The 144,179-nt window shown below is 40.0% G+C and overlaps 1 protein-coding gene across 5 annotated transcripts; it reads left to right on the forward strand.

Moving 5' to 3' along the window:
* Nucleotides 1-15,959: 15,959 nt before the first annotated feature.
* Nucleotides 15,960-114,993, forward strand: LOC147912010 (uncharacterized). 5 transcript variants are annotated; one of them, XR_015550751.1, is made up of 5 exons: nt 15,960-16,091; nt 44,184-44,312; nt 55,984-56,206; nt 83,667-83,730; nt 113,553-114,993. XR_015550751.1 is itself a non-coding variant. In XM_087427777.1 (4 exons), exons 1-3 carry the CDS (start codon nt 15,982-15,984, stop codon nt 83,723-83,725), a joined length of 321 nt encoding a protein of 106 aa, XP_087283903.1. In that variant the 5' UTR covers nt 15,960-15,981; the 3' UTR covers nt 83,726-83,730; nt 113,553-114,993. The 5 variants fall into 5 exon arrangements, 2 of the variants coding, with proteins under 2 accessions (XP_087283903.1, XP_087283904.1); XR_015550752.1 differs by lacking the exon at nt 55,984-56,206; XM_087427777.1 differs by lacking the exons at nt 44,184-44,312; nt 55,984-56,206 and adding an exon at nt 79,620-79,771.
* Nucleotides 114,994-144,179: the final 29,186 nt, after the last annotated feature.

The raw sequence follows: 144,179 nt of genomic DNA on the forward strand, positions 1-144,179 counted from the left end.
GAAAGTTTATAATTGTTTAGTTTTTACTTACAAATTGAGGTTTCTAAAGGTTAAAATTTCTAATTAGTACATGTGATTAAAAATTAAGAAAAATATGTCTGTGTACAAGGAAAGTAAGATATATAAAGAAGGAACAAAGAATGGAAATATTTTGTTTGGTTGATTAAGAAAGATAAATTTGTCCTCAAGTACTAGAAGGGAAAAAAAGACATGGGACAAATTCTGAATTTAAAAAGAAAGTTAGAAAAGGTTTGTGGAAGAGGAATTCTGGAAAAGGAGTTTTTGCATGGTCAAGTTGGCTAAGATTGAAATGAATTTAATTAAGTAAATGAGTTTTAATAGCAGAAGTAAGCTGGTGCAAAATTGAAATTTCTCGTAAAAAGATAATTTGCTTAAACTTGATAAAGAGGTTATAAAAGATTTTTCTTTACCTTTGAGAAAGTCTACCAAAAAAAAAAAAACCTGTTAAAATAATTTCCTGTGTTCAAAAGACTGAGGTCTCTCTATTAAGGCTTTTTGGACTGTTAATGCTATGTTTGCTTTGACTTTTTATATTTTTGACAAGCTCCCCAAAATTCATATCTTAAAATAAGTCTTTTTTTCTTTGAGAATTTTCAAAGGGCCCTGGAACTTCTCAAAGAAATTTGCTCTCTTCCTATAAGGGGAAAGATACTAAACTTATTAGGCTTATTCAGTATGTTAAATTACATGGAAAGCATTGTCAGACAAGTGATGATAAGCCTGCTTAGGTGGTATTTTGTGGGTTAATGTTATTGATATAGGCGTTTTAAAATTGTATAACATTACTGAAATTCTGATCTCTCCTGGTTATCAGTCATAATTCTGGTTATTATTATTTTAACGTGTTGTATGTCACAAAATTAACCAAATTTCCTTGTCAATTGCCATTTTGAAGTCTTGTTGTTTACAGACATTTCTTTGCACTAATGCTTTTGCAAAATATGTTTCATCTTCAGAGAAGTTCATGGAAAGGACTTTAACACTTACTCTAGAACACAAGTTTCTGACAAACTTTCTGATCATAAAACTGAACTTGGTAAGAAATTACAGAAATCTGATGGAGAAACTGACTTCATGAAGCTGCTAACAAAAAGATTGGGATCAAGAATAGATTACACAGGACTAAATGAACTGATAAGGATGATTATAATTTTTATGATTTTTCATTTGAAGTATTGCTGAATTTTTAATGTTTTGTTTTTTCAGATTTAAGGAAAACTTTTTCTCTTTTCTCCCGAGATAGCTATGACTTACAGCAATTTAGTAAATGATATTTTTGTAAGTAAAATTGAAATATTTATCTTTTTCTCTCTATCTGATCCCTCGAATTTGGAAACTCTTAGTGAGTGAGTATTGTTGTTTTCATGGCAATATAGTTATTTGCATAAGTTCAATAAGAATCTGTTCTCCTTATAACAGGACACAATTGAAAACACTGGTTATATTACCAAGGCTGTGACTGGAACATCATATTTGCAATATAACCATACAGCTTTTGAGGAATGAAGATTGGACTTTATGGAATAAAGCCACGTGGAAATATTGGCCTGGTACCTTATGTTCCAAGCAGCACTTACCAGGATAAATAAAAAATGTCACTTATCTGGCAGGTACAAGGAACCTCAAAATATTTTGGGGGAACCTCGGAAGAGAGGAATTCACCCAAATCTATAGGTACTGCAGGCAAACTCTGATGACAAAATCCTTGGCTTGGCTTTCCTGGCCTCGAGAGGCCTTTGAAGTTCAATCTGAGATTCCTTATAAAAAGTTCCAGCAAAGCAGATTTGAAATCACTGAGAACTGAACCTGCCCTTTTTCCTGAAGCCTTACAAACTGAAGCTGATGGACTTGATATAAACTTGAGATGACCTGACGACACCATCCGAGACATTTTAAACTGCAAAAGATGCTTTGACGCTGACATCTAAAATTCTTCTTCACTGGCTGTCCTCTGAACTCAAAAACTGCTTTACAACTTGCTCCAACCATTAACCTTGTTTTTCTTTTATAGAAATGCTTCTATTAAATACTTGATTGCTTGCTTCCACAATATAGGCATAACCTTGAGAGCCCACCTGCATCACCACCTTCCAAAAGGAACTTAATTGAACTGATCTATTATCAGGGCTAAGAAATGGGTTCAATGAGATGAAACAATTTACCAACTCAGCTTCTGGACTATGAAACTTGTTTAAGTTTCAAAAGGACTGTGAAACTTTTAGTTTCAAAGGCGGGACTGTGGGAGATCAAGATTTGGCCACCCTGAAATCTCTCTCTTTACCTTGGTTGTTTTCTCTGAGGACATTTGACCTCCCCCACTAACTGCCTAAAGAATTTGACATGGTGGCTCCTTTCTGGAACAGATCTATCATGATGGCTGTAAAGATAACGTAGGGTAAATGTTACAATAGGAAAGGCACCAACAAGCCCCTCTTATCAGAAGTTCTGTCTCTCTGGCCACATTCTCGGGATGACCCTGCGAAGAGTTGCCAGACAATCATTTACATTTATAAGGGAAATCTTCATTTGTAAAGGTATCTTCCTCTCTGTTTGGAGAAGAGAGGGGGATGAGCTCATTTCTAGTGACTTGTCAATGTGGAAGGTGAGGCCTTGAGCTACATAATAAACCTTAGTCTTGTTTACTGTGCTTTAGTGGTAATCTCCTGTAACTGACTCCCCCCACCCCCAAAATCCTCCTTTGTCATTGGCTGAAAATGATATTTAAGACGAGAATTTCTGCTATTGTGTTGAGAAACGCAGTGTCCCTGCTTTCTCCCATGTATACATGTTATTAAACTTGGTATTATTTTCTCCTGCTAACCTGTCTTGTTGATTATTTGGCCAGCCAGAAGAACCTTAAGGGAAAGGGCAGAGGGAGATTCTCCCTCTTCCCCCGACACTGGTATCCATCGTTGATGACAGCTGAAAGGTGCGGTGTGGCGACTCCCAGTCTGCAATGCCAGATAGTCAACATTCCTGACCCCCTCCTCTATAGCCCGCTAGCCCTATATAACTGATTCAAGATACTGTACCCCTTTAAGATTGTTCTTTAGGACGCTAGTCCACCATCTTCTGATCAGCTAGCTCATCGCTTAATAAAGTCCTTTCTCTACCACCATCTTGCCTCTTGAAGGATTGGCTTTTGTCTCGTGGCAAGTAGATCATACTCTTTGCACAGTAACAAATTCTCTGAAAACTATAAACAGCTCCATACATATAAGGTGATATAATTATGATCATTACTCATGTTTAAAGAAAGGAAATCAACAAGCCATTATTCAATGATACAAGTTAGAGAGAATCAAGCCAGAAATTAATGAGGTGTAGTCAATATGGAGAAACAGATTGCTTTTTGACAATGATTTATTTCCATATGGTTTTGGTATGGGATGCTTATGGGTGATAAAAGGTGAGCAATTCATATGCGATGCATGTGCACAAGTTTATTTCAAGATTCGTAACTTGCTTTACTGGTAAGTTATGAACTTCTAAGAGCTTCATTTGAACCTGTTCAGTATATTGCCTGTTTTAGACTTAGAAGACTGAATAAGTCTGACTCAGTCTCCAGTAACTCTATCAGAAAGCCATAGGGCTAAGTGAACCCCAGGTGTCAGAGGGTGTAGGAGTTATAACTCTGCAGAAGGGGTCACTGGGGCAGAACTGGGTGGCTATCCAGGCCAGGTCTTCATAGGATACCCTTAATGTGGTGAATTTGCCACAACCTGTGTTCTGGGTGTCAGCAGTGTAGCATATGAAATCCAAGTTTGTCAACTTAGAGAGAGTAGATCTTTCTTTTTGGGGTAGACTCACATTATCCCTACTCATCACCTTAAATTGAAGACCTAAATGCCAATTAATTAATTTTCACTGAGAAATATAGTTACCAAGAAGCCCAGAGTTTTCTAGTTAACCTATGAGAAGCCAACTTACAATCAGAAAATTGCTTGGTAAGTTTGTTATCCAAACAGGTATCAAGAGTCATCTGATTGGAATGTGAAAGAGTTTATCAGTCAAGTTTCTTAGGTGTAGGCAACAAAATTCTGTGTTAACTCACCTAAGCAGAAAAGGAATTCATTGGAAGTTCTTGAGTAGCTCATAGAAATTATGAGTAGGCTGGAGAACCAGGCTAAGAAAACAGTGGGAATCAAGAGCGGCTATGAATGGAGAACACGGCAGGGCATGCTATAGTCTGTTTAGCGTACCTTGCTGTTCCAGCTCTGAGCAGTTGATGCTGCCGCTACCTGTGGACTCTCAATGCTGATGCTATTGCTGGTCTTTTGAAAATGCTCACACCACCAAGTATAGCTTCTCAACTGTCCCTGCATCTTTGTTTCTCTCCTTCAAGATCCAAAGACCCAGGTAGGAGCGTCTGGTTGCTGAACTTAGGTCACGTGCATCTACACAGCTAGCAGAATGCTAGGAGAGGGAATACATGGGCCCGGACATGTGCTTCTCAAAGTGTAGTCTGCAGACTGGTGCCAGGCTATGGACTAATTGTTTTAATTTTGTGATGAGGTAAAGACTTTGTGCTACAATATAAATGAATTCAGCGCTTTCTCTATTGAGAAAATTTTGCTTTGGAAAAAGTGTCAGCTTAATTAAACAGTGTGCTACTTAAACAGAGCAGCACTTCCCTAGACTTCATGCCATTAGAAGACTCTCCACAAAAGGAAGGGTATTTGGAAGTTGTGTAGTCAAAAAACAACAAATGTTCACCACAAATGAGATCAGGCTGAGTAAGCCTGATGCCTACTACTCCACCATAGAGACATATCTGCCATCAGGAATGTGTGACTTATGCGGATCTAGACATACACTCAACTGGCTGCTGTTTGGTTGGACATGATGATATTGACAGTGCTGCTACTTCCTTTTCCACAGGGTGGGTAGCTAACTATCCTCTTGGGAAGGGAAAGGTGGAGGAGATAGTCTTATGTCCATCTAAGTTGGCTGGTTGAGACTCCTCCCACTGAAGGTGAGCCAATGACTCTCAGATGACTATGGAGTGGGGTCATCATCTGCCCGTTCTGAATCCTGACCTTTCTGTCTTCCCCAAGCCAAATACTCACAGCACCCTGATGGAGATGTGAGCATTTCTTTACTCAGGAAATGATTCAGGAAATGATCCCAATGCATAGAGTTGCGGGGTGGTATGAGAATGGGAGGGATTGAATCAAGTATTGTGCCTCTGATTTGGCTCCCTTGGTCCTTTGTATTATGCATAGAGGCAAAATTCTCACTGTCTAAACCATTAGAGTAAGTCTCATGTAAATGTCCCCTTGTTCTCTAACTCTTCCACCTCCTCTTAAGTCCTCTCTCCTTAAGAGCTTCCCTATTGAGTGCTCCCTTCCAGTATCTCTTCAGAGATTACTAACCCTCCCCGTAGAATAATAAAATCCCTCTTTTCTTGAGACTTTTTTTTTTTTTTTGTAAGGAAGATCAGCCCTGAGCCAACATCCATGCCAATCCTCCTCTTTCTGCTGAGGAAGACTGGCCCTGAGCTAACATCTGTGCCCATCTTCCTCTACTTTATATGGGATGCCGCCACAGCACGGCCTGACAAGCAGTACGTTGGTGCGCGCCCGGGATCCGAACCCGGGCCACCAGCAGTGGAGCACGCGCACTTAATCGCTACGCCACGGGGCCGGCCCTTCTTCTTGAGACTTTTGAATTCAGACTTCCCAGTAGTCTATTGGATTTGAAGAGCTTTTTCTACTTTAGCTGGTACTAGACTGTGGGAAGCTCTGTTCCTGTGAATGGGGTGGGGAAAAGATGGCACGCCGCAGATGATTTCCCTTTTAAGTTTCCTAAAAATTGAGTGTCACTCACCAAATAGGTCATTAGTTGCCTTCCAAAGACTACTTAAAAATTGCATAATAGCATCAACAGGGCTTTGGAGCTATTCCTTAATACCTTAATGTTATATTCATTGCTTATACATCTTGAGTTTCAGTATGCAACTTCCTCATGATAATAGACAATGAATGACACCACAGTGAAGTTGTTCTTTTCCAAAGCTCAGTGTTCTTCCTGCCTCTAACTCTGATGTTGGAGGAAGGCAGCGTAGGGGAGAAATTTTAGTTCAAGCTACCTTACCCTCCCACTCTCTCTATAGCTAACAAAACTCAATTTCGCATAGATAGATTAATCTTCAATCAGGTTATAGACACATCTTCTGGTCTCAGAGCAACTCTGCACCTCTAAGGTAACCTATAATGTTTTGATAATATAGATTAATCTAAGCTGTTTACCATGTATCCCACCTAAGTAGAAAGGATCATTATACATTTGTCTATTTTAACTTGAAAAGCTCTGAAAAATACATGTTTAATGCTGTAGACTTGAAAGCACAAAATAAAGAAAAAAAAAGGAATAAAGGAAGGGTAAAAGAAAGAAAATGAAGGTAGGAAAGAACGAAAAAAGGAAAGAAAAAATAACTCGGATCTAGGGAGTAAAAGATGATTTCTATATCTTTTCAAATGTTATGTGGTGGGTAGGTTAAAATAACTGGAATTTTCTGGAGTAATTACTTGCAATACAATAGTTAATATCCTTCATCTGTAGATGGACTCATGCCATAATTATTCATTTTTCCTCTGAGGAAAAGAACTGGAGATCCGTTAACTTCAGCCGTGTTAGTGCAGCCTCCTTCCAAAGGGATTTGCATTGGTGAAGGAAAGAATTTTTTTCCTGAGGCAATCTGAAGATAAATATGTTTTGGGCATTCGTAGATTCCGTTGGAAAGTGATCTTCTTTAGCTTCCATATCCCATAACTCCAGATTCAACGGGCTTGATTCCACTGAGTTGATCTGTTTTAGTGTTATGAAAATAAAGTGCAGTCAGGACTATAGGAGAAAGAGAAACTAAAGGAGAGTAGGGATGGAGGAGAAAAGGATAGTGCAGGAGAGGAGGAGAGAGGGACATACATCATCATCACATCTGACGGTGGGAAGGGGGCAGGTAGGACTCCATCTTCACGTGGTACAAAAGTTCTCTGATATTTCACATTTATGGGACAAAAATCAATGAGTCAATCAGCAAGCATTTTAATGAATATTGTGCATAAAGAATGTAGGGGGGAATTGGAGATGTTAAAATATAGGTGCATGCAAAATTACAACAAAATATTCTATATGGTAAATGCTAAAGGCTGAGTAGAAACAAGAAGTGTTAAGAGCTTTGAGTGGTTAGCAAAGGTCTCTTGGAGGAGTTAGATCTTGGTTAGACATTGAAGGATGGAACGGTAATACCAAGAACTGTGAAGGGTCTGAAATTTTACCCTACTTGCAAGCTAACAAGTTAGCGTGCCACAGTTTCATGGATGCCGGCAGAAGACATAAGACCCCAGGGTCAGAGACAAAAAGGACTTTATTGCTCACAGTGCAGCAAGCAGAATAAGCCAGAATTTTTTCTTATTTTGAAAGAGAAATTTATAGAAGGTATAATAGGGGAAAATACTGTAAAGATGTCAGGAAGTACAACTTGTTCCTGACACAGTAGAAAGTAAGATTCCAAATTGGGTTTTGACACAGCAGATGTGGCCCAGACAGTAGGGCTGGCTCCACGCACAATTATCTCTAAGAGGTGGGCTGGCTTCCGGCTCATTCCTTATTCTTTTTCCATAACTCACTCCTGCTGGCCTTGGTCTCTGATATCTCTAGAGAGCCCTAGTTCAGCTGCTAAATGAAACATAGTGAATGAGGGGTTATTAGCCAAGGGTCTGCTTTCTTTCAGGGTCACCTTCCCTTAGGCCTGTGCCTTCCAATGCTGTAGCCATGAGCTACATAAGGCTATTGAGCACTTGAAATGTGGCTAGTCTGGATTGAAATGTGCTGTAAGTGCAAAATACACACTGGATTTCAAAGACTTAGTTAAAAAAAAGAAAAACGTCTCATTAATAATTTTTATATTGAGTACATGTTGAAATAACATTTTACATATATTATTTAAATAAAATACACTGTTAAAATTAATTTCATCTGTTTCTTTTTACTTTCTTTAATGTGTTTCTACAAGAAATTTTAAATTTCATACATGGCTCGCATTTGTGGTACACATTATATTTCTCCTGGACAGTGCTGCTCAGGTACATTTGAGAGAGAGGGGAGGCTCCGTCGGTTCCTCTTTGTTATTCTCCAAGGGCTGAGTGACTTCCTGTGCCGTCATGGACCACAGCTGGGCCTGGCCTGGGCTGCTGACCTGCATTAAACTGCAGTCCTCCTTGATGTGCTCGCACTGCTGCCTCTAACCAGAGTGTTCTCAGAGGGGAGGAGGGGACTCCCCTCCCCTCATGGCCCTGTCCCTCATTTCCCTTCACAGCACCCCCTCACAAAGTAGGTGAATCAGGCTTTCTTGAAGGGTCTAAGAATACTAAAGGGAATTACAACCTACGAAGGAAGGACTTTTAAACCATGTACTGATTATGTCTTATTTCACATGGTCTATGGAAAATGTACTCAGGCCTTTAAGCCCGTCACAGGGGATCTCCTTGGGGCTGCAACATAGTCCCTAGTTCTGAACCTTGCTCTCCTGACCTTGAGTCTTTACTCCTCAGGGAGACCACTTCCTTCTATGAAACTTGAATGAAACTCTACCATCTACTCAGAGGATGGTCTTATCCAAGGATGTCCCCTCCAACCCTGTTCTCCACCCCTTTTGCATGCTGACTTTCTGAAAATCCCACCAAAACAACCTGTTAATTTATTGAGCATCAACCATGTATTAGGTATTGTGCTGATATTATATGTCCAGCTACAGCACGATAAAACTGCATTGGTACTGAACTAAGATTGTTAGTTAGTTAATTAATTTATTTGTTATCTGTCACTTTCTTTGGGACTCATTTGGGGGAAACCAAACCTCAGTATACTGTGTATAAAGTAGAAGTGTTAAAGGATACTTTTATAAAAAATGTTAAAATCACGACTCATATCAGAAATAAAATGAACACATATGAAATATCTTATTTATCTCATTAATTACTGAGGGAACCAGTAAGATGTTACAGCCAGTTCAAAAGAGAATGAAAAAAATGCACTTGTAAATGCAATCAGGAATGCTTCCAAGAATTTAGAAATGGATTCAAAACTGGTCAGTATCTACAGGCAATAATCCATTCCATTCCACCAACACAATTCATTTGCATTTCGATGGATGTGAATCATTTACATCATTATCATTTTTCTACAATTTACAGAGTTGTAAAATAGCTCAGACAATGAAAGGCACAAGCCCCTATAGAATCAGATAACCTGGGAGAGTGAGCCAGACGGGACACCCGGAAAATATTTTTGGGGCTCCATTTCAAAGTCTTTCACAAGTTTTCCTGACAGAAGTAAAGAAATGTTCCCTGAGCAGTCTATTAGGAAGCAGAATGTAGATTGCAGACTGGCCAAGTTTTCTGAATCAAAAGAAAAATGGTTTCTTGTGGCAACACTGCTTGCTACCCAGGACATAAGTGAAGAGTCATTTGGGATTGCATCTTGTAAGTACAAGAGTACTGATCTCTCTTGGGGAAAGAACAATCGAAAGGAAATTTGATGAAATTTGCCCTGGAGAGAGAAATAGGATCAATTTAGCAGGCACTTCAGTTACAAAATGTTCAGCTACAGATTAAAACTATTGAGGGAAAAAAAGGAAGTTCATAAAACTTTCTTAATTCAGACTCCATAATTCAGATTTCATAATGAATTTTGACACAAGGTGGGATGAAGATTACTTTTTAAAAAAAATTTTTTTAAAACTGTATTGAGATATAATTCACATACCACACAATTCATCTATTTAAAGTGCATAATTAATTTTTTTTGTTATGTCCACAGGATGTGCATCCATAATCACAATCTTTTTTTTTTTTTTTTTTTTAATTGCAGTAACATTGGTTTATAACATTGCAAAAATTTCAGGTGTACATCATTGTACTTCTATTTCTGCATGGACTACATCATGTTCACCACCAAAATACTAATTACAACCCATCACCACACACATGTACCGAATTATCCCTTTCACCCTCCACCCTCCCCTTCCCCTCTGGTAACCACCAATCCAATCTCTGTCCCTATGCGTTTGTTTATTGTTGTTATTATCTACTACTTAATGAAGGAAATCATGCGGTATTTGGCCTTCTCCCTCTGACTTATTTCACTTTGCATTATACCCTCAATGTCCATCCATGTTGTCACAAATGGCTGGATTTAAATGCGTTTCTTATGGCTGAGTAGTATTCCATTGTGTATATATACCACAGCTTCTTTATCCATTCGTCCCTTGATGGGCACTTAGGTTGCTTCCAAGTCTTGGCTATTGTGAATAAGGCTGCAATGAACACAGGGGTGCATGTACCTTTGCAAATTGGTGTTTTCAAGTTCTTTGGATAAATACCCAACAGTGGAATAGCTGGATCATATGGTAGTTCTATCCTTGATTTTTTGAGGAATCTCCATACTGTTTTCCATAGTGGCTGCACCAGTTTGCACTCCCACCAGCAGTGTATGAGAGTTCCCTTCTCTCCACATCCTCTCCAGCACATGTTGTTTCCTGTCTTGTTAATTATAGCCATTCTGACAGGCGTGAGGTGATATCTCATTGTAGTTTTGATTTGCATTTCCCTGATAGTTAGTGATTTTGAACATCTTTTCATGTGTCTGTTGGCCATCTGTATATCTTCTTTGGAGAAATGTCTGTTCAGGTCTTTTGCCCATTTTTTAATTGGGTTGGTAGTTTTTTTGTTGTTGAGATGCATGAGTTCTTTATATATTTTGGAGATTAAGCCCTTATCAGATGTATGGTTTGCAAATATCTTCTCCCAATTGTTAGGTTGTCTTTTCGTTTTGTTGATGGTTTCCTTTGCTGTGCAGAAGCTTTTTAGTTTGATGTAGTCCCATTTGTTTATTTTTTCTATTGTTTCTCTTGCCCGGTCAGATGTGGTGTTAGAAAAGATGTTGCTAAGACCGATGTCGAAGAGCGTACTGCCTATGTTTTCTTCTAGAACTTTCACAGTTTCAGGTCTTACATTCAAGTCTTTAATCCATTTGGAGTTAATTTTTGTGTATGGTGTAAGGTAAGGATCTACTTTCATTTTTTTGCATATGGCTATCCAGTTTTCCCAACACCATTTGTTGAAGAGACTTTCTTTTCCCCATTGTATGTTCTTGGCTCCTTTGTCAAAGATTAGCTGTCCATAGATGTGTGGGTTTATTTCTGAGCTTTCGATTCTATTCCATTGATCTGTGTGTCTGTTTTTGTGCCAGTACCATGCTGTTTTGGTTACTATAGCTTTGTAGTATATTTTGATATCAGGGAGTGTGATACCTCCAGCTTTGTTCTTTTTTCTCAGGATTCCTTTAGCTATTCGGGGTCTTTTGTTGTTCCATATGAATTTTAGGATTCTTTGTTCTATTTCTGTGAAAAATGTTGTTGGAACTTTGATAGGGATTGCATTGAATCTATAGATGGCTTTAGGAAGTATGGACATCTTAACTATGTTAATTCTTCCAATCCAAGAGCACGGAATATCTTTCCATTTCTTTGTGTCTTCTTCAATTTCTTTCAGAAATGTTTTATAGTTTTCGGTGTACAGATCTTTCACCTCTTTGGTTAAGTTTATTCCTAGGTATTTTATTCTTTTGTTGCAATTGTAAATGGGATGGTATTCTTAATTTCTCTTTCTGCTACTTCGTTGTTAGTGTACAGAAATGCAACTGATTTTTGTATGTTGATTTTGTATCCTGCAACTTTACCATATTCGTTTATTACTTCTAAAAGTTTTCTGGTGGATTCTTTAGGGTTTTCTATATATAAAATCATGTCATCTGCAAATAGTGACAGTTTCACTTCTTCCTTTCCAATTTGGATCCCTTTTATTTCTTTCTCTTGCCTGATTGCTCTGGCTAGGACTTCCAATACTATGTTAAATAGGAGTGGTGACAGTGGGCATCCTTGTCTGGTTCCTGTTCTTAGAGGGATAGCTTTCAGTTTTTCACCATTGAGGATGATATTAGCTGTGGGTTTCTCATATATGGTCTTTATTATGTTGAGGTACTTTCCTTCTATACCCATTTTATTCAGAGTTTTTATCATAAATGGATGCTGTATCTTGTCAAATGCTTTCTCTGCATCTATTGAGATGATCATGTGATTTTTATTCTTCATTTTATTAATGTGGTGTATTACGTTGATTGATTTGCGAATGTTAAACCATCCCTGCATCCCTGGAATAAATCCCACTTGATCATGGTGTATAATAATTTTAACGTATTGTTGTATGCAATTTGTTAGTATTTTGTTGAGGATTTTTGCATCGATGTTCATCAGTGATATTGGCCTGTAATTTTCTTTTTGTGTTGTCCTTGTCTGGTTTTGGTATCAGGGTAATGTCAGCTTCAGTAGAATGAGTTAGGAGCTTCCCCCTCCTCAATTTTTTGGAAGAGTTTGAGAAGGATAGGTATTAAGTCTTCTTTGAATGTTTGGTAGAATTCACCAGGAAGCCATCTGGTCCTGGACTTTTATTTTTGGGGAGGTTTTTGATTACTGTTTCGATCTCCTTACTGGTGATTGGTCTATTCAAATTCTCCACTTCTTCTTGATCCAGTTTTGGAAGGTTGTATGATTCTAAGAATTTATCCATTTCTTCCAGATTGTCGAATTGGTTGGCATATAGTTTTTCATAGTATTCTCTTATAATCTTTTGTATTTCTGAGGTGTTTGTTGTATCCTCTCCTTTTTCTTTTTTGATTTTATTTGTTTGTCCCTTTTCTTTTTTTTCTTGGTGAGTCTAGCTAAAGGTTTGTCTATTTTGTTGATCTTTTCAAAGAACCAGCTCTTGGTTTTATTAATTTTTTCTATTGTTTTTTTGGTCTCTATTTCATTTATTTCTGCTCTGATTTTTATTATTTCCCTTCTTCTACTGATTTTGGGCTTTGTTTGTTCTTCTTTTTCCACTTCCTTTAGGTGCATTTTTAGATTGTTTATTTGAGATTTTTCTTGTTTGTTGAGATAGGCCTGTATCGCTATAAACTTCCCTCTTAGAACCGCTTTTGCTGTATCCCATAAATTCTGGCATGTCGTATTTTCATTTTCATTTGTCTCCAGGTATTTTTTGATTTCTTCTTTGATTTCTTCGTTAACCCAGTCGTTGTTCAGTAGCATTTTGTTTAATCTCCATGTATTTGTGGCTTTTCTGATTTTCTTCCTATAGTTGATTTCTAGTTTCATACCGTTGTGGTCAGAAAAGATGCTTGGTATTATTTCAATCTTCTTAAATTTATGGAGACTTGTTTTGTGGCCTAATATGTGATCAATCTTGGAGAATGTTCCATGTGCATTTGAAAAGAACGTGTATTCTTCGGTTTTTGGATGGAATGCTCTGTATATATCTACTAGGTCCATCTGTTCTAAGGTGTCGTTTAAGGCCAATGTTTCCTTATTGATCTTCTGTTTGGATGATCTATCTGTTGGTGTAAGTGGAGTGTTAAAGTCCCTACTATTATTGTGTTACTGTCTATTTCTGTTTTTATGTCTGTTAATAATTGCTTTATATATTTAGGTGCACCTACATTAGGTGCGTAGATATTTACAAGTGTTATATCCTCTTGTTGGATTGTTCCCTTGATCATTATGTAATGCCCTTCTTTGTCTCTTTTTACAGTTTTTGTTTTAAAGTCTATTTTGTCTGATATGAGTACTGCTACCCCAGCTTTCTTTTCATTGCCATTTGCATGGAGTATCTTTTTCCATCCCTTCACTTTCAGTTTGTGAGTGTCTTTAGGTCTGAAGTGTGTCTCTTGTATGCAGCATATATATGGGTCTTGTTTTTATCCAGTCAGCCACCCTATGCCTTTTTAATTGGGGCATTTAGTCCATTGACGTTTAAAGTAGCTATTGATAAGTATGTACTTACTGCTATTTTTAACTTTTTTTTTTTTTTCCTCAGTGTTTAAGTAGTCCTTCTCTGTTCCTACTTCTTCTATACAGAATTGATGGTCACTTTAGTTTGACCTCTGTCTGAAAGCTGTACTCTTTAACTACCCTCCTCCCTCCTTTTATGTTTTTGATATCATATCTAACCTCTTTTTTGTGCATTTGTATCCATTACGTTCTAATCGTGGAAATAGATAATTTTTCCTATTTGTGGTCTTCTCTTTTCCCCTTAAATCAGTCCCTTTAACATTTCTTGTAACACTGGTTTCTTGGTGACAAACTCCTTTAATTTTTGCTTATCTGGGAAAATTTTGATCTCTCCTTCCATTTTGAACGATAACCTTGCTGGGTAGAGTATTCTTGGCTGTAAGTTTTTTCCTTTTAGCACTTTAAATATATCGTGCCATTCTCTTCTAGCCTGTAAGGTTTCTGCTGAGAAGTCAGCTGATAGCCTTATGGGGTTTCCTTTGTATGTAACTTGACATTCTCTTGCGGCTTTTAGGATTCTCTCTTTATCTTTAATTCTGGACATTTTGATTATGATGTGTCTTGGTGTGGGCCTCTTTGGGTTTATCTTGTTTGGGGCTCTCTGTGCCTCCTGTACCTGGATGTCTGTTTCCTGTCTTAGCTTAGGGAAGTTTTCATCTATTATTTCTTGAAATAGATTCTCTGCCCCCTTGTCTCGCTCTTCTCCTTCCGGGACACCTATAACACGGATGTTAGTGCGCTTGATGTTGTCCCAGAGGTCCCTTAGACTGTCCTCACTCTTTTTAATTCTTTTCTCTTTTACCTGTTCACCTTGGGTAATTTCTTCTAGTCTTTCTTCCAGCTCACTGATCCGTTCTTCTGTATCCTCTACTCTGCTTTTGAGTCCCTCTAATGAGTTTTTCATTTCCAGTATTGTATTCTTCATTTCTGATTGGTTCTTTTTTATATCTTCCATTTCTTTGTTGACATTCTCACTGAGTTCATCTATTCTTCTCCCCAGATCAGTGAGCATCCTTAACACTCTTAGTTTGAACTCTCTGTCAGGTAGGTTGCTCATTTCTGTTTCACTTAGTTCCTTTTCTGGGGTTTTGTCCTGTTCCCTTACTTGGAATGTATTCTTTTGCCTCCTCATTTTGCCTCTTTCCCTGTGCTTGTGTCTACGTATTAGGTAGGTCAGCTCGTCTCCTGCTCTTGGATAGGTGACCTTATGTAAGTGATGGCTTAGGAGGCTTCCAGTGTGCTTCCCTCAGTTCTCAATGTTCCAGGGTGGCCCCTATGTGGGCTACGTGTGTCCTTCTATTGTGGCCTGTTAGCTCTCCCTATAGGCGCCCAGGGAGGCTGAGTTATGCTCCTGGCCAGCTGTTGTAATGCTCAGCTGCTTGTAGTTGTTGTGGGCCCTTCAGTCTCTTTATCAGGTGTGGGGAGCCCCAGCACAGTTGGCTGTAAGTTCTAATACCACATTTGTGTTGCAGTATTTCTTTTAAGTGAGTAGGCCCCCAGTGTGGCAGGTTGTTAGGCTCAGGGCCTTAGAATTGCTGTAAACCTCTAGCCTATTAGGTCTCTTGTCAGCTCTCTGAGGATTGCAGCTGGGTGGGGCTGGCCTCAGGCACAGGAGCACCCAATTGTTTCAGGCTTTGGAAGGTGGGGCAAACCTCCTATGTGGGTCTTTGAGAAGCACAAGTCTTCTGCAGCTGACAAGCCCTGCCGCCCAGAGGTCCACACACACAGTCAACACAGTCCTGCCCCGTGTGCGCACCCCGACCTCCCCAAGCGGACCCAGTCTCTCCACGGCGGGAGCCCCACACACTCCGCCACCGCCCCACACTCTCCACACGCTCCTTGTGCACACCCTGCCCCGCTCAAGTCAGCTCAGTTGCCAGGCTGCAGAAAATCCAGTCACCAATCTATGCAGGCCCACACGTTGCCTGAGGGCTTGTTGTTAGGTGGGGCCAGTCTCTAGGGTGGGCTGCCTGCCTTGGCTGAGCTGGATTAAATTGGTGCTCTAGCGGGTGGAGCAGACCCTGGGCTAGCACGCCTCAGGGAGAACTCCAATGGCGTCTGTGTCAGCACGCTCACACCAGGCCACAACAATGGCCGCCGCCAATGTCCCAGTCCCTGGAGAGGTCTCACCCCTCACCGAGATGCACTCAGGGCCTATTAGGTGAGTCTCTTGTCACCAAAGCAGTGTGCACCTTTCTTTCTGGTGATTTTAGGATGCTTTCTGGCACGGGTGAGTTTGTGCGTGGGCCCTTTAAGAGCCAGTTTTAGTTTCTTTGTGAACCGGGTTTTCTGGGGGTGCTCCCCAATGCTTTAGTAGCAGGCAAGGTCAGATATTATGCCACTGGTGTCGATTGTGCTGGGTCCACAAAATGCCCACAGCGGGGGCGCTCCCCGGCTCAGGACCCCGCGCCTCCAGGGAGGGTGCGTACCTGTGAGCTGCTCCCGGCGGCCGTGACGCTGGCGGCTTGTGAAGGCGGCGTTTTTCCTCTCCAGAAGGGAGTCTCTGCCTCTTCCACCCCAGTTAGGATTGTCCGTTGTTGCAGGAGTTCCTCTCATCCAGTTTTCAGTTCTGTCTCAGGGGTAATTTTTCCACGAGTAGTTGTAAATTGGCTGTGTCCACGGGAGGAGGTGAGTTCAGAGTCTGCCTACGCCGCCATCTTGACTCCGCCTCCATAATCACAATCTAATTTTCATTCCCCTTAAAAGAAACTTGGAATGTATTAACAGTCACTCTCCATTCCCCACCCCACTCCGTCCCCCCCACCCCTAAGAAACCACTAATCTACTTTCTGTCTCTGTAGATTTGCCTATTCTGGATATTTCATATAAGTGGAACCATACAGTATGTGGTGTTTTGTGGCTGGATTCTTTCACTTAGCACTTAGCATAATGTTTTCAAGGTTCATCTATCAGTATTTCATTCTTTTTATTGCCGAATAATATTCCATTGCACGGATGTGATATTGTGATTTACGCTAAGAAATATATAGTTGGTCTTCAGCACTGTTTCTGGCACAGAGCTCCTAAAACCCTTGGAATTTCCTAAGTGAAGAGAGCGATAAATGTGTCTTTTGTTACATTAATAAGATGACTTTTGGAAAGCACCTAAGAATGGGGACTGGTCACCAGAGGAACCAGCCATCTGATTAGAGGGTTGGAACTTTCAGTCCCATCCCCCTGACCTCCGGGGAGGGGAGAGCGGCCGGAGGTTGAATCGATCGCCAATGGCCAATGATTTAATCAATCATACCTGTGTAATGAAGCCTCCATAAAAACCCTGAAGGACAGGGTTTGGAGAGCTTCTGGGTTGGTGAACACGTGGAGATTTGGGGAGAATAACGCACCTGGAGAGGACATAGAAACTCCTCCCCCTTTCCCCATATCTTGCCCTATGTATCTCTTCTGTCTGGCTGTTTCTGAGTTATATCTTGTTGGGGCTGGGGGGGAAATCCCCTTTCTACCCTTCTTATGTTCTTATGGCTAGACTAATGATGAAATTGACACAAGATTAACAGGAGAAAAACCCAGTTTAATGTGTATGTATTGGAGATCATAGAGAAATGATGCTCAGAGAGTGAACAAAGCAGGCAGTATATATATCTTTCACACAAAGAAACAATAAATTTGTGAGGAATGACAGAACAAAGAAACTTAGATTTGAGGTATGTAATTAGTGAGGAATTTAAGCAGAGTTAAGGCTTGAGGTAGTAAATTAGTATAAAGTAACAAGGTTTGTTTATGCAGGCTTCTCAACCTTGAATTCCCCAGGTCTGGTGATAAGGATGCAGGGAGGGCACCTTTCACATGGGAGATTTATTTCCTGCTTTCAGGGGGGACAGAGACAGGAGGGTCAGAATGACCTTTTTGCTTCTCAAGTAACTTTAATTCAAAATAATAAGTATGCTATTGTGGGAAATTTTGGGGTGGCCTGCCCTGGGCCCCAACAATCCTTTTATCATAAGCTGGTGATCTAGTAAGTAAAATGTTTCTCTGAGTTCTGTGAGCCGCTCTAGCAAATTAGTCAAACCTGAGGCTGAGGTCTGGGAACCTCTAATTTATAGCCAGTTAGTCAGAAGATGTTGGAACCTCCAATTTGTAGACAGTTAATGAGAAGTACAGGTAACAAACTGGGCTTGCGACTGGGGTCTGAAGTCAGGGGGGCAGTCTTGTAGGACCGAACCCTTAACCTGTGGAATCTGAAGCTATCTCCGAGTAGACAGTGTCAGAATTGAGTTGAATTCTCGGACTCCCTGCTGGTGTCTGAGAATTGCTTGATGTTGTGTGGGAAGCCCCCTGGAACACACACATTGGAATTGGGTCCTAGAACACTAAACGAGTGGATGTATCAAATCTTTAACCATTCATCAGTTGATGGACATGTAGGTTATTTCCACTTTTTGATTATTTTGAGACAGTGCTACTATGAACATTTGTGTACAAGTTTTTGTGTGGACGTATGTCTTCATTTCTCTTGGGTATATACCTAAGAGTGAAATTGCTGGGTCATATGGTAACACAATGTTTAACTTTTTGAAGAACTGACAAACTGTTTTCCAAAGCAGCTGTACCATTTTATATTCCCACCAGCAGTGTATGAGGGTTCCAATTTTTCCACATCCTCGATAACACTTGTTATTGTCTATCTTTTTGATTATAGCCGTCCTAGTGGGTATGAAGTGATACCTCACTGTGGTTTTTATTTGTATCTCCCTGATGACTAATGATGTTGAGCATCTTGTCATGTGCTTATTGGCCATTTGTATATCTTCTTTGGAGAAATGTCTATTCAAATCCTTTGCCCATTTTTTAGTTGTTATTAGTCTTTTCATTCTTTTTTTTTTTTTTTTTTAAAGATTTTATTTATTTATTTTTCCCCCAAAGCCCCAGCAGATAGTTGTCTGTCATAGCTGCACATCCTTCTAGTTGCCGTATGTGGGACGCAGCCTCAGCATGGCCAGAGGAGCGGTGCGTCGGTGCGCACCCGGGATCCGAACCTGGACCACCGGCAGCACAGCGCGCGCACTTAACCGCCAAGCCACGGGGCCGGCCCAGTCTTTTCATTCTTGAGTACTGAAAGTTTTTTATACATTCTGGATATCAATAGATATATGATTTGCAAATGTTTTCTTCTATTTTGTGGGTTTTCTTTTCAGATTCGTGATGGTGTCCTTTGAAGCACAAAATTTTTAATCTTGATGATGTCCAATTTATTTACTTTTTCTTTTGTCACTTGTGTTTTTGGTGTCATATCTGAGAAATCATTCCTAACCCAAGGTCACGAAGATGCACTCCTATGATTTCTTCTAAGTGTTTTATAGTTTTAGCCTTTACATTTAGGTCTATGATCTATTTTAAGCTAATTTTCCTGTATAGTATGAGGTAGGGGTCCAACTTCATTCTTTTGCATGTTCTCCCATCACCATTTGTTGAAAAGACTATCCTTCTTCCATTGAATTGTCTTGGCACTCCTGTCAAAAATCAACTGACCACAAATGTAAGGGCTTATTTCTGGACTCTAAATTCTATTTCATTAATCTATATATCTATCCTGCGCCAGTACCACATTGTCTTGATTACTGTAACTTTGCAGTAAGTTTTGAAATCAGGAAGTACAAGTTCTCCAACTTTGTTCTTTTTCAGATTGTTTTGGCTATTATGGGTCCCTTGTATTTCCATATGAATTTTAGGATCAGTTTTTAATTTCTGCAAAAAAAAAGGCACCTGGGATTTTGATAGGGATTGCGTTGAATTTACAGATCCAAAGATTACTTTTAGACTTAAAAGATTTGCTAAACTGAATTGTTATTTTCTGATACTTGAGCTTTATCCCTTCTCATGGAAACTGTTAGTATGTTTATTTTACTCTATTAAGTAAAGTAGGTCTGTTAAGACCTTTGCTGATAGCACATTGGCATTGATTTATTTATAATCCATATGTCACAAATATGTTAAATCTCTCCTTCCTAGTTAGTTCAATTTATAATAGCGTAGTTTTAGAGACTATGTACAGAAAGACAAAGGATAGAGAGAGGGTGATAAGATTTGTTACTGAAGTAGTGTAACAGTCTGGTAATGAAAGAACCTGTCTTTTGACTGTATATTCATGTTCTAATGTGCTTCATCAAGCACAAGATTTTATTGGTAGTTTTCATTGAGCTTTCCCCATAATTATGTAAATGGATATAATGAATTTTAATGCCAAAAATTGTTTTCATGGAGATTAAATTGCTTTTTTATTCAGATGTCATGAAATTGGGAAGTGCTGTTTTAATAAAATGTATTTTAAATGAACCCATTATAATCACCCCAAACTCCAAAAAAGCAAATGTATTTGAAAGAAAAAAAGTAGAGTTACATTTAAGAGTCTAAAATTATAAAGCCAGAGGATATCTCATGTATATCTGAGATTATGCTTGATTTCATAAAGAAATTGCCAGATCAAATGATTTATTATGTAAGATGCTATAAATTAATCTGGAATATAAAAGCTGTTATTACAGACATTAATCTTAAAAATATTGTTCACAAAGCTGTCAGTCATGATCATACCAAGAGAATGAAAGACATTTAGGCTATAAAGACAAACTCAAAATGCCTGTGACCCAGACTGGTTTGGCTTTGAAGCAGGTTGGACCTCCAGAGCTACACAGACAGGAAGGGGGGCACAACGAACCAGGCAGGGCTTGGGTTTGCATATGTGACCCAACAATAAAAAGGGATTAACATCTGCAACATAGTGCTTTAAAGAAACCATAGGTTTGAACTGAGTTGACATTGAACTGCTTGGACTTGGCTGGAATTTTGTAACCAGGAAAAAAAACGTTAAAAGCTTGTTTTCCAAAGGGTAGAGCCATTTGATATTGTGCAGCTGTGAAGTACAAGAACACCTTGGGGTCATGGCAGCCTGAATGACTGGGAAGGGATCTCATTCCTGAAATCAGGAAGGTGACATGTTTTGCTCAGAACAGAGCTCAGGTTCAGCAGGGGCTCAGGAACTCAAGCAATGGGTCCCTCATGCAGCTCATTCAAATGAACTCTGTCGGTCCTAGTAAGGAAGGCTGTACAGCATAGGCATTGTTGAGGCCAAGGTTTACCCAAGCATATGTGGCCTGTGGTGGCTCATTTGGTTCCTACTCCGGCTGGTGGTGACAAGTTTCCTCACAAAGTCTTTCCTTGGACTTAACTAGATGGTGCTGAAAGTGTTGGCACATATAGCTGAGTTAGACAGGAGCTGATATTTCTTATTGGGGTAACCAGAACCTCATTGTTCATTTAATTATTAGTTGAAAAAACCCTTAGCGGGCACTATGATATACTAGGTCCTGTGCTAGGATTTAGAGATATGGAGATGAATGAGACGTATGGCTCCTGGTCTGGTGGGGAGACCCACATGCCAGATTTCTGATTGAATGCTGCTATCATTCATTGAGAAAGGATTAAGGGAGGAAGAATAAGTTCTGGGGGCCAATGAATTCCATTTTGGGGATGTTGAGTTTGTGAAGCCTGTAGAGCATCGAAGTAGAGATATCTGGTGGGCAGTTGAAACTATATCTGAATCTCAGAGGAAAACTCCAAATGGGAAGTCTAATTTGTGAGTCTTCATTTTACAGACGTTAACTGAAGTCATTGACATTGATAAAGTCACACAGACATTCTATAAAGTAAGGAAGAGAGAAGGATTAGAGCTGAAATCCTGGAGATTCCTTCTATTTCAGTGGTGACATCTGATGAACGCTATTGTCTGAATGCACATTGCTCTCACATCATTGAATTTACATTTGAAAAGCATGAATAAACTTGCAAAACACATTCAAAGGGAAATTATCACAGCAAATACCCACACAGGACATTTTGAAAGTAAAATTTAAAATTCAGACCAAGAATAAAATCCAAAGTTTCTTTAGAATCAAAGAGGAAGTTAAAGCATTAACTCTATTAAGGGAGTAATATGGATAAAGTGGTCAGAGTTTCTGAACTCAAAGTAAGCTCTAATAACTGTTCTTATGGGAACTATGGGACATAATATTTGAAACCAGAACTGTCTGGAATGCATGATTGAGATCAATATAGAACACTCAAGCAACAAAAGGACAGTTCAAACATAAAATCTAGGAAAATTAAGAGGTTATTTGGGATCCAGATTTGTTGATATCCTTGACTGAGATGGGTTGAATTGATAAAGAGTTATCTCTGTTATCTATTGCCCTCAAAACTTAGCACCTAGGGGCCGGCCCCGTGGCATAACGGTTAAGTGCGTATGCTCCGCTACTGGCCACCTGGGTTCAGATGCCAGGCGCGCACCAACGCACTGCTTATCAAGCCATGCTGTTGCGGCATCCCATATAAAGTAGAGGAAGATGGGCACGGATGTTAGCCCAGGGCCAGTCTTCCTCAGCAAAAAGAGGAGGATTGGCATGGATGTTAGCTCAGAGCTGATCTTCCTCACAAAACAAAAACAAAAACAAACAGCGCCTAAAACCGTAACAACTTATTATTTCTCATGGACTCTGTGAGTTGGCTGGGCTCTGCTGGGTAGTTTTTCTGCTGGATGTGGTGTTGGCTGTACTCAACTGGGAGCTTAGTTGGGGCTGGAATGTCCCAGACGGTATCACGTACATGTCTGGCCTCAGCTGGAATGGCTGGTGGCTGGCTGGGCCTCTCTCTTCTCATTTAGTGGCCTGCTTTGAGCTTTTTAACCTGTCAGCTAATTCCCGAAAACACAAAAGCAGAAACTACAAGTCTTCTTAAGACCTTAAAGTTCTTGTAGTTCTTAGGAGTACTAGAATGTCACTTCTGCTTCATTCTATTGGCCAAAGCAAGTTACAAGAACAGTCCAGGGGAAAATAGACTCCACCTATTGATGGGAGGAGTGGCACGTGTGTACAGGGATGGAGGGAATTTTTGCTGGCCACCTTTGGAAATGATCCACCACAAGAGTTGATTTCCCTTTTCAACTTGGCTGTGTTGGGAGGAAGAGAATTCCTCTACCCACTCTATATCCTTCTGGCTGGCCTAAGAATTAAATTGACATGAGAGAATAACAGGAGAAAATCAAACAAAGCTTTATAGCATGTATACATGGGAGAAAACCAGGAAAACTGAGCAACTCGCCAAAATGGCCAAGGTTGCCAGCTTAAATACCATCTTCAGCTACAGACAAACGAGGATCTTGGGGGTAGGGGGAGTCAGTTATGGGAGGTTACCAGAAAGGAACAGTAAATGAGAGTAAGGTTATTATGCAGATTTAAGTCCTTGCCTTCTGAATTGATAAGAGTTTCTAGAGATAAGGTCATCCTCCTCTTTCTGGTACAGAGAGGGAGATATCTTTACAAATGGAGATTTCTCTTACAAATGTAAATGTCTTTTACAAAGGGTAACTTCTACTTGGTTTAGAGCTTTTCCCATATCTGCAGTTTTTAAAAAAAATAACCAGCCAAAAATAATCCTCATGCCAAAGAGACACATCTTTGGGCCGCCAGTTCTGATCCTCCACAGTTGCAAGTGCTACAGTCTTCTGCACTGTATCCTGCATTGCAGAGTCTCCTACTCTGAGTAGGATACTATGCTTAGTCCTCACTTCCAGGTCAATACTAAGAGTTCCTGACGGCAAACAGACCTTTGCTACTAGTCGTTACTCTCTCTCTGTTTCCTTCCTCTTAATGTCTGCCAGCTTTCTTTTGGAATCTGTCTTAGTTTTCTAATCAAGTTAAGGAATTGTTATATAGTGAATTTCTATGAGAACATCTTTTCTGGTTACAATGTATAGGAGTGTTGGGGGGTTGGCAGTAGAGGAGGAGGAGTATGTTGAAAGAGTTATTTCAAGAGCGGCAGAGAGGTGGCTTTGGGGACATGATGTATATCATTCCCTGGGTGTTCAAGGGTGCTGGTCACCACTGCCCTTCTTCGGATGTGAAGTAGATATGTACCTCCAACAGGAACCTGAAACTTAGCAACAGACTGTGGGGGATCAGAATTGGTGACCCCAAAATGTGTCTCTTTGGCTCAATTATTATTTTTTATTTATTTATTTTTGTGAGGAAGATCAGCCCTGAGCTAACATCCATGCTAATCCTCCTCTTTTTGCTGAGGAAGACTGGCTCTGAGCTAACATCCAGGGCTTAATTATTTTTAAGAACAAAAGACTCTGAAACAAACTTTGAACTCCCCCCGCAACTGCCTAAAAGAGTTTAAGATAAAAGGCCTGTCCCAGGAGAGGCCATCACCATAGATAACTCTGGGTATGGATAGACTGGGAGGGTGCTTGCTAAGCCCATTCTTATCAAAGTTCTTTCTACCAAACACTTGCTTTTCCATCTCCATGTGACTTGCCTTCCTCCCCTTTGAAGCCCCAAACCACTACCCCCAACATCCTCCTTTGTCTTTAGCTGAAGATGGTATTTAAGGTGGCAGTCTGGGCCATTCTGGCGAGTTGCTCAGTTTTCCTGGGTTTCTCCCATGTGTACATGTTATAAATCTCTGTTTGATTTTCTCCCGTTATTCTGTCTCATGTCAATTTAATTCTTAGGCCAGCCAGAAGGACCTAGAGGGCAGAGGAATAGGTTCTCCCCTCCGACAAGACCTGAAGCAGATAAGGGAGGCCTGCAAAAGAATAAAGTTGAATTTGTGAACATTGACATTTTTCCTGGGTGCTGAAGAACAGGCAGAGCTTGGTGGTCACATACCTTTGGGTCAGAAGAGGAACTGGGAAGAATGGCTCCCAGATGAAAATATGACATTTAGGCATTCATAGCCTTTGATCTTTTCGTGCCTGCAGCAGAGTTTTCAGAAAAGGCCCAGGCTGAGGAGAGAAAAGAGAGAGAAAGAGAGAGAGAGAGAAGTGTAGTGGTTTAGTGGTTTGTAGCACAGACTTTGTGATATTTTGGGAGGTGATATACGGGATGGTCTGTGCAAAAGAGAAACAGTCAAGGGAGCAAGACAGTGGGACTGGACAGCATAGATGAGAGAGTAATTTCTCAGGTAGGAGAGGGAAACGCTCCTGGGAATTTTGGGATGCCTGAAAACTGGAGAGGAAAGAGGGTTTTACTGAGTTGTATGCTCCATGTAGTTGTATCCCCTTATGTAGGGATTGGGGTTCCTGTCTGGAGGATGCTTCTTTAACAGTGGTACCTCTCAGGCTCACTGCTTCAATGATTATCTATCTTAGGGGATTTTGGACCCCAAATCTTTACCTGGGAAAATTGACTCTTTTCATGCTATTCTTACCTTGTTTTACATCTCTTGGTGATTTGTAATGTAATTTTGGAAAATGTCAGTCTGTCTCCACCCTACCAAGGAAATACAAAGAAAAAGATTTTCCCTGAGTTGTTGTTTGGCTACAGTATGAGGGAGAAGGGTACCCTGGGGGAAAGTACAGCGGCCATCAAAATGAGGGAACAGAAATGTGAATACAAAGCTCAGAGGTGAGAGAGTTGGCTTCTTATCACAATTATCACTTTGCTGCTGTTAAATCCCAATCAAGAGCTTTTCTCTGCCTTTGAGGGTTTTATCTGAGTGCTGTTTTCTTGTAGTGCCAGTTCTCAACTGCAGCAGGCGAGGTCATGGGTGGTTTGGAAGAGTTCCATGTGTGATGCTGATATTCTGTTCTCCCCCCTCTCCTTCATATCCGATTGAGGAGGATAGCACTATATATTCTCCACCAACTACAGAATAGCATTTAAACTCACGCATTAAACATTCAAGAACCTTTTTAATGTGGCTCTCCAGACCATGCCTCTCACTGCCTCCCAGCTGAACCCATTACTGTGGCCAGGTCAGAGTCTCCTGGACCTCAGGGCACTTCATACTCCTTCTCAGCCCCACTACTTAGCACTAATGTGCCTGACTCTTCTCCTTCATATGCCTGCCCATCAAAGGTTTTCCCATTCTCCAAGGCCCCGCTCAGGTCCTTCTTATTTCATGGAGCCTTCCATAAATGCTCCAGCCACATTGATTGTGTCACCGACTAATTGCCCTGAGGAACTCAAGGGAGGTTTCGGAAACATTGTTTTTTTTCTTTTTTGTTATGTTAAGAGATGCAATCACCAGCAACCCTGAATGAGATTGAGCCCACTGTAAGAGCAGTGCCTGCACAGATGAGTCGAGATGACCTAAAGTCACCCTTTACTTAATGTGCTATGTATGTGGAAGCATGTTTTCCAACTGAGCCTGTGCAAGCGAATACCCACCTCTCCTTTTTGAATATTCATTCACCATCTGAAATAAAAGTCCCCTGTTGTCCCATGCTTGGAGAGAGCCACAACTTTGGAAATGATTCCGTGTGGTCTCCTATTTGTTGCAAATAAACTCTACTTTGTCCGACAACTACTTCTGGTGGAGGGTCTGATTTTAATTAGCCGGGAGGCGAACCTACTTTGGCTCAGTAACAACTGGACCATGTGAGAGGGAGTTAATGGGAGTTAAGTGGGGCCAGCAGTGGGGAGAGAAGGCTGTGAATGCAGAGAAATAAATAGATTATTTATACGGAAACCTGTTGACAATGTCCTATAGTTGAATTAATCTAATGGCATCAATGCTTTGGACACAGATTCCCAGTGGTACGAACAATATTTTTCCCCCAAATGGCTTCTGAAATCCCCTCTGCCCTCCCACTACGCCTTTTTTTTTTTTTTGGTGAGGAAGATTGGCCCTGAGCTAACATCTATGCCAATCTTCCTCTACTTTATATATGGGATGCTGCCGCAGCATGGCTTGATGAGTGGTGAGTTGGTCCACACTTGGGATCCGCACCCACAAACATTGGGCTGCTGAAGTGGAGCACGGGAACTTAATCACTATGCCACTGGGCCGGCCCCCAGCATTACAACTTTTGTAGTTTCTTTTTTTTTAAAAAACTATTTATTTTTTTTGCTGAGGAAGATTCACCCTGAGCTAATGTCTGTTGCCAATCTTCCTCTATTTTGTATGTGGGTTGCTGCCACAGCATGGCCACTGATGAGTGGTGTAGGTACATGCCCAGGAACTGAACCCGGGCTGCCGAAGTGGAGTGTGCCGAACTCAACCACTAGGCCACCGGTGCTGGCCCCTTGAAGTTTTTTAATGAAGGAAATGTTGTGCAAATTGACCATGTGGCTACCACGACCAACAACTGATTTATCACTGCAAACTTGAAAGTAATTGTTGGAAAAGTCCATTTCAAAAAAAGCTGTGGACTATATAGTAATTATAGGTAGATTATAGATTTGGCTTTCTTTTCACTTCCATGGCATTGATTAGTACTGTTGAAAATACTGCATGTCCTAAAGCATCTTATCTTAGATCCTCTCAGTATGGTGCATTTCCAAGACTTCACTTCCAAGGGAGTCACTAACATCACTGGATGCTACAAAAGTTCTTTAACTTTGCAACTAAATCTTAAATGGCTTACCATCCCATGATTCATTCCTTCATTTAATAAATAAGTATTGAGCGTGCCACATAATCAATACTCTGCACTATTTGTTGCAGATGCAAAGATAAGCAAGGCACAGCCTCTGCCTTTAAGGATCCTATACTATAAAAGTGGTAGTAATATATGTGCACAACTAGCCATAATATACATGTGGAAAGGAATATAAAGTAAACTAAAAAGGAAAAGGTGTTATAAAAAAGGCTTAGCTAAAGTTTTTGGGCTGACAAATTACCATTGTTTGGGAGGATTATGGAAGACTTTTGACACATTCTCTCCTGGTTTTGGGACACTGTGCTCTTGTGGTTTTGCTCCTCCCTCACTGACCATCTTTTCTCTGCCTCTGCAGTTGCATCTTCCATGCAACATTGGAGTTCCTCAAGGCTCAGTATAGACCCTCTTCTCTTCTCACCCTAACCTTTCCTCCTAGGCAGTCTCATCCATGCCAATGGCTTCAATAATTATCTATAAGCCTATGATGGGATGGTCAAACTTAACCAAACTCATGACCATCAGTCCTGAACCTCATCTTCTAATGAATGACACCACTATCCATCCAGTTCCACAAGCCAGAAACCTAGGAATCATCTTGTTCACTTCTCTCCTTCATTCTCCATTCTAGTCTATCATTAAGCCTGATGAATAAATGGAAAGCAGTAGGATATATTGGAGTATATGAGGAAGCCATTTGGTTTAAAACTAATTCGGCCTGACCTTGTTTTTCCAGAAAGGCCTTGTGTGGCCTGTTGAGCATGCATTGTACATCTGCTTTAAACATGTACAATGTCCCAAAGCCACGAATGATGCCCTTAAAGATAGAGATGTTGCCTCCCACATATCAGCATTTCTTTAAGGATAAGCATTTCTTCAGAAAGTAAGGATTAATTACTGACTTGCTGACCACTGACTTGCTGTGTTCACCTTGTGACCACTGACCTGCTGTGCTAGCTACACATCTCGTGACAGTAGCAAAAGAGATATTCCTGTCATAAGTGATGTATGCTCTTTGTTCCAAAATGGTATATAACCACTCTGTACACCACACTTCTTTGGAGAGCTTCCTCTCTTGGTGGAAAAGTTCTCCCAGGCTGGTCCTCAAATTGGCTCATAATACACTCACCCCAATTTTGATTTATAGATTGAGTATGGATTATTTGCATTAACAAACCCTACTAATTGTATCCTCTAAATACCTCTCAGATTTGTCTCCTTTTCTCTATCTCCATAGCCAACTCCCTAGGTCAAGCTAGAACTATCACCCAGACCAATGTGGTAGACTCCTAACTGACCTCCCAGTGTCCACCCTGGTTCCTTCCCAATCCATTCTCCACACTGAAGCCAGTATCATCTTTTCAAAATTCAGGTTTCATCACATCATCCCTCCACTTCTTGACCTTAATGTCCTCTGGTGACTTTCCATTGCTCTATTTTAACCACAAAGTCTTACATCGTTGCAGTCCTGTCTACCTCTCCACCTCATCTCGAAGTATTCATCACTCCCTGTGTTGCAGGCACACTGGCCTTTCTTTCAGTTCTCTGAAAATACCAAGCATTTTCTGTAGCGGGGTCATTGCACATGTTGCTCCCTGAACCCATACTGCTTCAGAAATCTTACTCATTCTTTAGATCCCAGCTCAAGTGTCACTTCCCTAGATTCCCGTATCTTACAACCATTTCTTTACTTCACAGCACTCCTTCCATTTGTAATCATATACTTATTTATGTGATTATTTGACCACGAGCCCCATGAGAGCAGGTACCAACTGGCAGGGTGCACAATAAATGCTTGTTGAATAAATGTTTGCTGACAAATGTGTAGCATTTGGATTTGGACACATGGAGATTGGCTGGGGGCAGGGAGAGGAGAGAAAGGGTATCTCATCCAGGTAACAGAGGATCCATAAAGACCTAGAGACAGGAAAGTGAAGGGGATCATTTATATATATATATATAAGAGCAAGTATTGTTAAAAGGCTATTCTTAGTCACTCTTTGCTCAAAAGATATCATAATCAATATTCAAATAGTTGCATGATATTCACTGTTTAGATATATGTAATTTCCCCCACCATTCCCCTATTGGATATTTAGGTTGTTTCCAGTGTTTTCATTAGCATAAAGTACACTGTAGTGAACTCATATATTCATATGCTATTTTCTATAGTTCATACTTTTTTTTCTCACTGCTTGATTCCATGAGTACAAGCAAGCTATTCAGGACTTCTTTAGGCCCATACTTGCTTAAAAAAATCCCTATAGCTCCATATATCTATAAATACAGTGTTTGATCAGCAAAAATTGCTAACTTTACTGATTGATAAGGAGTTATCATACTTAAACAGTCAACTTATTATCAGTATTCTAAATGTTCTAGCATTTTGAAAATGTGCCAAGCTTATTTCAAGAAGTCAACTTGAAATTACTGGGCTAAAGCAGGAGAACGTGTGGGAAGGACGAGAAATAGCTGAGTAGGTGGAAAAAGTCAGAATGAGAGAATGATGTCGACAAAGGGCAATGGTTAATAGTAATTAGTAAATATCAAAAGCAAATAAGGATAAGACATGATTAGCGGTTGTGCTAGAAGTGGGGTGGGCAAAGTGAAAGCAAAGGATTCAATTATTCTGCAAGGGTTGCTTGGCCAAGTTAACTGGAAAATATGACAACAGTTTGCTGTATGAGCTAAATCATCAAGACAAAGGTCAAAGATGAAAGCTGTGTTTAAAATTTCCATCAGTTGCATGGCCAGCAGAGGATGAATGATCAAGTGAACCACCTTGGGAAGTTGAACAGCTTTACTTGTCAAAACCATTAGCCGTGAACTTTACTTAACAATGAGGCAGTCACCTTTAGCAAGCTGATTTTCTAAAAGTAAATTCAACCCTACGTGGCCACATTAACTTAAGCAATACTTGACTCTTCTCACAGTTGACAGACAAATCCATGGAAAATAGATGAAAGCTTACTCCATGATTTATTAGTCCAATAGCCCATGGTTCCAGCATATGTGATATGAAAACCCTGGACTCTTGTTTTAGTTTTTAAAACATCAAGAGATCATATTGCAGTGGTTAGACATACCTATTTGTCCAATCTCATTTCAGAATTTCTGGAGCCATCAGATAAGTGCAATTTCTTTACACATTATAAACAGTATATATTTTTTTCTAATTATAAAAGTATTATATGATTATTGAAAAAAAAATGAAAGGTATAACAAACTTCAAAGAAGTAGGAGGGCCGGCCCCGTGGCTCAGCGGTTAAGTGCGTGTGCTCCGCTGCTGGTGGCCCGGGTTCGGATCCTGGGCGCGCACCACCGCACCGCTTCTCCGGCCATGCTGAGGCTGCGTCCCACATACAGCAACTAGAAGGATGTGCAACTATGACATACAGCTATCTACTGGGGCTTTGGGGGGAAAAAAATAAATAAATAAAATTTAAAAATTAAAAAAAAAAAAAGAAGCAGGATCATCCTCTACCTCACCATAATCAATCCAGTTATTGAGGGCCATTTTTGGATGTTTTCTTCATGTCTTTCAAAATGCATTTTTAGAGCACAGTTGAGATCATATAACATATAACATGAATTCTATTTTCATTCTAAAGTTATTTTAATTTTTCCACCAAAGAGTAACCATGTATTAAGAAAACCATGATCTGAACCAAATAAATAGAGTCTTTAATAAAATCTGGCCAGTAACTTCCTGTTTTGTTTAAGCTTTAACTTACCCCTTTTCTTCCTCATCCTGTTTATTAAGGCTTGAATATCCTTGGCTCCTTTCTTCCCTTCCAAATCTCCTCCTCCTTGACTATGCCTGTCTGTATTTATTTTTTGCTTCTCTATTATCCATTAAATTCAAGAATTCATTTATATGATGTCTCGTTTTCTAATTTTTTAATGATTATATGTCTTACCTCACTTTACTCTTTGAGGGCAGGGATCATCCATGACACAGTTTTTATACCTGTCCTAGTAAGTAGCGAACAGCCAGGCACATAGTAGGTGCTGAGGAAATATCTAGGGTTAACATCATAAGTGTTTTAGCAAATGGCTGCACGGGAAGATATAATAGTTGAACCATCCAGACCTATGCAGACAAAGAGAAACTGTGGCTGCACCATCCAATATGGTAGCCACTAACCATACGTGGCTATTGAGCACTTGAATTGTGGCTAGTATGAATTGAGATGTGCTGTAAATGTAAAATTCTTTTACAAATGTAAAAACACTGGATTTTGAAGACAACATGCAAAAAAAGAATATAAAAAATCTCAATATTTTAAGTTGATTACTTGTTGAAATGGTAATATTTTGGAGACATTGAATTAAATAAAATATATTATTAAAATGAATTTCACCTCTTAACATTTTACCTTTTTTAATGTGCTACTAGAAAACGTAATATGCATGACAGTGCTGTCCTATACGGCAATAAAGTGTAATGTTTAAGGTCATCCTTTCTATAGGGCAGAAATTCATTATATTTCTACCAGACAATATTAATTTGCGTTTCAGTGGATAGCAATTATTTGCATTACTGACAGTTTTTTACAACTTCTACCCTTACAGATTTGTAAAATAGCCTAATCAACGGAATGACAGTCAACCACAGGTGCACACCCCTATGGAATTAAATAATCCTAGGAGGGTCGGCTGGAAAATACCCAGCACTCTGCTAAAAGGACACTCAGTAATTTTTTGCCCATTTCCAAGTCTTGGACAATTTTTCCTAAGAGCATCTTTGTATATTCTTTTGTTACTATCCTAAGTAATTGTAAAAGGATCATTTTTTCTTTTCTAGTTAATATGGACAAAATATATTTACAAAATGCACACTTAAGCTGAAACCAATGCTTTAGGAATTATGACGTTCCCAATAATAAGGTAAAAGTATTGGGAGTAATGCAAATACTTTAAGAAACGTATAGAAAAGAATCAAACACATTTGGAATGATTGAAAATATTAGATTTAAGTAATTGTATTTTGTCATGATTCCTTAGCTATGACACTGTTGTTGAAAGGAACACAATTACAATGGAATGGAAACCAGGTTCTTTTCTACTTTTTTATTAGCTGGAAACAAAGCCTGGCTGTTGGTTGACTGGATTTTGTATAACTTTTTCATCCCCTATTTTTGATTATTCGAAGTGCGGTTTCTTTTAAAGGAGATGAATTCTTCTTCTGTTTAAATAAAAGGACTTTGGAGACAGATTTGGAAAAAACAACAGAGCGCCCTTTTACAATTCTGCGTTTGTTCACTTTGCTATGGAGATTGACAAAAATTAATTAGTGGATATTTGCTGTGAAATAAAACCCACAACCAATGAAGTGGGTAAGAAAAGTGGAACCTTTGACATTGTCATTTCCAACACTTTAAAAAATATATATAAAGAGTTTATTTTAATTCTCAATTTAAACACCTGTCTTAGTCCAAAAAAGGATTAAAAATGGCTGAAAAGGGATTACAGTGATAACTTTGGTTTCAAATATCTTAAAAACATCCTCAATTTTAAGTAGATGACTGTCCCCCAGAGTTGGTTCCTCCAAGCTTGAGTTCATATTTGGGACATGTTCCCTCTCCTGCTCTGGCTCAGACCAAGGCAGGTCCCAGAGGTGTGGTGATGGTGGTGTAGGGGGAGGGGGAGACAGGCAGGTCTGGATCTCACCCTCTCCTACCCCAAGACCTCCGTTTCTGGGTGCCGTGGCCTTCAGGCTCTGTTCCTCTGGACTGCAATGGCCATGGAATTGAGTGCAAGTGTTTGTCTTAGTGACCAGGGTCCAAAGGGCTAAAGAAGCTTTGAGGCTTTGCTTTTCCACTTACCTCTACAGCGTCAAGCTTTCATGCAGAAATTGGCCTGGAAGTTCTCACTGTGTTTTCATATCTGCAGTGGTTTGAGATTTTGTTTAAATAACAAAAAATTAAATACAGTTCTTAAAGCTTATTTCATTTAATGTTATGACTGAGTATATGCTGAGCAATTCTACAAAAATTAGAATTATGTATAATCTTATCACTATTAAAACTGTATAACATTGGTGAGGATAAAAGATTATAAGGTTTTCCCCAAACATATCCACGTAATGTACTCTCTCTTAATAGTCAGTTTTACTGTTCATCTCTTTCCCTACTGATTTAATTATTTGAAAGGTTTTAATAATTGCTCTTTTTAACATAAAATTAATAGTATTAACAATTATCATCATTATTATTGCAGTATTTCGCTCTTGTATGAGGAAATATGTATTTGTACATCTTTGGAGAAATTTCTATTTAAATCCTTTGCCCATTTTTTAATTGGCATATTTGTCTTTTAATCACTGAGTTGTAACAGTTCTTTACATATTCTAGATATCAGTCCCTTATTAGATACAGGATTTGTAAAAAAATATTCTCTTGTTCTGTGAGTTGTCTTTTCACTTTCTTGATGGTAACATTTGCAGCACAAAAGTTTTTAATTTTGATGAAGTCCAATTTATCAATTTTTTTCTTTTGTCACTTGTGCTTTCAGAGTCAGATCTAAGAAACCATTGCCTAATCAAGTAATTACCTTTTAATGTCTCCTAAAGGCCATAGAAGAGACTGAGTAAGCATTGCAATAATAATGTGATTGTGTTTTTTTTTTTTAAGTACACTTTACTTTTTAGAGCAGTTTCAGGTTCACAGCAAATTTGAGGAGAAAGTACAGAGATTTCCCATATACTCCCTGACCCACGCATGCCCAGCCTCCCCTACTATCAACATCCCCCACCAGAGTGGTACATTTGTGACAATCAATGAAACTGCATTGACACATTATTATCACCCAAGTCCATAGTTGACATTAGGGCTCACTCTTGGTGTTGTACATTCTGTGGATTTGACAAGAATTTGTCATTACCCCATTCTGTGGGTATCCATCATTATAATATCATACAGAGTATTTTCACTGCCCTAAAAATCCTCTGTGCTCTACCTATTCATCCCTCCCCCTTGCCCCCAACCCCTGGCAACTACTGATCTTTTTACTGTCTCCATAGTTTTGCCATTTTCAGAATGTCATATAGTTGGAATCATACAGTATGTTGCCTTTTCAGACTGGCTTCCTTCACTTAGTAATATGCATTTAAGGTTGTTCCATGTCTTTTAACGGCTTGATAGCGTATTTCTTTTCAGCACTAAGTAATATTCCACTGTCTGAATGTACCACAGTTTATCCATTCACCTACTGAAGGACATCTTGGTTGCTTCTAAGCTTTGGCAATTATGAATAAAGCTGTTATAAACATCTGTACGCAGGTTTTTGTGTAGACATAAGTTTTCAAGTACTTTGGGTAAATACCAAGGAGTGTAATTGATGGATTGTACGGAAAGAGTATGTTTACTTTTGTAAGAAACTGCCGAACTGAGTTCCAAAGTGGCTGTACCATTTTGCATTCCCACCAGCAATGAGAATTTGTGTTGCTTCACATCCTCACCAGCATTTGGTGTTGTCTGTGTTCTGGATTTTGGCCATTCTAATAGGTGTCTAGTGGTATCTCATTGTTTTTTTAACTTGCAATTGCCTAAAGACATATGATGTGGAACTTCTTTTCACATGCTTATTTGGCATTTGTATATCTTCTTTGGTGAAGTGTCCGTTCAGATCTTTTGCCCATTTTAAAATCAGGTTGTTCATTTTCTTACTGTTGAGTTTTAAGAGTTCTTTGCATATTTTGGATAATAGTCCTTTATCAGAGATACCTTTTGCAAATATTTTCTCCCAGTCTGTGGTTGTCTTCTCATTCTATAGATATGATTGTGTTTTGCTGAATCATTCACTTCACATTCATTTATTGAGCATCTACTATGGTTCAGATTCTCCACAAGGCTCTGGGGATAGACAAGTGATTAAGAGATAATCTTGCTCTTAGCCTAATGGAGAAGGACGAGTAAATACGTGATTAGAACATTCTTCTAAGGTAAGCAGTCTCAGGTTTCTTGAAGAGGAGGCTGAGACATAAAGAAGGAAAAGGATTTGACAGCAGGCAAAAGTGAACAGGGCCTGCAGGGTGCAGAGAACTCTTCATCACTATGATGAAGTAAGTTATTGTCAACACGACTATTAGCTATTATTGCTATAGCAGCAATTTGTCTAGGTCCGAGGTAGGCAAACTATGGTTGTGGGCCAAATCTGGCCTGCCGCCTGCTTTTATAAATAAGGTTCTATTGGAACACATTCATGTGCATTCATTCACAGGTTGTCTATGGCCACTTTTGTGCTACACTGGCAGAGTAGCTGTGACAGAGACAGTCTGACCTGCAAAGCCTCAAATATTTACCATTAGGCCCTTTACAGAAAATGTTTGCTGACCCCTGCTCTAGGCAAAAACTTGTTGGAAAATGTTTGTACCCAGTCCCGGTTTTTTTTAAAGCATTGCTAATTTGGGTGCACCTGGTAACTATTTATATGTCTGCAAGCAATTTTGTCTGTCTTTCAGAATTTCCTCCTGATTTCTGCTTTTTAAATTTCAGCTAATTTATTTCCATCCAACAATTCTGTGTAATTGACTTAAAATAAACTACAAATGATAATAACCTGCTGAATCTCTGAAAATAAATTTAATGTTTGTTCTTTTTTCTTTTAAAGGTTTATTGTTTCTTTCATGGTTTACATTTCTCTCTTTTTTAAATTACAAACAAATTCATGTTCATTTCAGGAAAATCAGATATTATGGACAAACAAAAGAAGAACATTAATCTATAATCCTACCTAATTTCCTAGGAAAACACCATTTTGGAGCTTCAGTATGTAAACTTTGAGGTCCTTTTCTGTGCATATGTATACATTTTATTATGATTTTTTACATAAATGAAACCATGCTCTGCTATCACCAACTGTCTTTAACAGGCATTTACTTTCCTCATTCTTTCAGTATCTTCATGATTCTGTGGTCAGGGCTGATCTACTAATGAAAGATGCCAAGGGAGGTTACTACAGAGTTACCCACATGTTTGCATCTCTTCCAGGACAAAGGGAAGATGCTACAAGAAGTGAATCAGTTGACTGTCCCATGAAACTGTTGGGTGGTCAGGTATCATGAAGATGTCTTTCACTTTCTGGATACTGCTCAGAGAAGAGTGGAGCCCAAAAGCTAGGACTGTGTATCAGTTATCTATTGCCCCAATAATGCTGCATGACAAATAGCCACAAAACCTTAATCTTAAACACCAAAAACTATCTATTGCTCACACATCTGGGATGGTTAGCTAGGTGGCTCTGCTGCTCTTGGTTGGGCTCACTGACGGGTCTGGGGCTTGGCTGGCTGTAGGTTCCTATAGGCTGATCATGGCTGATCATGGCTTGGCTTACTCATATGTCTGAGAGTCTTCTGGGGGCTTGCTTACTTGACTGGGGGTCAGCTGGCTATTGGCTGATTTAGGCTGACTTCATCCAGGTTGACTATGACTCTGCTCCTTGTGTCTTTCATCCTCCAGCAGGCTATCCTGGGCATATTCTCATGGAAATCTCAGAGGTATATGAGAGAGCAAGTGGGAATATTCAAGACCTCCTGTGGTCTAGACCTCCTCTATTGGCCAAAGCCTGTGGGTGAGCTCAGATTGAAGGAGTGAGATAATCGACTCTGCTTCTTTTTTTTTTGTTTGGTGAGGAAGATTGTCCCTGAGCTAACATTTGTGCCAATCTTCCTCTATTTTGTATGTGGGATGCCACCACAGCATGGCTTGATAAGCAGTGTGTGGGTCCGTGCCTGGGATCTGAAACTGTGAACCCTGGGCCACCGAAGCGGAGCACATGAACTTAACCACTATGCCACCAGGCCGGCCCCTAGACTCTGCTTCTTTAGTGAGAGGGCCTGCAAAACCACATGACCAAAGTTGACACTGGGACAGGTGAAGAGTTGTTGCAATCGGTCTATCACAGACTCCAATCATGTGGCTGAGGGCACTACAGGTGATACATAGCTTTCAGGAGGAGCAGGAGTTTCATTTGTGGCTGGTCTAAGCTAATGTCTGTCAAATGACAGTAACTTTCTTCCCATTTTCCATCTCTAAGAGGAACTACTCTGTAAAGGACTCCTGGCAAGCCACTCTGACATTTCTTTCTTTTTGATTTTCTTTCTTTCTTAAAAAGTAATCAGCTGCAGATTAGTTTCTTTCTGATTGTCTTGGGTAATTTGAGATGAGAGAGGAAGACATGGCCTGTGCTACTTAAAGACAGATCTATTTTCACTAACAAAACTGGAGAACTTTTTGAGCTCTTCTAGTTTGTTAGTTTATTATAAATGGAAAGACTTTTCCCTCAGATAAAGTTCAAGAGGATGTCTCAGTTTTGATTTTTGGTTTATAACGTTGTATAAATTTCAGGTGTACATCATTTTACTTCTATTTCTGCATAGATTACATCATGTTCACCACCCAAAGAGTAATTACAATCATCACCACACACATGTGCCCAATTATCCCTTTCGCCCTCCTCCCTCCCCCCTTCCCCTCTGGTAACCACCAATCCAATCTCTGTCTCTGTGTGTTTGTTTGTTGTTGTTATTATCTACTACTTAATGAGTGAGATCCTACGGTATTTGACCTTCTCCCTCTGACTTATTTTGCTTAACATAATACCTTCAATGTCCATCCATGTTGTCACAAATGGCTGGATTTCATCGTTTCTTATGGCTGAGTAGTATTCCATTGTGTATATATACCACATCTTCTTTATCCATTCGTCCCTTGATGGGCACTTGGGTTGCTTCCAAGTCTTGGCTATTGTGAATAACGCTGCAATGAACAGAGGGGTGCATGTATCTTTACGTGAGGATGTCTCAATTTCTTTGTGAGATATTATTAGCTCTCTGAAAATCCCATCTAAAATGCTCACATTGTCATGGCTACTTTTTAGGAGTTAGCTATTTACATCGTATTTTTCCATTTCTCCCTTAATCTTAATATCTATATGCTAGGAAATATATAGATATATATTTTTGTCATGAGACTGGGCCTGGTTGTGAAATCTGAGGTTGGTAGGAATTGTCTTTGAGGGGACTTTCAGTTTTTCTTTGGTTTATCTTTTAATCAGCCCCACAATCTTGCTTTCTACTCATTTCTTCTCCCTGAACTCCCCACCCCTTCCTGGGCCCAGGGGCCTTTGGGCTTGTTGCACACTGTCTGATAAACACATTTGTACTGACATGTTAATAAATTTATACATTATTCTTTTCAAAGTTATTGGCTTTTAAATTGGAACATAGGGAGAGGGGAAATGCTTAACCCAAAGGAAAAACTCTCTGATAATTGAATTGTAGACATCAGCATAAGAGGTGTTATGTTTATATTGGGAATTTTTCCAGCACCTCTCCCTTTACATCACATAAGTCATTACCCATTCCACTGAAGGTAAAGCCTGTCCTTGTTTTATTATTATTATTTCAGTATTTACATAAAATATTAACCAATAGACTATATTATTATCATAACATTATTACCATGTAATCTTGCATTTATTAAGCTCAGAGGTTAAGCCACTCTAAAACTCTAACTCCTTGCAGGAAGTTATATCTCTTTACTGACAGCTACAAAATGTCATTACCCAACAAACACAGTGGATGGTGTAAGAGCAGAAGCAATAGTCCTTCTTATCTGATAAACCTTACATTTCTAGTTTACACTTGGAAATCTGATCCTGAGAGCAACCCTGTATAAGGTAAGCTGGAGAGATATGATGAGTTATTATTCCCATTTTACAGAAGAGGAAATTGAGGCTCAGAGAGTTTAAATGCCTTGTCTGGGTTTCTTTCTTATATTGGGACTTCAGAACCCCTCACAGCTTCTTTTGGCTGTCTGAACATTCCTGCCTCCACTAAAGTGTTCAACCTGGGTTGCTCTGCCCGGGGAATCAAGTGGAACAGGAGTCTAGCTTGTAGGGCCTCTGAAGAACCTGGCGGGGGTTGGCCCGTGGCAGTTCAGTTAGTGGGATCAGACTTGCCTCACTAACCACCTGGTGAGATGAGTGTGAGCTGCCTTACTCCCAAAGTGGGGGCATTGCAGGAATTGTACCTCCCTCTGGGGCTTATCAAGTAATGAGAGTTCTTCTTTTAAACAAATGCATCACAATCAGGCATCAGTGCTGCCCTTAGACCAGGACACAAGGGGCCCCTGCTCTGGGCTCCTCACCTTAGAGGACCCCCGCACATCACAAGCCATGAAAGGCAATGACTTCTGGAATTTTGTTTTAAACTCATGAAATTCGAAAATTTAAAAAAGTTTAATGAATTTTTAAAGTTTCAAAAACATTTAAAAGGTGTGATAACCGATTGTTACTGGGAATTGTGGGAGAGAGATGCACTGTCTGACCCAGGCCCCCCAGGCCAAAAAGGTTGCCCCCCCCAGAGAATGGTAGCTGAGAACCTGTACATCTGTGTGTGTAGGGTGTGTGTGTGTGCAGGAAGCACTGCCCCTGCCCTAGGAAACCCAAGGAAGAGTGGCTGCTTTGGTTTAAAGTTGGCCATTCTATATGACTCCACGTGGGTGATCAGGCAAATGGGGTTCCCAGATAACTGTGTTCCCTTTTTCCCTTCTGCTCAGCTGGTGTTGTTTTAGGGAGTGCTTAGAACTGCCTGAAAATCTTGAGTCGGTCAAGTGCCCTCCTTGGCTCCTTGGGGAGCTTGACCTTGTTGATTTGGGGCAGGTCCAGTCAGACCTAGGTCAGGCTTCCACCATGCCTGACTCCTTGACAACCATTCTGTCATTTGGACTCACAGACAGTACGGCTGGCTACTGGAGGCAACCTCAGCTCCTTTAACCTATCTGAGGTAACAGCAGCCTCCAGGCTGTGGGGTATTGGGCGGGAATGTGAGCCTGGCTGTTGCTGTAGCTTGGTTTGTAAGTTCTGTATCATTAAACTTATGGAATGTGGACTTCCATTTGTATTCTTGCTTCTAGGCTCTGCAAACGTTACTTTGCAAAGTCCTAGTAGCTCTCAGGGCTTTATGATCTTTCAACATTGTTTTGAACCCCTTCTCTGGATTACCTTCTATTATGAGTTGAATTGTGTCCCCCAAAAAGATAGATTGAAGTGCTAACCACTGGTACCTGTGAATGTGAGGAAATAGGGTCTGGGATGTGTGGAAATAGGGTCTTTGCAGATGTAATCAAGTTAAGATGAGGTCATTAGGACAGGTCCTAATCCAATAGGACTCCTGTCCTTCCTTATTCTGGTGAAGACAGAAGACACACAGGGAGAAGATGGCCATGTAAAGATGGAGGCAGACATTGGAGTGATACTGCCATTAGCCAAGGAGCACCTGGGGCTACCAGAAACTGGAAGAGGCGAGGAAAGATTCTCCCCTACAGAGAGGGAGAGAGGGAGCGTTGCCCTGTCAACATCTTGATTTTGGACTTCTAGCCTCCAGAACTGGAAGAGAATAAATTTCTGCTGTTTAAAGCCTTCAAGTTTGTGGTACTTTGTTACAGCAGCCCTAGAAAACTAATAAACCTTCAAAGATGGTTCTGGAGCCACCTAAAGAAAATCAGCCTCATTCTTTAGAGATATGCCCTCTTGTAGCCTTTCTCAGTGGTAAACAGTCCTGACCAAGTTGCAAACTGGTTTCCAACGAGGAGCCCTCAAATGGCTTTAACAAGCATCATTGAGATGAGAGTATTGTTCTCACACAGTATCTGATTCTGACGTCACAGACAGAAACACCGAGACCACCTTGTAGTTTAGTGTCTTCTGGGTTAGAATGACTACAACATTCTGTCTATGTAGTGACATTTACACATTCAGTTTCAAAGATAGAACTGGAATAGATGTGATTGCTAATAAAAACCCAGGGTGTTTTTCTTTATTCTTGAGGGTTAACAAATTAATTCACTTGTATAAAAATATGATGATGATTTTCCTTTCCAAGAGGAAGTTGGTAGACTATTTTCTGTGAACAAATTTCTTTAGCATAGAAGGTTACAGGTTGATGTTAGAGACTCTGAAACTGTCAACCACGGCAGTGCATCTCTGCATTTGCATCTATTGCCTCCAGAACATATGAATGGATAAAGAATGTTTAAAAAATTCCAATTCAGCCCCTCTGGAGTCATTTTCAGTCCTAGGAAGCAGAAAAGAAACTTACACCTGTATTTCCCAAGGCACCAATGTAATGCAATTTGTATAAAATAATCATAGGGAATGAGAGGAAAGAGTGGATCTTTGCATTAAAATAAAATCAGCCCAGAAGCTCTTGTCAGGGTCTGCCTTTCAAAACCCCATTTGGCTTTTAAATCGACTCCTCTTTTCTGACTTGCTTTGATGAGCCACTCTCACCTCAGTGATTATTCCTGACATTTAGCTGCTTGTGCAATTAACTGGGGCGGTCTTTTCTCTTTGAGAAGGACTAATGCAGCTGATATGCATTTGTAAAGTGTTCCCTTGACTTGGGAGAGTAGCTGTGGACAAGCAGTTAAGATGATGCCTGGGGTAATTTAAAGTTTGTGACGGAAAACCCAACCACTCACTCTTAGCAAAGCTCTGAGTGGTTATTGGCACATGCCCACTCTGCCTCCCTTTTAGTCCCTTATTAAGATCATGGGTTTACCAGCTAAGCTGGTATTTCCTATCTCAAGGGAATGAAAAAGAAAATCTGATAAGTTTCCCTAAGAACTCTAAGAGCTCCATACGTCGCCACTACAGGTGACTGTATTTTTGGCAAGGTGCTAAAAATAGGGAAATGACTCAGCAAAGGATTGAATTTCTTGTAATGGGATTTTAGATATCAAGGTGGGAGACATTTTTCCCCCTTGGCATGACTCTGCCTGGGCTTAAGTCTGCCCCAGCAGGTCGAACATGCAGAGCTGGAATAGATCAATGAGACTGTAGCAGAGAAAAATTGTCGCCTACCGAAGATTCTGCTTCCCTTTGTAGCATAGAGCTATGGTTGGGGCTACATTTCCCAGATTGCTTTGCATCACGGTGGAGCGATGTAGCATTTTATCGTCCATGGTTTGTGAGTGGAAAGGATGCATGCCGCTCTTGGGTGGACGTGATTGAGAAGCAGGTATACCTTCTCCTTCCTCACTTTCTTCATCTACTGGTCATCTTCAGAGGACTCTGAGACTCTGGGAAGTTGGAGCCAAAAGATGGAAGGAGCCTGTCTCTGAATCACCACATGGAGGGAAACTGCCCTGTACTTTTTTGAGAGCCAGAAGTGAAGTTTGATTGATCCAAATCGCTGCTTTGTTTTACCTCCTTAGCTCTTATTACTACCTAACCTTCTATGTGTTGTTGTTTGTTTCTCCTTCACTAGTATGCAAGTCCCATGAGGGTAGAGATTTTTGTCTGACTTGCTGGCTACTGTATCCTCAGGGTCTAGAACATCACCTGACACATAGTAAGTGCTTGATAATGTTTGTTGAATGAATGAATGTGGGAATAAATGCAAGGAATGTAGTTGCAATATAATGGAATTGAGATCTTAATCCTGGTTTCACCAGATTTCATGATCAGAGAATTTTATTCAAGGCTGTTTTTCGTGTGTGTATGTGTGCGTGTGTGTGTAGGAATGAGATGGACTCCCAGAGTTCAGAATCACTTACCCAGAATTACATTTGGAGAATCTGTATTATTGCTATGTAACAAATTACCCCAGAACTCAGTGGCTTAACACAACAAAAATTTATCTCATGGTTTCTGAGGGTCAGGAATCTGGGAGTGGTTTGGCTGGTGGTTCTGGTTCAAGGTCTCTCATGAGGTTGTAGCCAAGCTGTCAGCTGGGGCTGCAGTCATCTGAAGACTTGACTAGGGCTGGAGGATTTGCTTCCAAGATGGCACATTCACATGGCTGTTGTCAAGAGGTCTTAGATCCCCATGGCTATTGGCCATAGGCCTCCCTCAGTTCCTGACCACATGGGCCTTTCCATAGGCCAACTTACAATATGGCAGCTGGCTCCTCCCAGAGCAAGTGATCCAAGAGAGGGCTAGAATTCTGCACATTTTCTATAGATCATCTGAATCTTTCTGGTAGCTTGGATTGCCACTTATGTGCCCTTATCAGTGGAGAAGGCACCAGCTGAAATCTGCATAACAAACCTTACTCTTGTTTACTATACTTTTCCCGGTCACTTCCTCATAACCAGCCTCCCTCACACCCTTCTCGCTTTTGTCTTTAGCTGAAGATGGTGTCTATGCCTGAATTCTAAGCTACCTCTGCAAGTTACTCATTTTTCCCTGGGTATCTCCCATGTATACATGAGGTATACATGTTTATAAACTCTTTTGTTTTCCTCTTGTTAATCTGCCTTCAGTTACATGGGCTCCCCCTGAGAACTTGAAAATTCTTGAAAAACTTGAAAAAGAAATTATTTTTTCCTCCCTTACTCTGCCCAAAGGTGGAATGGAACTGGGTTTTGAACCCAAGACTGAATGATATAGGGGCTTTCTCCCCACACAGCCCACTTATGCTCACCCTTTTCTTAGCTGCATTCTGCCTCTTCCAGTGGGCAGAAAATAAAACACTGTTTTGATTCTTATTCATTATTTTTTGTGCTTCTAGTTCCCTCAGGAACCCCAAAAGGGAAAATAGGGGAGTAGCCAGGCAGGATTATGGCATTCCAAGGCCTCTGACCCTAATACCATCAATTCCAACTTTTAATCCCATCGTCTTTCCCTTGTACCATCAAGGGGTACTTTAGAGCGAAGACTGGGCACGCAGGAGGAGTTGGGAAATGCAGCAATGGCTAAATGCCATTCGGGGGATATTTTTAGTTACCTAAATAAACTGTATTTCCATAGTGTCTGCAGAACTTATGGTTTGTGTGCAGTAAATAAAGTGATGGAAATGCCACGAAGAAGCCCAGCCAGATGACTCCATTTGTGTGCATTCTGTTCCAGAGGAGTCCCTTAAACAGCAGACGGGCTCCATGTGACTCAGCGAAGGCGCACAAGCTGCTCTCCAGCACCGTAGCTTCTCTCCTATTCCAGTTCTTGCATGCCCTTCTCACCACACCACACAGTTTCCCAGTGAGTATTCTGTGGGATCTTAATAATTATCGGGAGAAACAGAGTTCTGTGATCAAGTGAGCTTTGGAAACACTACGTGGAGCAGAGTTCAATGCAGTTCTTTCCCATAGGACGTCTTAGTGCTGCTAAAACACTAACGTGTATTACGAGGGCGGTATGTTAAGTAGTGTTTTCCAAACTTTTTTGAACACAAACTTTTTTTTTTTTTTTGTGAGGCAGATTAGCCCTGAGCTAACATCTGTTGCCAATCTTCCTCTTTTACTAAAGAAGATTGACCCTGGGCTAACATCCACGCCCATCTTCCTCTACTTTTATATGTGGGACGCCTGCCATGGCATGGCTTGATAAGTGGTGCATAGGTCTGTGCCCAGGATCCGAACCTGTGAACCCTGGGCCGCTGAAGAGGAGCACACAAACTTAACCACTACACCACCAGGCCGGCTCCGAACACAAACTTTTTTAATTTGAAGAACAGTTGTTGGTATCTGTGCCCATTATCAATGTCTTGCCTCTCAGCTCCAAATCTACTCTTTGTTGCCCTGATTGTGATTCTGGAATGTTTCTCCATTGCTAGCTGGCACAAGGTTAAGCTTCGTTGGTAGAGGATACTGGGGAGATTCTGGAGGAGGAAGGGGTTTTTTGTGTACTTTGCTGCTTCTTGCTCCTGTGGTACTGCGCTGGCATGTGGGACTCAATGGAGCTCACTCAGTGAGTTTCAATGTCACCCCTGGAAGCAGCGTCATGGCAAGTTTTGCAGGTGCCCCAGCTGTGGTGCGCTCAGCAACAACCCCCTTCATGGATGCCCTGGCTGGCTTCCCTCTGCGTTCAGTGGCACCCCCTGCAGGTGGCACCCTTTTGGCTTTCTGGAGAGTCCAGTTGGTGCCCTTGCCGGCTTCCCAGCAAATTCAACAGCATCCCCAAGGGCTGCTTTCCAGCGAATTTCATCGGCACCCCAGGGGACAGTTTTCTTCCCACCACCTTGCCCTGCTGGCCCCCTGTGGGGGGATTTCCAGCTTGCTGGCCCTGGCCTATAGCTCCTGGCCATGGCTCTTGGCTCCTTTCACAGACCAGCTCTGGCCCAGGGCAACCCTGCAAATTTCTCTGCCATCAGTAGGCTGCAGCCACACCCATTCCAGTGAGGGCTGAATCCCAGCCTTGGGAAGCCCTCTCCTGACCTCATTCCAAGTGTTTTTTTCTTCCTTGGTATTCTCTCTTAGTCCTAGGGTTTGCTTGCTATTTCTTTTCTCTTTCTTTCTTTCTTCCCTCCCTCTCTCCCTCCCTCCCTCCCTCCCTCCTTCCTTCCTTCCTTCCTTCCTTTCTCTCTTTCTCTCTCTCTCTCTTTCTCTCTCTCTGCCTCTCTCCCCCTCCCTCTCTCCCTTTCTTCCTTAAATTTGAAATATAAGTCACACGCCATAAAATTCACCTTTTCAAAGTTTACAATTCAGTGGTTCTTAGTATATTATGCAACTATCATTACAATTTAATCCAGAAGATTTTATCACCCCAAAAAGAAACTCTGTACCCATTAGCAGTCAATCCCCATTTCTCACCCTCATCCTTCCAGCTCCTGACAGCCACTAATCTATTTTTTGTTTCTATAGATTTGCCTTTTCTGACATTTCATATGAATATAATCATACGTATGTGGTCTTTTGTGTCAGACTTCTTTCACTTAGCATAATAATTTCAAGGTTCATCTATGTTGTAGCATGTACCAGAATTTCATTCATTATTATGGCCAAATAATATTCCATTGTATGGAAATGCCACATTTTGTTTACCCATTCATCAGTTGATGGACATTTGGGTTGTTTCCACTGTTTGGCTATTGTGAATAATGCTGCAATGAACATTCATGTGCAAATTTTTGTGTGAACATGTGTTTTCATTTCTCTTGGGTATATACCTAGGAGTGGAATTGCTACGTCATATGGTGACTCTATTTAACTTTGGATTTGACCAACAGAGTGTATCAGGTAACTAATTGCTTTATTAAAAGATTTATCTCAGCCTTATTTTAATTAGCAAGCAGGCTTGGTACATTTAAAATATAATCTAAAGCATTATCGTGAAGTGCAGATAGTGTGGGCTTTAGAGCCAATCTGGCTGGTGTCAAATCCCACCTTGACCCTTTTGACCTGAGTTGTGGGACACTCTGAGAGGGAGAAAAAAACAGAGCATGATTTCTCCCACTCAGAGGTGATGACCTGGGGTTAAATCCCCTCTCTACCATTGTTAGCTGGGACGTGGGACATTCTGGCAGGAGAAAGGACAGAGTATGATCTTCCCTGCTCATGGGTGGAATGAGAACAATTATTTTTCTTTGACGATGTACTAAACTATGTTATGCTACATGTGAAAGTGGATCTTCTGGTTAATTGAACATCGTGACTGAGCGTAGTATACCACAGATCCACCAGGGATAGATTGCTTTTGAAAAGAATTAGATCACAAAAAACACACACTCAACACTAAAAGTACATTAATAGATCTTTGCGACCATTGGAGGTGGAATTCCAGAAATTGACAACGGTGTAGACTGTCACAACTTGAGGGACTCAGGAAGCAGGGCCAGCCACCGCTGAGTAGTGGAAGGACAGTTCAGCTCAGGTAGAGCTGAGAGGCGTTTTCTTGATCGCTCCAAGGCCAGGCGCATGTGCTGCTGTGTATTTTGAGTATTTGTGACTTTAAGGTACTGAAATGGGTTCTTATATCTTCTTGTCAAAATATACATTAATAAATTGTGCCTTTTTGTGTTGGAACAAGCTGTGTAGCCATTCATTACTTGTGATTCAAATCAAACTAGTAACAGTTTTAGGAGTAGCTCTGAAGATCATTTAGCCTTTGTAAATTCTCTGCAATTTTCTTTCTCTCAATCAAAGGGCTTCCTAGTGGTGAAAGCATTTCATATATTAAATGCATTAAAATACTTTCTCAGATTTTACTATTCCAGTTAACGATTCCATTTTCTTCACAGGCTTATTGACTGAAACAAGAGTGATTTTCATGCAGGAGGCATGATTACACACTTAATTTTTGAGGACTGCCAGCAGCCCAGCTCAGCACTGCATCCTCTGAACCCGCAAGCTATTAGGACCAGAGAAGTCTGTGATTGAAGCAGGTCCACGCTCTGATGCAGTTTCTCTGGCTGTGGCAATTTCTAAGACTTACCAACCTACCATGGGAAACGAGTCTTTAAGAAAGTCTGCATTGGGGCCAGCCCCATGGCTTAGCAGTTAAGTGCGTGTGCTCCGCTACTGGTGGCCCGAGTTCGGATCCCAGGCGCACACCGATGCACCGCTTGTCCGGCCGTGCTGAGGGGGCGTCCCACATACAGCAACTAGAAGGATGTGCAACTATGACATACAACTATCTACTGGGGCTTTGGGGAGAAAGGAGGGGGGAAGGGAGGAGGATTGGCAATAGATGTTAGCTCAGGGCCGGTCTTCCTCAGCAAAAAGAGGAGGATTGGCATGGATGTTAGCTCAGGGCTGATCTTCCTCCCCCGCAAAAAAAGAAACAAAAAAAAAGAAAGCCTGCATTAACTGTGCAGGTGTTAAAGAAAAATATCACTAATTGTAATTCACCTGGGATGGAAGTGCGTGTGTAATAACCACACTAATTATAAATGCTTAGGCCATGCTACCAGCAGATCATGCTGAATAATGTCAGAAATTCAGATTATTATGCAATATGGGAACAATCTAGGGAAAATTGAGTGGGGTGGATATTCTTACAGGTGTCTTCTTATATATTCTTCATGCCTAAAATTTCAGTAAAACAAGTTTATTTTAGGGCTCATTTTCCATAGATCATTGATCATAAGGTCTAGAAACACCTGCAAGGTGGAATCCAGAAATGCCCAAGAGATAGTGCGACAGCAATGATATCTGCCTCACAGATACATTTCGCCTATTATATACTATATGCTACATATTAAATAGTAAACATTAGATATCAAATATTATGTGTTATACATAATTTTAGGGGATTTTTTGGTGAGGGAGATTGGCCATGAGCTAACATCTGTTGCCAATCTCCCTCTTTTTGCTGAGGAAGATTGGCCCTGAGCTAACATCTGCACCCAACTTCCTCCATTTTGTATGTGGGACGCTGCCATGGCATGGCTTGATGAGCCGTGCATAGATCTGCACACCTGGGATCCGAACCCATGAACCCTGGGCTGCCGGAGCAGAGTGCACAAACCTAACCATTATGTCACTGGGCCGGCCCCTATAATTTTAGGTTTTAATAGCTTGCAAATTCAGAGAATGGGGTAGGAAGCTTGGCTGCACACAGTATGTGGAATGCTCAGATCGTAAATACATAAACCCTTACAAAATGCACACTCTTTCTGGTCAATAGTCTCGGGTACATGACAATTATTAAATGCAGTCATAGGCAACCTTAAAGGGTTTCTACTACATACATTCATACATCAGAATAAAATCTATTACTTCTAATCTTTAGAGCTGTGATAGGTGATATTGCCAAAATATTGCCAGTCATTCTTAAGTAATCATGCGAAGCAGGAGAGGGTCCAGGATAATAATAGGTGGGAAGGTCTAAATATTAAAAACAAACAAATGAACAAACAACAAAGCCTTGATTTTTTAGAGGACAAAGCCCATGAGTTCCCCAAACTATAGACTAGAGAATTTGATAGTGATTTTAAGCCAGAGGTCAGCAAACTTTTTCTGTAAAGTGCCAGATAGTAAATATTTTAGGCTGTGCAGGCCACATGGTCTCCATCACAGCTATTCCATTCTGCTGTTGAAGCACAAAAGCAGCCATAGACAATGTGTACATGAATGAGCATGGCTGTGTGCCAATAAAACTTTATTTTCAAAAATGAATGGAGGGCCACATGCAATATTCTAGAATGGGCTTAAAAAATTAGATTGTGAGCCCTTTAAAAGAGATATGTTGATCCCCAGGAGTTTGCATGAATGCAGTGGGCCTCAGCCCTGGCTACACGTTAGAGTCACTTGGCAGAGCTTTGAAAAATCCTTGTGCCCAGCCAACATCCCAGACCAATTAAATCAGAATCTCTGAGGTGGAGTCCCAGGAGTCCATCTTTTATAGAGGCTCCCGAAGTGATTCCAATGTGAAGGCAAGGTCAAGAACCACTGCATGAAGTCATGAAGTACTGCCAGGTTAACCTCATTTCTTTTTCCTCCCCCTCTTCCTCCTCCTCCTCCTTTTCCTGTTGGATGAGGTAGCCAGATAGCTCTACTGGGACAAAATAGTAGACACAGTTGACCTTGATCTATGCTAGCCATTTGCCAAAGCCTTTCATAATTGCCCTGTTGGACAAATTAGAACAATATGGGTGGATGACAAGAGCCGGGTTCTAATGAATGGAGTAGATATTACCTAGAATTCTTTGATGGTCCCACCCCTCCCCAGTGGTGACTGCACAATAGGCATCTAAGAAATCTTTGCTGGGGGGACTGGCAATCCACCCTAAAAGAAATGGTTGAGTGCACCAGGAATGTTAAACTTGGAAAAGAAAAAACTCACAGTGGGGGTTGGGGAGGAGTAACCATGATAGGTGTCTTAAAATATTTGCTGGGCTGTAGTAGGGAAGAAAAATAGACCTCTTTTGTATTTTCCAGAGTAGAAATAGAATCATTGCGGGAAGCCACTGGGAGGTACTCAGTCATCTAACAAATACTTTTTGAGCGACTACTCCATGCCAGGTAACATTTAGGCACTCGAGACGTATCAGTGAACAACACAGGCTAAGATCCGTGCTCCGTGGAGCTTACAATGTAGAGACTTATTTTAATGTGTCTGATGATTAAAACAGTCAGAAAATAGAATGGGCTGCTTCAGAAGGCGTTAATCATGCTTTGGATAACCACTTATTTGAGGTCACTATGAGCCACAAAACTCCGATAAGAACCTTCAGCCCCGAGTTTCTCTGAGTCTGGGAAAGTACCTTCCTACTCTTTGGAGTTACCTTTCCTTCCCTCGCCACTCTCCTAATCCACCACTCATTCCCAAGGTATCAGTGTCAGAAATTTACAGTTTCATCTGCTGATGCTGAGGTTCCAAGCAGGAGAGTCACAGAGTGTGAATAAAGCTGTGGACAAATTGTCCATCTCTTGCATGAGAGGCTAGCGGAGGCAGAGAGGGGCTTGCCTTCTGCTTTGGGTTTTGAGACTTCTTTCATGCATAATGCCACCCTGCACATTCCTCACAATGGGAAGTCGACAACCTAGTGTTTGGGGCCACAAGAATTTGAATTATGTGTCTTTGGAGTCTTGAAATCTCAAAGACCACTGGCTGACTGGTGGATACATGGTACTGGAATGAAGTGTTCTGTTTTGTTTGTGGACAAATGTTTGTTCCTTTTAACTCTTTGTCACAACCATACACTAGTAATGGGTTGAGGTGATAGGAAAGCTGTGGTAGGGGAAGGATTTATTTTCTTTCACCGATCACAGTGAGACACTTACATATACATACACACGTGAATAGATACACATAGATACATGGGTCTGTACATATATCTACCCTTTGCTCTGAGGCTGCAGGCAAGAGAATGAGCCTAGCAACAAAGTTTAGGGGCAAGGAGGGCCACAAGATTTTGTTTTTCTCTCTTAGGCATGGTGTGCAGGAGGCTTACTTACATTACCCAGTTATTTTTTATTATACGTTATGGAGGAAACTATGGGTTGTGTAGTATTTGTCAATTTGAGGATTCACATCCCTGGAGCTTGTAAAGGCTCTGTTGTACTTTGTCAACATGTGGACTCAAGTTTTGGAACTATCTGGAAGCTGTAAAAACTATTTAAATGTTGTAAAAAGAGAAAGTTACCATAGGAAGATTAAAATATAATGTTATCTGAAGATTGCAGTTGTTTTTAATTACCAGAACTGAATCATCTTTGGTCTCCTGCTTCCTATGTCACCTGTAGCATTGAGCTAAAGCAAGCCTGACAGACAGTTTCAATTTTACCATTTGAGGTCATGTTTGTTTATTAATCTTTACCCAGAATCTCTCCAAAAATTCAGTCTGGGAGCTTGGCCCCAAAGTCAGGAGTGGTTGGTATAAAAATCAATGCGAAGACATGGCCATTCAGGCATGTCTTTTCTGTTTTCAGCATCAGTTGAGAAGAAGCAATTTAATAATGGTTTAAATTAGGTCAGAAGACAACAGGGCTTCCCTGCAGAATTACAGATCCATATAGATTTTTCTCTAGAAGCAAGAGAATGTCGTAGGAAACTTTAACTAATTTCCCTTACTGCTATGTGAGTCTCTTGATACTAGAAAGATTCTGTGTGTCTAGCTCACTGTAGAAACGTGGCTGCTTCCTCAAGTAGGCAGCGTATGTGGCCAGGGTGCCCCCCTTCTTGCAGGTGCAGCTGTCCTGCTCCTCTTGGATGTGTCCCTGCCTCAGTCCTCTGCGTGGCTCCCAGGTTCTCTGAAGCTGGTGTCCTTCCTTGCTCTTGCCAGCCCTCTCAGGAACTGGTGTGCTCACATGGCTTACAAAGTCCCTCCTCCTGACCTAGGTATGCCCGCCTTTCTACCGAGAGAGCAAGAGGCAACACCTTTAACGCAGTGGCTCCCAACCCTGGCCACACATTAGAATCTGAGGTCCAGGCCCACCCCCAGAGATCCTGAATTAATGGCCTGGAGGGAGCACTGGGGATTCTGATGCACAGCCAGTGTTGAAAACTTTGCTTTAATCAGTTGTAATTTTGGTTCCAACTCTTTAAACATTTTCCCAAAGTTAGGATAAACCTTCAGGAAAACTGTGTAGTGGGGAGTGTGTGACTGGATTGTGAACATTTAAATGGCAGTTACAACGGTCCAACAACGGAAGTTTCAGAATGATTCCTTCCAAATGAGTTTAGAATCCTTTTAATAACATTTACATATTTCTGTGGATGATACAGTGAGTAACTCTTTGATGGTTAGGCTATGCTAAGCTTTGAAAAACATTAATATATTGCCTCTGGATTTTTGGAAGCTGTATTGAATTGGCATGTAGATGAGCAGGGTAGGATCATAAGCTGTGAAATTGTATGAAAAAGGAATGAAATATGACAGATTGCCACATTCACTCAAGCTCTGGTAAAATGCCTATATATGAGAGGTACTGAGCCAACATTTGCAGAATACGTTTTTCGTGATCGTAAATGACTGATTTCTTTCCATTTTTGAAATCCTGCTGGCAGACAGAAGCCAGTGAATTTTTTTGAGTAGAGGTATGACATAAAAATCGTGGTTAAGGATTACTTCCATAATAATGTACTGGATGGATGGCAGGAGGAGGGGAACCCAAAGATAGCAGTTCAACAATACCAATTACACCTGTACGTTGAGAGAAGGAAAGAGTTGATGCGGCCAGAAGGTCTGAGAGGCCTTCACAGAGGGGATGGAAATTGAACTGAGCCTTGAAAGACACAAAGGATATTTGGAGGGGGGTGAAAGTCATTCTTGGGTGGCAGACATTTACGAATTTTATCCAGTCATGTTAAAAAAGAAATAAAAAGTTTAGCACCTTATTTCAGAATACTCCCTGCTGCCGCCCTTATCTGGGCTCTCACCATGCACACCTGGGCAATTGCCATTACTTCTACTGTCCCTCATTGTGAGAAAAATCCACAATCTATGCCAGGTCCTTGAGTAGATTGTACAACACACTCGTGTCTCTCAAGAAATCTCTATAAATATTTCTTCCCAAGTCTCTCCTCTCAGCCATTCAATTCTCCAGCTCCAGCCTAGACACCACCACAATACACTATCCCACTTATGCCTCCAGGCTGCCCTTCTTCCTCCATTCCCTCCCTTTCTTCTGCTGTCCCAGCTTCTTAATCCAGTCTTATGTACTCCTACCCAACAGTTGGTATTTGTCAGGCATGGAAAAGCCACTATACGGAAGATAAGGCATTTGAGGGTTTAAAGAGGGGAGAATCTTCATCCTGGGTGCTGTGGATCTTGGGGATAAGGAAGAGCAACCAGCATTGCAAGTTCCACAACTGGAAGAGAGCAGAACTCACAGGAACGTAGCACTTTATTTTATTTTATTTTTTTGTGAGGAGGACTAGCCCTGAGCTAACATCTGATGCCAATCCTCCCCTTTTTTCTTGAGGAAGCCTGGCCCTGGGCTAACATCCGTGGCCATCTTCCTCTACTTTATATGGGACGCCGCCACAGCATGGCTTAACAAGCGGTGCGTCGGTGCGCGCCCGGGATCCGAACCTGCGAACCCCGGGCCGCCGCAGAAGAGCGTGTGTACTTAACCGCTTGCGCCACTGGGCCAGCCCAGGAATGTAGCACTTTAGATGTGGGAGGGCCACAAAGAATGCCCTGTAGATGGTGGAAAGGATCATGAAGTTCAGCCAAAGGTGGTTCCCTGCCTGGATGGGGAGCCCAGCTTCGTAAATCCTTAAAGTTTCTCCTCTGAAGTGAGATGCCTCTGGAATAAGAAGTAATAGTGGTAGAATCCCAGTCAGGAGCCAAATGAGGAATGTTTCTTGACAAACTCCTCCCCCAAGGCCTGGGCCTGGGCACACTTTACTGCTACTCCATGGCTTACTGGGAGAAGTCTAGGCACTTTCTTAAAAACAACCAGCCTAAAACAATCCATATGCCAAAGAGGCATATTTTGGGGTGGCAAATTCTGCAGCCTTTCACACCTTTCACCCCAACACTGGCCATATCTCCATACCATGCCTGGGATTCCTGCCAGTCCCTGTTTGCCCTCCAGGGTCCCTGCAGTCCAGAGGCAGGGATGAGGAAGACAGGAGGAAGAAGAGAGGAGATGGAAATGGAAGGCAGGGTGAGGAGGGTGTTCAGAAGCCTCAGGACCTGAGAAGAAGTGGAGAAGGAGTTTCAAAGTAAAGCAAAGAGCGGCTGGAGCCATGGACCCTTCACTTCTCTCTTGCTCTCCCTGCCTCACACTTGAATAAGGAATTCCAGGTATTGGGTGAGGAGCATGTTCCTAGCTACTAGCGTAAAGGAGCATAAGTGAACAAGTAAGGAATAAATTCCAGGGTTAGTAAAAAGCACCTCTACCATTGAATTCTTCTGTGGAAATTTCAGAAGTAAATTTCCCGGGTAAATTTTAGTTTATCCTTCACGCTAGGGAAATGTCAGCTACTCTCTTCTAATTAGCATTGCTAAAACACCACAGTAAGATGGGTGACTAGAATCAAGGCTTTCATCTTCTGTTGCTTTTGTACATGCCATAGCAATCAATGTCTGTGTAGCTTTCTTTCCCTCTGTTCTTAGTGTTCTCTCTGACAGTAAGAAATTCTTTTCCTCCATGGAACAAGTGTCATTTTGTTAAAACTGAGTGCCTGTCATCTATTCCTTGCAACTAATGTGCATTTTATCAAAAGGTTCGTATGGTTCACACAGAAGTCCCACAATGCAGTTCTCCATTGGAAGCCATTTTTATTTCCTGAGGGTATTAACTGACTTACAATAAAAACATTTAAGTACTCCTCTTTTTTGCAAAAATTGCTCTCAAATCAGTAGGATTGAGCACAGATAATAGAAAGAGACAATAAAGTCATCCTGCATGTAACCAAACTCCATTTAGAACTTAGTTTGTCTGTCTAACCTGGGGAATTATGGAATACCCATGAACTGTTCCTGAGATTGAAGTTGCACAGAGACAATTTAGGATCGTTGCCTAGAGACTGATTCTTTCCAGAGGGAGTGATGGATCCAGCCATGTAACAACTCTGGGTAGAGTTGTGGGGTCCATCCTTCGGACGAAGGAGGGCTCACTCTGAATCTAAGGCAGGGTTTCTCAACCATGACACTACTGACATTTTGAACCAGATAATTCTGTGTCGTGGGGGCTGTCCTGTGAACTGTAGGATGTTTAGCAGCATCCCTGGTCTCTACCCACTAGATGCCAGCACGCTTCCTCCAGTTGTGACGACCCAAAATATCTACAGACACTGCCAAATGTCCCATGGGGAAAATATCACCCCCTGTTGAAAACTACTGACCTAAAGCACACACAATTGTTTCTTCTGGTGCAGTTGTAGAAGGCTTTGGACACTTTTCTTCAAAGGGCTGCACAACATTAGGGAGCCACTAGAGGGCAAGCAGGGATGCTAATTGTAGCAGCTTTATAGAGGTGTCCCAGAGGCACCCCACAGAAGCTGTGGGAGAAGGGGAGGTCCCTTAGGAAACTTGATGGAATCATTGATTAGAGCCAGTCCTGGGATTCTAAGAGCTTTAGGGAAGCAGCCACCAGTAAGAACACACCCCTCACCCCAAGAGCTGAGGAGATCCTGTGTTAGGAGGTGACTGTCAAGTGATAGGCTTCATCACCCAGTGTGAGGTGTTTCTCTGCAAGAGGGGTCAGTTAGCCTCTTCCATCTGCTTGATGTAGTTTCCCCTAGTGCAGAGAAGGAAGAGATTGTTGGTCTTATCTTGATTTCTCATGAAGGGGAGACAGCATTAAGCATTTATTTTGTGCCTATTGTTTACTAGGTTCTGTGTTTGCTTATATTAGTAGATTGCATAAATGGCCACAAATTATTTACCCCTCCGTATTCATGCCTTTGGGTTGTCCCCTCCCACACTGGCTCTGGGCTTGGCCATGTGTTTGCTTTGGCCAGTGGGTCAGTAGCAAATGTGATGCAAGCAGAGATCTGAAAAGCTCTTGCTCATTGGGGCTTATCCACTCTTAAGGCTCTTGGGACCCTGCCACTGCTGCTGTGTGAAGAAGCCCAGGCTCTCCTGCTGGCTGATCAGAGACCTGTGGCTCAGGGGCTCTTATTGCGCCAGCTGACAGCCAGCCAACTTCCAAAAGCAGAGACGCCTAGCAGACTAGCAGCTCACTGACATGGCTCAGCTAAGGATGGCAGAAGACCAGCAAAAGAAAGGCCCAGCCCAAATGCCAGCCCACACAACTGTGAGTGAAATGAATGGTTGTGGTTTTTAGGTACCTAAGTTTTAGGGTGGTTTGTTATGTACCAAAGCTAACTGATACAGAAACACAGATGGATAAGACATGGTTCTAGCCTTCAGGACCCCACAGTCTAACAGACCACTAATTTTTTTTTTTTTTAAAGATTTTATTTATTTATTTATTTATTTTCCCCCAAAGCCCCAGTAGATAGTTGTATGTCATAGCTGCACATCCCTCTAGTTGCTATATGTGGGATGCGACCTCAGCATGGCCAGAGAAGCGGTGCGTCAGTGCGCACCCGGGATCCGAACCCAGGCTGCCAGCAGCAGAGTGCGCGCACTTAACCGCTAAGCCACGGGGCCGACCCACAGACCACTAATTTTCTCCCAAGGGAGCCTGCTTGTGTAATTGGACCCTTAGAGCCATGGTAGAGGGTAATATGAGTCACTCACATTCTTTTTCCCTGGAGTACTAGTTAAAAGCGTGAACTCGGAAACCAAATTGCTGGGGTTCAAATCCCAGCTCCATCACTTATTAGTTGTATGACTCTGGGTAGGTTGCTTAATCTTTATTTCTCATTTCCTATTCTCTATTTCCTCATTTGTAAAAAAGGGTAGAATAATAGTACCTACCTCATAGAGTTGTTGAGAGGATTAACAAATACAAAGTTCTTATAATAAGACCTACTCCTTAGTAAGTGTTTTGAAGGTATTAGCCATATATCATTGGTTTAAAATAGAATCAGCACTAAAGTTTTTATTTTTAAACAACACTTTCCCCTAAATATAATAGAAATATATGTTCCTTGTGGAAAATTGAAAAAAATACAGAAAAAGTATAAAGACGAGAACAAATGTCATCCCTTAGATTTTGTGCCAACTTGAGCGATAACATACTTTATTTTAAATCAAGCTACTATGATCAGCTATTGGTGAAAGGTCATTCAAAACACTGAGGGAAAAAACGTATCAAGCACTTAGCCAGTGGTGCCTTTTATATAGACTTTCCTCAGTGTACATTTCTCCAGTTGGATTGAAGGGGATCACGTAGTTCTTTGTCCTACAGCAACTAGTGGAGAATTTGCAGATCCCAATGGACTAAATGAAACATTAGGGCAAAGGGCAAAGAAAACCAGCAAGGAAGGCAATGATTAGCAACTCTGGACCCACAGAGCATTTTTAACTAAAGATCACATTCTTATATGCTGCCTCTCTTGATGTGCAGGGCTGCTTGGTAAGTTCAAAAGGGCAGTTGTTATTAAACCTGCTTTTGCAAAAGAAGAAGCTGCACCGTAGAATGGTAGAGTAGCTTGCTGAGGTCACACTGGTAGTGATTGGTGGAGCTGGCCTCACGCCCGGGGCCACTGACCTAAAATCCAGTGCTTTCCTCACCTCCCTGTTTGGTGTGTTTGGGGAAATGTCAGCAGTTTAATAAGACTGGGGCCTGGGGTTTGAGGGGATAAGGGTGGGGAGGTGGTTTGGGAGGGGCACTGGGGCAACTTTCTGAGAAGTGAGCTTGGAGTGGCATGCAGGGACCAAACCATGGAAGGCCTTGCATTTCATACTAAAGAATTAGGAGGCTTTACTCATTAAATAAATTTTTGTTTTATTTTTTACCAGAGGTATCCACATTTTAAAACTGAGATACAATTTATATACAGCATGCACTGATTTTAAGCCTGCAGTTTGATGAATTTTGACAAATGTACACCTGTGTAACCACCACTCCAGTTAGCATATAGAACATTTCCATTACCCTTAAGATTTCACTTGTACCCCTTCCCAGTCAATCCCTGCTGCATGCTCCCCCAGGAAACCACTGTTCAGATTTCTAGTTTTACCTGTTCTAGAACTTTATAAATGGAATCATACAGTGTGTACTCATTTGTTTCTGGCTTCTTTCGCTCAACATAATGTTTATCCACGTTGTTGAGTAGGACTTTTTTTTTAACTTTTAAGTGTCTATGGTTTTTTGAAATTGCCCAAGCAATTTATTCTCAATACATTCAACAGCTGTTTTGAGCCTCTGCTATGTGAAAGGCATAATGTGGATGTTGGAGTTACAATAGGGAGCAAGGCATTAATAGTTTCTACCTGCATGGAACTTAACGATCTGGAGAGGGGAGGCTGGGAATACAAAAGGTTTGAAACATTTATAGCAGGATATAAACATTCAAGTTTTTAAAAAAACTCTTGTGAATATTTTATTCTTCTTAAAAATAACTTTATTGAGGTATATATTTTATGCTATAACAGTCATTCATTTTATATGTACAATTCAATAATTTTTAGTGATTTTAGAGTTGTGCCACCATGAACACAATCCATTTTTAGAACATTTTGATCACCCCTAAAATGTCCTTGTGCCCATTTGGGTCAGTCTCCATTCCCATTCCCCATCCTAGGTAACAACTGGTCTACTTTCTGTCTCTACAGATTTTCCTTTTCTGGAATTTCATAAAAATGGAATTATGCAATATGTGTCCTTTATGTCTGGCTTCTTTCACTTAGCATGATGTTTTTTGGGTTCATCCATGTTGTAACATGTGTCAGTACTCTGTTCTTTTTATTATTGAACGGTATTGCATTGTATAGATATATCACATTTTGTTTATCCATTTACCAGTTGATGGACATTTGGATTGCTTCTATAAGTCTTATATGGACATATGTCTTATGTAGACATATGTCTTCATTCATTTCTCTTGACGAGTTAGTTACCTAGAAGTGGAATTGTTGGGTCATATGGTGACTCTACGTTCAACATTTTTTGAAACTGCCAGACTATTTTCCAAAGCAGATGTACCATTTTACAATCCTACCAGCAATATATGAGAGTCCCAGTTTCTTCACATTCGCACCTACACTTGCTATTGTCTGTCTTTTTAATTATAACCATTCTAGTGGGTGTGAAGTGGTATCTCATTTTGGTTTTTTTTTTTTTTAAAGATTTTATTTATTTATTTTTTCCCCCCAAATCCCCAGTAGATAGTTGTATGTCATAGCTGCACATTCTTCTAGTTGCTGTATGTGGGACGCGGCCTCAGCGTGGCCGGAGAAGCGGTGTGTCAGTGCGCGCCCGGGATCCGAACCCGGGCCGCCAGCAGCAGAGCGCACGCACTTAACCACTAAGCCACGGGGCCGGCCCTCATTTTGGTTTTGATTTGCATTTTCCTAATGACTAATGCTGTTGAGTATCTTTCATATGCTTATTGGCTGTTTGTATATCTCCTTTGGTGAAATGTCACTCAAATTTTTTGCCCATTTAAAAATTTGGTTATTTGTCTTCTTTCAAATTATTTGTTGTATGAAAACTCAGCATATATAAAAGACTTGGAAAAAGAAAATGGCAACTTTGAGCACCTGAAGGTTAAATATGTCTATAGCCTGAGAAGGCTGAAGAGGTGGGCATGGTCTTGACCTTGTAGAACTGTACTGTTTAATATGGTGGCCCCTAGCCACATGGGGCTATGGAGCATGTGAAATGTGGCTTGTCCAATTTGAGATGTGCTACAAAGGCAAAATACGCATCAGACTTCAAACATTTAGTATGAAAAACTGAAAGTACATTATCTCAATATTTTTCCCCAGCTTTATTGAGATAGAATTGACAGATAACATTGTGTAAGTTTAAGATGTACAAAGTGATGATTTGATACACGTACATACTGTGAAATGATTACCACAATAAGGTTAGTTAACACATCCATCACCTCACATAATTACTATTTTTTTTTTGGTAGTGAGAACATTTAAGATCTACTTGAATTATTGATTACATGTTGAGATGATAATATTTTGGATAGATTTGCTAAAATAAAATATAGTATTAAAATTAATTTTACCATTTTGAAACTTTTTGAAAAATATGGCTACTATAAGATTTAAAATTCCATGAGTGACTCCCATTATTTTTCCATTGTGTAGCACTGTTTTAGAACCTTGACCATCAGGAATTTGGATCTTCTGTAGAGAAATGGGAAGGCAGTGATGGGTGTTAAACATGGGGAAAGTATGACCACTTTTTTAGAAAAGAGATTACTTTGAATGTGGTGTGGAGAATAGATTAGAGGAGACATGAGTGGCTGTCAAGAAACGGGGTGGGCAGCTTTGCAATACTGGTGAGAAATGACAGTTGCTTGATGGTGATTAGTAAAAATAGCTTTCTAATCAGTACTAATATAATCCCAATTCTGGAGAAAATGTAAAAAATTTATGTAGGAGGATGTTTGTCAAGGAGAATATCACATGGAATGTCCTTTACAAGGGAGCTGCTTAAGATTCTAGATTCTTCTGTGTCTAAGGTGAAGACCATGGGTTACCAGGAACACATATACTTGTTTAAAGAAGAGCCACTTAAATGGCAACTCTATAGCACGCAAAATGTGGCGCTAGACCACGATAAAGATTTGGCTTTGACTCTGAGTGAGGGGAACCATTGGAGTGTTTCAAGGAGTACCATGACCATCAACTCATTGCATTTTAATTAGATGACGCTGGCCGCTGTGTTGAGAACAGACTGAAGGGGGTGAGGGTGGGAGAAAGAAGATTTTATTTAAATAATTATTAAAACATTTATTTAAACAATTATTTATTGGTAGGCAGTTTCATTGTTTCCAATTTTCTCTAATTTTAAACAACAGAGTAATCCATGATGTGCAAAATTTTATACATCCTTCCTTTATTCTCTTAAGAGGAATTCCAAGAAATGGAAGTCCTGCTCCATGAGGACATCTGTTATTATGGCTTTTGATACACATTGCCAAATTGCCTTCCAGAAAGTTGGACCCAATATATATTACTGCCAACTGTGTACAAGAGAGCATGCGTCCCTCTACTTGTGCCAGCCCTCGGCAATATTACTCTTTCTTAAACTTAATCAAGCAGGAGTTCCAAGTATACTTTTAAAATAATTCTTACATAAATTAGTCCATTTTTTTCCCCATGATACGCCTCTCCCCACTGACTCCTAGTTCAGCTATTACATTAAACTTTGGGTGAATTAGATATTCAATCTTTTCTGGTTAGTGCTGACGATTTATTGAGTTCTTTCTGTTCCTAAAGGTGAGAGGACCTTGTCAAACTGGCGCAGTATTTGACTTCCACTTTAATATTTTTAAAAGGAATTAAATGACAAACCCAAAATAAGTGTATAAAAGCAAGTCTGAGTATTTTTTTTGAACTTATCATTGGATATTAAACTTTTGGTGAATTTTTAATCAAGAATCTCATAATTGCTAAAACCTGAAAGAAAACTCCAAGTTGGCCTAATTATGAGGGCAGAGTAAATTTTACATTTTTTGGTGAATTTTTTTCAGAAGTACTTCAAGATTGGGCAGTGATCCTTGAATTTTTCAGAATGAGGCCTCTTCTCCAAGGATTTTTTCAACCTGGGAAGCCTATTTAATAAGCAATCTAGAATTCTTTGTTGGGAAAAAAACACGTAAAGGCAAATAAACTACAGTATGTTTATAAATGTGCATGCGTATATTTAAGTATAAGTTCTATTTCTCTCTGTTCCCTGAAGAATCACTGGATGAAATTAATTTTAAGAGAACATCCACCAGGCCCCTGAAAGGTTAAATTAAATTGAGGAGTGCTACTGCAATTTGATTATGTTTTCATCTTTTCAGATTAGGTGTCTAATATAGATTGAAGTCCTATTACCATACATCTGTATAGGTCACCTAAAAGGCTTGTTCAAAATTCTAATTTTTTTCCCTCATGAATAATTTCCCTCAAAAGGTGACCTTTGTCTTCTATGGGCATAATAGAAATGTTTGTATGGAAGTAGCAGTAGAAAATGGATTATGTTTTGTGACATATTGAGTTGTAAACCAGAATTATGCTTCTGTACTCTGCGATTGATCTTTTCTTTTTCCCTACATGGATGTTTAGAAGAGGGATGACCTGCTTTTGTAATTGTGTGGAAGGGGGAGAATCATAGCTCCCATTACAGATAGGAGGAAGGGGTGACCACTGGTGTGGTGAGGTTTAGAGCTCGTCAAGAGCTAAAAAAAAATATTTCTGTCACAAACTTACCCTTGATGTCTCACGTTTCTGATATTAGCCCATTCCTTACGTTTAATTGCTCCTCATTGATTCTTCCAGAAATTTCTACCTCCTTCCTAAAATCCTCCAGCTTTGCATCTCATGCTATCACCTTCTACTCTTTCTTGTTGCAGTCATCTCCAGATGCCTGGGTCACTCTTCTTCCTTGAAAAACTGGATTTTCAGCCTTCCTGTCATTCTTTCCGGCACTACTACATAATTCTTGGTGATTTAAATATAGTTGATTCTCATTATTTGTGGTAGTTATGTTCTATAAAGTAACCGTGAACACGGAATTCGTGACTACTGAAACACTGCTCCTCGTGGAAATAGAGTTAGGCTCCTGTGAGCCTCTGGTCACAACATTTTCATCAACCAATTAGTACCTACATAACCTTGTTTTGTTTGTTTCTGTTTAAAGACACCTTATAAAATATACATTATTGATTCATTAACATTGACTTCACAGCCAACAGCACTATAACTCATGTCTGGAAGAAGCTTATCTAACATACATATTTTCTCCATAAGGTACATTACAGCCTTGTTGTGCTTAGGAACAGTAGACAATACTTTAGCATGACACTTGGGGGTCATTTTAAACAGTGAAATGACCAACAAAAAGCAAAAAAATGCAGAAAACATAGCACTAAATAGACCACTGTACAAGGGCTGAAACAAGAAGGCAGTGTCGCTTTGTTCAACCTCAGCTGGGAGTGTGCACATCGGGTAACTAGAATTTTTTCTGTTTTGCACATGTCCGCAAATGACTGCCAACGTGCCATCAGTATTGATTTTGAGGTTACATGTAAATTTTGGCGAGTAAGTGAATTCACAAATACAGTCATGTGTTGCCTAATGATAGGATATGTTCTGAGAAATGCATCATTAGATGATTTCATCATCGTGCGAACATCACAGAGTGTACTTACACAAACCTAGATGGTATAGCCTACTACACACCTAGGGCTCTATGGTACTAATCTTATGGGACCACCATTGTATATGCAATCTGTTGTTGATGGAAACGTCATTATGTGGCACATGATTGTACGGAATCTGCAAATAATGAGGATCGACTGTATTTATGTTGATGATCCTTCTGATAGTATGACCTCTTCATTTCTTGACCTCTTCTCTGCTAACAATCTTGTCTACCACACTCTTTCACACATGCATCTCCAAGGTTGTGCTAAATGTCATGAAAGGACAATATTTGCATTCATTTTCTCCCCCCCACTTCTGAACATCTCTTCTTCATGTAAGGATCTGAAAATGTGAGAACCTGGGTAAATTTTTCCTTTGATGTCTTACCCCCTTTGTTATAGACTGAATGTTTGTGTACCCCCCAAATTCATATGCTGAAGCCCTAACCCCAGTGTGGCAGTATTTGGAGATGGAGCTTTTAAGGAAGTAATTAAGGTTAAATGAGGTCATAAGGGTGTGGCTTGGATACGACAGAATTAGTGTCCTGATAAGAAAAGACACCAGAGAGCTCTCCCCTCCTGCAACAGAAAGAGAGCCTCCACCAGAAACCTGCTGGAAACTTGATCTTGGACTTTCCAAGCTTCCAGAACTATGAGAAAATAAATGTCTGTTGTTTAAGCCACCCAGTCTATGGTATTTTGTTATGGCAGCCCGAGCTGACTGAGACATCCTTTGAAGATATTTTTCTCTTTAGAAGAGCTCTCTCATTGTCCTACCTAGGTCTGCTGTCCTAAACAGGTATTCTCTACTTCAAACTTTTCCTACCCACCACCAAAACATGACTTTTATATTTTCCTCAGTACTTTACTTTTTCTAAAATTGGCTCACTAATAGGCCAATTATCACCAATTAAAATTATTTTTCTTATATCTACTAACATATTTTAATTATAAAAGTAATGCATGTTCATTTTGGAAATTTTGAAAAGTACAGAAAAATATAAAGAAGAAAATAAAAATCGCTTTAATTCTAAAGTGTTGGCATTTTGATATATTTCTTTTCAGTCTTTTTTTTCTGTGAGGAATTGCCCAAGTTTTGGGTTACAAATCACATTAAACAACTCTCATTATCTTGAGCAGAAAAGAAGCTTATTGGTAAGATATCAGGTAGGTCAAAGAAAATATGAGAAGCTTGGAGAACCTGACTTAGAATGTGGTGGGAAGAATCTATGTTAAGCTGAGCCACCAGAACTTCTCCCAAGGGCCTCCTAGTGCAACAGTTTGATTTGGGCCCTCCTGTTGCCACTGCTGGGCATAAATGCTGTGGGCGGTGCTGCTGCCCTGGATACTGGATGCCCTGGATACTGGATGCCCTGTCAGCATCACTGGGTGAATTCTAACTGACTTTGCTTCTTTGAGTCACTCAAAGTTCAAAGACCAAGGTGGGAGCATCTGACTGGCCAGACTTAGTGTGCCCTTAGCCCAGCAGCCAGGGCTCAGGGAAAGCCAGGATCTGGCCTTTTCTCTTCTTTAGCAGGAGAGAGGAACTGCTTCCCACAAGACTCACACATTGCAAATTCTCCAAATTTAAGGACAGCATTCAGATCCTGGGAAGCCCCTCTAAAAAATCAATTACAAATTTTCCTTTGGCTATTAAATATCCATATGCACTTTTCTTCCCATATTTTTATGTCACGGCAATTAAGGAAACATGTGGAGTCTACTGTCCTCATTTATACTTCTGGCCACAAGGCAATGGCTGGTATTTACAACTCTTGTACCACCCTCTCCTACACATTCCAGGTCTCCTTTGCTTGCAGCCTGTACCTCAGGTGGTCAGTGTTTCTCAGTAAAGTTACTCACAGTTTCATTCTCAAGGAAATTGAACTCTTGGTTGTCCTGCCTGGATTTGCTTGTATTAACGTTTCTTTAATTTTTATTGCTGGACATGATAATAGTAAGAGGCATCATGGGACTGACTTGGTTTCATTCATCCTCATCCCTACCTGTGTTGAGAAGCACCAACTCAACTGACCTTTGATAGTAAGGATCAATCACCCCAGCCAAGACAGTAACCTCCCTTTTTTGCCTTTTTTTTCGCAAGGGAAAGAGGAAACTGACATGGTGATGTGAAAGCCTTGGCTCCTCCCTAAATGAAAACCGTTGTTGTGGAAAACGTAGTCCTTCAAGTACTAAAGCACTTTACAAATATTAACTGCTTTAATTCTCACAAAAATACTATGAGATTTTATATTTTACAGATAGGAAAATGGAGGCATGGGGAAGTTAAGTAACCTGCCCAAATTCACACAGCCAGAAAGCAATAGAGATAGGATTTGAACCCACCCAATCTGGTTTCTGCTCTCCATATTCTCTCAGTATGATATAGTGTTCAGGATTGTTCTGTGAGACAGTGAGAAAGTCAAATTTCCTGCATACCAAATTGTGGGACAGAACCAGAAAAGCCCTGTGACAAGTCTGTATGGTGTTCTTCTGTCCCTTCTAGGTAAAAGCAGAATGCTTCTGGTGTTTATCTGAAAAGACGGAAAAAGATTTGATAGATATATAACTCCACAAGAATGGGCATTTTTGTTTGTTTCGTTCACTGCAGTATCCATAGCACTTAGAAAATTACCTGGAACACTAGATGCTCAATGCATATTTGTTGAATAAATGAATAGATACCAGACATCAGGGTCTGGGTTAACTTTCCTCAGTAAGTAGGCCGTATCTGGAAATGCAGCTGCAATTGGAATCACCCCCTGATGAAGCTTATGTCAATCCACCATCGTCCTCCAAGAAGCCCCCATCCTCTGCACTGAACAAACTGGAAAGTTACATGGGGATATACTAGGAATTACCATCCCTGCATTTCTTAGGAATTTCATGGCGACACTAATTGCTATAATTTATTCAGATAGGGTATTGCTCTTTATTTTTCGTTTTGAGTGGAAGGGGTAACCTTGGGGGCTTCCATTTGGCTCATTTTACCTGTGGTTCAGAGACAATGTGGGGATTCTACCAGTGGTAAGTAAATCCTTAGAAAACAGGTAAACCATCATGGGCTGAGTTCAGAGTGTCATTACGTCCACTTTAAAGCAAACTTGGACTTGGACTCAAACTCCGTTTATCACCTGAATCTTCTCAGCCTCCACTCTGATTAGTGAGTGGCAGTGGTGTTAACTCAGATCCAGTGTTTGATGATCTCTGAAAAGGCTAGGTATTTCCCTTTGCCTAATGCACAGTTTCTTTGGTAAATATTCATAGGTGTCTTTGGGAAGTGATTTTGAGACTCTTCTTTCAGGCGTCCCTGGCTTCCCTTCATTAGGGGGCTCAGGGCCTGTGAACTGACATAGGCTCCCCATGTAAGGCACCCCTGGCAAAGATAGAGAATTACAGTCTTCAGATAAGGCATGAACTGCCTCATCAGACGTGGGAGGAAGAGTGGCTTGGGTTGAAAACCAAGGTCCAGTGGAGTTTGGGATTTGGGTGTTTGGTTTCCTGACACCCTTCCACTTAACACCATTGCAATTCTCAAGGTCTGCTCTGTCTGTATTGATGCCCTCACTTTCATATAAGGGACTCAATGAGGCTGTGATTCAATTGACATTATAGATTAACTCCCCATTAAAGTCGGGGTTTGATTTTAGGTAGTTTTATACTGCTGCTACAAAAAAAGAGACATTCTTTTTAGTGCAGACGTAGAACGTTCCCAGCTTCAGTTTTTGCTTTCAGCTAAGAATTAGGGATTTGAGTGTGTCATTCTCTTTCTTTAAGTTTTCTAGTATTAGCCGCATCACTCTTCAGTCCTGATTTCTCATGCTGTTACATCTGGCATTACCAATGTGGTCCTCCAAGGCTTGCTTTCAAATGATACTGTAAAAGTTGTAATTTGATTAGTTGCTTTTCCACTCTGGCCACGGGTAACCAGATTTCCATTCCTGAATGCTCACTGCCTTCACGCCGACTAGGTTATATAATCAAGCCTAGATTCCCCTCAATTCCAGAAGATCTGCTGTCTGAAACCCCCTCTTGGTAACAATTGCTGATTCAATTAGGGTTCATGACATAAACTGACTTTGTTTATTTTCAGCAGAAAAGGAATTGCTTGGAAGGATACCAAGCATTTCATGAGATTGATGGGAAAACTGTTGAATCAGACTCAGAAAATGGACCACAACCAAGGAAATCTGGGCAGGAGGAACTCCATAAAATGTCACTGGCTAGCCTCTTTAGGTTCCACTGCTTCTCTCACTGGGCATTGAATGCTGCTGTGACTGGCGATATTGGAAGGGATGCCAAACTTCCTTCTTGGCATCCTGATTGGCTGAGCTTGGTTCGTGTGCCATGTCCTTCCTAGCTGCCTGGGTCCAGGGAAAGCGAGTACTTGTCTTTTGGTGTTTGTGGGGAGGAGACTCTACTTGTACCCGAGATTCGAACAATGACAGATTCCTCAGATTTAGAATGTGAATATATATAATGACATTGGGATCACAACTGTGAATAAAGAGTTACCCTCAGCCCTGGGCTGACCCAAGCCTGTCTATGAGAATGACCTTGGAGTCCTGTTTCTTTGGAAACTGCAGTGATTCATAAACATGGAATATTCTGTCTGTTCTGTTTGTTGTAAGCCTTGATCTGGGGGACTGCTCCTGGACCGGGGCTGCTGGGAGTTGGCATGCAGAGTTTGGTCCGGTGTCCCTGAAACCATATAAAAGATTGTTGGGAAGCTGAAGAATCTGGGACTTCTCTGTGTCAAGGTGACCTGTCTACATGTTGGATGTCATTCTGCGGCAGCCTTGCATTTCCTGCATGGGTGTGCGAGCAAAAGAAGCTGTGCACCTGGGTAGCTACTGAGAGTTGTATTAGTTTCCTATCATTGCTGTAACAAACTACCACAAACTTAGTAACTTAAAGCAACATAAATGTATTACTTTATAGTTTTGTAGTCTAGAAGTGTGATGAGGATCTCACTGAGCTAGGATCAAGGTGTTGGCAGGTCTGCATTCCTTCCTGGAGGCTCTAGGAGAGAATCTGTTTCCTGGCGTTTTCTAGATTCTAGAGGCCACCTGCATTCTTTGGCTTGTGGTCCCTTCCCCCATCTTTAGAGTCAGCAACGGTGGATTGAGTCCTTCTACATTGCATCACTCTAATCTCCTCTTCTACCTCCCTCTTCCACTTTTAAGGACTCCTGTGATTACATTAGGCCCATCTGGAAAATGCAGAATAATCTCCCTATTTTAAGGTCAGCTGCTTATCAACCTTAATTTTGTCTGCAACTTTAATTCCTTTTCACCATTTAATGTAACGTATTCACAGGTTCTGGGGATTAGGATGTGGACATCTTTGGGGACTATGATCCTGCTTACCACAGGCATCTTGATAAAATGAGGATGCTGTCTCCTGTTCTCTATCCTTCTACAAAGCTATGTGAATAGAGACTATAGCCTATAATGTTTCTTGAAGCTGATTGTCAATTTGAATCTGCAACCACTGCTGTGTCAGTGCCTATTAGAACACAGTTTTGAGAGGGCGGATTTTTATTGGGAGCGTTTTCACCTTCTCAAGCACGATTTATTAAGTCTCTACAGGAGTCTACTGTTATTCTGAAAATGAACTAATTTCTTGATTGTGTAGCTTCCGGGATATCTTACCTTTCCAAAACCTCTGAAAAGGATTCTGGGGCCGGCCCCGTGGCTTAGCGGTTAAGTGCGCGCGCTCTGCTGCTGGCGGCCCGGGTTCGGATCCCGGGCGTGCACCGACGCACTGCTTCTCCGGCCATGCTGCCACATACAGCAACTAGAAGGCTGTGCAACTATGACGTACAACTATCTACTAGGGCTTTGGGGAGAAAAAAAAAGGAGGAGGATTGGCAATAGATGTTAGCTCAGAGCCGGTCTTCCTCAGCAAAAAGAGGAGGATTAGCACGGATGTTAGCTCAGGGCTGATCTCCCTCACACACACACACAAAAATTCTAAGATAGGATGCTGGGCAATGCGATCCTGGGACTCTGATCACTATTCAAATTTTTAAAGCTTTTGGACTTTTCTTGGCCAACAGAAAGAATTGAAAGCTGCTGTTTTCTTTTAGAGGAAAAATGTTTAAAAAAAACTCTGTCTGATATAAGTTTTAAATGAAGCCAATATGCTAGGCTGAGCTGCTGTAAAATTATTTTCATCGTTGCATTCATTGTGTCAAGCAGATCTTTGGCTCCAAATATGCTGTTCTTGTAAAAATTTCATTTCAGCTGTCAGGGTAATCAAAATGGTTTCAAAAGCTTTCCTTGAATACTGAATTGAAATAAAATAATAAAATACAGCATCAAATGCCAGATTGTACAGCAGATACCAGATATGGGCAGGTTTTGCTTTTTTAGAAAGTCAATTTTATTAAGTTCTTTACTTTGATATAGTTTTGAAGTAAGTATTCCTGACAGATACAATTTCAGAATAAATCAAATGGCTTTCCAATCCAAAAATCAGATTTGGGACTATATAATTAAACATACAAAATGCAGAACAATATTTCATTATTTAAAAATACCACTTTTGATGCCACAGTTTATGTTGTTATGTATTTTTATAATGTTGTTGGATTGCATAGGCAGAGAAATAAAATGATGGCTACAAGTTTTATCTTTTAAAATTTTGACACCTCACATCTGTGTTTCTAAAAACCACAAACTACAGATGCCGGTAAGCTACATGATCTTATTATTCTATTATAGAATAAAAATGTTGAGGTTGTGTATGACATAAATGTGGAAATGAGAAACAAATTCTGGAGAGAACTCTCGAAGTAGTCAAAGGGCTATGCAAAATATTGTTTGAAGGAAGCTTCTGTTTTAAAACACTAGCTAGCTTAGTCACAGTGAAAAACTAAAACAACCCGAGAACATAAGGCCAGATCTTTTTAGAGACATTGTGGAGATAAAAGCACCAGGTTTGCTGTTGTGTGTGTTTGCTGCTCCAGAGCATCAAGGGTGGAACATTTTCATCCTCCCTATGCCTCTTCTTCAATGAAAGCCTCTTGACAACCTTCCCACCTGTCCCCAGGTTCCACCCCTGACTGCTGCTGTATTCGCACCTCAGAATTCCTTCCTGTTCTTAGTGTTCATTGATCCATCTATCCTTCCATCCAATAACCTTTTGTTGAGCACCACTTTATAGGAAGTTCATTACAGAAGAATCGATAAAGTTGGGGATGATATTGATCTGCATTACCTAATCACTCAGACACAGGGAAAACTTCTGGGAAAAAGTGAATCAGTTGACTCACCAATTTCAAGGATCTGTGTCTTGCCATCATTCATTCTTGCTGACTACCTCTACGAATTGGTCACTGTGTTAGGCACTGGCAGAGTATTAAGATAAAGCAGACATCAATTAGCAAATTGCAAATGAGGATCAAACAATTGGAATGAGAATGAAGGATATGGGAAGGGAGAGGGTCGTCTGGGAAAAAAGGGGCTAGAGCAAGTTGTGAGGTGATTGAAATTTTCCATCACCATTTCATATGCCTAACATCTGTTAGTAGCTGCCCCCTGAAATTTCCAGGACATTCTATTGCTCTGTAACTAGTGAAAGCCCCCTTCCCTCCCAATCCCACTCCCATTCTCCACTGGGGGACAATGGCTGTCTCTGTCTCCAATCTCTGGATTCAACCTTCCTGATATGTCTCATCGACACGTCTTATGTCCCACTCTGTTATGACAGTGTCCTATTCTAAGGGCCAGTCTTTCCACTTGATTAACTAGCTAATGAAGATACGTAAAAGGGGACATTCTCCCTGGAGGAATGCAGTAACGCTAGTGGCTCTAATGGAACCTAGCAAATATGCAGGGCTTTCACTATCAAACACACGCACCATATAAGCGGTTACCTATTAGTAGTCTTGATGTGAGCTTTGCCAAAATACCGCTCCCAATTCAGGAGCAGCCAGTAAACGGTTCTTGCCCAAGTTCCTCTATAGTAAAGGCAGGAAGAGTGCATGAAGCTTCAGCTGTAAGTTTCTTTCTCCGGAGTAGGGGGCAGTGAATTCAGATACATCAACAGTGGAACAGATTGCAAAAAATAGCCTCAATGCTTTTCAGTTTCTCCCATCAAGAGATGGAGTCTATTTCCTTATCCTTGAAATTGAGGCTGGCCTTGGGACTTGCTTTGACCAATGGAAAGTGGCAGAAGTAACATCAAGTGAGTTCCAAACCTAGGCATCAAGAGGCCATGCAGCTTCTGCTTTTGCTTGTCCTGGGACCCTGTGACCACTATGTGAAGGAACCCAGGTGATCCTGCTGAATGATGAAAGACGTGTGGACCTGTCACTGCAGCATGCCAACTGCCAAACATATGAATGAGACCACCTTAGATCATCCAGCCATCAGCTGTCTGCCAGCCTACTCCAGATACACACAGAAGTCCAACAGGGATCGACTGAGTCAGTCCTGATCAGAAGAACAACTAGCCAACTCCCAGAATCTTGAGTGAAATAAATGATAGTTGTTTTAAACCACTAGGTTTTGGGGTGGTTGGTTACACAGCAAAAGCTAACTGATAGGAGCAGTCATATGAGATGATTTTTATCCCATTTTAAATGAGGGATGGGATAGATTCCTTAATAGAGTGGAGTAAGAGCTATAAAATTTGACTTTATGGCCCCAAGATGAGAATAAGAGAAGAAAACAAGGATATGAAGATATGCATATCTAAAACTACCCAGAAAGCATAAATCCCTTGCCAGCATCTGCTGTGAAAAATCCAGAGTATTTGAATGTTTCTGAATATTTTAGACATGCCTGCTAGTAGGAAGGAAGATAATCCTGATTCTAGATGGCACTCAACTTTTGTGGCATATGTCCCAGTTCAGATCAAACTAAGATTCAGAGGTTGGTGACCTTGCCTGGTATCTGTTTATGTGTGTGATATGCCTGAGGGTCATTTTTTTTTCCTGAAAAGGGAGGGAGTTCTTTATTACTTTGTATAACCTGAATGCACCTGGGGCCCCATGTGGCTCAGTCTCTGAACAGTGTTGCTTTCAAAGAAACGGCATTGTGGCAGAAAAACACAACTGACAGCAATTCACATCTGTGTTCAGTTTCTTGAAAAAAATGCCAACAGGAGAGTAAATTCTTCATGCTAGCAAAGTTTAAAAGAGCATTTTCTTTAGACATCTTTATTGTTGTCAATCTTTCTAGTATGCCCTGCAGTGGTGCTCCTAAGAACTCACTTTCTGGAAGTGGCTCATGAAAACATAAAATGTTCTCTTCCCATTTTCTCTTTAGTCTTTGAAAATTCTTCCCTGAAACCAAATGCATGTCTCTTCTGTCTCTTGACTGTGAGTTCCCACTCAAGTATACAGCTAGAAACCTCGCTCTTGTCCTCTCACCTGAACTCTCCCCTCATCGCTGTGATACACCCTCATTCACTTCCTCTTTTGCATTCCTATGTTGTTCATGCACAGTGATACCTTCCTAAAAGCTTGTGCTCCCTTGCATCTGACCATCCATGATATATTTGGGCTTCTGGGGTCCATAATCTGTTTTTATTTCTCTGAGAATCATTTCATTACCCAGATTCCATACACCCCAGGAGAAACTTGGCACTTAACTTTAAGTAAGACTTCTTCCCTTTTAGAAATGGGGGGAAAGTGAGAAGGACTGAAGTATTCATATATTAATATAGGCTTTTGTGAATTTGGATTATGTAAATATGAAATAATGTGAGCTAAATATACTTACAAAGTCTCATTTCTGGAACAAAATTTGAAACAATGTGAACCTCCCCAAATGAGAAAAAAAATCCATAATCACATATGCTTAAGCTGGTGGACTGAGTGAATTGAAAACTCTATGCTATTGCTATGGCAGCTGATAAACAGAACTACATGATACTATTCTTTGTCAGTCCTATGAGAAAATTATTCTGGAGTTATAGACGTTTGAATTATGAAAGGTGTTCCTGAAAACAACCTAGCATAAACTGCCTTCAATGTTCTGTCCTGTTGTGTTTGCTTTTGTGCCCGAGGCAAGGGGAAGAGACTGTGAAAACCAGGAAAGGAGGGTCAAATTTTGAATCCTTATGAAGAAGGGGAGAACCAGACACTGGATGAGCTGCTTCAGGGTTCAGGTGACAATGGACATCACTGTGAAAGGACGAGAGTCAGTGTCCCCACTTCTCCATGGCACCCAAGACCACTCTGGCATGTTCAAAACTGTTAGCTCTGGGACTACGAGGAGACATGGTCAAGGGTGTTCCAAGATGTCCATCAGCCATGGCAGCATTGAGGCTCCCCCTAGTGGCTGCATTAGCAAGGACATGGATGCCGGGAACTGAAGGGGAGAGAAAGGACTGAGAGGATACCAGGTACTGACCGTGGCTGACAAGCTGGTCTATGGGCATAAGAGAGGCATCCTTTGAAGACTGTTAGTGATATTTTGGGATAGGAGGATTTTTTTGAGGGTATGTGTGAGCAGGAAGAGTTAAATGCAAGAACTCTGACATGCTGATGATAATCAATCTGAATTTATGGACAGGCTGCTTTGACCTTGGGATTCTTATTATACCTATACATACCGGTATGGTGGCTTTGCTCCTATTATCTTCAAGGGCTTGGGCTGTTTAATTAACTCCCTAAACCTCTGGTTCCTTGTTTGTAGAATGGAGGCAATAATAACACTGTATGAGATTTTCGTGAAGATTCAAGGAGCTGATGCAGAGACGGAGCTTGGCACAGTGCATAGCCCACATTGTAAGAGCTCAATTAACGTGAGCTATCATTGTGTTATCACATCCTAGTCTTTGAAGCCTACACTCTCAATTTCATTGATCCTTTGGAGTTGCTAACATGGTTCGCTGACCAGACTACCTTGATATCAGTGGTAACTTCCGGGTCTTGGATCCCTCCTACTCTTTAACGACTGTGGCAGGAGGACACAGCTAATGGTTCCTTCTTGATATCAAGCCATCTGTAAAGGGAACTGCCATTACAGCCGGCATTTTCTAATTTTCTGCCACATCTTCTGGGAAAATGGTAACTTCTTACTCAGGAGAGATGGTATTTTATCGGGCAAGATCAAGCCATTCTGAGAGAGGAGAAATTACCCATATGTTCTCGTTCACTGACCTTTTGAGAAAATTACTGCTGTTTGCTTTCTTTATTAAATGGCAGAAAAATTCTGTAAAAGCAAGTAATAGAAGTATTTAATTCTAACTATATTAAAGCCAATTTTTCTGTCCCTATTACAGTCAAAATGGCAGGTTCAATGAATCCTTGAAAGTATGACTAGGGATTTCCATGGCAACCAGAAAGAAATAAGAGAGGAGACCAAGTTCTGGGCGATAGGTGCTTTTCTCCCACTCATTGGGAACCCTAAAGAATCTGTCTATGGATGGCACCTTGCCGTGGCTCTCAGTGCCCCCAAGTCCAGAGCTTCTAATGCCCCTTTTTACCCAAGTGGGGACAACAGAGTTTGGGGTGACTGCTCATAGCAAAAGCACCCCAATGAATAATAATACCATAGATTGGATTATATTTTTCAGACCATAAAATGTTTTTATTTACATTATTTTGTTTAATCATGTTGTCACTCTAAGGTAGTCATCTCCATTTTAAAAGGGGGATGGGGAAGCAGATTCAGAAAGGTGAAATGACTCAAGTGGCAGAGCCAGGGCCTGTATCATCCAATTCCAAGACCCATGTTCATTCCTTTGGGCAATGGTGTGGGTCAGAACCTTCTCCTCTGTCCATTGTGGCAGGTTGGGTGGTTGGAGAGAGCGAGGCTTTACCTGTGTCCTCATTGGAGGCAGTGATGGAGAATGGGACACAGCTTTATGTATTTTCCCCAAAAGGCTCAATTACCAGGATGGGAGATCAATACTTTGTGGAAAAAATACACATTGCATTTCTTCCATGGTTCCTGATTCTTTGCCTGCTGAAGTGTGGAGCTCGTCATCAATTGCAGTAATGAAAGATACTCTCCTATTGCATCTGTTAACACAATCCTTCCACAGTTTTCTTTAGCTACACTGATTGTTTCTCATTATGAGTTTATTCTTTTTTGAGTTTTTTCCTCAAGAAGCTTCTGCAATTTCAGTCCCAATTATTATATTATTGTAAGAAGTGGCTCTCCAGTGGCACAATGGAATGGATGGGCGTTGTGTCGTTTCAACCTCTCACATAAAGCATCCTCTAATTTTTGTTTGGGATGAAAGAACTCATTGCTGATTAGATTTGGATAGACTATATGAGTATCTTAGATCTTTAATTATGATGAAATAACATTGTAATTACTTCCCAACTTTAGAATTATCTCCCTCCTTTACTTTCTACTTCAAGCCTGCCACTAAGCAGTTTTTCCTCTGGAAACTTTCCTGGCCCTCCTGCTTCCTTTTCATTCCCACCATAATCCCATAATAATCAATAGCCATCTTAGATCCACAGGGCACCATCTGCCTCCTTTCTGGCTTCTTCGTTTCTTGTCTTTATTCCAGTGCATCCTACACATAGCAGCATGAATACTTTCTTCAGCTTTTATTTGGATTAGGCCACTCCCATTCTAAGAAGCCCAGAATAACTCTCAATTACCACTTGAATAAAATGAGACCTCCTAATTATATACTCTAAAGTCCTCAGCCTATAAGCCCTTGGCTTAACGGCCCCCTGGCCTGCCCCACTCCACTTACACATCCTACATAAGCCCACTTACACTTCCCAGCTACATAAGCCCATTTACTCTTCCCACCCATAGTGCACATTTACCCCCATCTATTAACCTGTGAGCCTTTGAACATTTCACCTCTCTTGTTCAGAATGCCTCCCCTTTTCATTTTACCAGGAAAGTAATTGGTTTAACTTTGTTTCACTCAGTGTTTCTCAAATTTATTTTACCATGGAACACTTTTGCTCACAAGGAGCTATTAAAACGGTGCTGGATAGCTTCTGTCTACTCTTTGCTCCTCTAGGTCCTGCCTCAACCCTCCTCCACTGTGCTATGTGCTCACGAGGAAGGCTGACCTGTATGAACCACATCAATAGGTCTCCCTGGACCTCCGTCATGGTTGGTTTTATGTGTCAACTTGGCTGGGCTATATTACCCACTTATTTAAACAAACATGAATCTAGATGTTGCTGTGAAGGTATTTTGTAGATGTGGTTAACATCTATCAGTATACTTTAAGTAAAGCAGATTATCCTCCATAATGTGGGTGGGCCACATCCAGTCAGTTGAAGGCCTTAGGAGCAAAAACCGAGGTTTCCTGAAGAAGAAATTCTATCTCAAGATTGCAATATCAACCCCCATGCCCCAATTGCATAAGTCAATTCCTTAAAAGTAATCTCTCTCTCTTTCTCTCTCTTTAAATATAGGTTCTGTTTCTCTGGAGAATGCTGACTAACACACCCTTTAACTTCTGGTTTGGTTTGGCCAGTGAGGCCCACCCACAGGTGATTAGAGGAAGGAAGGAGAGTGGGGTTACGGTATTTATTCCCTGGGTCACATTATGCTGGGTCATGTACAGCTGGCTGCGTCTGTGGACAGAAATCCCAACTCCTATCTGGAGCCTTCTCCCTGTGACTCTCTCCTTCTTGCTTCAGAATTCAGTAAACCACCCCACACTCTTTCCCCTTGGGAACTAGTGGTGGTCTCAGCTCCCTGCTGTTACTAGACCTGGGGTCCTACACTATCCCTTGTGGTTTTCATACACTCTGCCTTCATCTTTGTGAATAGCTCATTGTTAAACTTTCCTCAAATTGCCCAATTTGAGTGTGCCATTTGTTTTCTAACATGACCTTGATGGATATGGTATCTCATGGAGTTAGTGTTCCAAGGAACATACTTTGGGAAACTATGCTTCAACTTCAACTTTTCTCTTATTAGGGTGGCAAAGTTTTAGGGTTCAGTGTTTCCCAAAGCAGCCTGAGAGAGGTCGGTGCAGACTTCATAGAAAAAGAAATTCATGGGTTAGGAGTTGAACCATGGATAGATTTAGTTCAGCTGAAGAGAAGGTGAGCCTGGCAACAGAGAGTGAAAACCAACATTTGTGGACTCGACAATTATAAAATGCTTCTGCACACTTTATCTCATTTGATCCTCTCAACAATCCTGTGAGGTGGGCAATTACCCTGTGTCACAGATAATCAAGGAGATGAGCAAATGAGCAGGGTGTGTTCAGGGCTACAGGAGAAGTTTGTCTAATTAAAGTGGAGAGTTCTTGATGAAAAGTAGGGAAGAATAAGATTTCTATAGACCAGGCAGGGCCAAATTTTGTGTGATCCTGAGGGTGGAGGTGAGGAGTTTGATTTGAAGCAAGAGGCTGCAGAGAGCTTCTGAAGGATTATTTAAAAATTTTTAATTGACTATACAAATAATACACATTCACGGTAGAATATTTAGGGAAGTAAAGTATAAAGAAGAAAATAAATACCACCCGTAATTTTATCACGAAGTGATATCCTCATTTTTTCCTCTTAAAACTTGGGATTAATCAATGTTCATAGTATTGTGCCCTGTTTTATTAGTCTGACTCTGAGTTTCTCAACTGTGGCACTATTGACATTTGGGCATGATAATTATTGGTTGTGGGAGGAGAGGGTTGCCTGTGTATTATAGGACGTTTAGCAGCATCCCTGGCCTCTACCTACTAGATGCCAGTAGCAGCTCTCTCCCCAGTTGTGGTAAATAAAAATGTCTTCACATATTTCCAAATGTCCCTTGGTAGGCAGAATCACCTCCAGTTGAGAATCTCTGATCTGACTTTATATTATGAGCTTTTTCTCCCATATTGTTAATAATCATTGAAAAATCCATGTGATAGATATACCATACTTTATTTACTTATAGCTTTTTCTGTTTGTTGTTTAGTCTGTTTTATATATATATTACCATCATGAACAGCACAGTGACGAGTGTCCTTGCATATAACTCTTTAGTTGGATCTCTGATTATCTCCTTAGGACCAATTCTTAGAAGTGTATTTTTTTTTTTGGTGAGGAAGATTAGCCCTGAGCTAACATCTGTTGCCAATCCTCCTCTTTTTGCTGAGGAAGATTGGCCCTGGGATAACATCTGTGCTCATCTTCCTCTGCTTTATATGTGGGACCCCTGCCACAGCATGGCTTGATAAGTGGTGTGTAGGTCAGCACCTGGGATTCGAACCTGCGAACCCCAGGCCACTGAAGCAGAGTGTGAGAACTTAACCACTATGCCACCAGGCTGGCCCCAGAAGTGTATTTTTGAGTCAAAGGACATGAACATTTCAGGGCTCCTGGTGTATTTTTCTAAAAAAATGCCTTTCAGAATGGTTGTACAAATATATACACCCACTCGCCAGTGATGCCTAAGTGTTTGCATCTCACCAACCCTCATAAGAGCTAGGATTAGCTCTTATGGAGCTATCCTTAGAAACACTCCTGGTGTGTTTACAGGTTTAAAAAAATGATATCTTGATATTTTAATTTGTACTTTTTGATCTTTAGAACAGTTTTCTCATGTGTTGCTTAGAAATTTACTTCCTCTTACCTAACTTGTAAATTGTTGAATATTTTAATCATTATGAGGGCAGTGCTTAGAAAAACGTCAGCTGTCCTGTGTTTAGGGAGACTGTACTGATTGAAATTTCTTTTTCTCAGGTGTCTTGTTTTTTCAATTTTCAGCTCAGATTCAGTTTTCCGACTATGTCAGAAAGTCACTCAACTTTGTGAAGAAAATCCAACTCCCTCCTTAAAAGAAGCATGCAGAGAAAGAAAGAAAAGGAAAGGGCTTTCGAATGGACTTTTCAATTTTCTGGTTTACAACCTCAAAGTCGCACTTTATGTAGCTGAGTCTGCCAGCCTTTTCTCATTAGTATTATAAAATAGATTGTTATTCACTGTTGTGCCCTCTGAGGGACGTAAAACTAGAACTGGAATCTAGTCCAGCTTTTCCCCCAACCACTTCTGTAATCTTGGGCAAATTGCTTCATCTTTCTGAACCAACTCTCGTCATTTGTAAAATAACGTGGTAAGAGAAGATGATCTGTCAGGGCCTTTAGAATTCTACAAATTTGTGTTCATGTGATGGGAAAAGAAGAAATAACTTGACAGCAACAACCTGGGACCTTGGAGTCTTGTTTTGGGCAGGGAAGGAGGAGGGATGCAATTCTAAAATAATATAATAAAAAAATGGCCTAATGCAACACTTGTATTTGTATTCCAGTCATTAATGAACTTGACTTTGTTACCTTTTACTATTCTGCAGCCCTTTTATTCACCCTCAGTGGGAATTTTCCAAGGTACTGAATATTAAAAGGGCAGAGGTAGACTGTGAGTGCTAACATAGGGCTGTTGTTGAGGCAGGAAGAGTCACAAAATTGGCTTTGCCAGTGATATAGTATATATCATTGTTATGTATACATGTTACAATTAATATATATGTGCTACATATAAAAATATAATTTTGTTGTTGTTAGTGCCGTCGAGTGGATTCCGACTCCCAGTGACCCTGTGGACAGCAGAGTGGAACCCTGCCCAGCCTTTTTGCACCATCCTCTCACCTTCCGGTGCTATATCAGACAATACTCCACTGTTCTTCATAGAGTTTTTGTGGCCAATTTTTTCCGAAGTGAGTGGCCAGGATCTTCTTCCTAGTCTGTCTTAGTCTAGAAGCTCCACTGACACCTATCTACTTCTATCTATCTATCTATCTATCTATCTATCTATCTATCTATCTATCTATCATCTATCCATCCATCCATCTATCTGCTTATTGAGTGTCTTCCCCACTGGAATGGAAGTTCCATGAGGGGACAGACTTTGTCTATCTTGTCCATCACGGGATCCTTAGCACCTAAAACAGTCCCCAGCACATGCTACCTGCTCAATAGGGAAGTGAGGAATGGATGCATAAATGAATAAATGAGTATGCATATTATCAAAAAGACAAGAAATGAATATTGGCTGAGGATGTGGAGCAAAGGGAACCCTCATGCACTCTTGGTGGGAATGTAAACTGGTACAGCCACAATGGAAAGTAGTATGGAGGTTCCTCAAAAAATTAAAAATAGAACTACCATATGATCCAGCAATTCCACTTTCGGATATAGATCCAAAGGAAAGGAAATCACTATCTCGAAGAGATATCTGAGGCCCCCATGTTCATTGCAGCATTACTCATAATAGCCAAGCTATAGAAACAACCTAAGTGTCTGTTGATGGATGAATGGATATAGAAAGTATGGTGTATATATGTATATAATATTATTCAGCAGTGAAAAAGAAGGAAATTCTGCCATTTGCAACAACATGGATGAATCTGGAGGGCATTATGCTTAGTTAAATAAACCAAATACAGAAATACAAATACCATATGGCATCACTTATATGTGGAATCTAAAAAAAAAAAAAAACGTTGAACTCATAGAAACAGAGAATAGAATGGTGGTTGCCAGGGGCTAGGGGTTGGGGGAAATGGGGTGATGTTGGTCAAAGGGCACAAACTTTCAAATATAAAATAAACAAATTCTGAGGATCTAATATACAACATGGTGACTATAGTTAATAATTCTCTGTTGTATACTTGAAATCTGCTAAGAGGGTAGATCTTAAGCATTCTCACCGAAAAGAAAAAGGGAAAAAAGGTAACCATGTGAGGTGATAGATATGTTAATGAACTTGATTGTGGTAATCATTTCACAATGTATACATATATCAAATCATCACATTGTACATTTTAAATATATTATAATTTTATTTGTCAATTGTACTTCAATAAAGCTGGAAAAAATAAATAAATGATATAGATAGATAGGCAGACAGATAGATAGATAAGTAGGTAGATAGATAGGTAGGTAGATAGATAAGATACAGGAGAGGAAACCCAGTTTAGGACAGTAAAACAATGAGAACCTTTGAGCTCCATTTGCTGCCTCACTTGTAAAACGAGAATGGAAATTCTGTCAAAGATGGTGAAAGAATAGCTATGATTGCAAGGCATTTGCAAAATACAAATAGATTTTGTGAAATTACCATTGCAGTTGCAAGCAGTTTCAAACTTATGTTAGAGAACTCCATTTTGCTGTGAAGTTGTAGACAAGCAATTCCAAAGAGCACCAGATTTCGACACTATGTAATTATGTGTAAAATTTGTTCCAGAGGTTTAGCAAGGCTGAAGCATAGGACCATAAGTTTGCTAGTTGTTTTCAAGTGGGCAGTCAATGTGTATGGGCGGACACATAAATACTCAAAAGTAGTGAGATAAAGAAGTGATCTGAATCACACATTCTCTTCAGAGACAAACTTCTTCAGTCCCTAAACAAGTTATGTGACTACTTCTTATAATGAATTATCATTTCCCCTGGTAATTGAAGGCAATTTGCAGCATTTAACAAGCACTCACAATGTGCATTTGGCAGTGAGCTTATATTTTAAGATTTGTTCCTCAAAAAGCTTTCATTCAGCCTGATTTGAGGTTCTAATGACTACAGTGACTATGTCTAATCAGTTTGTGGCAGAACTAGTGAGCTGTTCACCACAGGTTTTTCTCCTCCTAGACACACAGCTGGACTACATTTCCCAGCTTCCCTTGCTGTTAGGTACAGTTAGGTTTGACTGAGCTCTGGCCAGTGGAATATAGGTGGAAGCTGTGTGGCTCACTTTCAGGCTTTACTCATTATGACTTCCCATGTGATCCTCTACTCTAAGGTGGTGAAGTCTTTGTCAGCCTGAGTCCCTGAGATACTCTGTGGAGCAGAGACCCAACCCACATCCCCAACCTCCAGTTGACTGGACTTTATTTGAGTGGGCAATCAGCTTTGATTGTTTAAACCTATGTGATTTCAGGGCAACTAGCATTACCCTAACTAACAAACAGGATAAAAATGGAAACACTCTAGAACAGCAGCCACAGAAACACATAAATGATCATTACAATTGTAAAAATCGAAACAACAAAAGTATGAAAGCGTGCTTCACTTCTCCCATTGCAGTGATCCAGGTCACTTCATTTTCAAAATATGCAGCAGCTGCCCACGTGCTGGGAATTAATTGAAGTGGGGATTTAATAAGAACAAACAAAAATAATAACCAATTTGACTGTAAAAAATTTCAGTTCAAAAACCATTAATTAATGAAGAAGGACACTTCCCTATTTATAATTCAATGACAAAAGGGTTTTATTGCTTTTTTACTTCCTGTGGTAAAAGCACATCTTATTAAAGATGGTGGGGAGAGGGAAGAGAAAGAAAGGAGAGATGTAAGGAATAGCTGTTGGCTTTCTCTAACTGGCTTTTCTGGTTCAGGACTTGAGCTAAATAAAGTTGAGTGGGTCATGCTGGGTGTGACCACTTGGGAAAGGAGCACTGTGCTAGCCTAGGGCAAATATCCTTAGCAACCTTTACCAGAAGAGGCCCTGGGTACTCCGGAGTGAGAAACCTTCCTTGAGCATCATTAAAATGGAGCATAGTGGGAAGGAATGAGAAATATAATTAACAGAATGATATAACATCAAAACCTGCTCCCTGAAGCTATCAGGCAAAAAAGAGAGGAAAAAAAGATCTTTTGTGCTGAGTGAAAATTGAGCATCTCTTCTACCCCTCGTATGATAGCATCAAAGCTTCTCTTATTTTAATACAACTATATTAGAAAGCCCTGTGAAAGCATAAATCATACAATTATAACTAGAGTAACCATGTAACTTGTAGTCCAGACCAGGACACTTTCAAAGTAAAAAGGGGAAGGTCTAAAATAAATGAAATATTTATTTATTGATCAATGATTTGGTTTTGTTACATTGATGGATCTAAAAATAGTTTTACTAGACATAAAATCTTTCATAAATAAAAGTAATATATATGTGTATACATTAAAGCAAAAAGAAAACACTTTTTCTTTTGCTGAGGAAGATTTGCCCTGAGCTAACGTCCATTGCCAATCTTCCTCTTTCTTTTTGCTTGAGGAAGATTAGCCCTGAACTAACAGCTGTTGGCAATCTTCCCCTATTTTGTTTGTGGGTCGCTGCCACAGCATGGCTGATGAGTGGTGTAGGTCCATGCCCAGGATCTGAACCTGTGAACCTGTGAACCCGGGCCGCCAAAGTGGAGTGTGGAAAATTAACCACTATGCTATGGGACCAGCCCACAGTTTTGTATTGATAATTTTGACATTAAAAAATAACAGAAGCAGAGCAATTATTCTTGTATATATTTACATATTTTTTATTGAGGTATAATTGACATACGTTATATTAGTCTCAGTTACAACATTATTCAATATTTGTAATTTACACATTTTTACTAGTTTCTTAGCTGTATCTCTTCTTTAAGATTGTGTTGCTGATGTTTATCTAAAGAATGCATTTTATATGGTTTTATTGTTTTCAATTATTTTTTCATAAAATTGGCTGTAATTTTCTTTAAAGTTGCATTTTTGTGGTTGATAATTTGAAATTGCTGGCATATCAATCAACTCTTTATCACTAAAAAACCATCAGTTTTTTAATTGAGAATTTACTTTCTTTACAGATTCTGAGCAAATTCTGCTAAATGGGGGACACTTTCATCTCTATTTTTGTGGATATTGAAAAGTGTAAGTATCTAAGCCCAAATAGTTTTTTACAGGTACTATCGTTTTGCCACCAGGTATCTTCCGCAAATATTTTACAAGACAAAACTTATCCAAAAAATTGTCTCTTTTTTATGATTCTTTTGAATGTCACCAAATTTAGATGCTGCAAAATTGTAAACTTTATCAATTTGAATTCATTTAGAGAAGACTATATGGATTTATACAATTAATAATAGGAGTGCCATCCAAAGGACCTTCCCACAACAAGATATCCCAAAATACAGTAATAGAATCTCAAAGTTAAATCAGGTATGTGATCTGAGGCCTCATATTTATTTTGTTTGGTTTTTCTCTTGCATTTGTATGGCTAGGTTTTAATGATTTCTGTCTGCAAGCTTTATTTCAATTACTAAAATTTGTTAAAAGCTTAAATATTTTGGTTCTCCACTTGTTGAATACTTCGATTAAAGATTTTTAATAGATTTTGGAAAAATGTAACCCAAATTTAGAGAATTCTTTGCACACTGACAAAAATCCTATACCATTGGAAGACTTGAAAGCTCAAACATTTCTAAAATCTGATGGATAAGGGTAACAAAGAAAGCAAGCATGTATTGCCGTGCTGATTATTGCTATTATTATTTGCATTCAATGTTGTCTTTGTCACAAAAATTCTGTAGCTCAGTTTCTCTGTGTATACATAGAAACATTTGAAATTTTGACAGCCTCAGCTTCTGTTTTGATTGGTGGAATACTCCTGCTTGTTTGAGCACAATCATGAGTAACGTATGCAGCAAACCAATTCCAAGAACCTATTTTCTCCATAGGTTTCTTAATAAAATCATGCCGTTGTTTGTACCACATCACTGTCCTCCATGAAATAAAAAGTATATGTCTTTCACGTAAAAACAAATATTTTTATCTTCCATATTGAACTTTATAACTGAATTTGTAATAGCCTTCACAACATCAGATGTTTCATTTTCAGCAGAACAAACGTCCGAGCTTTACTTTGATTTCAAGAAATGGATGGAAAAATAAAATCATCATTGGTATTAACTGATTTTCCATTTGAAACATCTGAAATCATTGATAAAAATCTGGCATCATTTAACTGTGAAGTTCTCTTCTGCTAATTGACTTTACACAGTAGCTGCAATGGTATGTGCACCAGAACATTTGGAATTGAAAATGGGCAAATGAAGAGTAATCCTTTGGTCAAAATGAATAGCCTTGTTGCATAGAGTGCTAGGTCTTCATGGCTGCTGCTTAAATTGTTAAATTGTTATCTTCAGCTACAGACTTTTTTAAATGACAAATTTTGAAGCAGATACTGATGCTTCTTTAGTAGGTTTGGTCTTCTGGTTTTCAGGTGGAAAATGATATCATAAGGACCCTCATTGTACATGGTAAATAGTAACAAATATTTTGTGCAAATTATACATTCATCAATACCTTTCTTGAAGAAAGGAAACTCAGTGCTTAATTTTTTATTGAACATGAACTTTCTGTGAGCTCGCTGCTACAAAAGCATTTATTGCAAAGTAAAAACAGCTTTGCCAAACAATAAAATAAATAAGTGGTTGAGATTTACCCCATATCGTAAATGACAAGAGCACTATAAAAAGAACATTCAGACTATTTTCCACTTACTTTACAGAAGGCTTATTGTCCAGCCTCTATTTCCCACACATATTTCACATAGTCTTAACCTAAATTGTCTTTAGTTCCCACCAGCACCACTAATTGGTGAACTGACTCGTTTGTGCATTTCTCAGGCTGATCACAGACCATGCACTGCTAGAGGGCTCATCAGGTGACTAGCTGAGTCAGCAGCATCAAATACTTGACTTATCACCGCCGCCCAGTTCTGGAAGGGGTTAGCTGTCCGAGGGAGATTGTTTGCAGAGAAGGCCACATCTTTGCATTTCTCCCATCAAGAGGTGAAGCCTATTTCCTCTCCCCTTGAATCTGGGATAGCCCTGTGACTTGTTTTGACCAATAGAAAGTAGTGGAAATCTCCTTGTGGGATTTCTGATCAAGGCGTCAAGATCCTTTACAGCTTCCTCTTTTACTCTCTGCGTTATCCTGAGATCACCATGACCAGGCTAGCTTCCTTGTGGATGAGAGGCCACATAATGAGAGAGAAGTCCAGCTATTAGCCAGTACCAATTGTCAGACATGTGAGTGAGACCATCTTAGGCCAGCAGTTCTCAAAGTGCAGTCTGATGACTTTTGGTGGTACCGGAGGCCCTTTCAGAGGGTCCATGAGGTCAAAACTCTTTTCATAGTAATACTAAGACATGTGCCTTCTTTGCTCTCATTCTCTTGCAAGTGTACATTAGAGTTTTCCAGGGGCTACATAATGTGTGATGACATCATCACTCTGATGGTTAATAGAAAACGTGTGCTTATGTATTCTTGTTCTTAAAAACTACCTATTTTCTCATATGGTAAATATCAATAGATATAACCCAGTTAAATGAAAGCTCTTTGTGGTCCTCAACAATTTTTAAGTGTGTAAAGGGACTCTCAAGACCAAAATGTTTGATCACCATTGTCTAGACCATCTAGCACCATTTGAGCCACCAGATAACTGTAACCACATGAGTGACCCCAGACTAGACCAGCAGAGGAACCATTCAGCTGAGCCCAGCCTAAAGTGCTGACACACAGATTCATGAGCAAATAAAACGGTGGTTGTTTTAAGTCACTAAGTTTTGGGGGTGGTTTGTTAGGCAGTTATAGATAACTAATGCACTGTCTTTAGCTGCTCTAATCTGAGAGCACTTCATTTTATCGGCTAGTGCTCTGCATGCTGTCCTTAAAAGGGTGGTGGTAATAAATCTGCGTCTGGAAAAGACTGGAAAAGAAGCAGTTGGTTATAAGTAACCATGTTTAATATTTAATCACTTGTTAAAGGGAGAATTCTGTTCACTGCCTTTGGGTCTCACATGCTGCTGCGTGAGACCATTGCAGAAGCTGGAATTACAAGATAGAAGTCTAGTATATCCATTCAGCTTATATAAATGCATCTCTAAATAGCATTACTTCTAAAATAGTGAAGCTCATAGAAGCAGAGAGTAGAGTGGTAGTTGCCAGGGGCTGGGGGGAGAGAGAAATGGGGTCATGTTGGTCAAAGGGTACAAAGTTTCAGTTATGCAAGATGAATAAGTCCTGGCGATCTAATGTACAGAATGGTGATGACAGTTAACAATACTGTATTGTATACTTGAAATTTGCTGAGGGGATAGATCTTAAATTAAATCTTCTTACCCCCCCCTCACGCACATATGTACACACACACTGGTGACTATGTAGAGGTGATGGATATGTTAATTAGCCTGACGTGATGATCTTTTCACAATGTATAGATGTATCAAAACATCAAATTGTGCATCTTAAATGTATGCAATTTTAAATGTCAAAAAGTTCTCAATAAAGCTGTTAGAAATAGTATCACTATATTAAAAATGAAAAATCCGGAACAAATGCTAAACTTGACAGGAGGCTAGGACAATAGATATAAACTGGCCTGTCCCAAGCCAGAGTATGTATGGTTATTTTAGCTCTAACCTACCATCAACTGAATAATCCTGCCTGTGGTGGCAGTAATGATTTTGAAACATACCATGAGAAGTAGCATTGAATAAAATTGTAAGTAGCTCAAGAAATTAAAACACCAAATGGGTTAGAAAGCAAAAAGGTCACAGTCGGCATTTAAAGCATCATTGAGGGAAGAATTTCGGGCTCTTTGTGAGCAGGAGGCAATCAAACATACCTGGTAGAGAGTAGGCTCTAGCGTCAGCTGACATGGGTTTAAATTCTGATGAATCTACCACTTAGTAGTTGGGATTTTGGGCACATCATTTAACTCCATGTGCCCCCTTTTTCCCTCATCTGTATCACGGAGATAATAATTACCTATCTCACAGAGTCCATCTAAGGATTAAATGCATAATATACATAATACATTGAAAACAGTGCCTGGTCAATAGCAGGTACTCAATACATGTTGTTTATCATCGTCCTCAGGCTCTTGAGATAAGCATTAGTGAATACAGTGAACACTGGACTAGAAAAACCACAGGTCACAACTAGTATAACATTTCTTGTAGTTTAAGTGCTTTATTCTTTTAGGTTATGTGATCCATTAAGCAGTATTGATGGACACTGACACTGCCGTTAATGTTGGGTTGGTAGGTCACTAAAACATCAACTCATTTGGTGAAAATAACCAACCAAACAAACAGCTGTCATCATTGGTTGGGTACACAACCAATGTGGCTTAAACAAATATTTAATATTTTTCACATGACAAAAATTCCAGAGTTGGACAATCTAGGGCTGGTGGCTCCACAAGGAAACAAAGGCTCCAGGCTCCATCTCTTTCCTCAGCCATCCTCTGTGTGCGGTTGCTGCTCAGGCCACAGTCGATTGCTTCTCCTCCAGCACTGTGCCCACATTGTAGGCAAGAAGAAGGGCAGAACAGAGCATGGTGGAGGATGCCCTATCTGAGTCTGCCCTGGTGCAGGAGCTCTCTTAGAAGTCCTGCACAACTTCCTTCTACACTTCATGTGCCTGAATTGGGTTGTCTGGTCATCCCATCTACAAGAGAGGCTGGAGAATATAGTTTTTAGCTGGGTATGCCTCTGCTAGCAAAAGCAGAATTCTGTTAGTAAGGAATAAGAGGGAAGAGATATTGGATTCAATAGATATTGAATTCTATGTTAAAGGTAGAATTCTGTTTGCTGCCTTTAGGTCTCACTTGCTATTGCACAAGATCATTGTGAAGCTGGAATTACAAAGTGGATGTCTATTAAACCCACCCCAGCCAACTCTGCCATACATCATGTTTTTCATTTTCCATCCAGTTGTCATGAAGTCACACTATACAACCATTAAGGGACGGGAGGAATTTGTAAGCACCTGGGAGACCCATCTCTCACAATGTTTATTTGAAAGACCATTTAGCCAATTCAAGAGACTGCACTATGAACAATAATTTGTCTTTTTAGAGGAGTGTGGCGGAAGTCAAGCCATAATGCTTTATTTTGGGGAATTTATATCATTTCATCCCTGGATAGATTTTAACACCACATGTAGGAAATAAAAACAAGATTTTTTCTTGTTCTCAGAGCATTTTGAGGACAATAATATCTTTGAGATCAGGTTTGGGTTGGTTTTCTCTAGTTCCTCTGCAAATGTTAGCAAAAGCCTATTGTGATAATGCTCAAATCTCTGTGAGAAAAATGATGGTAAAACACAGCAGGATGATTTCCTGTGTAGGAAATCCCCCCACCCCTGCAAATAAAAATCCCTCTCCAAATAAAACCCAGTTATAAATGCCTTCTTCCCCTTCATGCAAGTAGCACTTTGTCCCTCTACTCTTTTGTCTCATAGTCGCTCTGCCTTCTGTTAGTTACTTTTGGATCCATTCCATCTCTCCACTTCTCTCTCCACTATACTAAAATAACCTTAAAGGTCAGAGACTAAGACACTCATCTTTTTATTCCTCATAGCTTCTAGACCAGTACTGCCCAGTAGAAATAGAATGAGTTACTAAATTTTCTTCACACCAGATGTTCTTATAGCTACATTAAAAAAGTAAAAAGAAATAGGTAAAGTTAATTTTAATAATATATTTTATTTAGCCCAATATATTCAAAATATGATCATTTCAACATGTAATCAATATAACACAATTATTGAGATATTTTACATTCTTTTTTTTTTTTTGCATTAAACTTTTGGAATCCAGTGTGGATCCTACACTTACTTCACATCTCATTTTGGACTAGGCACATTTCAAGCACCCAATAGCTATATGGGACTAGTTGGCCACATGGGCTGCCATATTGGACAGCATAGGTCTAGACAATGCCTTGGGCAATGAAAGTACATCATAATCACCAGTAGAATTTTACTTAGGCCCAAAAAGAGGCTGTTATATGCTATGATTTTAGGAGATACCATAGTTATAGATTTATGTGGTCCACAAAGATTTGTCTGCTTCCTTAATAGTGTGGCCAGCTTTATGCTGCATTAACCAGGCTTAAGAGGTTGGAGAGTGGGGAGAAATTTTGCTTATCTGGATTCATGTAATAACTTGACCTCAGAGAACATTGAGTTGAGTTCTCTCATATTACAGATGGAGGTAGCCATGGCTCAGACTGATTAAGATTTACCCAGGATTACACATCTAGTCAGCGGCAGAGCCAGTACTGGGACCCATTGATTCATCCAACATTTAAAGTCTCTGCTCCTAATCGCAGTGCCAGACCATCTTGCAGGGAACCACGGATCTGTGCTTCTCAATACCTCGTGACCCCATTATACCTACAAATCACTTGGGGGTCCTGTTAAAATGCAGGTTCTGATTCAGTAAGTCTTGGGTAGAGCCTGAAAATCTACATTTTGAACAAGCTCCCTGGTGATGTTGATGCTGCTGGTGCTGAGATCACAGTTTGAGTAGCAAAGGTCTAGGAAACAATGCAACCGTGGGAAAACAGAAGAAAATTGGGCTTGCAAAAAATATATAAGAAAATGCAAATTCTATGAAGTAGGCAATGAAAGGTGAAATGAAAGCACAAAAGGCTGGCCTGAAAATAGAAGGTACTGAGAAGAAGGCAAGGGTGAAGTGAAAGTTGGAAACAATTGAGAAGAATCCAAGGAAACTACAAACAAAGGCAGAAGTAAAGTATCCATGAGCTAACAAAAGAATGGAATCTGCATTAGAGAACAAACAAATCAAAAATGGATAAGGCAAACTTGAACAGTGCTCCAAAAATAAGGAGGGAAAAAAACAAAAGGATGAAAACGATAGAAGAGAAGGTTATAGCTATGGGGACAAAGATGCAAGCTTCTGAAAATAGGCATTGCAGAGGGGGAACCAGGACAACTGAGTCAAACAGCAAACTCAAAGATACGCTAGAAGAAAATGTTCCTGCCCTTGAGGTATTAAGACAATGGGGGGTTGTCACAATTTTTGACTCAGATTTTAACCTGGGTGTGGGTTGATGGGTACAGTCCTTAGCCAAATTTCTGGTATCTACAACCCTAATTGCCTCAGAAAATGATTTTCCTGCAGAAAAATTGTGGCTCAGACCCGTTGTCTCTGAGGTAGGCGTGGATATTGAGGTCAGTTATATCCCACTCCCACCTGCTTTCTCTCTGACTCTGTCCCGTTTTGAAGGACTAGGAAGTGGTCAATTTCTTAGTCAGGCTTATCAACCCTACAGCCCCCAGAATTTCTCCCAGAGAGTGGCAAGTCACTGATGCTTTGCTCAGCTTCCGGTGCTACTGTGAAGTGAAATGTCCTGTGTATCAACAGGCGTTCTGCAGGAATAATGGAAATGCAGAATTAGACAGTGCTAGCTAGCTACAGTCACCCTTGGGAAATTTAGAAGTACTTTACATTAGGGCTGTGCTGACCTTTGAAATTTTGAGTTTTATTCATCCCACACATTAATACATTATTCATTGGGAAATCCTTAAACTGCCTTTCCTAAGTCAAATTGAAGTTTTCATACATCAGGTGATGAATGAGTATTTCAAGCCATCACATATTGGCGCTGCCTGTCACTCAACAGTCAGGTTTGGAAGCATCTCCGTCTTTGCCCACTGCCATTATTTGAATGTTTTATTACATTTTGTCTTTATTATTTTATAAAAATGTCAGTGAGAGAAGTTTAGGGTACAAACTCAATACAGATCCTTAAGCATGCTGAAAGCTGATAATTTTTAACTTTATTTGGACACTCATCAGACTTACATAGGTAGACTATGTTAATTGTGAAGAAAATGAACGAAAATAATAAACATTTCCAAAATGCTGAAAATATATTATTAAAGAGTGTGTCAAAATGATCGATGTATTGTGAGTTTTTCTAATATTTTTTAATATCTCTGAGAATCACCTCCTCTTGTTGGCGAGGAAAAATAATTTTACCTCCATCTTTCTAGGTTCTTGGCTGAGATGCTCCTTGTAATAAAAGACAGATTAACAGGGGAAAAACAAACAGAAGTTTAATAACATGTATACCTCCTGCATACACGGCAGAGACCCAGGAAAAACAGAGTAACTCCTCCAAATGGCCTAAGACACCACCTTAAATACCATCTCCAGCTAAAGACAAAAGAAGGTGTTGGTGGGGGGCAGTTATGGGAGGTGACCAGGAAAAGCACAGTAAACAGGTTAAGGTTGTTATGCAGATTTAAGTCCTGCCTTCTCCATTGATAAGAGTTTCTAGAGATTTTGTCATCTTCCTCTTCCTGGTACAGAGAGGGAGACACTCTTACAAATGGAGATTTCCCTTATAAATGTAAATGTATCTTACAAAACAGTCGGTTTTCAGAACTTCTCCTGTGTTTGTTGTTTCTTATAAATAACCAGCTCAAGATAATCCTTATGCCAAAGAGGCATATTTTGGGGTGGCAAATTCTGCTCCCCTTCATTCTTATGTAGTCCTATTGTTTGACTTTCTCACATTGGAATTTGTATACATTCTTAGGAAGATATTTTATATCAAACCATGGGGCTGTTATACTGTGATATTTATGACACAAACCTGATTATGATTTATTTCCTATTTTTTTCTCTTAGTTTAAAGGTAGTTTAAAAACTCACAGGATGGAGATTCCTGTTAATTAATAAATAATCCTATTCCTTTATTTCCTCAAAAGTATGTGAAGTGGCTTAAATAATGTTGTGGGGTTTTTTTCTGGGATATTGCTGGCACTAAATAAATGACTGAAGGCTACAGGCATCATTCCCAAGTTATTATTAACCTCACAGCAATCAGGAAACTACCAAAATAGTTTTATGATAACCCAGAGACTAATTCATCATTGAATAACTTTTACAAATACCACAGTTTATTTTTTCCCATTCCATTTGGGAAAAAGCATTTTCAGGTTTCAAATTCCTGGCTGGAAAATGGTTATTTTAGAAAAAATATGTAATGTTATTATTTTATGGGCTCAGATCCCAAATCCAAGTCTCTCACTATGAACCTATGAAAATTCTTGGTTTCTGAGAATGTTTTATAATATGCTTAAAGGTGATCAAAAGAATCCTGTTTATGCATTTTGGGATTACATGTGGAGTGAGACAGATGTGGTTTTTCCATAAACCTGCTGAGTGATCTTGGGAGGTTTACTTCATCTATGGGAGGCCTGGTTTCCTCATATGTAAAGAAGAACCTAATAGGGTTAATTAGGCATGTTACTGAGCAAGGGCTCACCCCCTTATGCGCACAGAAGCCGATACTGTGTACACTGGTCTTTGAGAGAGGAAGCAGTTTATTACTGCACAATCTATTGTCAAGGAGACAGAAGGACAGGCTCTCAACTCTGTCTCCCTGATCCAGGGTGTGGGGTAAGGTTTAAGGGAGTGGGGAGGGCAGGCTGGTATGCAGAAGTGGTGGCAGGATAAGTTTCTATTGGCAGATCAAAATTTTCTCTTCTGCGCTTTCCTCCTGGCTGGCTCACTGCCCCTGAGAAAGCTTTAACATCTTGTTGTTAAAATGGGGTCAGTTATGGGAGGTTACTAGGAAAAGCACAGTAAACAAGGGTAAAGTCGTTATGCAGATTTAAGTCGTTGCCTTCTTTATTGACACGAGTTTCTAGAGATTTAGAGTCATCCTCCCCTTCCTGGCACAGAGAGGGAGGCAACCTTACAAATGGAGACTTTTCTTATACATGTAAATTTCCCTTACAAATGGGTAACTTCTAGGTTTTCAGAGCTTTTCCTGTGTCTGCTGTATTTTTAATAATCATCAGCTCAAAATTTATCCCTTATGCCAAAGAGGCATATTTTGGGGTGGCAAATTCTATTCCTGGTCCTGTGGTTACAGATTGATGATTTTTTTTTATTGTGGTAACATTGGTTTATAACATTATATAAATTTCAGGTGTACATCATTATACTTCTATTTCTGCATAGATTACATCATGTTCACCACCCAAAGACTAATTACAATCCATCATAACAGGTTGATGATTGAACTAAACCAGTTGCATCTGGTCTGTGATGCTCTTTTAGCAGCTCTTAGTAGTTACTCATAATGACAAGAGATTTTCACATATTGAGGTATATGGGGTAACTATTCAGGTTCAAAACTGATCTGGCTGGAACTAAAAAGCCTGACTTATGGCCTATCAAACATACAGTGTACATCAGTTTAACCATTAAAGAATACACCCTCTTAAGATAAGAATGCATACTTACCCTCCCAGGCCCTATTGGTAACGCCCGGATTAGTCCCTTTCCTGACATCACGGTCACGTTGACCTGCTAAGTTGCAACTGAATACCTCTTTGAAATTTTGATGAAAATGTATCCTGGCTGTATTTAATGTATGTTCTTTGTTCTAAAAAGATACAAGACTGGACTGAAAACCATGCTTCTTCGGAACGCTTTCTAAGGCCTTCCCGGGTTATAATCCTCACTCTGGCTCAAGTAAACTCACCTTATTTCTCTTATCTATAGAATGGTTATTGGTTATTTTGTGTCGACAATAAAATATTGACACTATTTTATTTATTCATAAACTTCATCGTCAATATCACTGATAACTTTATTCTTCTCAGAAAGCACACTTGATGAGTTTAATGACTGAATGTTTGAGATTGCAGTGATAAGATGTCCGTGAAAAGCCAATCTATGGTCAGGCCCTGAAGGGCACTCATAAATGTTTTTCTGCATTGTGTTTTCTTCAAAATAGGTGAATCATTTTTGACATTGTAGGCTATGGACATTCTATGATTGCTTTCCAAATGATTAAGTAAATAAAAGCTTAGAAATATGTATAATCCTAATTTCAGTTCCTACATTTATACTTACCTGGGAACACTGGAATGATTCCATGAAAACCTTTCTGAATCATTTGTTTGTTGGGAGACAATTCTTTGTGGTGTCTTGAATTTCTGTCCCGTCTTCTGAGCAAAGGCATCAACAGATTTGCATTCCAGACTATCCTTTCCAGGATACTTGTATGATGAAAGACCTTAGAAGATAGAGATAGTGACTCCCTCCAAAGCAGAGGGCAGGTTTTCTTACTTTCCAGGACAGTAATGATAATGTCTCTCTCCAGGGCAGGTTTAGTAGCAGCCGTGTTATTGGACTGGTATTTTCAAGGCTCAGAGTTCCTCACTGCATATTCAGGTCACCTAGCCCTCACTGCATCACCCTGTGGGAGTCGGGGCTTGGGGAACCAGTACGAGTGATGTTACTCTGACTACTGCAATTGCTGTCCTTTGTCCTTTGTCTCTGACCCAAGAGTCTAATCATTTCTTATGCATAGAACATAGAAGATGGGGCTGGTGCCTGAAAGAGTTTATCTAGTTACTTCCAACCTTTGCATCTCCTCCTCTCACTCCCCAGCAGGTGGAGTGGGGGACAGAGAGGACCGAAGGCTAATGATAGGACTTTACTTAGAGTTGTGTGAAGATGAAAGATAACGCTTGTAAACCATTAAGTGCAGTGTCTGGCACAGAGTAAATGTTCAATAAAGCATAGCTATTTAATTTTTCTTCTATTAAGGGCTTTGGATATATTTCCCCAAGGTTCATCTGATTATGGCTCTGATTTTCTCTTAATTGGTGAATGTCTGTATCTCCATTGATTTGAGTGGTCTTTTGAAAATCAGGCCTAATTGATCCTTGGGGAAACATCCCTAAATATTTAAATATAAAGATGACATAGTACCTACTAGTGTAGTGCATAGTATAAGGCAGAAACTCGATGAATGTTAGATATGATGACAGTGATGATGATGACTGTTAGTGTTATTTTTCCCTCCATCCAAAGTCACATATCTCACATCTTACTCTATTGCTCAGCCCAGCTCTTCTCCACTTGCTAGCTGTATGTATAATTTAAAGTTACATAAGCAGAAAATATTCAAAGAGTTAAAAAAATCAAAATTTGGAAGATCCTGTGCATTTGGGGGAGCATGAATGTCATTTTTTCTTGTGTTTATTGCTTTATCTAAAAATGTCACGGGCCGGCCCTGTGGCTTGGTGGTTAAGTGCGCGCGCTGCGATGCTGGTGGCCCGGGTTCGGATCCCGGGTGCGCATCGAGGCACCACTTCTCCGTTCATCCTGAGGCCGAGTCCCGCATACAGCAACTAGAAGGATGTGCAGCTACAACATACAACTATCTACTGGGGCTTTGGGGGGAAAAATAAAATAAATACAATTAAAAAAAAAAAATAAAAATGTCAGATATAAGCAAAATGATGAAGACAGAAATTAAATGATCTTGGTTTTAGTTTCAGCTTTACTGTTTAATTAGTTATGAAGTCCTGTAAATTTTCTTAATCTCTGTGCCTCAGTTTTCTTATCTGCAAAATGTAGAAAATAATAGTATTGACCTCAAAGAATTATTGTGAAATTTAAATGAATTAATACTTCTAAAGCACTTAGAACAGTGCTTGGTACATGGTGAGCACTCAAGAAATGTTAAGTACTACTAATACACTGTTGCCTAGTGTTTACGAAGACAGGAGAGAGGCTTTTTTGTTGTTGTTGGTGTTGATGTTAGCAAACTATATCTCAATAATTCATGGAATTCACAGCAAAGGAGATGCATTGGGGGGGAAACCCTTCCTTATTATTTCTTTTGAAACCAATCACTTTCTACGGTACTGTATCAATTAAGATAGAGTTTGGCTACAAGTAATAGAAAGTGTAGACTTTATGACTTATATAGAGAGTTTTGCATCTCTGGAGGTAGGAAGCTCCTAGCATTGGTTTGGCAGCTCATCTATATCAAGGCCAGTGTCTCTTAATTCCCTAGGCTTTCCCCTCATGGCTACAAGATGGCTGCTTCAGCTCCAGGCATTGGGCTGTATCTAGGGCAGAAAAAAGGAGGAAAGAATGTGCCAGTCATATTTGCTTCTTTTATCAGGAAAGCAAAATCTTTCCTGGAAACCCTTTCAACAAATTTCTATTTCTGTCCCATTGGACAGCATTATGTTTGCATGGCCACCTCTGGTGGCAAGGAAAGCTGGAAAAGCCAATTAGTAGTTTCCAGTGTCTAAATTTGAAAGCAACAAGGGATAAGGAAATGATCATTGGGTTAGCCAATTAATGGTATTGATTTCAGATAGTATTTGGACTTTTTCTACAAGAAGTGAGTGTTTGATCTAGCAAACTGCAGATTCTATTGACAGAATAGTCTGACAGATTCTGTGATTATCCATGAAAATCAAAATGTTATTTCTGGAAGGAAAATTTGGTCTAATTCTCCATTTTAATAATGCCTGACACATTAGGCAGTAAATATTTGTTGACTGAATAATAATAACCTGACAAATGGAAACATAAAGTGGCACTTCCTACTGGCTCATTGTTTGAGTTATCTATTGCTATGTAATAAGTTACCCCAAAGTTTAGTGACTTAAAAGAATAAATATTTATTATGCCATAGTTTCTATGGATCAGGAATCTGGGAATTACTTAGATGGGAGTTCTAGCTTTGGGTGTTTCATGAGGTTGCGATCAAGATGTCAGCCAAGACTGCAGTCATCTGAAGGCTTTCTGGGGTTGGAAGATCTCTTCCCAGCTCACTGAAGTCACTGTTGGTCATAAACCTCTGTTCCTCAGTATGTGGGCCTCTGCACAGGGCTGCTTGAGTGTTCTCATAACATTGCAACAGGCTTACCTCAGAGTGAGTGACCTAAGAGAGAGCAAGGTAGAGAAGCCACAGTGTCTTTTATGATCTAGCCTCAGTGGCGATAAACACCATTTCTGCCATATTCTATTGGTCACACAGACCAACCGTGATATAATGTGGGAGGAGATTACACAAGGTCGTGAGTACCAGAAGGAAGAGATCACTGGACTCCATCTTGGCAGCTAGCTATCACAGTCACAGAGCCGGTTAGTGATGAAATGAGAACTGAAAGCCTAGCTTTTCTGATTATCAACCTATGGCCCATGTCACATTCTTATCTTTGTTTTTATATTGTTTTTACAGTTAGAACTAACAGTAAAAAAATTTTTTTGTTAAAAGCCGTCATCATTTAAATTAACCTATAGCTTCCTCTGTGTTTTGTACACGCCCACAAAGACATGTTGATACAAACACAAATACACAGATGTTTTGCTATGGCTCAGTATCTGTCAATATACTTCAGAGAGGACAAACACCACAGAGTTCTTGCCTAATGCAACTAAACCCCACAATTGGAAAATTAAGATAGCTGTGTCATCAACAGGGTATATATCTGCCATAAAAATTATGCAATTGGTTTCCTCTTCTATCAGAAAAATGGAAAACAATCAAGAAAGAAGAAACCATCTGCGAGATAGAAGGGATGAAGCAAAAGGTAATTGAAAGATTTTTAAATGAAGAGAACAGCTTTTATTTTTTATTGTGGAGCAAACTGAGTTTCCAAGCTATTCTTTATGTGCCTATGTTTGTAGAAAAATACAGATTGGTAGAAAAGTGCTTGCTCTAGTTGGGTCCTATTGGGAAAGGAGCCGACATTGAATTTCAGCTTATTACAGTGATATTATTTTCCAAATGTATCTTAAAGTAAGTATAAATTTGTTTTCAGAATGACCAATCCTTAACAGCTTGCAGAAGTAAGCAGTTTTCAGTTTTACCCATTCTAGGTTTACAGCTAAAAATAATAGTGAGCATTTGTTTTATTTTCATAGTGTCCTTTTGTTCCTATCAAACAGAGGAAGTCCCAAGTTCATCAAAGCCACTTTCTGAGTGTAGATCAATAATTTGACACCTCTTGGAATAATGAAGGAGGAGGAAAAAAAGAAGGGATTTTTTTGGTCTGGCCTCTTCTTCCTTGTAGAAATATGTATTTCAATTATCTTTAGTTAAAATTGAAATGGATTCCTTTGTGGCTCACATATTTATCTTTTTAAACAAGTGTTCAAATCTAATTGAATGTAGTTACTCATTGGTTTAATCTGAGCATATGAAATAGATCACACTCCAGGACCATTTTTTTATTCATTGAAACTACCAGTTTTTGGGAAAGGAAGGAAACTAACATTTATGGAGTAGCAAATATGTGGTTAAAGACTGTCCTAGGCAATGTTTACATGTTTTTGCTTTGAAACATCTTGATATAATGAGCAAGAGGTGGTCTCAATTTATAGCTGGGAGAACTGAGGCTCAGAGAGGTTAACTTTCTCACTCATTCAATGACTGTTCCTTGAGCTGTTGCTCTAAGTGATATGTTCTGTACTGGGTGGTGGAAATACAGTGGTAAATAGAGCAAGACCACACAAGGACTCTGATGGTTTCAAAGTCCAGTATCTCTTCTTTCCACCTCTGTGTACTTATACACAAGTAGCCATGACACAGGGAAGAATGTATAGCCAGTCATAGAGAGGTACATATCGAGGGGCATACTAACATTTATTGGGAGCTGACTTTTTGCCAGGCATTATGCATGATGTTTGCCCTGTTTTAATGTTTATAATACTCAAAACTACCCTAGGAATTGGATATTAATATTCCATTAACCAATGAAAAATGGAGGCACAGAGGGTTTCAGATTGTTGTTCAGCTATTCAGGGGTGGAAAATAGTTTGAGCCAGAAAGGGAGGGTTTATTTCTAGCAGAACGGATAAGAGAAAGCCTTTAGGGAGTAGGTAGATTTGTGCTATGCAAAAAATGGCAAAGAGCTGGCACATATTTTACTTCTTTCTCTTTTAGTGGCAATGGCCAACCCCACTGATCAATCACAGCACCTTTTCCCATTCTGCTTGGACATGGTTTCAGAAATCTTCTCAACATATACTCTAGGCAGCTACCCCCAATCAATTGGAACTTGTATTAGAGAGAAACTGTATTTTGCATCTATAGCAAGCATTTGTTTTTGTTTTTGATTGCCCAGTATCCATTTCACTTTTCTGGTATCATTTGGATTTCTTTTTGGGGAGTTACTCTTTTGCATAATGTGGTCTTGGTGGGAGAGCAATTCCAGGTGCCAACCACTTTTTGCAGAAGCCAAGAGACCATGTCAGGATATAAGTATATAACCTAAGCTTGGCTGACTGGAAGCTCTCTTCTGGGACTTTGACTCAAGGGCAGGAAGGAATGATGTGCTAAACAAACTTTGCTCCACGGCTATGGCTGTGGTTTCTGCTTCCTAATTCTCTGGTGTTCCCTTGGTTCTTGTCCTTTCCCAAGCCCATCATTTCTGGAAGCATCAATAGTCATCCAATAAGCTGCTTATGTTTAAGTCAGCCAGAGCTGGTTTCTATTGCTTGCAGCTAAGGAATCCTAACTGAGACATTATCCTGGCTGGTTCCTTATTACTGCGGGCCCTGGGTAACTCTATGATATCATCACCTGAAGGTAAGAAAACAAAACAAAACACTCTTCTCTGGAAGCAACCTGTTCATTCGAGCCCAATTCACACTATCAATTTAAATATTATGATCTTAAGATAATTACAGGCACAATCCCAGCTTGGAGAGTTAACCTCTACTTTCCGTTTTTTTCCATTTCCACTCTTCTTTTACTTTTATGCTCCTTCTATGGACTCAGACTTTGAAACTCACTGCGCTTATTAATTGACTCAGGTAGGCTGAGCTATCTTTTCCAAACTGTCAAGGTCATCAAAGGACTAGATCTTTCCTAAATGTCCCATTATTGGCTTCAGGAGGCAAGTACCCTACCAGGAGCAATTTGTCCCTTTGATTGGTAAGTTCATCTGGTCAGGAGGTTTCCATATTACTCTTCTCCTGACACAGGCTCCTTCCTCAGTTATGAAGAATTGAATTTCCTTTTTCCTATGAGTGCGTGTCAATTCCTATTCCTCTACTTTAGATTTATTATTTATTTTTATCTCATTTTTCCTCTCCTGACTCTTGGTATTCTAGGGATTCAATGGTCAAAGAGTGGTGCACAGATCAGAAGCATCAACATCGCCTGAGAAAGGTAGACAGCCCTGAGCTTAGAGCTACTCATTCAGAATCTACAGATCAACAAAATCCCCACGTGATTCATATGCACACTGAGTTTGAGAAGCACTGCTCTAGAGGAACACCTAAGTGGCTTGGCAGATACTGTATTCCGGCCTATTTCTATTCCAACCTGTGTATTCTGAGCTATTCATCACCTATTCCAACCTTCTCTTAGCTTATAGTCTTTAACTATGGAGGCTGGAAAGCCTCCTTTCCAGCTAATGTTGGACACACGACTTAGTCTTGGCCAAGACTAAGTAGAGACCTAAGTAAAAGCTGCCGTACTGCCTCTTCTGCTTCTTCCTTCCTGCTTGGAGCACCTATGATGTTTAGGGGTGTCAGCCCCATTGCTAAGAATGGGAGAGACAGAAGGAGCCTAGTTTCTCCTGCCGTCTATGAGCTGCTGAACCAATCCTGGCTACCTACCCCCAGAATTCTTGGTGCCTGAAATAAATACATCCTTATTTGGATAAACTACCATCAGTGGGTTCCCAGACATCCCTAACCAAAACACTGGCTTCTCCAGGTCATCTGATTATGCACCAAAACCCTTTGGAAACACGTTTCAATTTTAACTCCTTAACTCAGAATTTACACAGGGCTGGCTTTCAACCTTGAGGCTGCAAGACACTTCCAAGGAAACAGTGGAGTTTAGTGGTGAAAAGCAGAGCCAGTTTCACGGTTGTGCAACCTGTGCAGTTGCACAGGGCCCCATGCTTAGAAGGGCTTTGTGCTTGGTTTAGTGCTCTGCTATCACTATCCTAAAATTCTTAGTAATTTTTGAACAAGGGGTCCCACATTTTCATTTGCACTGGGCCTTATAAATTATGTAGCTTTCCAGGTGACAAACCAGTGACAAACTTATACCAACCAGGTTCCAATTTATCTTATGAACCAAGGTGGGAGATAATTAATTTAGTAGCAGAATTTAGATTTCTTACTATTTGGCTCAACATTACTTAAGTTATAGTTGAATTGTAGAAACTCTGACCAGTGCTACTCTGATTCTTTTCTACTATTTCACAATGATTCAAAAGAGAACTTATTCTAAAACCTTAGACATATTCATAAAAAGGATATCTCTTTACTAGTAATTCGAGATTCAAGAAAAAAGTTTATTCTGAAATTGTTGCTGCTGAGGTCAAATATGGTTAGTGTTAAATATAAAATATATAAATATATAAATATTTCCATATATTAAATATATAAATATAGAAAATAAATATAAAATAATCATAACAGCTCCCAGGACTTGGAGTCAAAGTTCCTCACAAACAACAAAGGAAATGGAACTCTGAAGTCCCGATTTCAGTGCTAAGGAGTATTACGTAACTGGCAGGAGAGGAGCATGTTCCAAGAGTACCAACGTCAACACAACCAGGGAGCATCTTGACACCTAATGGCAGCAGGAAGGCCTGATGCCAGAAAAGACCATCAGCATAACATGAACTCCCATAGGTATTTGTAACTCTGCTGCCAAATTTATTTTACAGTATTTCTGACAGCAGAAGCCATTGGATCTTTGTAGGTCAATTTCCAATGTTCACATCTCTGAAATCCTCCATCCTGCAGTGACGATTTCTAGATGGATACTGAAGCAATTTGCTGGACTAAGCAGAACCTTGGGTCTTGATGGACATGTTTCTTTACTTCCACTAATAATATAGTAGGCATGATGCTGTTGTGTTGATTTTTCAGAGCTAAGGCAATGCCAGGTTTTGCCGAAGTAACTCTTTCAAAAAAAAAAAATTATTGTGAGTTAAGGGGTTACTCTAGAGAGAGAGGAGAGACCAATGAGATTAAAAGTAAAGTTAGGGTGTTACATGCTTTAATATTTGAGAGGAAGGATATGATTTTGTCAATTACCTGAGCACCCTTGCTCTGAGCCAGGCTCTGTACACTGAATGGTGGAGGGAAGCACATCATTCAAAGTCCATTGGGTACCCTGGCTTCGGGCTGCTGGGTGTGGGTACCCAATGTGGAGGGGAGGGGAAATGTGGGTCGAGGATTATTCTAGTTGAAGTGCTAAAGTGGATCCCTAAGAAAAGGACAAAGAGATTCCTGCGTGGGAGGAAGGCCCTCCAGACTGGCTAGGGGGTTTGACCTGTATGTGGAGGGGAAGAGATAAGAGGACACAAAATAGGATCCCCCCCTCTTCTTACCAGAGGAGGGAAAACAGCTACAGGAGTGGTTGATAGAGTGTAGGGGTGGTGGGAAAGTTCACTAACCAGGGTTAGCAGAGAGGACTTGGAGCTTGGTGGGTAGACTTGGGGGGATTCCTTTGAGCTGTATGGCAGGTAGGCTTTCTGGCAATGTGATCCAATAGGAAGAACTAGGGTACAAACAGAAAAGGATTTTGCTCCAGAAGTCAGGTGGCCGAGGATGGGCAAGAGCCAAGCAGAAATCACTTAGCCTTGGATGTGCAGGGGAAAGGTAGATTGTGTGGGGAACTATCATCAGGACTTCCAGGCAATAAGGAGTAGACCTTAAAGGTTTAGATCTCTGAGCAAGGGGGGGCTGTGGTTGGGATTTATCCACTTGTGTCCAGACTCTGCCCCAAATGGTTTTTTAAAATTAATTTATTGTTATGTATGTTTTCTTATGAAATAGTTTGACTCAAAAGACGTTGCAAAAATAGTACAGAGAATTTCCATGTACCATTCACCCAACTTCCCCTTATGATAACATCTCTTAAAAAAACTTTTCTTCTCCTGATAACATCTTACATAACCATAGTACATGTCTGAGTCCTTTTGGGCTGCTATAACAAAGTACCTTAGACCGTGTGGCTTATAAACAACAGAAATGTATTCCCCATGGTTCTGGAGGCTGGAAGTCTGAGATCAGGGTGCCAGCATGGTCGGGTTTTGGTGAAGGCTCTCTTCCAGGTTGCAGATGCTTAGTTAGCTTCCTCTATGTCTTTTCTTTATCATCCATCCATCCATCCCTCCATTCATCCCTCCCTCCATCCATCCATATACTTCTGCCAGAATAATTTTCCTAAAACACTGATTATATTATGCTATTCTTCTGCTCAAAAAGCTGTAAAAGCTTTCTGTTGTTTCAAGGAATAAGTCAAAATTCCCAATGTTAGGGCAGGTGATCTCTGAAAAGATGCATTTGATCTAAAGGGCAAGATAAAGCAAGCAATCTCTAAGGACACACTCACCTTGACTGACACCCCCTTGAAACTTTGTGCCATGTTCAACTCAGTGTTTTGTTTTCTTAATTTGGATTCCCCTGTAAGTAGATGTGGAGACAAGGATTTGAGTGCAAGTTGTTTATGTGGGAGTCGGTCCGAGGAATCACCACTATGGGAAAATGAGACAGAGAAGGGAAGGAAGTTGTTGCAAGGTGTGTTATCAGGACAATAACTAAGGGCAACTTGAGGTTAATCCCAGTCTGGGGAATTCTGGTTGACAGTGTAGACCATTGCAACTCAGAGTCATTCCACTCAAGGGGTGAGAGGACTGGAGTCTTTATCCACCAACTCATGTCAGTCATTGGTTGAAGGCTGCCCCTGTACCTCTAGCCTTCTCTGTACCCTCAGCCTGGGTGTGGGCAGAGCAAGCTTCAGCAGCCAGAGAAAGTCCTCTGGCAAAACATCGCAGGCACTCATAGTTGGAAGTTGAGCTGGTGTGCACTGAAAAGAAAGAGCTAAGGGGCTATGGGCAGGGCACCAACAGCAGTTATTACACTTTAGTTCCTTTATCCCACATGCATTAGACAGTGGCTATGGGGAAGATCCTGGGAATTCAAAGATTTGTGAGACCCTGTCTCTGTCCTTGGGGAACTCATACCCAAGACAGGAAGATTGGCGTGTAAACAGGGCATTGCAGTAGAGCGTGGCCATGCCCGTAGCTGGAAAAGGAAAGTAGAACCAATTCTGCTTGGGATCATTAAGGATGGTCTGATAAAGGAAGAGACATGGAAACTGGTTCTTTATGAGATAAGGATAAGTAAGATTTTTGCCAAGATGCTAGAGGGGAGGTAGGAGAGGTAGAAGAGGCAGGAAGAAGAGCATTCTAGGTGGAGGGAATAGTATATGACAAAATTAGATGGAAAGAAATGGCCTGTTCTGGAAATAATGGATATTCTTAAATAATTAGAGCTTAGAGAGCATGGCTGGGGCAGGGTTTGATGGAAATTAATATTGAAAGGTACGTCGGAACCAGGTCATAAAAGCCTTGCTTGCCTCGCCTTTGGTATTACAGCTTGGGGATCACATCTTTTTGCAAACAGATTTCCAAGAAAAATTTTAAAGAATTCCAATTTGAGTTGACAGGCAAGAGTGATTTCCTTTCATAAAGGAGAAATGACTATATATCAAAGTTAAAAATATTATGGGACTTAGATTATATGCTTAGGCTTATATAGGCAAACCTACATTTTTTCCACAAAAGAACTTTACTGTTTAGAATAAAATTTTACTTACCTGATAGCTTATCTTGCCTAAGCAAATACCAGGAATTCCTTTCTGTCTTAGTTACTATGACAATTTGATACCATTGCCTTTGAAATATTGCATCTCAAACTCCAGCCAGGATAATTTCCATGTATGCATGCTAGCACTGATTTTTAAATTCCTTAATTTTATTCATTAGTTTACTGTACCAAAGGTTATCAAATATCTTTCTACAATCCAGATAAATTGCTTCTGGTGGCTCTGCCAGCATCTATTATCCTTTTCTCCCAATCCCGAAAGCAATCTGATTATTTTTGAAAAGATTTATCCCTTAGAATTATTTGTTGACAGCCACTTCATTTGCTATACTCTTCAACTTACATTCATCTCATTCTTTAGTAAAAGTAAACAGAAGTGTTGTGTGATTTATAGAAAAGCAGCCACAAAGAAGCCTCTTTACTCTATTCATGAGGTTTTATCCATTTTAAGGTGTTATCTGACACAGATATGGAATCAGCAGCTCAGAGACTCAGCTACCGAAGGAAGGATTGCTTTATTTTTCCAAACACTCATCCATTTTAGAATTAATTCCGGGTTCCATTTAGACTAATCTTCATATGAAATACAATTGTTTGGATTATTCTGATCTATGTCACTAATGAGATGATTACATTTTTAAGTCAAAAGACTGTATTTTTGAACAATGTCTCTTTTTCTGCTGTTGCAGTACATCTTGGTCAATTGTGCTTATTTTGAGGAATATGTTATGGCCTTTGGAAAGGGCTGACGAAAACCAAGGAGGACTTTTGCATTTCTTGGTTCTGTACTTAAGTAAACCAGCTACTTCGTTCTCTCCCTTTCCTCCAAGGGTGTCTTAGTTAGAAATAAATGTGATTTATTTTCAGTAAAAGAGGGATTGTTAGATGGCCTTGGGCTTAACAATGTCAAAGCACGTGATAAATGAAGAACACAAAGCCTGAGAAAAATACATTTAGGAGGCCATTTTGCACTTGATTAGTAAAAATTGACAAGCCCTTCCCCTAGGGATTGGCTTTGAAACATCAGTGAAATATGAAAAGCAAGAGGGAGAAAGTGACTTAGCCAAACCTAGAAGGGACTTTGCTAAATTTGAAATGGGTACATGCAATCAGATGCCCCTTCACAATTTCTAAAACATCTTTTATGGGCTGGTTACCACAAAGGCGTTTATTTTTAAAACTTGTATATTGGGTAAAGATCCTTCCCCAAATGCCTGAGATTTTGTTAGCATATTCTCCTTCATCTAGCTTGAGTGCCCACTCAGCAATGCATCTGGGAAAGGATGACATTGTGACAGGCCAATACTTTCAAGGGGGAAGTGTTTTTATTTTATATATATATATATATTTTTTCCTCCCCAAAGCTCCAGTGCATGGTTGTATATCCTAGTTGTAAGTCGTTCTGGTTCTTCTATGTGAGCTGTCACCACAGCATGGCAACTGACAGACGAGTGGTGTCACGGTTATGTGACTGGGAAGCGAACCAGGGCCGTGGAAATGGTGAGCGCCGAGCTTTAACCACTAGGCCATCAGGGCTGGCTCTCAACAGGGAAGTGTTTTTAAAATGTAGGCATACAGTGTGCAAGTGATGAAGCAGGAACTCTGACCTTTGTTCTCAAATGTTTTCTGCTGAGGAAGACCGGCCCTGAGCTAACATCTATTGCCAATCCTCCTCCTTTATTTTCCCCTTTTTCCCCCCAAGGCCCCAGTAGATAGTTGTATGTCATAGTTGCACATCCTTCTAGTTGCTGTGTGTGGGACGCCGCCTCAGCATGGCCAGAAAAGCGGTGTGTCGGCGCGCGCCCGGGATCCGAATCCGGGTTGCCAGTAGCAGAGTGCGCGCACTCAACTGCCAAGCCGCGGGGCCGGCCCTGTTCTCAAATGTTTAAGCCTGTGCCCCTTCACTGCTCTGCTCCATGCAGAGATTAATAAAGTAGCTGTGGAAGGCAGCTTGTTGCATCCTGAATCCATTCTCCTCTTCTCTTAGGCACTAGAATCTACACTCCCAGATCCTCTTGAGATTAGGTGTGTCCATGTGACCAAGTTCTCCTCAATGCCATTTGAAAATGTGCAGCTTTCAACTCCTTTGCTCAGTCCTTCTTCCTGCTAGCCGGAATGCCAGACTTGTCAAAAACCTGGCTTTGACCATGGAGATAACAACTATGCCCTGGAGGTCTTAGAGCCACAGATGGAGGGACCTGTGACCCCTGAAGGACTTCATTCCCAGGACCAGGACCTCCTTCCCAGGAGTGTAGCCCATTGGAGTGCTGGGATAATTAAAGGAAAGCAAGGACCAATTACATGGGAAGGTTAGAACCCTCATGCAACCAGTGGGCTGCATGGGACCCACATAATAATTCAATCTTCTAGGGTGTGAGTCCTTTATGGAGACTTAAAGAGTGGTCAAGAGTCTTCCAAAGCAGTCTAGCAATAGGCAACCTCATCCACAGTGCATAATAGTAGGGCTGGGGGAACACTGTAGGGGTATGTGATAAGCAGCCTGATGCCACAAACGATGATTCAACTCATCTCCCATATTCTCTTTGTGTGCTCTTGGCATCTCATGATCTTCAGCATATGAAGAAGCTGGACTGTTCAAGATATATTGGGCCTTGGGGTCATCCACCATGTCCATAATCAATAGATAAGTAGGCAAGTACTCAGATGTACTTACATACTAAATTTCAACTAGTTGAGGGGGAAAAAAAGTTGCTGGAAGTAATCACCGGGTGATTCTGTTTAATAGAAGAAATAGAGACTGAAGGGCAGTAGCCTTGCTTGGGACAAGATGGCATGGCATGAACATATTTCCTGGTTCTGGAACACCCGTGGTCTTCAGAAGCCCTGGATACTTCCCTAATCATATTGATGCCATTACAGACCAAACTTAGTTTTTTCACCTTACTTGAAATTATGAAGATGGTTAGAGTGAAAGATGGGATCACAACACACATTTTTGAGATAAATATTTTGAAATTAAAAAATGGAATTTTGATTGGAATTGCATTAACTCTATACATCATTTTAGGAAGAACTGATCTCTTTATAACATTCTGTCATGACAGCCAGGAGTATGGCCCAATTCTATATATTTAAGTCTGCCTTTATATGTCTTAGTAAGATTTTATAATTTTTATCATAGGGGTTCTGTATATTAAATAAATGGGTATTTTATGTTTTTGTTGCTCTTGTGAGTGTGATCTGTTTTTCAAGTATTTATTCTATTTGGCTACTTTGGGGAAGGAAAACTATTAGTTCCTATATATTTAACTTGTGTATAACCACTTTACCAAACTTTCCTATCAATTTAAATAATTCTTAGTGGATTTTATTTTGTTTTATATACGTATTGTTTTCTTAATTTCCTTTTCGATTTTTCATTATTAGTGTATAGAAATGCAATTTATTTTTAAGTGTTGATTTTGTATCCGGCAACTTTGCTGAATTTGTTTATTACATCTAACAGTTTTTTTTGGTGGAGTCTGTAGGGTTTTCTATATAAGATCATGCCATCTGCAAACAGAGACAATTTTACTTCTTCCTTTCCTGTTTGGATGCCTTATATTTCTTTTTCTTGCCTAATGGCTCTGGTTAGGACTTCCAGTACTATGTTGAATAAAATTAGTGAGAGTGGGCAACCATGTCTTGTTCCTGGTCTTAGAGGAAAAGCTTTCAGCTTTTCACTGTTGAGTATGATGTTGGCTGTGGGCTTGTCATATATGGCCTTTATTATGTTGAGGTACATTCCTTCTATACCTAATTTGTTGACAGATTTTTTTGTGAAAGGATGTTGAATTTTGTCAAATGCTTTTTCTGCATCTATTGAGATGGTCATATAATTTTTTCCCTTTGTTTTGTTAATGTGGTGTATCACATTTATTGATTTGTGTATGTTGAACCATCCTTGCATCCCAGGGATAAATGCCACTTGATCATGGTGTATGATCCTTTTAATGTACTGTTTAGTCTGGTTTGCTAATATTTTGTTGAGTATTTTTGCATCTGTGTTGCATCTATGTTTGTGTCTATGTTCTATAGTTTTCTTTTTTGTAGTGTCACATGAGTCCTTATTAAGAGGGATTCTGGAGAATTCAGAGTGAGAGTAGGAGGTGATGTGATGATGGAAGCAGAGACTGGGTGATGTGCTTTGAAGATAGAGGAAGAGGCCTGAAGCCAAGGAATAGTGACGGCCACTAGAAGGCTGGAAGAAGAAAGGAAATGGATTCACCCCTGGAGCCTCCAGAAGGAACCAGCCCTGTTGGCACCTTGACTTTAGCCCAGTAAAACTGATTTTGGACTTCTTACCTCCAGAACTCTAAGAGAATAAGTTTGTGTTGTTTTAAGCCACCAAATTTGTTATAAGAGAAATAAAAAACTAATACATTTCCCTGTTCCCCTACTGATTTTTATCTCTTAAAAAACTGCTTGTGGGGCTGGCTCAGTGGATTAGTGGTTAAGTTCATGCACTCTGCTTTGGCAGCCTGGGGTTTGCAGGTTTGGATCCTGGGTGCGGACCTACATACCACATATCAAGGCAGGCTGTGGAGGCATCCCACATACAAAAGAGAGAAAGATTGGCACAGATGTTAGCTCAGGGCCAATCTTCCTCAAGCAAAAAGAGGAAGATTGGCAACAGATGTTAGGTCAGGGCCAATCTTCCTCACAAAAAAACAAAAACTACTTGCATTCAAATTGTCATCTCAAGATTTGCTTCTGGGAGAATCCAAATTATGATGCTCACCATCTTTGTTCTACTCTCCATCCCTTCTTACCACCTCATTCCAAGCCCACATTGTCTTTTCCTGGACAGTTTCTGGAGTCTCTACCAGCAACTATTGAAATATTAAACCTTGGGGCCAGCCTGGTGGCGTAGTGGTTGGGTTCACTCATTCCGCTTCGGCGGCCTGGGGTTTGCAGGTTTGGATCCTGGGTGCGGACCTACTCACTGCTCATCAAGCCATGCTGAGGTGGCATCCCACATAGAAGAACTAGAAGGACCTACAACTAGGATATACAACAATGTACTGGGGCTTAGGGGAGAAAAAAGAAAAAGAGGAAGATTGGCAACAGATATTAGCTTAGGGCCAATCTTCCTCAAAAAAAGAAAAAAAGAAATATTAAACCTACTACCGACACACAGCCATATTTATCGACTTAATTATATCTTGCAGTATTCTCTTCACTTGGTTTCCCTATTCCTCTATACCTATAATATTTTACTTGCTGTGATAGTATGAAAGGAGATTTTTGTCCAAGTGAAATTAAGTCACTCCTGTAAGTTCAGTGATTTGGCATTCCTTAATTTTGTTTAAACAAAACTTTTTAATTTTCTTAGCAATGGTTTTGATGAATTTTAAGGTACTTATTCATCAAGTACATTTATTATATTATATTTCTGAAGGAAAGGCAGTGGACATCTACTGTATTTATTAGAGATTACTTGAAGAGACAGAATCAATAATAACCAGCTTAAGCAGAAAGGGAATAATAAGGGGTGTTAAGTGGCAATATCATTGGAGGGGCTGAAGAGACAGACTATGAGCTGGACTGCCGGAAGCCACTTTCAAATCAAACCACAAAATGGGGTCTCCAGGGGCACGGCTGCTCCTACCACAGTCTGAAAGGTGCTTTTTGAGTGGACCACTATCGCTAAAGTACTGGCTTGGGAGCCACTACCTCTGCTGTGACAAGGAAGCCATTTCTGCTAAGTCAGGAAACCACAGCCTTGGCTGCTGACGTTGGAACTAGGCCACCTCAGCTATGATCTGCATCCGCAAAATGAATTTCTCACACCTGGCCTCTTTTCCTACACAGCTTGTTTCCAAATCCAGGTATTGGATGAGTGCATCTGTTATGCAGAATCTAAATCTCATCCACAATTTTAGTTGTAAGAGAGTCCGGAAAAGAAAGCTTATTGCTTTCAAGTCTCTGTAATCCAGGAAGGCACAGAAGGAGGTTGGAACAGAATTGAGCAATCCAGTCCACAAAACCTACTACAACCATGTGCTAGCAACAATCTTAGAACAAGAAGAAAAAACGTTCTGCTTAGTGTTCCTTGGAATAGAAAACTGCATTAGCTACAACAGCCCATTCCAGTTAACTGAGATGAATACTCTATTATTACTCTACTTTTCATATCGCGATATTGCTTCTCCTTTGCTTATGCCAATGTTTTGGTAAGCTTCTGTGAGCCCATTTTTTAAATAAGCTGACTCAGGTCACAGACTGCAACTTTCCTCTCTTACCTTTCCATGTGCCAGCCACAGTGTTTTAGAGCCTAGAGGTGTTGGATAAAAATTTTTGGCTGATGATCTTGAGCCTTCATTCCATAAACAGAGGGGAAAGTTCTTGAGTTAATACGAAATTATTTTGTTGAATTAGATCCTGGGGTAGAGAATCTTGAATTATGCCCAACTACAGTAATTTTTATAGGCTGTTGTTATGCTGTGATGCTTTGAGCATCCAGAATCCATGTTCAGGGGAAAGGAAAAGAAAGGGGTATGATATGAAAAGTCTTGGTGAAGTCTTGTTTTATTGAAGCCGAGGAACCTTGATGGGAGCTGTCACTACTTTTCCTTCTTTCTCGTTTCATAGTGTTAATTTGCTAAGAGTTCGAGTTCCATTGGATGCTATGATGGGTAAAACGCAGCAACAACTGCTATTCGATTGACAGAGTTGTTTTGTCTTTGCTCCCATGGAAAACATTGGGAAATATCTGATAACTTTAACTTTGTGAAAATAGCATTTTAAAGGCAGATGATTTTGGTTTTTATAATTTTACCCCTGGATTTTCATGCATGCATCTTCAAATATTTTTAGATTGCAAAGAGAAACCAAAACGTAACTTTAGGAAGGTGGTTTATCCATCAAATGGTTTTGAAAATAAATGCTCAGTGAAATACGAATTTCAGTGAAACTGGGCTCTTTGAAACAGCTCTAAGAACGAGATGTTTCTTTTCAGAGCACATCATCAAAGTTTGTATATTGCAGTAATTTGTATAATGATAGGGGATCTTGGGAAGCCAGAAGCAAAATATAAAATAACAAACATCTGGAAAGTTGGCAGGCATGAGTTGGAAGGATATTTGGGGGGTGACAGGTGTGCAAGATAAATGCTATAGGGGATCAGGTGTGAGCAGTTAGCAGTTATTGTAGGCAATGCAACATGAGAGATTGAGGTTGTCTGTCCTTGTTCTCAAAACAGATGACCAAGAAACTAGCCATTAATTCATGCATGTATTGCATGTTATACTCATCTTTCTAGGAAAATTTTGCATTTTTATTAAACAAATTTAACACTTGGTATTCTTAATCCTGCACAGGAGTCTTTGTTTCCCTTGGACATATTTGGCCCCAAATAAATTAATGAACATTTTAATAAACCCAATATTATTTCTCATCTAAAATGATTATATAAAAAGCCTCTACCATTGATTTAAAACTTTGCTATCAGTTATAAATTGTTCACATTAAAATCAGCCTTCATTTTAATTAAGCTTTTCTTTTTTTCCTTAGGTCAGTGATTCTGAAAGTACAGTCCCCAGACCAGCAGCATCAGCATGACCTGGGAACTTTTAGAAATGCAGATTCTTAGGCCTGACTGCAGACCTACGGAATCAGAAACTCTGGTGGTGGGGCCTAGCGATCTGTGTTTAAACGAGCCCTCCAGGTTATCCTGATGGGAGAACCAAGTGGGAGAACTACTGCTAGTCTAGAGTCAGAGACATTAGAGAGACAGTAGGCTATGGTCATCTCAACTCAAACTTTTAACAAAATTGTGTTTCTTTCCATTTCAGAGGATAGTCTTCTGTGCAGTTAATTTAGATTGGAAGACAGTGCTCTTGGAACTAAATGTTGCTGAGGTCATCCTAATCAGAGCTGGGAAAATCCCCCTCAGGTCGTTAACCACAAAGTAGGAATAGGAGGAAATAACCTCTTGCTCATTTATACCTAGTTCTTTATTATTCAACAACAGTTATCTTATGTTTTTATTTATGCACTTATTTTTGAAAAATTAAAAACATTCAGAAATGATTACAGATTATGTGAAAAAGACCAGCCACTTAGAATCAATGCATGTTAACGTTTTGCATATTTTCTTTTAGTGTTATTTTTTTAACATATAAAATTGAAATGTTCTATTATCTCTGCCCCAAACCTATTCTCCTTTCTCTTTCCCTCTCTTCCTTCCCAGAAGCAACCTTCACCACAAATTTGGCAATATCTAGTCTATGTGTTTATAATTTCATCACATATATGTATATATTCACAAATGATATTAGTACTGTTTTAGGTAAGTTTTTTCTCTGCGTTGACACAATGTTATTATACGTGGCACATGATATTTATAAACTTACTTTTTTCACTCAATTTTATGTTTTATGTCTTGATAAGATCCACCTAATTGATAAAGTAATTTCCATCTTTTTTTCTTCCTTCCTATGCTTTATAGACATTGCTTCACTACCTTGATGATAGACAAGGAAAAGGATGAGAGGCTGGACTTGACAACTTACATTGCTCGCTAGCAACTCTAGCCAAAGATGATAAAAGGTGACCTCTTGAAACAAAGGAAGGTCTATTTGGAGTTGGGAAGATGGCTAGCCTAACCTGGAAGAAATGGATTCTCACTTGGCATTGATTTCTCCGTGAAGAATATCTGGACTATCTGGGTGTTTGCACAGGTAGTGATCCCAAAGCCAAAGGAGCTCAAGCTTGCCGCCGCCGTCAAGGACTCAGCGGATCCTTCCTCTTCTGAGGTCATCCCTGGGAGGCCTGGCTTTGTGGATGCTGCTTCCCAGTTTAAACTTGGACTGGGAAGAATTCAAGAGAGTGGAAAGTGTTCGCTGCTGCAGCAAGTCCAGTCAATCCTAATGCCATACCATTCTTCCCCATGCACCAGCTGACTGTTAAAGAAAAAAATATTTTTTTTTCAGTTTATGGATGGATAGGTGTTCATTGGGACTAAGTTATGGTACCCGATGATGGGAAGGTATTATGGGTTGAATTCTGGCCCCTAAAAGATATGTTGAAGTCCTAACCTCTAGTACCTCAGAATGTGACCCTATTTGGAAATAGGGTCATTGCAGATGTAATTAATTAGGTAGAGATGAGGTCATACTGGAGTGGAGTGGGCCCTTAATCCAGTAGGACTGGTGTCCTTATAAGAAGAGGAGAAGAGACACAGAGACAGACACACATAAGGAGAACCCCATGAGACAACAGAGGCAGAGATTGGAGTGATGTGTCTATAAGCCAAGGAATGCTGAGGATTGCTGGCAATCACCAGAAGCTAGAAGAAACAAGGAAGGATTCTTTCCTAGAGCCCTCAGAGGAAGAATGGCCATGCTGACATCTTGATTTCAAAATTCTAGCCTCCAGAATTGTGAGACAATACATTTCTGTTGTTTTAAGCCACCCAGTCTGTGGTACCTTGTTATGGCAGCCCTAGGAAACTAATACAGAAGGCAAATAAAGAGTTAGTTTAGCTCAACTCAATATGTTTAAGAGAGCACCCAGAGACTCATAACATGTGAATAAACTGATTATTCCAGAAATGTTGGGGAATTAGGTAGTCTAGTTAACTGAATTTTCTGGTTTGAGCATTAACCAGCTTACTCAGTATTTAATTTATGCCAACAGTATTATAGGTTTTAAACTTCTGGGTTGTCAGTCATAATTATAATGAAACTAAAAAAGCCACATGGCCTCCAAAATTCCCTATAGATTCTATAATATTACCATGTTATAATAAAGAAATTAAAGGACTTGGAAAAACCTGGTGATGAAAGACTTACATTTAACTGAACTAAATTCCAAGTGTTAGAAGAAAATGTAATATAATTAAAACTAAAGCTATATTGCCCTTAATCTACTCTTTCTTTGATAATTCATAAAGCACTTTTAGATGTTACAAATATTAGGTATTGCAAATATTGCGAATATATGCTCATTATCAAACTAGTTACGGTTGTTCAGTCTTGTAGATTAATTCAGTTTATTCATTTCTTTTCTTCTTCTTTTTTTTGGTGGTCAAAACCAGTTCTGGTTATTTGAAATTTCTGGCTGTTCAGAATCTGGTTAGTGAGGGCACATTGGTATATGACATGAGAGTCCATTGGCAAAGCTTTCTGAGGAGACAATCCATGAGTGATGATGTGAGAGAGGACAGCAGGGTGACCACAGCCATTGGTCAACCCACTGACCCTAGAAGAGAGAACCTGCATAATGATGCATTCAGCAGCCTTGTGGTTTCTCCCAGGCTCTCTTAGCTTTTGGCCACTCCCACATTTGCTCTTGGGTCCTCAGAGGAATTCCAAGCCAGCAGGTACAAGTAAAGAAAAGGTATTGTCTCCTTATGACAGCTAGATAATATACATAATATTACATGAATCATGCAAGGCCTAATGAAGACATCATTTAATTGACACTGCTAGAAAGATGATCCAAATAGTCTCCTGCGTTTGATAAAAATGCTGAGCCTTAGAGTCACTTCTTAAAAGAGGATTCACTATGTGTCCATTTTAGGGTACTTCGTGCTTTAAGCAGATGTTGTGTGAATGGGCTGATCAAGAGCTGCTATCTCATCAAATATCTCCTGAGGGCAAGACTTGCGGAAAAGAAGACGAATGACTCAGAGTCCATGCATATTGTTAGGTAGGGGACATGGAAAAGTATGCGGATATCCATAATATAAGGTGGAACATGAGAAAGGGGATTCTAAAGATGCAAAGATAAAGTGCTATATTAGTCCAGAATGAGATGACTACTTTTGGCCATGGATGTCTTCAGCCATAATGGTAATGAATTCTGGGTAGATCTTCTTTTATTAGTTAAATCATTAACTAGTCAATTCATTGAGAAAACCCAAGTCAAACAATCATTTTGACAGATTTCTATTGACCAGATTTTACAACTTTTGAGTGAAGAGACAGTGTCTTTTTCTTTTGTTTTCCACCTATTGTTTAAGATAGGCATGGATGATAAATATTCAGTAAATACTTGATGATTTAATGCCTATTGTGATTCTGACTTTGGAAACTGTGAATAATTTGATTTTGAAAGCATGTATATTTAGTTTTTTGTTAATTTTTTTAATGAAAAGGTAATGCAAATTTGGCCATATCTACCAAACTCACAGATGTATTTATTCTTTGCCCCAGCAATTCTACCTCTTGACGTTGATCCTGCAGATACATATGTACACGAAAGAAAGGTCACGTGTGGGGCCAGCCCGGTGGCGCAAGCCGTTAGGTGCACGTGCTCTGCTGCGGGGGCCTGGGGTTCGCAAGTTCGGATCCCAGGCGCGCATCGATGCACCGCTTGTCAGGCCATGCTGTGGCAGGCGTCCCATATAAAGTGGAGGAAGATGGGCATGGATGTTAGCCCAGGGCCAGTCTTCCTCAGCAAAAAGAGGAGGATTGGCAGATGTTAGCTCAGGGCCGATCTTCCTCACAAAAAAAAAAAAAGAAACGAAAAGAAAGGTCATATGTGTAAGGTTACTCACTGCAGCATCGCTCACAACCTAGTGTCCAGGAATAGAGGCCTGTTTTATTGGAACACAGCCATGCCCAATCATTTCCATATCATCTAAGGCTGGTTTTTTCCTACAAGGGTAGAGTTGAGTGGTTGTGACAGAGACTATGTGGCCCGCAAAACCTAAAGTAGCTACTATTTGGCCCTTTAAAAAATTTTACTGACCCCAGCTCTAAGTGATTCAATTTAACAAATGCTTATATATGCTTGTATAGTACATGCAGATACAAACACAAAATAGTTAAAAAGAAAACCCAAACCGTAAGCTTCACTCTTGAGAATGCACAGGAGGGATGGTGTTCTCTTTTAGTTTGAGAATCCTTCCCCTCAAGAGAGAAAAGATGGAAGGCAAGGTTGCTTCGTTATTAATTTATTTATTCTCTGGGGAAGGTACTCCTGGGACTGCAGGATGCAAAGACGAATAAAGCATGATCCTTCTTTTTGGGGGCTCACAGTCTAGCAAAGGAGTCAGGTATGTTAAAAATTACGATACGAAATGATGAGAAGGAATGTAAGAAATGTAAGAAAGAGATGGAAAAAGTAAATGTAAGACGAAATGTAAGAAAGAGAAGGAAAAAGTGCCATGGGAGCAACAGCAGCAGCAGAAAATGTGTGAATCTGCCCAAGTCCTTTTTTTTTTTTTAAAATCATGCACTACAACTGAGAGAGGGTATTTACAAAAGGAAGTCATGTTGAAATGAAAATTGCCGAGACAGGTTTTATTCTTTCTGAGCAAACGAGGATGGTGAAAGAACAGTTGTTTAATTCAAAACCTAAACAAAATGCTTAGGCCCAAGACTATCACTGTATCCTGTCTTTTTGTTTCCCGGGACTCTAACTTTATGCAGCTAGATTTTTTTTGAGTTTTGACCTATTCAAACTTTTACAGTGGATCATTTGACACTTCACGAAAATAAAATCTGCATTTTATTGTTGTAGGCGTTTTTCACAGAAGCAAAATTTACTTTCCTCTTTTGGTTTACCATAGGTTTAGCACATAATAGAAGCATATATGTCTGTAAGTGTGTTTGAAAATAAAGAAAGTTTTCCTCCTCGTGAATGGAGGGAGATGAAAACCCACCAGCTTCACTTCCAGCATGCTGAGTTTTCATTTTCATTTTAGATTAGTTTACACTACTTGTTTTGGACACTGTTATAACTGAGGTTTCTTTAGTATTGCTCAGGTATGGAACAAAACGTGAAGATGTATGACAGAATGGTTGATATGTAAGGTAGAAAGTTCAGGTTCACATTGCGTTTCCTTGATGGCTTCCTTTTGCTCCTGCAGACCAACTCTCCACTCTTCCTATTGTTGTTTATGGACCAAAAGGCTGACCTGCATGGATTCCATGAATGTGCTTCCTGCCCTCTGGCTTCCGGTTGGGTTCAGCCAAAGGGAAGCCCTGGCAGATTGCAGAAAGGGGAGAAAGTGAAGTCCAGGGTATTTCTTTCCCCAGCTTCTTCCTGTAGGGTCCTCACAAGCTGCATCCCTCCACTGAAGGAAGGTTACGCAGCCCATTTCACTCAACTCTCTCTGTCTGCTGATTCCAGTAACTGCCTTCCCCTTGGCTCTTCTCTGTCCTGTTGTTACTAGCCTTGGGATACTTTGCCATTCCTGGTGATTTCCCTATTGCCTTTCACTATATTCATATAAGGTTGTTTTGCACATCAAAAATCTTAAATGCACAGAGAAACACTATTAAAAGAACACTATGGTGGATCTTTTTATAGAGGAAAGAATTCTTCTGTAAATCTAAATGGGTATCCTTTAATTAATTTAAAAAATCTAGATGTTTATACATTAGGTTTATCTGGAATGTTATGCTTTTTTTCATGCAGTTTCAAGTTCAGGATTTTCAGATACCATTCAGAATACATCTCATTCCTCTTCCTCATGACAATCCGCAAATATTTGAAGATATTTACTATTTTTGTCCCCCTAAAGTTCCTCTTAATGGTGGTGAGCCCCTCCCTTCCCACTCAAGTCCAACAAATAGTCCGTATAGGACATAATTTAAATTTGTTCACTGTTCTGATTTATCTCCTCTGAATATGCTTTGCCGGAGGTATTCAGATTGCCTGACTTGGATGCAGTCTACCGGAGAATTATAGGCAAAAAAAAAATTTAACTAAATTCTCTAGCACCCGTGGAACACTAAGGTATAATCAAATTCCTGTAAGGTACTTGAGGGGTCCTGTTGAAGAAGCATGAGTCTGCACTGTGAACTAAAGGCTGCCGGCCATGGCCTGACTAGGGCAGAAAGACTTCAGTCCGACCATCACTGCCCTCATTCTACATGGCACATTTGTAGAACTGCATTCATTTCCCCACCGTCGCATTCCCCGCCCCAAAGTTATAGCACACTGCTGAATTATATTTATCTTCCAGGCAACCAAAAACCTTCATCTTTTTCAAACATGGGGCTGTTAAGCTCGATTTCCCCTATTTTGTATTTGTGTAGCCATTAGGCTTTTCTTTTGACAAAGGGCGCTGTGTGACATTTACTCCTGCTTCACTGCTTATTGGCTGGGCAATCGCACCTTGAACCTTATGTTAGGATGAAGACTAAGAAACCATAACAAAGAAACCCTTCATATAGTGCCTTGTATATCATGTAACAGCTGTGATGTGAGCAATCCAGGTCATCAGAAGAGCTTTGCTCCATATGGTCATCCAGGGACTCAGGCCCATTCCATCTTGTAGCTCAGCTCTTCTAGAGCATTGTCTTCATCTGCATCCCTGATGCTGGGCCGCTGTCAAGTCTATTCCAGTTCCAGCCAGTAGGAAAAGGAAGGAGAGTATATAAGAGGCATCTCAACATTTTAAGACAGACCAGAAAGTAGCACTCCTCATGTATGCCAAGATTTAATGAGTGAAAAACTCAGTCACATGATCACACCTAACTGCAAGGGAGGCTGGGAAATATAGTCTAGTTAAGCATTTGTGTGCCCAGCCATAACTCCATTTCTATGTAAGAAGGAGAGGACGGATTTTGGTGACCAACTGTCAGTTTCTGCTACTAACCTCATTTTCTTAGACGCTTTCTAGCATTCGTTCATTTGTCCATTCATAAAACTTTCACTGAGAACTTAGTGTCGGGCACTAAGATACATGCTGGAGGAAAGCAAAAGTTAAAGAGACAGGGACCATACAACGAAACAAGTGAAAATCTAGTCTGTTGAAGCTTCTTTGGATCTGGATTATGCCACCTAATGTATTACTTAACATACCCAGCTTCCTGTCATTCTCGTGTTTGGTCAGTATACCATCACCATATTCTCTTCCAAATCCATGATCAATATGTTAAATGGTCAGAGGTGAGAATAGAGCCTTTTGGCAGCCACTGGGAACTTCCCTCTGGGTTGACTTGACACAGTAATGAGATGCTACGAGGTAAGGATATTCAACCATTAAAAATCCATCCAACTCTTATTCAGCCTATCCCCAAGGATATCTTGATAGCCTTTGTAAATGACTTTGCTAGTCTTCAGATCCTCTCTGGCTACCACATTCCCTGATCTACCATTCAGACGTCCCCATCAGAAATGAGCTTCAAATGGCAAGACGTTACCGGTCCTGAGAGAATCTTTCCCCTTAGTGAACACCACATCCGTCTTTCAGCCTTCATAAATTGTCCTTTCAATAAACTGCTCTAGAATCTTGTTCTACAAATTTCTCATTAGTCTATAGATATGGAATTCTTTACCCTTTTAAAAATTAAGAACACATGGTCTGTTCCTGCTTTTAGTATCTCTCATATATTTCATGATTCTTCAAAGTTATTAGATATAATCTCATGTCCAAGTTTTTCCAGAATCCTGGAATGTAACTGGTTCAAGTCAAAAACTTAAAATAAAAGGAAGGACTTGTTACCCTCTTATAGTCTTCTCACTCATCTTTGTCTCCAATTCACTCTTAACACTGTTTGATTTATACTCTTCAGTCCGAAGATCATTCTTCTTAATAGAGAAGAATAAGAAAATGGCTTTGGGCTGAGTAGGGTTGCTTTCTCTAACATCTATTAACATTACATTATCTGCCCCAAGTAACATCTTTTTTCCTTCTTAATTTGTCTTTTTCTACTAGACATTTAAAAAATGGGAGCTCCTGTCTTCTCTGTCTTGTTCACTATATTTGACACTGCCTCCCTTAAGCTGTGGCATCTGCTGATCCTCTCCAGTTTAGCTACTTTCCCAAATCAAAGATACTCAAACAATCTCTTACTCTTTGTTCCTCATATCCCCACTTAATAATTTATCCTCTTTTTCTCCCATCTTGGAGTGATTCAGTCTCCTGAGTTCATATTTTTTGCCAGTGTCCCCTGTCACCTTGCCCTCTTCCCTGACCAGATTTCTGAAAATCAGAGTTAAACTATGCGTGGTGTGTGCGTGCGTGTGTGTGTGGGTGTGGGTGTGATAGAATCTGTATGACGAACCCCTTGCCCATACTAGTTTAGTTATTTCCCCTTTGAACTGGAATATCCATGAGGGCAAGATGTTGTCTTGTTCACCACTGTATCCCCAGCATCTAGCACAGTGCTTGATTTTAACATGTTCCATAAATGGTTACGGAATAAATGACCTCTTCCTCATGCAAACGCCTTGTGAGCAGCATTTCCTTGATGCAAGCCCTCAGATGACTCGTGGTCAAACTAAGTAACAAATAAGCAACGTGTTTCTGTGACTTACTAAAAAGATAGTGCCCACAGAAGATAGACTCTTTTTCTCTAATAGAAAGAATAGCAAAATAGTAGACAAAAAAGTAAGACAAGGTATGTTAGTCTTCAGTAACCCCCCAGCATTTCAGCCAATGGCACCCCTTTTCACCTAGTGATCTCGTGGATTTTCCCTTCTCTTAAATAAAACAGACATTGCGGTAAAATATTCATCAGTTGCTTGATATTTGTTAGTCCCAGTGCTAAGACTCTCACTTGCATCTCTTGGTGTATTCATGACAACATCTCCATGAAGTAGGTATGATTATTCCTATTTTCCAGATGAGAAAGTGAGGCACAGGAGGTTAGTGTCAGTTTCTGATTCATAGCAGGTGCTCAATAAGTAACAGCTACTCTTATTGTTGGTTTTTGTTTTTTTTTCTTGTGGAAGTGCCCCAAGGGAGGTATGGAGGTATGGGGAAAGTTCTTTTGTAGTTCAGAGAATATGGTGATGAACTGCCATGTGCAGTCATTGTGCTGGAGATTGCGGGGCGGGGGGGGGGGGGGGGGGGGGGGTATGAAAAAATGAGCAAGACAGTCTTCATTCTCAGAGAATTAGTCATTGTGTGTGTGTCTGTCTGTTTGCAGAAGTAAGGCAAAATGCGCTAAAAATTATCATAGGGGCACAAAGGAAGCACAGAGGAGGGAAGATTACCACCAACAGCATGGAGGTAGCATTTTAAATGAACTTGCAAAGAGAAACTCCCTAACTCTCCTAACTCTCCTTGACAAATGACAAACTGGGAAAAGCTTTTGTAACTTATGTCACAAAATAAGGGTTAATATTCTTCCTAAAATCTATATGCAGGCAAAAGCAGAGAGGTGGGAGGGTGCAGGGCACCACCGGGCAATGGTGGACTGTCTGGTGGCTGTGCTTTCTTGTTCCTTCCATGATTTAGACCTAGTTTTAAGCTCTGGCCCCTACCAGCTTTTGGCCTGTTAAGATATTCCCCTTCCTGCCTCAAAACATATCATCTACGGCCTTTGTCATTTATTCTCAAGTGGCTCTCATTTTGACCCATTTACCCTAATCCAAACTCTCAGTTCTGTAATTTTCTGTTAAATCCTGCCTGTGGGCATTTGGACTTTCTGTTTGTTCTTGGCAATTCTTTTTTTTTTTTCACATTATAAAAAAATATTTATTTATCTATTTATTTATTTATTTATTTATTTATTTTCAGTTTTCGCTACTTCCTTTTTTTATTGCGGTAACATTGGTTTATAACATTGTATAAATTTCAGGTGTATCGTTATACTTTTATTTCTGCATAGATTACATCATGTTCACCACCCCAATGTTAATTACAATCCAACACCACACATGTGCCTAATCATCCCTTTTGCCCTCCTCCCTCCCCCCTTCCCCACTGGTAACCACCAATCCAATCTCTGTCTTTATGTGTTTGTTTGTTGTTGTTTTTATCGTCTACTTGTGAGTGAGATCATACGATATTTGACCTTCTCCCTCTGAGTTATTTCACTTAGCATAATACCCTCAATGTCCATCCATGTTGTCACAAATGGCTGGATTTCATTGTTTCTTATGGTTGAGTAGTATTCCATTGTGTATATATACCACATCTTCTTTATCCATTCGTCCCTTGATGGGCACTTAGGTTGCTTCCAAGTCTTGGCTATTGTGAATAACACTACAATGAACACAGGGGTGCTTGTATCTTTATGCATTCATGTTTTCATGTTCTTAGGATAAATACCCAGCAGTGGAATAGCTGGATTGTGTGGTAGTTCTATCCTTAATTTTTTGAGGAATCTCCATACTGTTTTCTCCAGTGGCTGCACCAATTTGCACTCCCACCAGCAGTGTATGCGAGTTCCCTTCTCTCCACATGCTCTCCAACACTTGTTGTTTCCTGTCTTGTTAATTATAACCATTCTGATGGGCGTGAGGTGATACCTCATTGTAGTTTTGATTTGCATTTCCCTGATAGTTAATGATGTTGAACATCTTTTCATGTGCTTGTTGACTGTCTGCATATCTTTTTTGGAGAAATGTCTGTTCGGGTCTTTTGCCCATTTTTTAATTGGTTTGTTAGTTTTTTTGTTGTTGAGATGTATGAGTTCTTTATATATTTTGGAAATTAACCCCTTACCGGATACATGGTTTGCAAATATCTTCTCCCAATTGTTAGGTTGTCTTTCAGCTTTGTTGATGGTTTCCTTTGCTATGCAGAAGATTTTTAGTTTGATGTAGTCCCATTTGTTTATTTTTTCTATTGTTTCTCTTGCCCAGTCAGACATGATACTTGAAAATATGTTGCTAAGACCAATGTTGAAGAGCGTACTTCCCATGTTTTCATGGTTTCATGGTTTCAGGTCTTGCATTCAAGTCTTCAATCCATTTTGAGTTAATTTTTGTGTATGGTAGAAGATAATGATCTACTTTCATTTTTTTGCATGTGGCTGTCCGGTTTTCCCAACACCATTTGTTGAAGAGACTTTCCTTTCTCCATTGTATGTTCTTGGCTCCTTTGTTGAAAATTAGCTGTCCATAGATGTGTGGGTTTATTTCTGGGCTTTCAATTCCATTCCATTGATCTGTGTGTCTGTTCTTGTGCCAGTACCATGCTGTTTTGGTTACTATAGCTTTATAGTATATTTTGAAATCAGGGAGTGTGATACCTCCAGCTTTGTTCTTTTTTCTCAGTATTCTTTTGGCTATTCGGGGTCTTTTGTTGTTCCATATAACTTTTAGGATTCTTTGTTCTACTTCTGTGAAAAATGTTGTTGGAACTTTGGTAGGTATTGCGTTGAATCTACAGATTACTTTAGGAAGTATGGACATTTTAACTATGTTAATTCTTCCAATCCAAGAGCACAGAATATCTTTCCATTTCTTTGTGTCTTCTTCGATTTCTTTCAGCAATATTTTACAGTTTTCAGTGTGCAGATCTTTCACCTCTTTGATTAAGTTTATTCCTAGGTATTTTATTCTTTTTGTTGAAATTGTAAATGGGATTGCATTCTTAATTTCTCCTTCTGCTGCTTCGTTCTTAGTGTATAGAAATGCAACTGATTTTGTATGTTGATTTTGTATCCTGCAACTTTACTGTATTCATTTATTAACAACATGGTGTCTGCTGGTTCCCTGGATCTTGGCTCATCCCTCTGGCCTCCATCACCAACTCCTGCCTTGAGTCAGCAGAAACCTCTACTCTAATTCCTGTTCTTGGTTACCTAACCACTTCTCTCCTCCCTTGTCCCCCTTCTCATGGGGGAGAGGAGACACATACAGTCTATTTTGATGGACACAGGGGAGCAAAATAGAATAGACCAATTTAACCTCTCTTTCAGATCTGACATGATTTGAAGACAGTTCTTCCACTGCCCCTTATTTTCCAAGACAAAAATCTTCAGTCATTAGTTTCCCCATGACATGATTTGCAGCTACATTATCATCAGCTTCATTGTCTTCTGGATGACTCTAGTTTTTTTCCACCTCCCACTCCCACTTGAAGCTTACAAATGAGATGGAGAGTTAAAATCCCCAAGTATGAGTCACTTAAGAAACTCTACAAAAAAACCCCCACAAATTAATGAAGTTTTGAGAAGGCCAAAATCAATGTTTCAAATAGGGCAGAGAATATACCCTATCTATCTTTGGATGCCTATTTATTGGCATGGTGACTTGAAATTTTGGGGATCATATTAAAGAAGTTGTATTTCTTAGTTAGGAAACTCCTGAGTCATTACAAAAGGATTATGAGAGGTGTCATCAATATTTAATGAGCTCAACATATCGGTTTAATGAAACTCTTTGGTTACTTCTTTTGGATTTCAGATCTCTCTGTCTCTCTCTTTCCTGCTTTAGTCATTGCAAATTGTTTTTTGAAGAAACTAATTTCTAGACTCCCAATAGTATTTCAAAAGAGTAAGGAATTTTTTGTCCTGCACTCTCCACCATTTTTACTTAGGAGGAAATGTTGCTGCTCCTTCCATATCCCCTTGACATTTAGAATAAAGCTTATCCTTGGTCCAGTTGTGGAGCAAGCAGGAAGAGCCACAGAGTTAATGTTCCTAGAGCAGCCTTCAACCAACCACACACTTCCTTACATTTTAGTTGGGGCAACTCTGAGGCATAGTCTGCACTATTTTACAGAATTCAGGGGGATTAGCTCTAGTTGCCCACAGTGGTACTGGCTTATACCACACTTTATTGGCGTCGTTCCTTTCTCTTTCTCATTTATCCATTCCACTACTGGTATTTCCTGGGATCATCTCCCAAATAAACTCTTTACACTTGAATCCTTGACTAGGGATCTACTGCTGGGGGACAACCCAAACCAAGAAAATATTTTATATAGATTTCCCCTATCTCACAAAGATAAGATGTTATGTATGGGTTTAGCTCATGTTTTACATATACCTAAAATGGTAGTGGCAAGGTTATCTACATTAAACTTCCTCTGTTTTATTAATTTTTAAAAAATAGAAATGAAAAATATTATCCCAAAGTTATAATTATCAAAATATTTAGTTGATATAACAGTAAATTTCCCCATACTATGGCTTTAGGGCACACTCAAAATTAAACATGTTGCTTTCCCTTCAAGGGACTTTCAGGCCAACAAGGTTAGGCCATCTCACAGGAATAAAAGCATTGCCCTTGGCATTTGGTGTGATAACACAGCAATTTTATGACCAATACAAATATCTGGGGAATGTTTTCCCACTCTAATTCATGGTGCACCATTTTGAGAGCTTCCCCTCTGGCAGCACAATAGAGATGTCCCATCCCCTGTAATTATAATCTCAATTTAAAAATCAATGCATTTTTTATTGAAGTAAAGATCAGTTGAATAAATTGAAATAAAGATCAGTGTAAGAGAACAGCTAGTCCATTTTATGATGATTTTCCACGTCTAAAGGTGAAGGTTAGATTAAGCGATCAGAATAGTCAAAATTCTAGAAGATGGTAATGGAAATTTGGCTTTAGACCATTTAAACTGATCACATGGAGCATTTTGCTTTGAGCAGAAAGCACACAAACAAGGCTTATGACTTGTAAATGAAGAAACAACTTTCATTGTAGGCGTGGGCCAGGAAGTAACTGTTTGTTTGGCAGTAAGTTTTTGAGAAACCAACTCAGGGACTGACAGCTGTATTATTCAGTATGAAAAGAATCTTCACAGAGAGCAAACACTCATCTATTTTCCTGCATTTGAAAACTTTCTTTCGTTAGAGAAAGAGCTCATTTACATTTCCCTAGAGAAAAGCCTGCTATGCAAACTTCAAGAGTCAGGATTGCATTTCAAAATTCTTAAAAACATGCCCAAATGATGAAGAAGATTAATCATCCTCATTCAATGAACATCAAGACAAAGGCGAGGCCAAGAAGAAACCGGAGGGGGCGTCACAGGAAAATCGAAGGCAAACTGAGGCTCACCATCACGTGCCCTCCCCATCTAAGTGTTGCCTTTCCCTACCACCTCTTGTCCCCTAGACATCCCCTAAAACTTTCCAGCCAAATACAGATCCATATGGAGTAGGAATAACACCAAAAACCCAAAACCTCACTCTTGGAAATCCAAGACTTTCGGTGCCCTGTGCATATCATGAAAAAGGTAGTTATCAAGCCTCCTATATAAGTGTTGTGCCTGAGAGAACTGAGTCTCCTGGGGTCTCTAGGGGGAAAGAGTGGAGCTAATGTATATGGCAAACAAATACTCATGAGGAGTATCTTGGACAGGTTGACGAGCAAAGCTAATTGCAGGTAACTAATGGGAGTGGGAAGACGCTCAGGACTGCCAAGTCCCTGAACACATGGATTAACACTAAAACAGAAAACCTAAGAAAAGTATGGGCGTCCATGGTCAAAAGCTCTCAAGACCGATGCCAATGCCACACACCAAAAATTCCTCCAAATGGATCAAAGATCTAAATTAAAAAAAAAAGAGAAACAATAGAAGAAAACATGGATGAATTCCTTTATAACCTGGGAGTAGTGAAAGCTTTTTAAATGAGTTCCAGAAGCCCCAAAAGAAGAGAGTAGTTTACATATTAGACTACATTAAAAAAACACTTTTGCCTGGTAAAAGTATAATAAGGAAAGGCATAAGACAAATGACAAACTGGGAAAAGTTTTGTACCTTATGTCACAAAATAAAAGTTAATATCTTTCCTAAAATCTATATGAAAGAGACAGAGCAAAATAGAAAAATGGGCAATATAGTAAAAGAAAGATCAATAGGGCTTTAAATATCTAAAAAGATGACCAAGCTCACCAATAATAGCAGAAATGCAAATTAAAATACATCGAGTGACCATTTCTCACCTATACATTTCAAATGGGCAAATATTTCAAAATTTGACAGCATACTCTATTGGCAAGGCTGAGAGAAAACCAGTACTCATAAAACATTGCTGGTGGGAAGGCAAACTATAACATGTATGGAAGGGAGTTTTGTAATGTCTAACGAAATTAGAGACGCATTTATTCTTTGACTTAGGAATTCCTAGGCATCTATCTAAAAGATGTTCCTGCACTTTTATGAAATGACAGATGCACAAGGTTATTGATTACAGTATTACTTGTAATAGCAGAAGATTGGAAACAACCCAAACATGCATGGTATAGGACTAGTTAAAATAAAGTATCAGATGTTCATACCGTGGAGTTATATGCAGCCATAAAAATAGACTGAGAAAGACACTGATATAGTGTGGTCTCTGGGCTATTTTGTTCAGTGACAAAGTGCAAGAAGCAGAACCATGTATACAGAAAGTTGTATTTTGTGCAATGAAGGGGCAGGGGAGGAGAATACATCTACATATTTGCTTCTATTTGCAGGAAGAAATGCTGGAAGGACAAATAAACATCTTATTAAAATGGTTGCCTCTAGGGAGTGGGAGGTGGAAGGGAAGAGATAAGTTAACTTATCTGAGTTAACCTTTTCACATCATTTATACTTTGAAACATGTCAATGTTTTACATATTCAAAAAATAAAATTAATTCAGAATGTCAACAAATGCCTAACTTGAAAATAAAAGGAAATAAATGCTCTAACTCAATACCAAATTGATAACATAGCTATGGAGAGAGAAAATATATGTCAAGAGACTTTAGAACACAGAACTTGGACTGTGCATCCTTAGTGTATGTTCCCTGTAATATTGGAGAAGGCAAGGAGAGCACCGAGAAAGCGAACTGTCATTGTCAGGATAAGAATATTTTAAGAGAGACAGGGTCCTGCTAACATGTGTGAGGCCTGAAGCAAGAGTACAATGGATGCCTACATACCACAAGTCTAAAATGTTTAAAAGTTGCAAGTCAAGCTAACAAACCGTTAAATAAAACATGTTCTCTCCCACTACCTTGTCAGACATGCCTTCTTTGTGACTGGAAGGCCAGTTTGAATGGAAGATTTTTGGACTCCTTGGGCCCCACACCACATCACGGAGGCATAGAGGCTCGCCCCTTTTCCCTTCCTACTTTAGGATCCGTCCCACACCAGGAGAGGACTCCCATGCACACATGTGGATGCGCTAGTCCACATATTAAAGCTCCACCTACCCTTTCCCAACACAAAGCAATTCTTTGGCCACCCCTGGAGTCTAGCATAGTGCACACTGGCTGGGGAGTCTTAGGGAAAATGTTTGCTCTGGCCCTGGGAGCAGGCTTGAGGCCTTTTTGGTAGAAAATTCCCAGATCAGGGGTCTCCAAAATGTGGTCTAGAAGGAGGAGTCACAGGCCCTGAGTGAACACAACCCCTTGACCTCTCTGAGTCCCTTTCCCCAGATCTAAGTCAGTATTGAGGAAGAATACAGCAAGATGATTTATTATAGCATGAATTTTTACTCATTTTCCTCACATTACCATTGGCTTTATTTCGAATAAGCCCTAGTATTTCCTTGCCTCAGGGATTTTTTTGCAGGCCAGAAAATTTCAATTTGCTCACGTAAGGTAAGGTTATGGGGCAGGGGAGAAGCAAGTGTTTTTGAGGACAGCAAGAGGGAGAGAGGGAGAGATTTGTTGTGCACTGGAGAACAGTCGGAAGTAGTGCATCCTGGAGGACAGGGGTCTCTTAGGAAAAAGAGGAGATAGATGTGTGCTGAGATCACCATCTTAAACCCTCTGGTCATCATTCTCAAGGCTGCTTGGAAGGCTGATGGAATATGGTTTTGGATTTGGACCATTTGATGATGGAACCCATACTAATAGGCAGCAGCTTGGAGACTTGGTTCTAAGGAGGAAAAATGTACAACTGTCTGTGATAAGAAGGTTTATGCTTTCAATGTGCCAAATTTTTGGTTATTTTAATTAGTACTACTTATCTAATCAGATCATCAGCTTACCTTATCGGCATTGTGTGAAATGCCGTACATACATGCAGGTGAATACAAGAGAAGATTCTCTTTTTTTCACGGAAAGTCTCCTTGATGTAGATGGTCTTACCTACTAAACAAATGACTCTTATTTTCCTTGGTGTTATCCAGTTCTTCCCAGGTTTTACTTGATGGGTAATGTCTAGTAAAGTATGCGTATAAGCGTATGTCTGGTTACATAATAGCTAAGAGTGGTGCTATTTGAAGTGTGGTCTCAAAGCAATCCATGGACTGATGCTGGTCCACAAACTTAACACTTTCAGCAAGTAAGTAGAGAAATTGGGAGCAAGAGCCTTAGAAGCACTAAAAAAGCTACAACATGGATGAACCTTGAAAACACACTAAATGAAATAAACCAGACACAAAAGGATAAATATTGTATAATTTCACTTATATGAGGTACCTAGAATAGGCAAATTCATAGAGACAGAAAGTAGAATGGTGGTTACCATGGACTGAGGAGAGGGAGGAATGAGGAGTCAGTGTTCAGTGAGTACAGAGTTTCTGTTTGGGAAGATGAAAAAGTTCTGGAAATGGATAGTGATGATGCTTGCACAATATTGTGAATGTATTTAATGACAATGAATTGTATACTTAAAAATTGTTAAATTTACCAATTGTTAAAATTTGTAAATTTTATGTTATATATATTTTACCACAATAAAAACATTTAAAAAAGGCAATTGACAGAATAATTTTATGTTTATTGAATCTAATAAAAAAATCAAGTCTTTTATCTTGTGTGTCTTTAGGTTTTTTCCCTATTTCATTATTCTAGTGATTCATTTCTATCGGATTTGTATACAAGTACTGGTCCACAACAGCTTAAACTTAAAAATAAAACCAAATAAACGAAAGGAATCTGGCCCTTCAGCACAGATACTTTGAGATGCACTGTGCTATGGACTGAATTGTGCCCCTGCTCCTCCCAATTCATATGTTGAAGCCCTAACCCCCAGTGTGGCTATGTTTGGTTAAGGAAGTCATTAAGGTTAAACGAGGTCAGAAGAGTGGTCCCCTAATCCAATAGGATTAGTGTCCTTATTAGAGGAAACACCAGAGACCTGGCTCTCTCTCTCTGCCATGTGAAGACACAGTGAGAAAGGTAGCTATCTACAGGCCAGGAAGGGAGCTCTTACCAGGAACCAAATTGACTGGCACCTTGATCTTGCTCTTCCCAGCCTCTATAACTGTGAAAAAAGAAATTTCTGTTGTTTAAGCCACCCAGTTTGTGGTATTTTGTTATGTCAGTGCAAACTGACTAATACATACTGGCTTAGACGATTAATGTGGAGTCACTGCTGCTGGCCTGTGTTCTGCCTTCAGCTCAAGGAAGCCATGTTGGAGACTGTGTGGGGGAGAATAAAAGAGTAGCTCAGATTGGTAAGATTGAAAAAAAGAAGTGCCTCTGAATTGTTTTGATGACATCCTGAGTCTTAAATTTAGCTTTCAAGGGGAGAAATATACTAGGATAAATTGAGAATATTCACAATGTTTTAAATAGGGAGAAGTGTGCTGTTGAATAATAATGTCAATGCTAACTAGAAGATGTTAACAAATCTTAGTCTTTTAGAATGCTTGTGACCCTCATTTGAACCAGTGTTCATAGAGGTTGAAACAGTGAACTTTTATTTAGGCTGAATGGAAAGCAAAATTATTATTGAAAAATTGGCTGCAATTCTAGGATAAGACATATGCTATTATCTATCACAATGAGAGAAGAGAAGAACCACTTCTATTTTGATCGAAAGACTCAGGGCACTAAGAAGCAATTTAATCTAACTCCATACTTTGTGCATTTGATATAAAATTGGTTGTAAAACTTCCTTCTTTTGGAGTCATTTTATAGTGACACACTCAAACTCTAGAGAAGTGAGACTCTGATGGCCCAGGGAAATAAAAATGTGTAGTCCTTTGTCTGTGAGGGTGCCATCAGGGTATGCTTCCTGAATTGGTCCAAGGTTTGGGGTTCTGTTGATCAGTTTCTCCTTCTAGCCCGATCCTCTCTGTGGCCTGTTACAAGCATTCACAAGATACTCTCTAGGATCAAAGGTGCAGACAGGAGATAGAGCATTCATTTCACTATTGAATAGCATTCCATTGTATGTGTTTATATATTATGATTTATGTAGCCAATCTACTATTGATGGATATCTGGATTGATTCCTTTATTTATTGTTAATACAAATGTGATTATATTTATATGATCTCAAATGTTTCCTAGTACACGTGTAGAAGAGTTTTCCAGGATACATTTCCAGAAATAAAATAAATTGGTAGTGGTACGTTATCTGCATGTATCTTTTTAGTAGATAATGCCAAAATATCTTCTGAAGTGAGTGGCTGAGTGACCATTAATTCTTATTATTGATCTATAAATTATTTTAGATTTTCTTGTGAATAACAACAGTTTTTCTCAATCCCTAGATCTTTTAATTGTTTGCCTTACCTTCCTGCACTGGCTAAGGATCTCTGGTACAGTGTTGAAAACGTGGTAATGACAGAGTCTCTTGTGTTGTTCCTGATATAAAGGAAATACTTGCAACATTTTGCCATAACTGTGCTGTTTGTTGTAGGTTTATTTTTAATAGAGATCTATTATCAGGACAAAGAAGTTTCTTTCCATTCTTAGTTTGCTAAAAATTGATTTTTTTATTTTTTATAAACCATAGCATTATTATTTTTGTATATATGATACATATTTAATGTCAACAATTTAAACCATATAGAGTAATATAAACAATAATTTAGAAAATCACTTCATTTCCCATCAACAAGATAACTCTGCTAAGTTTTTTTTCATATTTTACTTTTCACTATGAAAAATCTTAAACATACAGGGAGAATAGTCTATTCTTATATACCAATCATTTGCTTTGATTGGCATTTTGACACATTAGTTTCATCCCTTTTTAATTTTGAAGTACTTTAAAATAAATTTAAGATATTATGGCATTTCACACTTTTTAAATATTTATTTTGTTATCCAGCTCTTAAAAATAATGATATTTCTTATAAGGCCACAATATCATGATCACTTTTAGCAAAACTAACAAAATTTCCTTAATATAATCCGAGAATTCTCAACAGGTGAACATTTTTTCTTGGAGGTGTATGTGAAAAAATCTTACTCTTCTTATATTTGAAGTACAGATGTACATACAGTACATAAACAGATACATGATATCTGTGGTATTAAAATTTCTTTGGGGGGCACTTAGGAAAACAATGTCTAAAAACGTTCCTGGGGGGGGGGTGATAATGAAAAAATGGTTGAGAAACACTGATAATATCTAATACATAGTCCCTATCCAAAATTTCCCAATTTCCCCCAAAAGATTCTTTTAGCTGATATTTATGTATGCTGGATACAAGTCCTTAGTAAAACATATGTATTGCAAATCGATTTGACAACCCCCCATTGTTGGAGTCCCAGAAGGAGAAGAGAGAGAGAAAGGGGCAGAAAGCATACTTAAATAGATAATGGCTGAAAACTTCCCAAATCTGGGAAGAGATATAGACATCCAGGTACATGAAGCTCATAGGTCCCCAATCAGATTCAATCTAAGGACAACTTCACTGAGACACATTACAATGAAACTGTCAAAAATCAAAGACAGACCTTCTCCCTCTGACTTTCCTTCATTAAGTAGTAGATAATAACAACAATAAACAAACACATAGGGACAGAGATTGGATTGGTGGTTACCAGAAGGGAAGGGGGGAGGGGGGAGGGCGAAAGGGATAATTCAGCACATGTGTGTGGTGATGGGTTGTAATTAGTATTTGGGTGGTGAACATGATGTAATCTATGCAGAAATAGAAGTATAATGATGTACACCTGAAAACTATACAATGTTATAAACCAATGTTACTGCAATAAACAAAAAATTTAAAAAAAAAATCAAAGAGAGAGAATTTTGAAAGCAGCAAGAGAAAAGAAGCTCATTAAATACAAGGGAACTCCCATAAGAGCATCAGTGGATTTCTCAGTAGAAGCCTTGCAGGCCAGGAGAGAGTAGGATGATATATTCAAGATGTTGAAAGAAAAAAACTGCCAACAGAGAATACTTTACCTGGCAAAGCTGTCTTTCAGAAGTGAATGAGAGATAAAGACTTTCCCAGAAAAACAAAAGCTGAGGGAGTTCATCACTGGAAATCTGCCCTACAGTCTGCTAAAGGGAGTCCTTCAAGTTGAAATGATCAAAGCTAAGTTGTTATCAGCTTAAAATAGACTATTATAACTATAAGATGTTTCAAGTAAGCCTCATGGTAACCACAAAACAAAAACATATAGTACATATGCAAAAGATAAAGAGAAAGGAATCAAAGCATACCACTATGGAAAATCATCAATTCCCAAAGAAGACAGCAAGAGAGAAAGAAAGGAACAAAGGAACTACAAAATAGTCAGAAAACAATTAACAAGATGGCAATAATAAGTCCTTATCTATCAATAATTATTTTAAATGTAAATGGATTAAATTCTCTAATCAAAAGACAGAGTGGCTGAATGGATAAAAAAAGCAAGACCCAACTATACGCTGCCTACAAAAAACTCACTTCAGCTATAAGGATACACATAGGCTGAAAGTGAAGGAGTAGAACAAGATATTCCATAGAAATGGTAAACAAAAGAGAGCAGGGGTAGCTATACTTATATCAGACAAAATAGACTTTAAGTCAAAAAAATTGTAACAAGAGACAAAGAAGGTCATATGTAATGACAAAGTGGTCAATTAATCAAGATGATATAACAATTATAAATATATATGCACCCAACATTGTAGCACCTAAATATATAAAGCAAATACTAACAGATCTGAAGGGAGAAATAGACAGTAATACAATAATAGTAGGGGGCATCAATACTTCACTTTCAACAAAGGATAGACAATCCAGACAGAAAATCAATAAGGAAACACTGGACTTGAACTATACTTTAGAATTATGTGAGGTGATAGATATGTTACTTAGCTTGACTGTGATAATCATTTCACAATTTTTATTTGTCAATATTACTTCAATAAAAATGGAAGAAAAAAAAGAAAAGAAATTGTTCAAGTAGAAAAGATTCAACCCATCCTTTATAATATGATGAGTTTCAATCTGGAGTTATTTTCTCATAAATAAGAACAAGGCTTTTGTTTAACAGAGATGAAAGGTGATATGTGATCTATTGCACTAAAAGTTGTGAAATTATAGGGAAAGACTAAAATGAGCAAGGGATAAGATATATTTGAGACTGTCTATGTGCCTGCAATTGTGCTAGGTGTTGGGAATACAATGGTGAACAAGCAGACATGGCCTTCTATCCTCACAGAGCTTACAGCTCACAGGGAAGATGGACAATGAACAAGTGTGAGGAATGCTAAAAGGGAAAGCAAGGGTGCTTTGTGGAATAACTGACAGGAAGTCATAGGTTCCATAGTCTCCTCTAGCTTTGGGCAGGCCAATTGACACCTAGAGCTCTCCCATTAGTAAATGCCTAGGTTTGAATCATAGTAACCAACTCACTGGGCTATCTGAGGCAAGTCACTTAAGTTCTCCCAGCCTCAGCTCTCTCTTCTATAATATAATATAAGGGAAAATGCTTTCTGATCTATGAAGCATGCATGCTAATGTAAGACCACATTATTTCTTCTGTCAGAGTTATAACATTGAGTAGGTTGTGGACCACCAAGTTGAAAACCAAGGGATGTATAATTCTCCCAATCTGAAGCTACTACATGAGAGCTATCTGTTATGGAGTAGGAAGAAATTCTGAGCCTTTGGGTGTATGGATGTAGCCTGAAGTTTCTTTTTTTTTTTTTTTTGATGAGGTAGATCAGCCCTGAGCTAACATCTGTTGCCAATCCTCCTCTTTTTGCTGAGGAAGATTGGCCCTGAGCTAACACCTGTGCCCATATTCCTCTACTTTATATGTGGGACGCCTGCCACAGCATGGCTTGACAAGTGGTGCATAGGTCTGCGCCGGGGATCCAAACCTGCTAACTCTGGGCCGCCGAAGCAGAGCTTGCAAACTTAACCACTACGTCACCAGGCTGGCCCCTAGCCTGAAGTTTCTTAACCCTGGCTTTGCAATAGGATCACCAGGGGAGGCTTTTAAAAAAGTTCTGATGCCCAAGTACATCTCATTCTAATTAAATCAGAATCTATGAGCCTGGGCCCCAAGCAATATTTTTCAAAATTTCTCTAAGTAAATCTAATGTTCAGCCAGAGTTGAAAAATCTGTGCCATGATTAATAAACTCCTTCATCTGTGACCCAGGGGTCTCACGTCTTCTGCCACCGTCCATGAAACTGTGACTGGCTAACTTGTCAGTTTGCAGGCAGGGTGAAATCTCAGATCGTTCACAGTTCTTGACAAGATGCTAAGGGGCGAGGGGCTTTCACTTATTCCTAATGTTTCCTTGCAGTACCTAGAACTCCATTAGAATTATAGGCCTGCCTCAGAGATATTGCGGGTTCAGTTCCGGACCAGAGCAGTAAAGTGAATAATGCAATAGAGTGAATCACACGAATTTTTGGTTTCCCAATGCATATAAAAGTTATGTTTACACTATACTGTAGTCTACGAAGTGTGCAATAGCATTATATCTAAAAAGCAACGTACATACTTTAATTAAAAAATACTTTATTGCTAAAAAATGCTAACTATCTTCTGAGCCTTCAGTGAATCGTAATCTTTTTGCTGATGGAGGGTCTTATAAAAAAACACAGTATCTGGGGGCCGGCCCGGTGGTGCAGCAGTTAAGTGTGCACGCTCTGTTGCGGTGGCCCGGGGTTCGCACGTTCAGATCCCGGGTGCACACCAATGCACCACTTGTCAAGCCATGCTGTGGTGGCGTCCCATATAAAGTAGAGGAAGATGGGTACGCATGTTAGCCCAGGGCCCATCTTCCTCAGCAAGAAAAAAAAAAGAAGAGGATTGGCGTTGGATGTTAGCTCAGGGCTAGTCTTCCTCACAAAAAAAAAAAAAACAAAATCAAAACCACACAGTATCTGCAAAGCCCAACAAAATGAGATATGCCTGTATAGTCAGGCCTCTCTCACTCTTTATTGGATACACCCCAAGGGAGATGGAGAAGATTATCTGACTGGCCTGCTCATGGTCCAGCTCCATCCCTGTTTCTCTCTTGGTCGCTTGTTTTGCACAAAGGGTGGAAGTTTTCCTCTCTTTCACAGTGTCTTGTTTTCCCCATCATGCCTTCATTTTAGAGTCTGCTTCCCAGGAAACTCAACCTTTGACAGTTATCAAGTGTCTTGGGCTTGAGGCTGCCAGACATCAAGATGACCCAATGTACACGAAATTTCATTTCTTTTATTTTTTTATTTTTTATTTATTTATTTATTTATTTTTAAATTTTTTGTTTATTGCAGTAACATTGGTTTATAACATTGCAAAAATTTCAGGTGCACATCATTGTACTTCTATTTCTGCATGGACTACATCATGTTCACCACCAAAATACTAATTACAACCCATCACCACACACATGTACCAAATTATCCCTTTCACCCTCCTCCCTCCCCCCTTCCCCTCTGGTAACCACCAATCCAATCTCTGTCCCTATGTGTTTGTTTATTGTTGTTATTATCTACTACTTAATGAAGGAAATCATACGGTATTTGGCCTTCTCCCTCTGACTTATTTCACTTTGCATTATACCCTCAATGTCCATCCATGTTGTCACAAATGGCTGGATTTCGTCGTTTCTTATGGCTGAGTAGTATTCCATTGTGTATATATACTACAGCTTCTTTATCCATTCGTCCCTTGATGGGCACTTAGGTTGCTTCCAAGTCTTGGCTATCGTGAATAAGGCTGCAATGAACACAGGGGTGCATGTACCTTTGCAAATTGGTGTTTTCAAGTTCTTTGGATAAATACCCAACAGTGGAATAGCTGGATCATATGGTAGTTCTATCGTTGATTTTTTGAGGAATCTCCATACTGTTTTCGATAGTGGCTGCACCAGTTTGCACTCCCACCAGCAGTGTATGAGAGTTCCCTTCTCTCCACATCCTCTCCAACACATGTTGTTTCCTGTCTTGTTAATTATAGCCATTCTGACGGGCGTGAGGTGATATCTCATTGTAGTTTTGATTTGCATTTCCCTGATAGTTAGTGATTTTGAACATCTTTTCATGTGCCTGTTGGCCATCTGTATATCTTCTTTGGAGAAATGTCTGTTCAGGTCTTTTGCCCATTTTTTAATTGGGTTGGTAGTTTTGTTGTTGAGATGCATGAGTTCTTTATATATTTTGGAGATTAAGCCCTTATCAGATGTATGGTTTGCAAATATCTTCTCCCAATTGTTAGGTTGTCTTTTCGTTTTGTTGATGGTTTCCTTTGCTGTGCAGAAGCTTTTTAGTTTGATGTAGTCCCATTTGTTTATTTTTTCTATTGTTTCTCTTGCCCGGTCAGATGTGGTGTTTGAAAAGATGTTGCTAAGACCGATGTCGAACAGCGTACTGCCTATGTTTTCTTCTAGAACTTTCACAGTTTCAGGTCTTACATTCAAGTCTTTAATCCATTTGGAGTTAATTTTTGTGTATGGTGTAAGGTAAGGATCTACTTTCATTTTTTTGCTTATGGCTATCCAGTTTTCCCAACACCATTTGTTGAAGAGACTTTCTTTTCCCCATTGTATGTTCTTGGCTCCTTTGTCAAAGATTAGCTGTCCATAGATGTGTGGGTTTATTTCTGGGCTTTCGATTCTATTCCATTGATCTGTGTGTCTGTTTTTGTGCCAGTACCATGCTGTTTTGGTTACTATAGCTTTGTAGTATATTTTGAAATCAGGGAGTGTGATACCTCCAGCTTTGTTCTTTTTTCTCAGGATTCCTTTAGCTGTTCGGGGTCTTTTGTTGTTCCATATTAATTTTAGGATTCTTTGTTCTATTTCTGTGAAAAATGTTGTTGGAACTTTGATAGGGATTGCATTGAATCTATAGATTGCTTTAGGAAGTATGGACATCTTAACTATGTTAATTCTTCCAATCCAAGAGCACGGAATATCTTTCCATTTCTTTGTGTCTTCTTCAATTTCTTTCAGCAATGTTTTATAGTTTTCGGTGTACAGATGTTTCACCTCTTTGGTTAAGTTTATTCCTAGGTATTTTATTCTTTTTGTTGCAATTGTAAATGGGATGGTATTCTTAATTTCTCTTTCTGCTACTTCGTTGTTAGTGTACAGAAATGCAACTGATTTTTGTATGTTGATTTTGTATCCTGCAACTTTACCATATTCGTTTATTACTTCTAAAAGTTTTCTGGTGGATTCTTTAGGGTTTTCTATATATACAATCATGTCATCTGCAAATAGTGACAGTTTCACTTCTTCCTTTCCAATTTGGATCCCTTTTATTTCTTTCTCTTGCCTGATTGCTCTGGCTAGGACTTCCAGTACTATGTTAAATAGGAGTGGTGACAGTGGGCATCCTTGTCTGGTTCCTGTTCTTAGAGGGATAGCTTTCAGTTTTTCACCATTGAGGATGATATTAGCTGTGGGTTTGTCATATATGGTCTTTATTATGTTGAGGTACTTTCCTTCTATACCCATTTTATTCAGAGTTTTTATCATAAATGGATGCTGGATCTTGTCAAATGCTTTCTCTGCATCTATTGAGATGATCATGTGATTTTTGTTCTTCATTTTATTAATGTGGTGTATTACGTTGATTGATTTGCGAATGTTAAACCATCCCTGCATACCTGGAATAAATCCCACTTGATCATGGTGTATAATCTTTTTAACGTATTGTTGTATGCGATTTGCTAGTATTTTGTTGAGGATTTTCGCATCGATGTTCATCAGTGATATTGGCCTGTAATTTTCTTTTTTTTGTTGTCCTTGTCTGGTTTTGGTATCAGGGTAATGTCAGCTTCATAGAATGAGTTAGGAGCTTCCCCTCCTCAATTTTTTGGAAGAGTTTGAGAAGGATAAGTATTAAGTCTTCTTTGAATGTTTGGTAGAATTCACCAGGGAAGCCGTCTGGTCCTGGACTTTTATTTTTGGGGAGGTTTTTGATTACTGTTTCGATCTCCTTACTGGTGATTGGTCTATTCAAATTCTCTACTTCTTCTTGATCCAGTTTTGGAAGGTTGTATGATTCTAAGAATTTATCCATTTCTTCCAGATTGTCGAATTGGTTGGCATATAGTTTTTCATAGTATTCTCTTATAATCTTTTGTATTTCTGAGGTGTCTGCTGTAACCTCTCCTCTTTCATTTCTGATTTTACTTATTTGTGCCTTCTCTCTTTTTTTCTTGGTGAGTCTAGCTAAAGGTTTGTCTATTTTGTTGATCTTTTCAAAGAACCAGCTCTTGGTTTTATTAATTTTTTCTATTGTTTTTGGTCTCCATTTCATTTATTTCTGCTCTGATTTTTATTATTTCCCTTCTTCTACTGATTTTTGGCTTTGTTTGTTCTTCTTTTTCCAGTTCCTTTAGGTGCATTGTTAGATTGTTTATTTGAGAGTTTTCTTGTTTGTTGAGATAGGCCTGTATTGCTATAAACTTCCCTCTTAGAACCGCTTTTGCTGGATCCCATAAATTCTGGCATGATGGTTTTTCTTTTTCATTTGTCTCCAGGTATTTTTGATTTCTTCTTTGATTTCTTCGTTAACCCAGTCGTTGTTCAGTAGCATTTTGTTTAATCTCCATGTATTTGTGGCTTTTCTGATTTTCTTCCTATAGTTGATTTCTAGTTTCATACCGTTGTGGTCAGAAAAGATGCTTGGTATTATTTCAATCTTCTTAAATTTATGGAGACTTGTTTTGTGGCCTAATATGTGATCAATCCTGGAGAATGTTCCATGTGCATTTGAAAAGAACGTGTATTCTTCGGTTTTTGGATGGAATGCTCTGTATATATTTACTAGGTCCATCTGTTCTAAGGTGTCGTTTAAGGCCAATGTTTCCTTATTGATCTTCTGTTTGGATGATCTATCCGTTGGTGTAAGTGGAGTGTTAAAGTCCCCTACTATTATTGTGTTACTGTCTATTTCTGTTTTTATGTCTGTTAATAATTGCTTTATATATTTAGGTGCACCTACATTGGGTGCATAGATATTTACAAGTGTTATATCCTCTTGTTGGATTGTTCCCTTGATCATTATGTAATGCCCTTCTTTGTCTCTTTTTACAGTTTTTGTTTTAAAGTCTATTTTGTCTGATATGAGTACTGCTACCCCAGCTTTCTTTTCATTGCCATTTGCGTGGAGTATCTTTTTCCATCCCTTCACTTTCAGTTTGTGAGTGTCTTTAGGTCTGAAGTGTGTCTCTTGTATGCAGCATATATGTGGGTCTTGTTTTTTCATCCAGTCAGCCACCCTATGCCTTTTAATTGGAGCATTTAGTCCATTGACATTTAAAGTAGCTATTGATAGGTATGTACTTACTGCCATTTTTTAACTTTTTTTTTTTTTCCCTCAGTGTTTAGTAGTCCTTCTCTGTTCCTTTCTTCTTCTATACAGAATTGATGGTCACTTTAGTTTGACCTCTGTCTGAAAGCTGTACTCTTTAACTACCCTCCTCCCTCCTTTTATGTTTTTGATATCATATCTAACCTCTTTTTTGTGCATTTGTATCCATTACGTTCTAATCATGGAAATAGATAATTTTTCCTATTTGTGGTCTTCTCTTTTCCCCTTAAATCAGTCCCTTTAACATTTCTTGTAACACTGGTTTCTTGGTGACAAACTCCTTTAATTTTTGCTTATCTGGGAAAATTTTGATCTCTCCTTCCATTTTGAACGATAACCTTGCTGGGTAGAGTATTCTTGGCTGTAAGTTTTTTCCTTTTAGCACTTTAAATATATCGTGCCATTCTCTTCTAGCCTGTAAGGTTTCTGCTGAGAAGTCAGCTGAAAGCCGTATGGGGTTTCCTTTGTATGTAACTTGACATTCTCTTGCGGCTTTTAGGATTCTCTCTTTATCTTTAATTCTGGACATTTTGATTATGATGTGTCTTGGTGTGGGCCTCTTTGGGTTTATCTTGTTTGGGGCTCTCTGTGCTTCCTGTACCTGGATGTCTGTTTCCTTCCTTAGGTTAGGGAAGTTTTCATCTATTATTTCTTGAAATAGATTCTCTGCCCCCTTGTCTCGCTCTTCTCCTTCCGGGACACCTATAACACGGATGTTAGTGCGCTTGATGTTGTCCCAGAGGTCCCTTAGACTGTCCTCACTCTTTAATTCTTTTCTCTTTTACCTGTTCACCTTGGGTAATTTCTTCTAGTCTTTCTTCCAGCTCACTGATCCGTTCTTCTGTATCCTCTACTCTGCTTTTGAGTCCCTCTAATGAGTTTTTCATTTCCAGTATTTTATTCTTCATTTGTGGTTGGTTCTTTTTTATATCTTCCATTTCTTTGTTGACATTATCACTGAGTTAATCTATTCTTCTCCCCAGATCAGTGAGCATCCTTAACACTCTTAGTTTGAACTCTCTGTCAGGTAGGTTGCTCATTTCTGTTTCACTTAGTTCCTTTTCTGGGGTTTTGTCCTGTTCCCTTACTTGGAATGTATTCTTTTGCCTCCTCATTTTGCCTCTTTCCCTGTGCTTGTGTCTACGTATTAAGTAGGTCAGCTACGTCTCCTGCTCTTGGATAGGTGACCTTATGTAAGTGATGCCTTAGGAGGCTTCCAGTGTGCTTCCTTCAGTTCTCAGTGTTCCAGGGGTGGCCCCTATGTGGGCTACGTGTGTCCTTCTATTGTGGCCTGTTAGCTCTCCCTATAGGCGCCCAGGGAGGCTGAGTTATGCTCCTGGCCAGCTGTTGTAATGCTCAGCTGCTTGTAGTTGTTGTGGGCCCTTTGGTCTCTTTATCAGGTGTGGGGAGCCCCAGCACAGTTGGCTGTAAGTTCTAATACCACATTTGTGTTGCAGTATTTCTTTTAAGTGAGTAGGCCCCCCCCAGTGTGGCAGGTTGTTAGGCTCAGGGCCTTAGAATTGCTGTAAACCTCTAGCCTATTAGGTCTCTTGTCAGCTCTCTGAGGATTGCAGCTGGGTGGGGCTGCCCTCAGGCACAGGATCACCCAATTGTTTCAGGCTTTGGAAGGTGGGGCAACCCTCCTATGTGGGTCTTTGAGAAGCACAAGTCTTCTGCAGCTGACAAACCCTGTTGCCCACAGGTCCACACACACAGTCAACACAGTCCTGCCCCGTGTGAGCGCCCCGACCTCCCCAAGCGGACCCAGTCTCTCCACGGCGGGAGCCCCACACACTCCGCCACCACCCCACACTCTCCACCCGCTCCTTGTGCACACCCTGCCCCGCTCAAGTCAGCTCAGTTGCCAGGCTGCAGAGAATCCAGTCACCAATCCATGCAGGCCCACACGTTGCCTAAGGGCTTGTTGTTGGGGGGGGCCAGTCTCTAGGGTGGGCTGCCTGCCCTGGCTGAGCTGGATTAAATCGGTGCTCTAGCGGGTGGAGCAGACCCTGGGCTAGCAGGTGTCAGGGAAAACTCCAATGGCGTCTGTGTCAGCACGCTCACACCAGGACACAACAATGGCCGCCGCCAATGTCCCAGACCCTGGAGAGGTCTCACCCCTCACCGAGATGCACTCAGGGCCTATTAGGTGAGTCTCTTGTCCCCGAAGCACTGTGCACCTTTCTTTCTGGTGATTTTAGGATGCTTTCTGGAATGGGTGAGTTTGTGCACGGGCCCTTTAAGAGCCAGTTTTAGTTTCTTTGTGAACCAACTTTTCTGGGGGTGCTACCCAATGCTTTAGTAGCAGGCAAAGTCAGATATTCTGCCACTGGTGTCGATTGTGCTGGGTCCACAAAATGCCCACAGCGGGGGCGCTCCCCAGCTCAGGGCCCCGCGCCTCCAGGGAGGCTGCGTACCTGTGAGCTGCTCCCGGCGGCCGTGATGCTGGCTGCTTGTGAAGGCGGGGTTTTCCTCTCCAGAAGGGAGTCTCTGCCTCTTCCACCTCCGTTAGGATTGTCCGTTGTTACAGGAGTTCCTCTTATCCAGTTTTCAGTTCTGTCTCAGGGGTAATTTTTCCACGAGTAGTTGTAAATTGGCTGTGTCTGCGGGAGGAGGTGAGTTCAGAGTCTGCCTACGCCGCCATCTTGACTCCGCCCTCTCTCTCATTTCTTTTAAAAGCTACCATAATGGTCATAGACTTACCTCACAGGGTTAGATCTAAATCAGAATGAGTATAACCATCCACGGATGTGTTGGGAGATAATTCTCCATGGGTCTCTCACATTTCCACATGTCTTGTGGGCAGAGACACTGACAGGCTTTACTCCAGACTATCTTTTCAAGGATAGTTTTATAGTTGACAGCCTTGGAAGACAGAAATAGTATCCCCCTCCAGAGGAGATGGCAAGTTTGTTTCCCATCTAGTATAATAAAGATAATGTCTCTCTCTGGGGCAAAGGTCAGGCAAGTCTGCTTGCAGCCCATTATAAAAAATGGAAGTTCCCAGACTTGGGATTTCTCAGCTGTAACACGGTATCCACTTAGGCTGTTCC

This window comes from Ceratotherium simum, chromosome X (genome assembly GCF_057802395.1).
Source record: "Ceratotherium simum simum isolate JZ-2026a chromosome X, ASM5780239v1, whole genome shotgun sequence".
Lineage (NCBI taxonomy): Eukaryota > Metazoa > Chordata > Mammalia > Perissodactyla > Rhinocerotidae > Ceratotherium > Ceratotherium simum.

What these genes read in the sequence shown, in the direction of transcription:
- LOC147912010 (XM_087427777.1), top strand. Translation starts at nt 15,982, where the DNA reads ATGGCGTCTGTGTCAGCACGCTCACACCAGGCCACAACAATGGCCGCC. An exon ending in ATGCACTCAGGGCCTATTAG is followed by an intron (nt 16,092 to 79,619) that starts GTGAGTCTCTTG and finishes TGTTGTTGTTAG; the next exon opens with TGCCGTCGAGTGGATTCCGA. An exon ending in TGTGGCCAATTTTTTCCGAA is followed by an intron (nt 79,772 to 83,666) that starts GTGAGTGGCCAG and finishes CTTTCTTTACAG; the next exon opens with ATTCTGAGCAAATTCTGCTA.